The following is a 104,990-nucleotide window of genomic DNA, read 5'->3' as shown; positions in this document are numbered from 1 at the left end:
CCCTACTATAAGCAGGTATATACAAAAGTATGAAGGCTATTGCTTAATGCATTGTAAGCCGCCCTGAGTCTCCAGAGAAGGGCGGCATATAAATCGAACTAATAAATAAATAATAAATAAATAAAAGGAGCAGCAAACGACCAGTTGCTTTTTCCCTCCACAGAGGAACTTCGCGCGATTATTCTATTTCAGAGGTCTTCAAAACTTGGCAGCTTTAAGACTTGTGGACTTCAACTCCCAGAATTCTCCAGCCAGCATAGCTTGATTCTCCCAGAATTCTCCCAGAATACTCCAGCATAGCTGGCTGGAGAATTCTGGGAGTTGAAGTCCACAAGTCTTAAAGCTGCCAAGTTTTGAAGACCTCTGTTCTATTTGATAGGTTGAAACAACGGGGCACCGGGACGAGCAGAGAGCGAGCCAGCGACCGAGCTCGCCCAGGGGGCGAGGAGGAGGAGAAGGAGTCGACAATCTCGGCGGCTTCGAGAACAACAAGCTACGCAGGGAGAGGCAAGCGGGAGCGAGCCTTGTCACGGGACCTGACCAGGCCCCAGGCTGTGGGCGGGGCCAACGCCCGCCCCCGCCCCCGCCTCCGCCTTCTTCGCCGTTTTGTTCTGCAGCGGTCGAAGTGAAGGTGGACTGTCGCTCTGCGCCTCGTCCCTCTCTCTCTCTCTCTCTCTCTCTCTCTCTTCCTCTCCTCGGCGCTCGCTCGCTGGTCGACCGAGAGTTTTGGCTTCTCGTTCCCATGGCTACCGAGCGGCCTTTCCAGCTGGTGGTGTTCGGGGCCTCGGGCTTCACGGGGCAGTACGTGGTCCAGGAGTTGGCGCGAGTAGCTGCCGAGGATGAGCTGCGAGGCTCCTTGCGCTGGGCCGTGGCCGGCAGGTCTCGGGAGAAGCTGCAGGAGGTGGTCGAGAAGGCGGCCGCCAAGTTGGGTAAGAGAAAGGAGGGCAGGCAGGTCGCGTGGCGGAGTTCGAGCCTTCCTGTCGGCTCCGTCCCACAAACTCTGCAGTAAAACAACTTAAAAGATCCGCTCAGTTTCCTTGGCTGCAGTCGGAAAATCAATAACGTTGACCTTTATATTGTCGTCCTGGGGGTGTGGGGGGGGGGGAGAAGGGAAGGGAAGGAAAAATAGGGTTTTCTCTAGCCTGGCCCTCTTCAGATGCCTTGGGCTGCCCTTCCCAGCGTTTCAGTTAGCACAGGTGTGCCATTTGGTTGGGGCACATCTGGAAGGAGAACAAACGGACCTTGCCTCATGTAATTGATTCCCTTTCTCACATGAGATAAAGCCTGGAGGCTTTGCTTAAGAAAGTTAAAAACAGTGATGGGTTTCAAAAAATTTTTTACTACTGGTTCTGTGGGTGTGGCTTGGTGGGCGCTTGGTGGGCGTGGCAGGGGAAGGATACTGTAAAATCTCCATTCCCACCTCACTCCAGGGGAAAGTTACTGCAAAATCCCCATTTCCTCCCAATCAGCTGGGACTTGGGAGGCAGAGAATAGATGGGGGCAGGGCCGATCAGAATTTTTACTACCGGTTCTCCGAACTACTCAAAAGTTCTGTTACCGGTTCTCCAGAACTGGTCAGAACCTGCTGAAACCCACCTCTGGTTAAAAGAGTTGCTGATCCGGATCAAAGTTTCATCTGATCAAATTGCTTGTCTCTCACAGTGCCAAGGAGCAAGAGCAGAGATGGTATTCAGCAGGTTCTGACCAGTTCTGGAGAACCGGTAGCGGAAATTTTGAGTAGTTCGGAGAACCGGTCAATACCACCTCTGGCTGGTCCCGCCCCCTCTATTCTCTGCCTCCCGAGTCCCAGCTGATCCGGAGGAAATGGGGATTTTGCAGTAACCTTCCCCTGGATGGGAATGGAGATTTTACAGTATCCTTCCCTTGCCACATCCACCAAGCCACACCCAGAGAACTGGTAGTAAAAAAAAATTGAAACCCACCACTGAACAATAGCAATAGCGCTTGGACTTCTATACCGCTTCACAGTGTTTTACAGCCCCTCTCTAAGCTATTTGCAATACACTCCCTTTCTATGATTTTAAATGACAGGGCAATTAAGGCCTAATAGGAGAATAAACAAATACCACTGGTTCTGATAGAGAAGGGACTTAATGCATCTCCTTGGACTCAGCTTTCCAGGGTCGGTAAAATGAGGACCCAAATTGTTGGGAGCAATATGCTAACAGAGAGGAGGGTTAGCACATTGTCCCCAACAATCTGGGTCCTCATTTTACCGATCTTGAAAGGATGGAAGGCTGAGTCCAAGTAGATGCATTAAATCCCTTCTCTATCACAGCCAGTATTTGTTTATTCTCCTATTAGGCCTTAATTGCCCTGTCATTTAAAATCATAGAAAGGGAGTGTCATTGTATTGCAGCTCATTGACCAAGAGCGTATCTCTGTGCCCCCCTTCCTGTTTGGGGCCAAGGAAAGTGAGATAAAATTATGCATCAATCTGCATTGACTTAGGTGTAGCCAGAGAAGTTATTATTTTGCAGTTTTATACTGCAATTTTATAATAATAACACTTTTAGGATGGCTTGCTTTACAGCCTTTTTCCCAACGCTACAAGATCTTTGGAAGTCACCAAGTTTGTTTCCAGAACTAGATTTGTTCAGTGAAAAGAAACATTTTTGCATTTTTGTCCTTGTGCATTATATCTCTTTTATATACTATTTACTTTTTTTTTCTAGTGAGCTTTTGTAACAAGTGACTTATTTTCCCACATTTTTACTTGCTTGTGTAGAGAAACCATATTTGGGAGGTGGTGATGCAATTTATATAGAAGAAATATAATTTGTTTACTGAAAGCAATTTGAAAGCTAAATGTAAAAAATAGCATCAATAAATGGTGATTGAATAAATGGTGGATTGAATAAAAATAATCAAAGGTTTTCAGAATAACATGTCAATGTTAAATTTTCAGGGAAAGCAGAACTGAAGTCAGAAATTGCCATAATGCTATGTGATGTCAGCGATCCATCTTCTCTTGCTTCTATGGCTAAACAAACGAATATTGTTCTAAACTGTGTAGGCCCAGTAAGTGCTTTCTTCTATTTTTTTTTCATGAATAAATAAAAAGTGTGCTTGTCCTGAAGCAATTATTAAAACATACCATTGTTGTAAGATATTGCCAGAAATCTATTTGATTTTTATATTTTATAATTACAACATTTTTTGTTATTTCTTTAGGAAGATTTTTATCTGTTAAAACAAAATGTTTCCTAGTTAAATGCAAATTAAAGAGAAAATCCTATTTTCTAACACTGAAACTGAAATTCATAATATTAATTTGTTAATCACTCTTCTATAGTATTAAACAAATTAAAAAAAAAAACTTGTGCTATAGCTGGTACCAGAAACAAATGGAAGTGAATAAACTATTAACATCAAAGTAATTTTATATACCTTATTTTATGCTAGAAAATGTAATTATCAAGCAAATTTAAATTATTGTATTATTGTATTAAATGTGTTTAAGTATTGAATCTAGAGAAAGTATCTTCATATTTGCAAACTAGGAAATTATCAAGAGAAATGAAACATTCTGAGGCTGTTTTACAATAAACTACAAAAATACTAGCCTGGATAGTATTTTATCATTGGTACATTACTTCATCCTTGATTGCCAAAATGAAACTGTAATTCAATAATAAGGCAACAATTTTGAAACAAAGGATCTCAAATGGGCTAATTTAAGGAATGTATCCAAATCCGGAACCCATGACTTCTGTGGAACTGAAATTTGGCAAATTTTATAAAACTTTTTATGACATAAAAAATACTGTGAAGCATTTTATGTCAGGCTAAGCCCAAGAATGACATAAAATAATAATTCAGTTAGAATTCAGTTCTTTATTTGTTTATACATAGTAGGCAGAATCTTACCAGGCTAAATCCTTCCTACTACCAGCCTACAGATATACCCTGGGAGATTCTGGGGAGTGGCCATCTTGTTTTTTCTCTGTCTTCTATCTAGCTCTGAGCTGGGCTGCCTCTTGTCTCCCTCCCTCCCTCTCACATCCCTCCTTCTGGAATGTGTGTCCTCCTTCCTGGGAAACTGCCATTTCACTGTAGTCCATAACCCCAACTTTCCCCTCTGTGTGGGCACCGTCTCAGATTTTATGATATAAAATGTCACAAAACATGGCTTGTGGTCGGTTAAAGATAAAGTTGATCAAAGATAAAGAGATGTGTTGTTATCTTCAATAATAATTGACTTTTTCTAATTAAGGTTGAATGATGAGGTTTTAAGTATCTTTTCAGATATGATGTGAGATAAGAGAATAAATTTGTAAATCTGTTGATTAATTTTAATATAGTTATCTGTTTTTTCTGATAACATTTAATGGATTTTGATTGACTATAATTGCATGATAAGGTTTTGGTGATTTCTTATAGGTATCCAAACTTATTCAAAAGTTTGGGATATAGAAAGAAAAGAAAGGATTATAAAGTAGGTTTTTCGATTACGTTTATAATAGATACATTGATATTTCTGATAACCCTTAGTGGATCTTTGCTGATTAGAATTGAATTATAAGGTTTTAAGACTTGCTTACAAATAAGGAATTAGATAGGATGAAGATTCTTTGTTGCTTTTTAAAATAAGGTGATCAGTTATTAAAAAAAATTATACTTGTGACAAAGGAGAGTTTTTTTTTCTTTGCTACACTTAAATATTTTTATGCAAGTTACATTTTTCTTTTTGTTTTAATTTTTTTATAATTTTTATTCAGGTTTATATGTATAACTTTAATTCCTAAATTATTATAAAATAAACCCAAATATTTTTATTCACATTGAATTTAATGTATTAGCTAAAACATAACTAAATCATAACTTCGTTAAGATTCCTTTATTCCTTTATTCTTATTTTTTAAATGGAAAGAAAACTTCAAACAAGGTTTATTAAATTATCCCAGATTAATATAATTTATTAGTCTTTTTTCATTCTTAACAGTACCGCTTTTTTGGAGAGCCTGTGGTAAAAGCTTGTGTTGAGAATGGGACAAACTGTATTGATATTAGTGGAGAACCGCAGGTATGTACAATTAAGAAAATAAACCAGATTTTGAGGAATAATATTTGGATTATGTCACAATCCCAACTCTTTTTACTTGTATTCCTTATCTTAGTGTAGGATAATTATTTACTTCACATATCAAACTTTGTATTGGTGCTCTGCATACTATGTGATGCAGCATCCATGGGTGCTGGGAACTGCAGGGTTTTTTTTGGGGTGTCTGTGGTTTTCTCTCTATTCCCACAAAAATCTCCTTACTCATATCTCATTTCCATAAATTAGCAGTGTGTAGTGTACTGCAGTGTAGACAGTTTAGGTTACTAAAAGTATTTTTATTTATAATTGTATTTTTATTTATAATTACATTTTTATACTACCTTTCCTCTGGAAGTCAAAGAAAATACACAATTGGGGTTTTCCTTCCTATCGTCGTCACCGTTTTATGAGATAGGTTGGGCTGAGAGATGGTGAATGGGTTTACACCTGGGCTTTCTTAGTCCATTCCCAACAATTTAACACACCATACTCGCTTTTTTAGGTGAAATTGTAAAATTCTATAAATCTGTGCTGAATATTAAACATAATCATTTTTAAATTTAACTGTAAAATACTGAATTGTTTTGATGGTTAATGACATTTAATAAACAAACATTTATAACACTGCAAGATGGCACGATAGCCCAGAAAACAGTTTTAAAAATGTTAAGGGGGGAAAAATGTTTTTTGTTTGAATGTTAGAAATGCATTGCTTGTTTCTTTATATAATATTGTGTTTCTATTTTAGTTTCTGGAAGGAATGTATCTACATTATAATAGCAAAGCTGAAGAAAAAGGAGTATATATTATTGGAAGCTGTGGTTTTGATTCTATTCCAGCAGATATGGGAATATTATTCACCAAAAACAGCTGAATTGTTTTGATGGTTAATGACATTTAATAAACAAACATTTATAACACTGCAAGATGGCACGATAGCCCAGAAAACAGTTTTAAAAATGTTAAGGGGGGAAAAATGTTTTTTGTTTGAATGTTAGAAATGCATTGCTTGTTTCTTTATATAATATTGTGTTTCTATTTTAGTTTCTGGAAGGAATGTATCTACATTATAATAGCAAAGCTGAAGAAAAAGGAGTATATATTATTGGAAGCTGTGGTTTTGATTCTATTCCAGCAGATATGGGAATATTATTCACCAAAAACAGCTTAAAAGGTGATTTTTATGTTTGATTGTTCCTTTGATAAATGCTAGGGGAAATATGTTAGCTACTTTATTTTTATGTTTAAAGATATTAGATTAGTTCATGGTAAAATGATAGCCTGTATTCTACAAATAATCTGTTCATTAATTATTTAAACATGTCCCACCCTACTTCCACCTCTTTAGCTCACATTCTTTTAGATAAGCTTTCATTGATCAAATAAAAACAAAACAGTTCCTACCCTGCTTGTGAACAAAAACATATAACAAAATAAAAGGGGGAAGAGAGGAGGAAAAAAAGGCATCAGTTCTGAAATTTAAATAATGATAAAAATAAATAATAACAGTTTAGAGAGTGGAAATGTCTGGTGGACCGAATATCTGGCAGTCTTACTTCCCACATATCTCTTGTTGAAATCTAGCTGTGAAACCTTTGAAACCTAGCTATTCAGGGAGAGACCTCCCCCAATTTTAATCTTTCAACAAAGTCAATGGAATGCCTCTATTTCTGATTTCTTCGGCAGTAATTACACTGTTTACAATGTACACCATTATATCTCATTCATTCTAAACACTGCGCTTAAAGTGATTTATTTACTTCATTTGTACTCTTTTTATTCTGACAAGTACTTGATATAGATAACAAAATATGAAAGTAGAATATAAAAAGCTAATTAAACTGATAAACAAGATATTTCTTTACAGATTTTGTAAATATCGAGGGGGGGGCCAAATATAACTCTTGAAGGAGTCTTTACTACAGCCCTGGAAGCTACATGGCAGTGGAGACAGTGTCAAAATATTAATAGGAAAAGCCTTTTAACAGTTTCATAAAAAGAGAGGCAGTTGCATACATAGCTCTAAGACTTACCAGCACTTTCAATTGTACTGCATTTGTAATTAGTAGATAACAGGTATTTCCTAAATATATCCATCCTTTGGTTCCTCTGCCTTACACAAACTTACCATATTTTGAATCAGTTGCATTTTTAATATAATTTTCAGGCAGAGATTCAGTTGTGATTCCACACAGTTGAATTGTATTGTTCTCCTCAAGATAGGATGTAATCAAGATGTGGATAAACATCAAATCTATCCAGCTCAGGAAAGATATCAACTGGCAGACTAGGCATAATAAAGAAAATTAACTCCTTTCTACAGCTGTTTGCACATCCAGTGATGTTTGAAAATCAAAGAACACTTCTAGACTATGAACCTGCTTTTGGGGAGAATGGAATCCCATCCACAATTGGCTAAACCTCAGTTCCCAATTCAGGTTTCTGTTCCCAATAGCAGTTCTGTTATTTTTTCCTTCATTTTCAATTTGTTTTTCCTCATTTATTCCATTATCAAATTTAGACTTTGTTTAAGGGTACCAATTCTTCCTTAAAATTGATGGTTAAAAGCAACCTTCTGCCGCATAGCTCCCAGCGACCGGTAAGATCCCATAGAGTTGGTCTCCTCCGGGTCCCGTCAGCTAAACAATGCCGGCTGGCGGGCCCGCGAGGGAGGCCTTCTCTGTAGCTGCCCCAGCTCTCTGGAACCAGTTACCTCCTGAGGTCCGGACCATCCCCACCCTATTGGCCTTCCGAAAAGCGGTGAAGACCTGGCTTTTCCGGCAGGCCTGGGGCCGTTGATCTCGCTCTTATGATCTGGCGAGATCCGGCCAATGGCGTAAATGAGTTTTTAATGTTTTTAATTTTTCAATGTTTTTTTATAATTATTTTTTAAAATGTATTGTGAGCTGCCCTGAGTCTTCGGAGAGGGGCGGCATATAAATTTAATTAATTAAATTAAATTAAATTAAATAGGGTTTCAAAAGTTGGATTATCTTCCTCAGGTTCACATAGTGTTGAACAATATAACAGACAATATGAAAGTACCATGAGGGATAACACAGGTCAGTGGCCTAGGTATTGAAGAATAGTCTCCATCAGCTCCCTTGTGGCAAAACAGAGAGGTGCACATCTTCTTCTAAAGAACATATCTCATAGACTTGATTCCACTAGAAAGTTTAGAAAGATACTATGGACTCTATACAATTTTCAATACATAGACAAACACCAGAAAGGCAGACCTTGTATTCCTTGATTAACTAGAACAGCTTGTGGGAAGATCACACAGATCGTCTATTCTCTTGAATTTTTCAGTGAGCTGCTCAGATGAAACCAGGGTCTATTACACCCTTCTTCACTCATGGTCAAGAACCTGAAGTAAATCTGATTTGCAACCTGTTCAATCTTGGAGCACTTCACAGTTGAAGTTGCATATTTTAATGTGTTGAGTAGAAAGTGAAATCCTGGTTTCTGTACTAAAAGAACCAAGTGAAATGAACATGTTTCCTTTCTTCCTCTTTACAGAATAGCTTATGTGCCTCAACTAAATTGGAAGTTGTGTTGAATGTGTAAAAAAACTTACAAATACTATATGTCAATTATCCAACAGTAATAAATATTAATAAATTGATAGTTTTTTAGAATATTAACTGTTCCTTACTATCACAGATAATTATTAACTTTTTTCTTTAAAGGTACCTTAACTGCAATTGAAAGTTTTTTGACACTAAACTCGGGACCAGAGGTTAGTTAATTTCTTAATTAACATGGACAACTGCTAAATTATAAAAACTGTATCATGAAGCTGAATATGACCATTAATATATTTTAACTATTGGCAGATTCTCACTTATTTGTTTCATTTACTTTCTGCCTCAATCTAATAAAACTGAGCAGTTCACACCAAGATATAATACTGATACACTTACAATACATTAGATATAAAAACAAAAGCAGTACCAGCAATCAGCAAAATAGCAAAAAATACCTTTTAATGCTTATTCTGGTCTAATCGTTTGTTTTCATGCATTTTCTGCTATGGCTACATTGTTAATAAATAATATATGATATTGAGTACATTTTATATTTATTTGTTTATTTCTTTGCTGCTCTACTGCTCTATTCCAAATACCTGTAGCAATATAAACAGCTCCTTAAAATTTGTTATGATATATTAGTTAAAATATTACCATTGGCAGAAAAACCTGTTAACATTTATCTACATAAAACAGTTAACAATGGAAACAAATGCAATATAGTACTTTTCTATCCAGGAAAACATATCCCTCAATAGAATTTTTTTCCCAACTATCCGTAAAGGAAGAATTTTGAAAAAGGAAGGAAAACTAGGCACTTAATTCAGAGGAATCTCTTAATATTTTTTTCACCAGTTCTCTCAATTTCTGACCTTGCCCGTGTATCCAAATTATGGATTATGTTGCCCTTTCTCATGCCTGTTTCTGTAACAAAATTGTTGAGCAGAAAGAAAGTAAAAATGGCCAAATGTAAGCACATAGCTTTTTGATATACATTAATATAATATCTCAGTCAATTTTGGTATATAATTTCTATATACTGCATATGCTTTCATGGTTGGGTTAATAATGTAGATGTGCCAAAAGTAGAATGTCATTCCAATATAGTATATTGAATTATAATGCCATTTTAACAGGGTGCCTGTATTCATGATGGAACCTGGAAATCGGCTGTATATGGCTTGGCAGATCAAGACAACTTGAAGAAAATTAGAAAACAAATTGGACATAAACCACTTCCAGTATTTGGAGCAAAACTCAAAAGAAGGTATAGAAAATATATGTCTCTTAGTGTTTTTAAGTTTAAGCCTTTCCTTAAATGAAATGTGGTATTGGAATTTATCACTAAAAAGTAGGTGAACAATTCTCTAGAATGGAGGCACCTATATTTTACAGCCCCAGATAGTGATTTTCCACTATTCCCCAAAATTGCAAATCTATTTTGCAATTATACTTACCCAAAATAGAAAAACAAGCTGAAGATGTTAATCTCAAACCCAGTAATATCATTGCACTCATCCCCTATCACCCTTGGAAAAAAAAACACTGCCTATCACTACTGTAAATATACTTATGTTTTAAAAGTGCAAATCCAAGTTATATTTGTTATGCTTCATCTTCTCTTCATCTTTTTTAGAGGTATAGTATTTTACAGTAATGAATTCAAACAGTATTCCATTCCATTCATGGGATCCGATGTCTCTGCAGTAAAGCGAACTCAGCGGTATTTGCATTCACATTTGCAGGAAACACCTGTAAGTTTATTTAACATGTTATAACATTCGTTTTGTTTCTTTTTAACAAAGGTATACAAGCTTCTATCTTTCATGTAAGCGATTCATCAGTGATGTTTTTACTTTTTAATAATAAACCCTTGTCGGTATCTTGTTAAGTTTTCAAAATCTGTATATAGGGATTCACCATCTAAGTTATTCTTCAGAAGACACAAAATTTCCACCTGCTCCTCTTTAGCCCATTACTTTCAGGCACAAGTCCTTGTTTGTAAGACCATGTTCAAGCAAATAATAATTGCTCAACTCCAGACTTATACTTCAAATTATTTCTTAATGGCAAATAGGAGGAAGAATATAATTGTTTCTTTTGTAAAAATGTTATGTTATATTATGTTATATTATTATGTTATGTTATTCCGTTAGAATCCTTAATTTCCTTCTAATATTTTGTCTATAGATTGACCATCCTTTAATCTCAAGGATTTCAGAATACATTTCCTTTATAGTGCCTTTAGAAAAGTACATTACTGTGCCTTCTTACTATTTTGACCACAGATATGTTGCTAATATTGTGTATGTGACAATGTAGACTCAGTATTGGAAGTGTTTTCTTTAATGCCTGCTACCTGCAGTTGTTCTTACAATGTCCTGATTAAGGATAAGAAGTGTATTTCCTAGATTAACTTTTTAATAATTTTGCTTGGCTTGTTTCTGAATAAATTCTTGCTCTTGATTTATTTTTTTTACTCAGAATTAACTTAAATGTTTCATGGAAATGGATACTAAACTTGATATGATTTGTCTCTCCTATACAGGTGCAGTATGCTGCTTACACCACCGTGGGCGGTCTCACTTCTGTCATAAAGCTAATGTTTGCTGGTCTTTTATTTTTAATGCTTGTGAAATTCAACTTTGGAAGAAAGCTCCTGCTAAAAGTAGGATTTCTTTTAAATAGCTTTGAAATTTGACAAATTTTGTCAATTGTTCAATTATTCTGAAACTTACTATGAAACTGCTTTCTTCAGTATCCTGAATTCTTTTCTGGAGGATATTTTACAAAAGAAGGGCCAACAGAAAAACAGGTAATTTTTTACTTTTGTTCTTACACACTAATATATTTTGTAATTATTGTTTTCTGCATATCACTCACTGAATCACCATCTATACTTAATGCAGTAAAAGAGGTCGCATCTTTATTATTCTATTTTTACTCTGATATCTTAACATGAGACCGTTATACCTACTGGATCAAACATATGTTGTGCTCTATAGCCTATATTAGAAAAATGTTTTAATCCAATACATGGGTTATACATTTTACTTCTAAAAATGCAGACTAAATATCTCAAGGTTCCGTAAACAAATTGAGTGAACAATGGCAAATATTCCATTTGGGAATGCTAGGATACATTAATAGTGTTGAAGTACAATAGGCAAACTTCACTTGTTTCACCATTTTACTCAGATTTTCATTGGATATGTTCAGATTTGCTGTATGGCATCAGAAAGCACATCTGAATGTTGAATAAAAAAGGCAAGATGTAATCTTGTAAATATAAACCTTTTTTATATGTTATATTATTTGCATATATAGCATCTCAGGATTTCAGTCTGTCAAAAATTCTTTGGCTGATCAGTAAGAATTAAATCATAGTACTATTTTCTCTTAGCATAGCATGAATATCTTTGAATCTAGTTTGCTATGTCAGAAATACTAACCCATAACTAAGTTTTTCTCTTATCTTAAGGTTACATAAACATTGTTCTTTCAAATCAGGTTGGAGATAAAAATCATGGTTAAATAATTTGATTTCATTTCCAAAATGGGTATAAATTAGGATGCAGGGTAATTGTATATAGTATATGTATGCTTGATGTACACTGAGGTACTGTCTGGTGATAAATAATGTTTCTTATCTTTTGAATGACAGATGGCAGGATCATCTTTTGAAATGACCTTTCTTGGAGAGGGATATAGCACAGGACAAAATCCACAGGAGGGCAAACCTGATGTTAAAATCTGCACCCAAGTGAAGGGACCAGGTAGAACAGTAATATTGGAGCAAAATTAATTGTATTATTAATTATGTACAACAATACTTTATTTAATATAAAACATGATTCATATAGCATTAAATATACAAGTAGCAGTTCCACATGGTTGTGTGCATAGCGATGTCTGCAAGGTAGGTCAGACTGACAAAAGCAGTGTCATGGCATTGCAGTGTACAGTGTGCCCTTTTTTTATATGCATTGTGATTATAGATATGACCCAAAGGGGGTGGAGTTTGTGATACAATAGCCTAATACTTTCATTATGGATGAATGTAGCAGGATTCTGTGGTTGCTGTGTGTGAAGGAGTTCTATCAGATAAAACATGTTACAAGTAAATAAGAATAAGAAAGCTCTGCACCACATCACATAAAAAGGTCATTGCATTTTTTCCAGCAGTAGATAATGAAAATAATCTTTTGTATTCCTCTTCGCTATTCCAAAATAACTGCAGTGAAGTGATATTAAAACAATCTTTTTATATGAACAAGATTTCAGAGAAATAACAAACAAGTGAGGTATGAAGTTCAATTCAGACAGTTCACCAAAACTTGTTTAAAAATTTGTGAGCAAAGCCATTCGCATCCTTGTTTTGTGTAATTGCTTTGTTTGTAAAAAAGGTAGAAAGTAAAAAAGTTTTTTTAAAAAACTGTTCTATCAAGTTGATGAGAACCAATTGCAATTTGATTTTTCCTTACTGCCAGATATTTTTTCAGTGACTTCTAATCAATAGTATGATCATGATGTAATAAGAGGCAAGGAATGATGGAATTCAGAAATCAGAGAACTGATTTTTATATGCTTATGGTGAACCTAGGTTTATTGTTTCAATAGTGGCAAAAATTTCTCCTTAAATTTAGCCTGGAGATAAAATATTCATTAAAATCTTGATGCCACTACCCCAAAATGATGAATATACAGTTCTTATATTGTTTTTCCCCTAATATGTATAGATGTAAGAAGTGTGTTGAGGGTTAAATTTCCCTCTGCATAGTAGGCAACGGACCGGACAGCAAAGAGATACGTTGCTGGTTAAACACACAGATACTCACAGACTCTGAACGGTGAAAAAAAAAAAACATTCTTCACTCTTAGTGAAAAAACAAACTTGGTTTCTCAAAACAATGATAACACGTCTTCGAATAATCACTCTCCAACACAAAACATAGTTTGCTTACAATTCTATTCAGTCACACACAGTCTCTCTTCAGGAGATCAATCATCAAATAGCAGGAGCACGAGCTCCCGGGCTTCCTGTCTATTTTTATGGCTGCCTGATAATAGCACAGCCAATCATTCTTATATCATTTAAAGTCACAAACATAGTTTTTCTATATATTACCTACCCAACCGTAGGATAAATATCCAACAAAGTGGCATTTTTTAAAAATTCTGTCTTCCATTTACTTAAAGGATCATTTGGTTATAAACAATTACATGTTATTTAACAGGTAATTTAGGATATTGATTGTATTTAGAGGTACATCAACAAAATTCCTCCTGAATGCTTAGAGAATGATTGTCACCAGGACTACCAGTATTTCTATTTTCATACACAGTATACACAAACGTGCTATTGCTTTTTTCTTTTGTTATTGAGTCCAACGGTTAATTGTGAGTGTGGTGGCGCAGTGGTTAGAATGCAGTATTGCAGGTTATTTCTGCTAACTGCCAACTGCCAGGAGTTTGGCAGTTTGAGTCTCATCAACTCAAGGTTGACTCAGCCTTCCATCCTTCCAAGATGGGTAAAATGAGGACCCAAATTGTTGAGGGTAATATGCTGATTTTGTTAACCACTTAGAAAGGGCTGTAAAGCACCGTGAAGCGATATATAAGTCTAAGTGCTATTGCTGTTGCTTCTCTTGACTTCCCTTCTCTGTTCAAGTTCTTGTAAATTCTTCCTGTCCTTATTGGCATTCAGATAAATCAACTTCTGTATCTACTATATTTCTACTTGATCACAAGTTTCATTTTCCATCTTCTTCATCTCAAAATGTTCTGAAGTGATGAGTGTAATGATATCTCTTTCTCTTTACAGAGATTGGTTATGTTGCTACACCTATAGCAATGGTACAGGCTGCTGTGGCACTTCTTAAGGATAAGAATTCTCTTCCCAAAAAGTGAGTCTATCTTATTTTGCATCCTATAGTTACTAGATGAAAATAAGCACCAGAGAAATTCCACAATTGCTAGTGTAAGTTTTTTCAAAGAGGTTGAGTAAAATATACAGATAATCCTCTACTTACGACCACAATTGAGCCAATTTATCAGTTGTTAAGTGAGACATTTGTTAAATGAGTTTTGCTCCATTTTACGACCTTTATTTGCCACAATTGTTAAATGAATCACTGCAGTTAATATGTTAGTGACATGGTTGTTAAATGAATCTGGCTTCCCCATTGATTTTGCTTGTCAAAAGATTGCAAAAGGTGATCACATGTGACCTTGGGACACAGCAACAGTCGTAAGTATGAACCAGTTGCCAAGCATCTCAATTTTGATCACATGATCATGGGGATGCTACAAAGGTCATTACTGAAAAACGGTCATAAGTCACTTTTTTCAGTGCTGTTGTATCTTTGAACAGTCACTAAATGAATTATTGTAAGTAGAGGACTACCTGTATTTAAGGATAAGAAACTAAATGGCAAAATGCTATTGGCTGAACATACAGTTCCATGCTATAGTAACTCCCATTTTATAAACCCTCATTATCCACATATTTTGAGCTATTTATAGAAAGCTGGCAGTGAGGAATAAACATTGGAAACACTACAGGCAGTCCTCGACCTACGACTACATTGAGTCCAATTTTTTGTTGTTCCTATGCAAGGCAATTGTTAAGAGAGTCACACCCCATTTTCTGACTTTTTTGCCATGATTGTTAAGCAAATCACTGCTGTTAAATGAATCATATATTCGTTAAGCAAATCTGGTTTCCCCATTGATTTAGTTTGTCAGAAACTCCCTAGGAAGGTTGTAACTGACAATCTCAGGCCCTGGGATATTTTAACTATCGTAAATACATGGCATTTGCCAAGTGCCTGAATTTTGATCATATGATTTGAGGGGGCACTGCAGTGGTCACAAGTGTGAGAACTGGTCATAACTCACTTTTTTCACTGTATGGTAACTTCAGTCACTAAGCGAATGGTTATAAGTTAAGGACTACCTTTATAAGGAGTTTGATTAATCTTATCCTAATGTTTAGCTATATGATATTTGGACAAGGAAAACTAGGTTTTTACAGGATCGCTAAGTACAGTTCTAGTTACAAGTGGTAAAATAATCTGAATAAAAACTCTTTAAACTATGTTTTGTATGCCATCTAAACTTGGTTTGTGAATAAGAGAATTTACTAATTTCTTCAAACCTGCTTATCATGTTTATGATTTGAGCTGCAGTGGTATGTACCTGGATAGGTTTTATTGAATTCAGTAAATTTACAATTATGTAATCATGTTTAAGGTTGCGCTGTCTATTGCATTAGTTACTCCATAGTTATTTCATGCTTCCAATTTATAAAATCACTGTTACGTTTTTTCCCTTTTTTTAAAATTACAAACTGTGTGCATTAAGCTAAATGATTTTTGGATTATGTCAGAAGAAAACCCCATCTTTAACCCCCAAATTACATTAATATTTGCATTAATGTGGTTTGTTGTTAAAAAAAAAAAAAAAGGCTTGCTTGTATCTGTATGTTGTTAACCACAAATGTGACTTGTTTTACAGAGGTGGTGTCTATTCTCCTGGGGCTGTGTTCTATAATACAAAACTTATTGAGAGACTGAACAAGCATGGAATTGAATTCTCTGTCATAAGCAAGCCTGAAGTCTGAAATCTGACCAGCAACCATTTGTGTGTGTGCACGCGAGCATGCACATTCAAAATAAAATAATAATAAAGTTGATAATATGTATAGTGTAAAGATACTGTTGCTTAAATGGTTCATATGCGAGTTAGGAAGATGAATTTATTAATATTGGAAACAGGTAACTGCCATTAATTAATTAGCAGTGGTTAATCTAATGGAATGACTCATAGAGCCCTCTTGCTTTTTAGAAACAAACCCAATTTCTATGAGACATTAAATCTAACTCTGATCATTTCATTTTTAATCAGTAACGATGTATACTTTTTTCCTATTTGATTTTTGAAAGATTGCAGATTAAATTGTGGAAACTGTGTCATCTGATCAAATATTGAAGGTGGGAATAAATTCCATTGACATCTTGTTGACTAATGGAATAAAGTAATTGTCCTTAGTTTAGGTCTTATTGAGTCCAATCATTTGGTATTTTTCTATATTTTATTGTTTGCTATAGCATTATGAAAGCATTTAACCTTTTAAATTAAACTTCATATCTTAAGTATCCATTCCAGCTGAAACATACCTGAGTATCTGACGTTTTTAAGAACTTAATCTCATACTTAGTTGCTGTTATTTTCTTTGTTATTTTTCAATGCAATAAAAGGTTTGAAAATCTGTTTTTGGTTTTATAAATGTTTAAAGCATAATTCAGCTATAGTGTAAGAATTAGCACGATCCAATAGGTTAAGAATATGGTATATTTCATTCTGCTATTTTAGATAGTATTATGGAAAATGGAATACCATCTCTAATTTCTTTATTAGCTCAAATTAAAAGCAAGATTATGAATCCTTATGTTTAATGCTGAAGGCCTTTTTTTTTGCATCCCGAACAGAAATGAGATGTTCTGGAGCTGCTTATGTTTATTCATAATTTATGAGGCAATGAGCTCATCAACAACACAAACTACATGGATATATAAAAATCTAAACTTTTATTATGACTTGTACTGATAAAGAGAATGAAGACTATTAGAAGTCTCATTCCATCCAATAAAAAGAGAAAGCTGAAACGAGCAAAAAACCTTACTCAGTTTAGGAACTATTTGAGGAGAAAACCACATCCCCACCAATACTGGCAGGGCAAGCTATGGAATATAAACTGAACAAACCCCACACTCAGTAGACACTGATGATGTCATCTAGTTGGGTAATGAAATGTCTGCAGGCAGACAACCAAGCTCAGAGAGCATCAAGAACTCTGTAAGTCTCATTGTTTGGAAAAGAAAGTTCATAATTAGCAACAACAAATTTTCTCATTATTCTGTTATTGGGAAGAGTTGAAGATGACACACAGTACTATCCCTATTGCGATGAATATTAAATTCTGGTATACTACTTTCTATGTTGTAAACAAAGTCTAAAGGAAGAAAATTTTCAAAAAACTAATCTTGAAATTGTGAAGAAATTAGAAGGCAGTTGACATATAATGATATATGTAAGTACTGACTTAATTTCCAACTTACTAATATTTTATTTGGTAAACCACATTCACTTAATGCCTTGCTGTAACCTAGCCTCTCGTTTCTTCTTAACTATTAAGGCAACATCATATTTCAGTTTACTTATACTTGACTCAAGTTGTTCTCCAAAATCCTTCAACAAGTGTGATTGTCTCTCAGTAAAAAGTCGAAGTAGTTGAATGTTATCTTCATCCTAAAAATAAAATAAATAGCATTCTTTCCTGCAATATTGTATAGTAAAAAACGTTTAAATAATAGTGCGGTTCATTATGCCTATCAAGGAAATAGGAACTTTGATACGAAAACAGCAAATGGGCAGCCTATAGAACAAAGCTATTTCAACAAGGTACTTTAAATAATTACTGTATACGTTAATTCGTATTTATCACATTATTCCCCAACAATTTTGATTTAGAGCTAAACTACTCAGACGTTGTGGAAATGATACCCAGAAAACAACACAAACAAGGAAGACATCCATGTCTTCCCAAGAGAATTATAATGTGTACCGGGGCTCTGTAGTGCTGTAGTTTTAAGAACTGTCCTCTGATCACATTCATTTTCTGGTAGAAGGATTTGAGAGCTTTAGCAAATTCAGCATCACAGCTGACCCGAGAACTGCACACTGTGCGACTATCTCTCGATGCTGCTGAAATTATCTTATTAACTTGCAGCTTTGAAGGAGATTTTAAGATCTTACCTATAAGAAGAAGATTTAAAATCAGTATCAATGGGTTCAGAATAGGAATGCATTGTACAGAAAGGGACCCAACATAAAATGTTAAAGAGTGTTGCTTGTTTGGAGCTCTACTTGCAATCATTCCTAGTATCAGGAAATTTGGGATACATTTGTTAACAAAATACAGGTAGTCCTCCACTTAAAACTGTTCATTTAGTAACTTCAAAATTATAGCACCACTGAAAAAAGTGACTTGTGACCGTTTTTCACACTTACAACTATTGCAACATTCCCATGGCCATGTGATCAAAATTCAGACACATGTCAATTGACTCACATTTATGACGGTTGCAGTGTTCCAGAGTCATGTGATCACCTGCAATTTTCTGACAAGCAAAGTCAGTGGGAAAGCCAGATTCATTTTGGGCTCGATTGTGGTCATAAGTCAAGACTACCTTTAAAGCTCTTGTCTGTATCCTAATTTTGTTGTGATATTTACAATCATGCATCATAGCTTAGAAAATTGTGATGATGTACTTAAGTTGTTTGACTGGCACTGGTAAAACCTAGATTCAAATCCATTCTCGGCCACAGAATCCCATTGGGTGACTTGAGGCCAATAAATCCAACCTTCATCACAGGGTTGTGGTGGGGGAAAATACAAGGAAGATTTATGTAGTGTATTTATGTACACTGCTTTGCTCTTGAATGACGGTTGGAAAACATGTCATAAATAAATGATCTTCAGAATACCATCCCGCTACAAAGTCAAAAATGAATATTTCACTTGAAACTAGTTGGAGCGTTCCATCCGGGTCTCACATTAATAATTATTTTAAAAGTTACCATTCTCAGCAATTCCAGATGGGTTTAAGGAATGTATAACATTGTACTTCATCAACAACTGGAGCATTATCAGCCTGTGGTAACAGCTGGTTTATCAATTTCAAAATCAAAGTAAAGAAAAGTAAAGAATTACATTTTTATTTTTTTATACTTACTGAAATGGGTTTCTGCCTCATATTCTTTCAGTTTAGCCTTCAGATGTACGTTTTCCTCTGTCAGAGTTCTATTAATATCTCTAAATAAGTCAGTCTCTTCTTCTAGTTTTAACATCTTGTGGTAAAGTTCAGCGATATGGCTCTCTGTATCCTAAATAAAATATATTGTTTATGATTTAGGATGTGTACATACAATTATTAAGATGGAAATTGCTATTAATAATGCAAGCTTTTTCACTGAATTAAAATGGTTATTGGCAATTTAAAAGCAAAGTCCAGAGCTCAGTGCAGAATATTTGAACTGAAGTCACAGAATAAATATTTTAAGCAATATGCTGAACTAAGAGGACAGGGGCACTGGGGAGAAATAAAATGTGCTGATAATTTATAAATCATAAAGTACATAAGATCTCCCTTTGATGGGAGATTAATATGATTAATGGTTACTGATTAATATATTGCTGGAAAAGCCTTCATTCATTTAGGAATCGCTTCCTCAAGAACAAAACAAAACAGCTCTCCCATCAGCAAGAAACAATTACACTAATGACTGCAAATATACACATCACAGAGACAAAGACTTAATTGCCATTAAATCAATGCCAATTCACCACATAGGTTGACCTTCTCCAGAAGGCTCTTCAGAACTTCCGGCCTATTGCTGCTATATGATAATATCTTAAAAGGATGGTCTAATGAGATACGGTATCACTAAATAAATCATTTTTCCTTATTATAATAATGGGACTCGCTCTCAAAACAGCAGTTCAGAGGGGAAGCTGATCCAGATACGAATACTGCATGGACTAAAGACTAAAATCCCATTATACAGTCCTAGGTTGGATAGCTGCTCACTTCTGAAAAACAATTCGACAGTTGAGAACTGTGTGTATAATCTGTTTAAAGTATGCCAAGTTAGGAGCTTGACTGTAAGCCACCCAGAGTTATCCTGTGCAAAGATAAGCAGCAATGAATTTAATTAATTAATAGCAAGAGTAAGTACATGAAAATTTCCAGAAACCATCTGGAAAGTTAAGGCCACAAGCTAGAGCTGGGAAGTATTCTTAACCTGTTTCTCCTTTATCAATCATTCTCATATTTCTGTTTTCCTAACAGAAGAGGTAGCCTTTTTCTGGTTCCCTACTTGTTCCTTTCTGCTGGTTTCTTTGGGATTTAGGTCAGAACTCGTGATGTATTTAATTCATCCCTTTCTTCTAGCATATCAATGGGATTTTTTTCCTTCCTTTTAGTCCTGATCCCTTTATCATCTATAGCAGGGGTGTCAAACTTAAGGCCCAGAAGCCAGATCCAGCCTGCGGGGTATTTAGATCTGGCCCGCAGGGCCGCTCTGGAAACAGCGAAGGACCAGCCTGCGTTGCTTCTGCCAGCAAAAACGGGCTCCCCAGCTCCCATGTGCAGCCCTCCTGAGCTCTGTTTTCACTGGCAGAGGGTTGCAGGAGGCTGTGGCAGCCGAAAACAGAGCTCAAGAGCCTATTTTCACTGGCAGAGCACTCGGGCCACCACAGGTGCCCCCCCCAGGAGTGACATTGAGCTGGTCACGTGCACCCGGGCCCCCAAGGTCAAACACAACCCTGATGCAGCTCTCAATGAAATCGAGTTTTGACACCCCTGATCTATAATAATCGTGGCAACAGTTTGATATTAGTTGCTCTTCCAAAGCTCTGGGACAGATCAGTTGCCAATTTATGGCACATTGGGAAATCTGTTTCTATTATGTTGCAAGGAAGCTGTGATTCTATTCCTACAATAGTGCTTTTCCCTCATAAACATTTGTGCAAGATTGAATGTCTATCTTGAGGATATCCCAAATGAAGTGAGAGTGCAATGGCATCAAACTATACTCTTCAGTAAATCTCCCATTAACTCTTGCCACAACTATCTCCTCCAACCTTTGAAGATTCTGAGCAGTGGGTCAAGAGAGTAGGATCTTTCTGTCTGGATGATCCAATTCCAGCCTTATCACACTTTTAACATATTATCTCGCCAGTACCACTGTCCCACTCCAGTATAACTTTCTACTTCTTTCTCTACTCGCTTAACCTTTTCCAATTAGGCCTTTTCCCAACAACCCTCTAGGATCCTTTCCCCAGACTCCCTCCTGCCTCTGTTTCATAATCCTTCTCTATTCAAAAGCAGGCCAAGTACATAAAAGCATTCATTATTTGAGCCGAATGGAAATGAAGAATAAACTACTTTTAACTGCTGGTCACGCACTCACCAGATCACCTCGTGTTAAAATCCCCGCTTTTGGATTATCGATAATATATGAGCCTTCACTAATGACAGCCATCCCTTTCTCGGTCGGACACAGTTCTGCACATCCTTCTGCAGGACCAAGAAAATACTGTTACTTAAGAAGCATGCATTATTTTCTAGCTGACAACAGGATCAATTTATGTCAATATCGTTTATTTTTCTATCAGTAATCCTGAGTAACCTTGAAGTGTTGGACTGATATGCCCTTAGGCTTCAGACTTCTATTTTAAAGATTCTTTACAACATGCTTCTAAATAGATTAGCCTCAGATACCTCGAGTGGTCCTTCTTCCCCTCTCACCTGATGGCATATTCTGCTACTTCAGGTGCCTGCAGGCATCCCACTCCTAGACAACAACCACCATTATGATATTGCTCATGCTCAGTATCCTAGGGAAACAAGGAAGCATGATAGAGGACCCAGTGTCACCTAGGAAGGCTAAGAATGCTGGACGAATGACATCCAAGTGATGTCATCCAGAGTCACTGAATCAGGGAGATGGACGGCATTAAAATTGAATAGATAAACAAACTATCTAAATAATCAAAATAGCTGTGGTAGTCTAATAATGACCAAGCAAGATAAACCAACCAACAGTAAAAAGAATTGTGCATTTGGTCCAAAAGTCAACAGTACAGCTTTCTACACTGAAAATTGAACTTGAACTGGTATCGCATATACTGTATTATTCCAGCTCCTTATAATGCAAAGTGGTCTGCAATGCTTAGAAGTCACAGCCATGGGAATAAAATATTATATTATTATTTTCTTCCTTTCAATTATTGTATTGTTTCTGCTTAGTTTGATATTTCTCATGTCTATTCGGCCAATAAATTCACATATACAGGCATAATACATATATCTGTACATATAAACATACATACGTACATTTTTATTACTTTTTTGCAGGTTTGCAAAGACTGGCACTTTATATCAACAAGCCAAAGTAGGGTGGGGAATCTTTGATAGACTCTTGATATTCCTAAACTACGGATACTATAAGCCTGGCTAAAGGTGACGCAAGATGGAAGTTTAATGCACCAACAGAAATAAATTCTATATCAGTACACTACAAGTACCTCCTAGTTGAGGGGAATAAGGTAATAATCTGTTGGATTGCATGGTGAACTCTTGATCAGAGATCTCTTGCCTAGCAAAGAATAGTTTTTGAGTAAAATTGGACATGGTACAGTGGTGAAATGTAAAATTTGTTACTACCAGTTCTGTAGGCGTGGCTTGGTGGGGGGTGGTAGTGTGACTTGTAGTGTGGGCGTGGCCAACTTTTTTTTTTTTTTTTACTTTTAAAAGCATTTTTTCTACAACCTCTTTGGCCGAACAGGTTGTAGAAAAAATGCTTTTAAAAGGCTCTGACGATCCCAACTGAGCCCTGCGATCATCAGGTGTTTTGTTTTTTTTACTTTTAAAAGCATTTTTTCGGCCGAAGAAAAAATGCTTTTAAAAGTTAAAAAAAAAGCCTATGATGATCGCGCGGCTCAGCTGGGCATTGGGGGTGGGCAGGGATTTTTGCTACTGGTTCTCTGAACCACCCACTATCATCGCTACCGGATCAGGCGATCCGGCCTGAACTGGGAGCATTTCACCCCTGACTTGGTAGCATTTGTGTCATAGCAGCCAAAGGTACTTTGACCAATACTCTTCATAGTGTTAGCAGAGAATTCTGCATAGGGAACACACAGAGCTAAAATATGTAGACTGTCTTACTAAATAGTATTATGTGAAAGCCTTGGTGGGCCAGAGTTATGATAAGTGATGGAAACCAGCATCTACTGCATGAGCCCACCTGGTGACAATCATGGCATTGGGAAGAATGCAGTTTAGAATATAAGATGAGATAATTCTGAACAGCTTGAATGAATGAGAACAATGGACAATGCTGTGTGTTTCCGAAACTGAGAATGATGTAATAGATCAGAATACCACAGTGTCTTACAGAGGAGGGAGGCAAGGAGGATTAAGAAACTTCCCAACAGTGTGGACAATTAACCAGTGGAACAGCTTGCCTTCAGAGGTTGTAGGTGCTTCATCATTGGAAGTTTTAAAGAAGAGACTAGAGAACCACCTGTCTGAAAAGCTATAGGGTCTCCTGATTTAGATAGAATTAGATAGAAATCTTTGTTAACATTTCATTCTGATTCATGAGTCACATGCTGTCCAATTTAGTTAATTATTGAATATTAAATTTATCAGTAACAGGTTTTGAAACCTGTAAATCTTAACACAGGTAGTCCTTAACTTACGACTGCAACTGGGACTGGAAATCTGGTCGTAAGTCATGATTGTTGTAAGTGATTCCTAACAGAATAAGTGGAATATGAACATAAAGAGAGAATATGGGGAAAGTCCTGGATTAGACAGAATAAAATTGCTGCAAGAAAATAAAGAGAAAAAAGAAGGTTGCAAATAATGTAGTCCACAGAAGCAAGAGTCATTAAGAAAAAAAAAAGAAGCAAAGAAAACTCAGAGTGGAATGAAAATTGAAAAATAGTGTTGGAACTGGGTGAACAATGCTTAAGAAATCAGCAAAGTGAATGGAATTTAAAATAAATGTCATGAAATTTCTGGAACAAACATAAATTCTCAGTATACATACAAACAACAAAGTGATAAGTCATAGATCATAAATCATCAGATACAATAATAAATCATAAGGTACAAACAATTGAAAAATCATAACATACCAATAGGAGAACATAGTATGAAAGATGAGAAGTTGAGAAAAACGAGAAGATGACAAGGACAATAACAATACAGGTAGTCCTCGAGTTACGACCACAGTTGAGCCCAAAATTTATGTTGCTAAGTGAAACATTTGTTAAGTGAGTTTGCCCCATTTTACGACTTTTCTTGCCACGGTTGTTAAATGAATCTTTGCATTTGTTAAGTTAGTAACATGGTTGTTAAGTGAATCTGGATTCCCCATTGACTTTGCTTGTCAGAAGGTCACAAAAGGTGATCACATGACCCTGGGACACTGCAACTGTCATAAATATGAACCACTTTCAAGCATCTGAATTTTGATGATGTGACCATGGGAATGCTGCAATGGTCGTAAGTGTGACAAGCAGTCATAAATCACTTCTTTCAGTGACCTTGTAACTTTGACTGGTCACTAAATGAACTGTTGTACGTTGAGGACTGCCTATACAGTGTACTACGTGCATAAATATCTTGAGGTATAAGACAGTGTTAAGGGAGTTATGCTACTATGCTAGGTAGCGTATCAGACAGCAGGGGCTGAGGTAGTAAATGGGAAATTTAAGGAAAGGGTTGATATTGAGCAGGAAGTAAGTCTAGCATGTATGATATTCCTTGGTGTTATGTTTTGAAGCCTTTCTGAAAGCTGAGGTATCCAGGGTAGGTTAGGAAGACTAAGAGTAAAGGATTTTTTAATGTTGTTTTAAAAAAAACAATAAAGGACTGGTTTATACAGTGTGTTTGTGTATATAGGCATGAAGCTTATCAAGAGGCAAACGTAATTTAATAATGCTGATATTAAAAGAATACCTTGAAGTCCCCACAAGTCAACAATTAAAGCATTTCTCTGTAGATAATTCAAAAAATCTTGGGAAACCTTCATGGATGAAAATTGAACCAATTCATCTATTTTAGGATTTGCGTTTTTCCAAGCAGGTTTTGTGTATAATACATGTGGGAGATCATAAACTTTATATCTAAATATGCAAAAGAAGCAATAGTTCAATGAAAAGTCAGTTATTTTATTACTATTTATTTTCGCACTCCTTTCCCTCTGAAAGAGGCCCAGAAACAAAGCTAAAAAGAATCAAAGCAACATTCTTTTTTTTTTTAAATGAAATTGAGCATTAAACAGGCACATACCTTCATCAACAAGACAATAAAAATGCAAGACATTTAAATGTAAATGACAAATATATAAAAAAATGAATACCCAATTTGAATTCCCCTTTGGGCAACTTCTTTAATCCATTTAACTCCAAGGCACTGAAATATTTGGATCTGGAAATCAATTCTTTTGCCGAGCAATTCCAAAGGGTCGATAATCATATCATCATCTGTCAAAGGTCTGTGGAGTGGAAGGAGAGAAGAAACGGATAAGAGTAGTGCAAAGCATTTAAGAGAGTAGTGACATTCATCCTGTCAGGATGTGAAGACGGCTATGAACTTGTTCCAAATACACACATCCCATTGCCTTAAGATGGCTGCATGGAAGACTATCAAAAGGAATGTTTCACTTTTCAAATAACCATTTGTCATTCTATCCAAATTAGGCCTTGTAAACTCTGAATTCTGAGTTATTCTCACTATTCATGTTCTGTGGGCCAGAGAAGGGCCTTCCCTGGGTCAGTTTTTATCCTGCAGTTATGATACATAAATGCTTACCTCCCGTTTTGCACACATGGGATAATGTTGATCAATAGGATTGCTTCCTCCATTCCTTCAGAATTCAGAAGTTCTATTTGTTCCTCAAGCTTCATGCAATAAGCAAGAGATTGGAGCCAGATATGAGCAGATCCGAGATGAATTGCCTCCACAGGATCCCAAAATGGATCACTCTCTTTGTCAACTTGTACATCTTCTCCATTTAAAAACTGCTGGTAAAGCTCTTCCATTAAAAATTTTCTGTTGATGAACTTGGGTTTTGACCAAATCCATACCTACAAAAACCAATCCTATTCTGTCTTAACTTTTTATACTCTGGAAACCACATGTATTGTTCAAAAAAATAGAGGCAGCATAGACAGAAATCTCTACTTGGATCAAAAGTCCTGGAAATTGTTATAAATATATGTCTTCACTTCCAGCTTAATTGAGAGAAGAGAGGCTGAACACATAGCATATGATAGTTACTTTTTGCTTTTTTTAATAAAAATAAGCAAGGATTAACAAGTAAATAATCTGCCTTCCAAGTAAACAGTCCCTATAGATATTTGGCATTTTATTTTCTGAAGAAGAAGGATGACCATCACAGTTCAGTTCTATTTGAACTAGGAGAGGTAGGAGTTGAAATTTGTCCAATGAATTTTAATTTCTATTTTTTCCTTTAATGGCTAAGTGGATAATTATGCATGTATATTAGAAATTGATATTTTTTCATGCAATGTTTTTTTCATGCATATATATCGAGAAACATATCCTATGGATATATCTCCCGACACATGTGCTTTAATAAATAAATAAAAAACAGGTGAAGAAAGAAGATAGAAGCAGCATATATCTTTGTCCATGAACACCAAGAAAATCCAATATCATAAAATATGTCTTTACATTTGAACAGCTAATTTGGAGCTTCAGCATCAGGGTCAACCTCACTCAAAATGAGACCAATCACAGCACCATAAATGCCTTTAGATGGGATGCACTCTTGCAATAATGCAATCTTCTATTAATGCAGAAATAGGTTCATACCTGGTTAGTAACTTTGTGTACTACTTTAATTATGATCTCTTTTTGCAGGTCATAACCTCTGGAGTCCGAGGATGCTAGATTTTTCACTTTCAGTTCTAACTTTAGGTCCTGTTAAAGAAAAGCTCAATACAATATTTTTGTTGTGTAACACTTTGGCATAAATGTGGAAAGGTACCAAAGCAAACTCATGGAGATTCTTGTATATTTGATTGTCTACGTATTTCTAAATGCTTTTCCTTCCTTTTCAAGAGGTTTCCAATGTTAGGTTCCTTTAATTATTCTGCAACATTATTTACTTGAGAGCATAAGTATTTCCCTATTCTGCGAAAGAAACGTAATTGTTCTTATTTATTGAATGACAATTTAAAAAAATAGATTACATAACTGAATCAGGAGATGTCCTCAATCTACTCATGTTCTTCCTAAACACATACAACTCTGCCAAGAATAGATTGTGCCACAGTTCCACATGAGACATGAGACTAATACACACACAAGATTTTTTTTTTAATTTGATTTATATGCCACCCTTCTCCGGAGACTCAGGGTGGCTTACAATGCGTTAAGCAATAGCCTTCGTACTTTTTGTATATTTATACAAGGTCAGCTTATTGCCCCCACAATCCAGTTCCTCATTTTACCTACTTTAGAAAGGATGGAAGGCTGAGTCAACCTTGAGCCTGGTGAGATTTGAACTTGCAGTAATTGCAGGCAGCTGATGTTAATAGTGCTTTAGTCTGCTGCGCCACCAGGGCTCTTGTGGTGACTTAGTTCCTCAGAAATGCTCCCACAGTAATACATCTTATTTATAGTCAGTCAATTTTAAGTTAACTAACATGTCTACTTCATTTATAGACTAGCTCTAACCCATTTTCCCCTTACATCAGGGGTGTCAATCTCGCGGCATCATGTCGTAGTCACAAGACGTATCATAATTTTTCCTCCCTTCGCTAAATCAGGGATGGGTGTGGCCAGCACATGATGCATCTGGCTCGTGTGGCTGCGAGTTTAACCCTCCTGCCTTACATCATGAAATATCTTCAATAAATGCCGGGCTGCAACTCCCAAAAATCTAGTATATAATAAAGAGAGAAGGATCCATTCAAGCCATACCTTCTTCAACTCTATATTCATCTGATTTGCTTCAGCAACCAATGGCATCAATTTAATATAATCATGGAACACAGCAAGGACACTGGGGTCTGGCTTGCCATCCTTCCTGTTTGCAGCACCTTTCGGAAAAGCAGCCCAGGGTCAAGACTAAACAAATAAAGTTGCCTGCATTTATTTATTTTTGGGAGAAATTAATAGCTTATTGGAACATATGTAGGATTACATCTTTTGCTAGCTTATATTGACTATCATATGGTAGAAACATCCCTTTATTGATGAGACAATGACCTAAGCATTGCAAACAAGTTTACAATGAAAGATAGCATCTTGTTACAAGTTTAAAATTGCAAACCTCAACAGGTTTATGATTACAGTAAGAAGATGCTTACCAAGTTTGTCTACACTGAAGCCTTTGGCAGCTGCCAGCTCTGATTGAATGAAATCGTAATCATATCTGCTCAGATCCTCGCAGGTGCGCTGGATTGGAGAGCCGATGTAGAGGTATGCACTGTTTGATCCCAAAATTAGCCGGTCCTGAAGGATTGTATACACTATACATCAGAGGTGGGTTTCAGCAGGTTCTGACCAGTTCTGGAGTACCGGTAGCGGAAATTTTGAGTAGTTTGGAGAATCGGTAGTAAAAATTCTGACTGGCCCCACCCCCATCTATTCTCTGCCTCCCAAGTCCCAGCTGATCAGGAGGAAATGAGGATTTTGCAGTAACCTTCCCCTGGATTGGGGACGGAATGGAGATTTTACAGTATCCTTCCCCTGGAGTGAGATGGGAATGGAGATTTTACAGTATCCTTTCCCTGGAATGGGGTGGGAATGGAGATTTTACAGTATCCTTCCCCTGCCACGCCCACCAAGCCATGCCACACCCACCAAGCCACACCTACAGAACCGGTAGTAAAAAATTTTGAAACCCACCACTGCTATACATGCTGAAAGGATTTCTATTTCATTGTAGTTTATAAGCTTAACAAAGACCAAAACTGTTAACTGAATATTCTTGTTTTAGAGTCAGGAAAAGGGTGAGAGACTTGTTATTTAAAAGGGACTGAACTGTTGTTTTTAAATTTATTTATTCTTTTTTTTTTGCTTTTAAAATAATAACAGAACAACAGAAAATATAAAACCCCCAAATAAAAATGCATACCTTGTCAAAGAAGAAATACAAAACGCATAAAATCACTGAGCTCTTAAGTGAAAAGATCTCTTCAAATGACTTAACTACAAACTCAGCATGTTTCCTTACACCATTAGCCCTTTTTTCTAAAATACACAGATAATATCAATGCAATATTAGCCTACTTAAAACTAATTTAAGGAGCTTCTAATAAAATTAGGTAATGAAGCACTTTGTGCTCTGCACAATGTACAATACAAGTATCCAGTGCATCCAAAATGAAAGATTCAAATCTCCAATTTACCCTGAAATGATTTTGCTATTTCTCAGTCTAGTTTCAGAATTATTATGAAAATAAAATAGCGGAGAAGAGGTAAAAGAACCAGAAGGCATGCACTGTCTCCTCGCAGAAGATCTCAGCGCCATGAGGTGTATGTGCCTGTTTGCTTGAGGCTGAGAAGGAGGAGAAGACTTGGCTGAACTTTTTTGCCTCCCTCTCTTCTGACACTGGCCAGGCAGGTGAGCAGCTTCCTGACCAGTAGGGCAAGTGTCCTCCCAGCGGGGCTGTGCTAGCTGGGAAAATGCTCTCTCCCCCCTGGCTGGGAACGACATGGCCGCTATAATGGCCATGTGATTCCCAGTCAGTGGGGAGAGACCGGAGCAGCTAGTGCGGCCATGCGGTTCCTGGCCAGGGGGAAGAGAGTGCGCTCCCAGCCAGCACGGCCATGTGGCTTCTCAGCTGGCATTCAGAGATAAGCGGAAAGCTCTGGAAAGCGCTGGAATAGAGCCGTGGTGCTGGCGGCAAAGCATGACAGACAAGCCTGGGGATTGGGGGCAGCTAGCTAGCTAGGCCGTGAACACCACGTGCAATGGAGATACTGTGGCGGTGGCAGAGCTAGCCAGGCAAGGCCGGGGATGGAGAGGGGGCAGTGTAGTGGCAGCAGCCTAGGACGACCGTGGAGTCGGCACTCGACCGGGGCTTTCCGCTGCGGCAGGTAGGCCGGGTGGGCCAGCCTGGGAGTCGATTCAACCAGGTTGCTAACACTTATTAGGCCATAATGTTCAACAAAATGTTCAGCTTGGTGGCCACAATACTTGCATCTACTCTCTCTTAATGGAGACTGAGTTCTTCCCAAATGATCCTAAGCCTCAGTTTGAAAATCCAGTTTGCTCAGTAGCTGTAGCAGAGATGAGTTTCAAGAGCCATCTGGTTTGTATTTTGGAACAATAGCATTTTAAGGTAGGAGACACACCAGGACATGGGAGAAATGACAAATCCACACAAAACTCACCAGATGCTGAAGTTTAGTTTTCACCACAATGGGTACTCCATTCACAATGACCTTACATTTATCCCAAGGAGATATAGTAACTTTGCCATTGGTGTACATGAATGTTGCGTGCTTATCCAAAATGCTGGAAAAGAGCAAGGCAAGCACTTCATACCACAAGTCAAAAGTTTCCTGCTATAAATCCAGGAAATATAAGAGGATGGCTAGTAACACAACCATATATGGAACAAAGAAGACATCATTGAGAATGAGGAGGAGAAAATGAAGGCAGGATGTTAAAGTTCAGTGACAATGTCCTTACTTTGTATATCACACATTTCTATTTCAGTGTCTACCAACACTTTCACATCTCACAAGCCACAAGAGATTACCTACTCCTACAATAGCTTCTTATTTAGCCAAGTTTAAGATTTTTGAAAGGGTAAGGGCTGGAAAAGATAAAGCAATGTTTCAAAATGTTCAGCACTGTATGTGGGAGGAAATGTTTTAAAGTTTTAAATTTTCTTGTAATTATCTAAAGCTCATGTTACAATGGTTGTATGATTCCTGGCTCAAAATGGTGGCAAGAATTGTACCACAAATTGTAGTTAAAAGACACTGAGAAAGAAAGGGTGCTGATCAGGGGTGAAATCCAGCAGGTTCTGACAAGTTCTGGAGAACCGGTAGCGGAAATTTTGAATAGTTTGGAGAATCGACAAATACCACTTCTGGCTGGCCCCAGAGTGGAGTGGGAATGGAGATTTTTCAATTTCCTTCCTCCAGGAGTGGGGAGGGAATGGAGATTTTGCAATATCTTCTCCTGGAGTGGGGTGGGAATGTTGTGGTCTGCCAGCAGCCTGTGAAGCTGGCAGTAGAGTTGGACAGTGAGGAGGCTGGGGAGGAACATGGGCCAGTCCTGGAGTTAGGGGAAGGCCCGGACGAGGGGTCTGCATCAGAGACAGAGATGGGGCCAGGGCCATCTGGGAGTGATGCGCGGACACTGAAGCCTCCAGAGTCGGACAGCAGTGAGGCAGAGGAACAGGAGGAGCCAGAAGGCACGAACAGTTAAAACAAAAGGGACGACTCGGGAGTAAGGCCTGGAGATGATTGGCCCCTCCCATAAGGCTTAAAAGAGGAACAAAGGCACATGGGCACTTTGCAGGAAACCAACGTGATAATTCTGTTCCCAGTCAGCATCTCTGTTTGATTCTGGACTCCGTGTGGCTTTGCCAAGTAGGTCTTTGGCAGAGTGTCAAGGGAGATAAAGGTTGGTGATTATCCCGAAGTACTTCTCCTGAAGGACTTTTTGCAACTAATTGGGACTCAGCTGTGAATGAACGTTTTTGGGACTACTCGTGTGTTTTAATGACTTAGGAAGCCTAGGTCACAACAGGGAATGGGGATTTTGAAGTATCCTTCCCCTGCCACGCCCACCAAGCCACGCCCATAGTAGTAAAAAAGTTTGGATTTCACCACTGGCACCACTGGCGCTGATGATCCATATGGGTCTGGAGACTCAGGTTGTTACGATCCAAAAGAAAGGAATGGACACTAAGACAAATAAATATGTAACACCAACTATTCCTTTCTTACACTAAGAAAAAAACTTCTTACACACTAAGCTATTCAGAGAGATGCCTGGAATATCACAGCTGTGAGACAGGGAGACAAAGGTATTAATAAGCCTCTTATTTAATAAACCTCTTAGAGCGCTTTTATACCTGCCTGAATAATCATTGCACAAAAATAGAGAAAACCAAATTATAGCCTCACCAAGTTCATGAATTCTCTCAGATGGTGAGCACTGAATTGTTCTGATACATACCCCAAACCTCTGAGGATGATTGCGTTTGATGGAGATTGGCCAACCTCAGAAGACCCTGAAAGGAAAACATCGGTCTTGCATATTTTTGCCACACTGAATATTGATCTAGATCAGTCTATCTCAAATGGGCTCTTTCCAGATGCACTGGAACTGCATTTCCTAAACTGCCAAGGCAGAATGGCCAATATTCTGCTGTTTTTAATTCTGAGAGTTTATGTATATATAAAGAGCACCAGATCAAGGAAGGTTATCCAAGGGTGTCCATAATAGAAACATAAAAAACTAACAGCCAACAGAAAACGAACAGAACTAACTAACAGATAAAGACCTAGTGGTCCACTGAGTCTGCCCTTTCCTTAAGATACTGGTACAATTTTCATTAAAAAAAGCAGGCTGTAAGTTCTTACATTTCTTTGAATGACATTGTTTATGCATCGGGTGCTTAATACTAGGTAGTCCTCAATTTACGATCGCAATGGAGCCCAAATTTTCTGTTGCTAAATGAGACATTTTTAAAGTGAGTTTTGCCCTATTTTACAAGCTTTCTTGCCACAGTTGTTAAGTGAACCACTGCAGCTGTTAAGTTAGTAAGAAGGTTGCTAAGTGAATCTAACTTTACCATTGACTTTGCTTGTCAGAAGGTTACAAAAGGTGACTCTGGGACACTGGGACATATGACTCAGGGACACTGCAATGGTCATAAATATGAGTCAGTTGCCAAGTATCTGAATTTTGATCAGATGACCATGGGGATGCTATGCGGCAATGGTCGTAAGTGTGAAAAACAGTCATAAGTCACTGATATCAGTGCCGTTGTAACTTCAAACAGTCACTAAATGAACTGTTGTAAGTCAGGGACCAGGGGTGAAATGCTCCCAGTTCGGACCGGATCGCCCGATCCGGTAATGATGGCGGCAGGTGGTTCGGCTGAAGAGGTTATAGAAAAAATGGTTTTAAAAGTAAAAAAAAAAAAGTTGGCCATGCCCACCCAGTCACATTACTCCCACCACCAAGCCACGCCCACAGAACCGGTAGTAACAAATTTTACATTTCACCACTGTCAAGGACTACCTGTTTTGCAAAAGGAAATGTTACGGTTAAACAAAATAATACCCTCTTGAATGAAATACTTCAGAACTCCTGACAGCTGAGGGTCTTCATTAATATTCACAAGATATGGAAAGGTTTCCATCATCTGTCTCTCCTGCTGAAGAATCAAATAAATCTTATTTCCGCAGATATTCTTCCTCCACATGCTGAGAATCACACGACATATTCCTTTTAAGTAATAAATTACATTTGGTTTTTTCCCAAGGAATTCTGAAAAAGAGGGCTATTATAAATAATGATTGCCATTGTGTACTGTATTCCTCTCAAAATCATTCTTCTGATTTAAAAATCTAGTATGACATCAAAATCATACCTATTTGGCATTTATACTTCTAAGGACATCTGAAACTTTATGAAGCAAGAATCTTTGTAGCTACAGGGATACTTCTCCAGATATGAGTATTAACAGTATAAATGTTGGCTTTTATATCCTAGAAATCCCTCACAGATACTATGAGCATTCAAAGCTATTAAAGGTATATTACCATCTATGAGGATTTAACTTTTGGCACCATTATTTCTTCTGTTCTCAGGACAGTGTTTTCATTTGCTGTACTTTCTTCTTACACCCTTTTTTTTCAACACACTAGTACAGTTCTACAGCTCATTCCAGAGATGGACTTCTGGACTGAGTGAGTAATATACTTGGTCTTAAAGTCCAAATCCTGGGAGCTGTCTAACAAAACACAAGGGAGGCCCACAGCAAACCTTAACTTACATTTTTATCACTTCCTGCCATTTAAAATTAAAATTAAATTAATTAAATACAAACTTTCATCAAATTTAAAAATACCACTCAGGGGTAATGCAGAGAAAGGTTTTGGGAGAGGCAAATTCAATGCTTCCAGAGGCCACCTGCATCCTGAAGACTTGAGGTTAGGCACTTTTGGCATGAAGAGTCTGAGTGGCTAAACATAAAATAATTTAGCCTGCTCTCTAGCTGCGGTGGAAATTTCTGGAGGAAAGTAATTGAATCTTATTGGAATCAGTCTTTGTTCAGCCCACTTGAAAAAGCTGTTGCAGCTGTAAAGATCTGGCATTTTCAGAAAACACTTCTACCTTCCCTTCCCCAAGAGTGCTCTCCTTCATTGAAATAAGAAGGAAATTATTTCCTTATTTCTTCTTATTTGGAACTACTGAACCAACAGAGGGGAAAGAATAATACATCACCTATCTCCAGTCTACAACGCAGCCTTTGCAGCCCTTCCAAGTAGATTCCACAACCAATTGTACCCTGATTCAAAAGATCTTGAGGGCATAGATAAACCCCCTCAAGTGGCCTTAACACCTTCCAGAGAGTGCCAACGACCAGATGACTGCAAAGAATTACAATCCTTCCATTCCCCCCCTCCATCCTATCAGAACCTATCCTTCCACCTACCCCCACCTGCCATGAGACCTGATGAAGCTTCTTGGATGAGAAGTGAAATGTTTTCTTCTTCTTCCTCAATGAAAAAACAGTTCAGTTGCCTTTTGAAGAAAAAAAATATGACAATTGCTTTATAAACATAAACGTCGCCTTGTTGATCCAACTACTAAAGTGACCAGTTGTATTTTGTTCTAATAGTGGTAACCATAGTGAGAAGCCACTGGAGGGAGCATAGGCTCCAGACAAATGTGAGAAGCTTTCTGCATCACAAGCCATGACCTGAGTGATTGCTGCATATTGCTGTTCCCATTCTTTCCGGGCTTCTTCTAGATGATATTCCCAAGTTGCTTGAATAGCTTGAATCCGTAATTCATTTTCCGCCAGCAGGGAACGAAGCTCTTCTGCAAAAGACAAGGAAACCAAATTAGGATAGAAAAAGAAAACAAAATAATTTAATTAACATCCTCTCTCAGCTAACTAATTCCATTAGGTGTCGCTGAAGCTATTGTAACACTTCAGATCTGAAATGCACAGAAATTTCTGATTCAACAATTAACATATTTGAATACTGAAACAATCTTTCCAGGCAGGAATTATAACCATGTGTCCCTGAAAAAATTGTTGGGACCTATAAAGGTGCCTCCAAAAATTAATTTAAGACTGCAAGAGAAAGAAGCATTTTCCTACTCTGAAAGGATATCACCCAAGTTCCCAGGCCTACCCTGTTTTGCCCCAAAATAAGACATCCCCTGATAATAAGGCTTTTGAGCACATGGCAATAAGGCCAAGCGCTTATTTTAAGGTTCAAAAAAATATAAAACAGGGTCTTATTTTTGGGGAAACACAGTATATATGATCTCCAAAGTAGGGGGTGTCAATCCTAGAGATCTCTAAAGATTGTTCCCAAGTTTAATTTTTAAGGCAGAGCTATCAAACACACAAATATATAATATACAATATTATAGTATATCATATTCATTCTATTTTCATTAAATGCACATGTAAACAAAATCTAGTCTAATTGAGCTATGGTATTAACCCTACTCACCCCCAATTTTTTAGTGAAGTAAGGCACTTGGCCTGAAATAAGTTGTGTGTCCTAGTGCTAAACCATTTAGAGCTTTGAACTGAAGGACATTAGACATGGATTATACTTAGGAAACCAACTGAAGCCACAACAGCTATTTCTACGGTATTATAGTTCTGAATGCTCTTCAAAAAGGAGCTACACAGAGCAATTTTTGTGTGTCCTACACACATGCTATTAAGTCACAAAGAGTCCTCTGAAGTAGTTTATTAAAGAAGGGTTTAGGATGGGAAACATAATCCAAGCCCCGATCACATGCAAGAATTTACCCTGAATTGGTCAGAGGCAGGGGTGGGATTCAGCCAGTTCTGACGAACTGGTAGTTGTGACCTGCGGATGGGCCCCGGTGCTATGCCGTCCTATTTAGCTGCGGTTTTTAAGCCGTGTGCATGCTTGCAAGCGCGCGTGTGAGCAAAGCACATGCTCAGAAGGCCGCGCGCATGCTCACATTTTCGGTGCTGGGGCAAACCGGTTGTTAATTCATGTGCCACCCACCTTTGCTCAGAAGTCAGTAATGACCAGGAATGTCTCTGCTGAGGAAAAGGCTGGGAGTTCATCTCCAGAAGATGTGGATCTGATCAGTATTTGGATTATTATAGAATGTGTAGATATAAAATGTGTACATTTGGAATGTGCTGTATGTGTTCAACCAATCAAATTTACTTCTTCTGGAAATGGATGCTTTTGGCCTAATTCCCATTCAGGAAAGATATTCCTGGTCATCACTGACATCTGAGCAATTCAGGGGTCTAGTACTTGTATGTGACTAAGGCTTAGACTATCTTTCCCATGCTAATTGTCTCTCTAATAAGCTGCTTCAGAGAACTCTTAGTGATTAATAGCATGTGTGTAGGGCTAAGTTAAAAAAACAAAGAAAGGTTACTCATGATCAAGCAAAAATACTGTTATGTCTGCACCAGGCAGTATTGAATCTAGGCAGGGGTGAAATGCTCCCATTCCAGACCTGCTCAGGAGAGTAGGTAGCGATGGCGGCAGGCAGTTCGGAGAACCGGTAGCAAAAATCCCTCCACCCCCCCTCCAGCTTGTTTACCTTAGCTGCTGGTCGCAACGCCTGCCTTGCTTCGCTTGCTCCCTGCAATCCATTGCAATTGATTGCATCAGCAAGCAACTGAATCTCCCTGCCTGCAATCAAGCTCATTGGCAAACAGCTCTTTCTGCCTACTTTGCTGGCTGAGGAATTCTGGGAGTTGAAGTCCACAAGTCTTAAAGTTGCAAGGTTGGAGACCCCTGTTCTATTGGGTAAGTTTTTTTCCCCTTTGGGAGCTTTAAAAAAATAGTGAATTGGGGTTTTTTTTAGTTGTTCTTTTTTTAGACCTAGCCGTTTAAAGTTTAGGAAGTTTTAAATTTAGCTGCTTTTATATAAAAATAAAAATAAATTAAAATCAAATAATATTTGTGCAGCTTTCTGAGATTTTATGTGTTTCTGTAGTGATTCACTCTAGCTACACAAACACACAAAATCTCACAAAGCTGTATGTGAAATTTTGTGTGTGTAAAGTGTGAAAGTTGTTTTTTTGGGCTTTTTGTGGCTGTGTGAGGTTCCTGCTTGTTGCAGGGGCCATTTTGGGTCTAGCACAGCTGCTTTTACATTGTGGGTGAGCCAGTTGTGTTGTGTTGTGTGTGTGTAAAGTGTGAAAGTTGGTTTTTTGGGCTTTTTGTGGCTGTGTGAAGTTCCTGCTTGTTGCAGGGGCCATTTTGGGTCTAGCACAGCTGCTTTTACATTGTGGGTGAGCCAGTTGTGTTGTGTTGTGTTGTGTTGTGTGTGTGTAAAGTGTGAAAGTTGTTTTTTTGGGCTTTTTGTGGCTGTGTGAAGTTCCTGCTTGTTGCAGGGGCCATTTTGGGTCTAGCACAGTTGCTTTTATATTGTGGGTGAGCCAGTTGTGTTGTGTTTTGTAGGTTAAAAAAGGGCAAAGAAATGACATTGACTTGGCCACGCCCACCTTACTACCAAGCCACGCCCTCTCAGTCACCTTACCACCAAGCCATGCCCACTAATTAAGCCACGCCCACAGAACCGGTAGCAAAATTTTTTAGATTTCACCCCTGAATCTAGGCCATCTCCATTGTGTGAAGCCTTCCAGCCAACAGAAAACACAGGAAAGAGTCTAGAATCCAGTAATTATGGTATTTTTGCTGCAAAATACATACTTGTTTCATCTACTACTGTTTTGCCGGAATTCCAAAGGCTGGACAATCTGTACAACAAATTACAATTTTCCATCTTGAGATCATGTATCAGTTTTGCTGTTGTTCCTGAATTTATCACGGCTTGGTTTTTTATTTTTTTCGTTCTTTTAGGTGAAATGAAATAGAAAAAAAAATACAAATTACTGTACTGAATTGAAGAAGTAAAGAATCCAAGTAAATATTAATACTGGGCTTTCAGATCTGATCTACAAAAATTTGGATAACTGCTACATGCCAACAAAGAGGAACCAAAATTACTAGATTTTTTGCAGACCAGGCATCACCACCAATTCTAGTCCAAAAGATCTTTCAAAAATTTTGAAAGGTTGGGGAAGGTTGAAGTTGCACGTATGAAGGGGGAAGACATCAGAAAAGTCTACAAAGTTTTCAAAATTAAAATATTGGGGGCATTTTTCACAGTTACGATGAACAGGTATGTCCAAATCTTCAGATTCCTGAGAAAATATATCAGTCTGTTTTGTCCATCATGCTTATTTTTTTCTTTTTTACATCTTTAATTTGGCAATCATATATTTTGTGTTATTATTTATTTTCAAAAATTTCCAAAAATTTTTATTAGACTTAGCCTGGTCTGGTGTAATAAAGTATCATATTTTTCAGACTATAAAACACTCCGGACTATAAGACGCACATTAGCTTTAGAGGAAAAAACAAGAAAAAAAAAACCTGCCTCTGCCTCCCAGCATATATCCAGTATACATCTGGCTAGTGTCCTTGCAGGAAACAGCAAACAGCCTGGTCAGTTTCAGCATGTTATCACAGCTCCAGCATGTGTCTCATCAGGGCTCCGCTCCATTGCACCCACCACCAGTCAACTGAGCTGAGCTGCTGTTGCCGCTGGGGAATGCTGGAGTCTTTGCTGCCGAGCAGCTGATTGGCAGTTGGATCAGCCTCCCGGAATACCGTCAATCAGCTGTTCTAGGCGGTGGGAATCAACGCCATTTGCAGATGCCGATTGCCGCTGCTGCCATTCAGTGGCAGTAATTGACGACGAAGCGCGGCGGCAATTGGCAGCAATTAGTGGAATCAGTGAACGGTTGTAATGGTGATCCCTACTGCCTAGAACAGCTATTGGTGGTATTCTGGGAGGCTGATCCGATCACCAATCAGCTGCTCAACAGTGAAGGCTCCAGCGTTCCCTGGTGGCGGCGAATGGCGGCAGAGGTGTCAGGTGGCAGAGGTGACAGGCGGCGGTGACACTGTACCAACACCCGCCCCCAAATATAAAGCAATATTTGCTTTATAGGATGCACAGACATTTCAACCCACTTTTTTGGGGGGGAAAGTGTGTCTTATTGTGTGAAAAATACAGTCAATTAAAAATGAATATTTCCTAACTCAGAAGTAAATCTTATGAGTGATAACAATATACCAGATACTCTGCATAATGGCATGTGGCATAAATAACAGGTTTTTTTTCTTCTATTCAATCATGTCCAATTCTCAGAGACTACCCTGACAAGTCCCTGCAGTTTTCTTGGCAAATTTTTTCAGAAATGATTTGCCATTGTCTCCTTTCTAGGGCTGGGAGAGTGTGACTTTGTGCCTAAGGTGAGACTAGAACTCATGGTCTTCCAGTTTCTACCTTACCAGCTGTCAAATAACAGTTTATCAATAGTTAATTCCTTGTCTTAAATTGGATTCTAATCTACCCATTCATTTTACAGGATGTGAAATCAATCTACCTTTCAGCGTACCGCAAAGTTGACAATGTCTCATCATAGCATATGTCTGCTGGACTAATTGCTGCAATCTAGAAATATATAAACAAATTAAATGTGAATACGTTTTCATGGAACATATTTTATTTGTTATTGCTATGAATGTTACGCACAGAATAGAAATTGCTAATTGGCAGTGTCATGGCTACCCTTGGAGAAATGCTACCCAAACATTATTTGTGGAAAAGACACAGATTGAAATATTGGTCCACTGTGGAAACAGAAGTCAAAATCTTTGATAGTGCAACATCTTAATGTAAAAAAAAAAAGGGAAGCAAACTTTCTAAGCCGGGGTCCCCAACCCCCCTGACCACGGCCTATTTGGAATTGGGCCAGGTGAGTGGACAGTTGGAGCGGGCACACATGCAGTTCAATTTGCGTGAGCGGTGGCCCTGGGGGAACTCACACACGTCACTCGTGCAAGTCGAATCCTAACCCCTAATTCAACCTTGGAACTGCAAAAACCCAGGTGATGGGGTTTTTTATTTTTTTTAATCCTTTACAGCTTCCTAGTGAGTATTCAGATTTTTCCAGCTCCAAATCTAATTTAATCTACATATCATTTATCATCCATCATCCGTCTCAGTCTCTCTCTCTCTCTCTCTCTCTCTCTCTCTCTCTCTCTCTATCTCTATCTCTATCTCTATCTCTATCTCTATCTCTATCTCTATCTCTATCTCTATCTCTGTCTCTATCTCATTTCATTCATATCCTGCCACAACTGTATGCATACTCTAGTTCAGGCATGTCCAACTGTGGCAACTTTAAGACTTGTGGATTTTAACACTCAGAATTCCCCAGCCACAAGAGTAGATAAAAATCTATGAAGAATTAAACAATTAGTCTTAGATGAAATAAATTACGATTGCTCCCTTGATCAGAAACTTGCATACAGATAGTCCTTGACTCACAACCATTTGTTTAGTGACTATTCAAAGTTACAATGCCCTGAAAAAGTGACTTATGGCTATTTTTTGCACTTTCAAGCTTTGCAGCATCACCATGTGCTCAAAATTCAGATGCTCAGCAACTGACTCACATTTATGACAGTTGCAGTGTCCTGGGGTCATGTGATCACCTTTTGCGACCTTCCGATAAGCAAAATCAATGGGGAAGCCAGATTCACTTAAAAACCATGTTGCTAACTCAACAACTGCAGTAACAACTGTGGCAAGAAAGGTCATAAAGGTCATAAAATATGGCAAAACCAACTGTCTCAGCAACAGAAATGTTGGGCTCAGTTGAGGTCACAAGTCAAGGACTAACTGTATTTCAGACTATCTGTATTTGAGTGGATGACTGAATAGGAACAAAATGCTTGGCAAGTTTGAAGAACATAGGAGGGAACGTCAAGGATTAGGAGGATAGATGGGATCAAAGAGATGACTTGAGTCAGGGGTACTATTCAGCAGGTACTGACAGGTTCTGGAGAACCGATAGCAGAAATTGTGAGTAATTCGGAGAACTGGCAAATACCACCTCTGGCTAGCCCCAGAGTGGGGAGGGACTGGAGATTTTGCAGTATCCTTCCCCTGCCATGCCCACCAGGCCATGTCCACAGAACCGGTAGTAAAAAAATTTGAATTCCACCACTGACTTGAGTGACCTCCAATTGCTGTGGATCCTAGATGAAATGGTTTGTTTTTTTTTCGTATTTTCACCAAAGATTGAGTCTTGGACAATGCTAACACACTTTTATTCTTTGCTTTTTCCAACTTTCTTGAGGACTCCTTTTGTTTGTTTGTTTGTTTGTTTTATTAAATTTATATACCGCCCTACTCCCAAATGACTCAGGGTGGTGAACAGGCACAAAATAAAATACATAAATACAAAAGTTAGAAACATAATTAAAACCAAATTAAATAATTTAGCCCAAGACAATTTAAAAAACCCAATAATTTAAAACAAATTAAAATTTCAATTTAAAAATTTAAAAGAAAGGGGAGAAAATTAAGCCAGGCTGGCTTGCTGGAATAGGAGAGTCTTAAGAGCACGGCGGAAAGTGCGCAGATCCAGGCGGAAAGTGCGCAGATCTTTTAAACTATTGGGGGTGGGGTTTGCCTTTAAAGCCCATATACTCTTCGAGAGCTTACGATGGCTTAACTTTATCTCAATGACAACAATCCTGACAACAAACCTTAACTTTATCTCAATGACAACAATCCTGTAAAGAAACTTTGGACCACTGATGGGCCCAAATCATCCAGTGAATTCCGTGACTGAGTGCTAACTTGAACCTGAGCCCAGCATCTCAAAGAGCACACTATTTTAGCATTAGAAATATTAAACCATAAAGTTGTTATAAAGAACAAAACAGTGTATGTTTTACTTAGGTGCTGATGGGAAGCACACCAATTCACCTAAAAGAAAATTCCCTTCCCTTTGAAATTACTGCACACCTGTGATATGGGATAGAAATTAATTTAAGTAGCTCATATGATTTGAAAGCAAACAAATGTGCATTTACTTTGTGCAATGTTAATGCAAAGTTGCTAAAACTGAGGTGGCGGGGAGGAACTCCAAAAAGAGCTCTGCACTGTAAGCTAATAGACAGCCTCTTCTAACCACAGAGTACATCAGAGTACACCTCTTCCACCTAAATGAGTATACACACACACAATTAGGAGCTGCAGGTGGTGGAAAATCTCCCTGGCTAGAGAGATTCATTCTCAACACCTGAAGAGGAAGGAGAAGAGACAGAGGCCAGCATGCTGACTGATTTTCTCATAACTATCTGGGAGTAAGAATCACTGAACTAATGGGAGTTCTCTAAAGTAAACAGCCATACATTTCATTGGAACAGTACTTCACTGTATTTGTAGCCCAAAGCAAAGTTCTCTCCTGACCTGTTTACCAGTTCTATATTTCAAGAATTGTGTCCACGCGACAGCTTAGAAAGAGTAAACTGGTTTAAACAGAGCCACCCCAGCTTAGCAATAGCCCAGTGGTAGGCAAACTTGGCTCTTTCACACCCTGTGGACTTCAACTCCCAGAATTCCTAAGACCGCTGTCTTAGGAATTCTGGGAGTTGAAGTCCACAGGGTGTGAAAGAGCCAGGTTTGCCTACCACTGCAATAGCCGATGCCTACTTACAGTATGCGAGCATCAGAGGCCTGGATTCAGTGGGAGTTACTACAGAGTAAGTGGGCATTTGTTTATACGTTTTGATGATTGGCAATCAGTCGCCCAAGAAAGCCCCAAGAAGCTGCTGAAAAGTTAAATAAGGTAGGATTGACTGGAGTTTCTTGATGACTCCTCCGGGAGTTTTGGCATTTTGTTCTGTTAAAAGTTTTAGCTTTGGTTTTGTTTCCAGGTGCATATGCTTATATTGCTACCAGTACTTCTGAGAAAAGCATAAAAGAATGGTAGAAGAGGAAGTCCAAATAGAATGCCTTGCAGCTGTATATTTCTTCTTGTGTGAGACTATTGTGTATATTCATTCTTGTGTGATAACCACTATCTTCTACCATGATGCTTTCGGAGCACAAGCAGCTTCCTTTTTTCTTGCATTTGTAAACTTGGTTATTAGAAAATGTTTCGGGTTTTCATTTACCGGTGGGGGAATTAATTTTACAAGTGTGCCTTACTTTACAGGCAATTACTTTTAATCAATAATCCCTAAATATTAATGTAAGTTTTTACTTGGTTCTGCCTTGTATGATCTTTGGGCTGTGGATATCTGATCTAATCAATTATAAACACATGGAAGCGTACAAGGAGCTTGTTATAATATATCATGTATGTTGTGGAGGAAAATAGGAGGAAGGTGTAGTGGATATATTCATTGCCCTGAGTAATTTGTAAAAATAATAAAGGTGGTATACAAATAAACAATACTTTACTGAGAGGGAAAAGTTCAGGATTATTTCAGTAGGACTTTACAACCTTAGTTGATAGAAGGAAGCAATTTCTCCTCCCCTTTATGTCTGATATTATGTTTTAATGAGCTACTTTAGTAAGCAGATAATGTATATAAGCAGATGAGTTTGAAAAACTCATGATAGCCAATCCTGCCTAGTACCAGTAGGAAATAGCATGGCTGGATAGTAAAACAAAGGCAGCAATGCTAGGCATTTCTGCACTGTCGCTAAAGAAAACCATGTGGATGCCTTCATGGAATCAGCAGGAAACAAACATGGTTTGAGATAGGAAGAATGTAGATGTCCCCCACTCCATACACACAATTTTCCACTTCTACAGGACAGAGTATGTGGAATAACATATTACCATTATAGTTCTACTGTTTCCTCCCAATGCAGATTGCAAAAGTTTGGTAAGAACTGAATCTCTGTATGGGACATGCAACACTTTCTTTCCCATGGCAGCTTCAGCCAGAGCACTAAAAGGAGGATGGAAGATGGGAAAAGGCAATCAGATTTTTTTGTAAAAAAAATGCAATTGAAGATTAAGGGGACATAAAGCCAGACCAAGTGTTTTTGTACAGTACCCAATGACATTCACTGGTCATATGAGTAGACAGGCATTATCTGATTGAAAAATATTGTACTCTGATTTTAGTAGTAGTAGATTTACTAGATTTTAATAGTAGATTTAGTAGATTTTATTGTACTCTTTAGAGCAAGGGTGTCCAATCTTGGCAATTTAAAGTCTTGTGGACTTCAACTCCCAGAATTCCCCAGGCAGCATGGAATTCTGGGAGTTGAACTCTCCAAGTTGCCAAGGTTGGACACCCCTACTTTAGATATTTTTTTTCAATAAATAGAAAAAGAAGCATCAGTAGAAGGATTACAGATGGGAGAGGACAATGTCTTGACTCCCTCCACCCCTGGCCCTCCAAAGAGGCTAGGCAACAAAAAATAATAGTATATTAATATTATTATATTATCAATTGAGAGATGAAATTATACTTCTGTATTGTAATGTTCAAGACATGGGGTTTATCCTCACGTCTGTTAATCACAGGAAATATTAACCATTTTTAAAGGAGATAAACTGATGTCACTTTTAAGACCTCTCTGGCCCACCGTGGATGTAACTTAAATGCATATTTATTCAATTTTAAAGTGACATGTTTCCTCTTCTCCCAACACAACTTTGTTTGAATGATGTGCAATGCCTTGTGGACAAAATTGGGGAGACATGATCAGGGACTGGGATATGCCCAACCCCCGTTGGCTGCTGCAGCCTGTCCCTCTATGCCATGTATTAAAAAAGAATACAAGACAAAACACATGTTTAAGGAAGTTTTTTCAGAAGAACACTAGACCCATAGCCTGATCGGTGATAGGTAAGTTGCACAGAGGAATGATGCCGCTAGTGACTTATCATTTAGGTAATTTAAAAAGTGGCTAAGGCTGTGCCAGCTGTAAACTGAGCCTAGGCTACCACAGGCTGACAGTGAGTGTTGGTTGCTTTTCCCACCAGAAGGTGATTCTGGATGGACAACAAAAATGCAGCAGGGGAATCCAATAATTGCAACCCTTAAGTTCTGTACCTGATCACATTTCCCAAAGTGGTTAAGCTCAGATTTACACGTGTTCCTTCTTTTAGTCTGTCGCCTTCTGATCCGGAGGACCTTTGCCTTTCACTCCCTGCCAAGTCCACTAGATTTATAATGGACTGTTTTGTGATTTCATCTTTCAGAAAAATCTGCAGGAAATAATATTGAGACAGGAAGTGGGCAGAGTTGAACAGGTATTTCAGAAATGCCTTTAAGTTCTCATTCTCTTATTGATATTGATGTAAGAGATGTTGCTGTACTCAGTATATCTATCAAAATATACAACAGGCTGATATTATCAAAGATTAAACATAAAACAAAAATAAGTTCATACATTCCGGGTATTTCGCTGTGCACTGAAGACCCTGTTGTTCCGCCAGGCCGGGCTATCAATATAACAATTTTAAATTGGGGTATTTTAAATTTTTGGGGTTTTAAATTCAGCTGAATTTATTTAATAATTTTAAATTTTTAATTGATGTTTGTCTTGGGTTTTTAAATAGGCTGTACAACGCCCTGAGTCCTTCGGGAGAAGGGCGGTATAGAAATAAAATTATACTATACTATACTATACTATACTATACTATACTATACTATACTATACTATACCATACCATACCATACCATACCATACCATACCATACCATACCATACCATACCATACATACAACAAACAATGATGGTCAACATGTTGTGGGAACCCAGCCACTATTATGTGAACATAGTAATAGTATGTCATTAATTTGAATTCAGGGTTTAGAAGTCAGCTTATGTGGCTCAACTCACCACTCAGACACCACTTTCAAATTTAACATAAGACATACACAAATCCATACTACAGATCAAATTTCCATGGGTTAAGAAAACGGTCTTTGAAAATGCATACATTTTCTACTGACTTGAAGAACAGACAAATGTTTTCTCAAAATAGCTGTAATTATCTGGAATCAGAAACTCCATGTTAAGAGCCTAGTAAGAGCCTAATTTGTTGCGTATGCATGCCATATTTGGCTATTGTCTGCAACTGTGGCTTTCCTGTACCTGTTTAAAATGAATGGTGATGACCATATGAGACCTGCTGCTGGTGGTATTCATGCTGGTTGAGGCTGTGGTCCTTATTTTGGTGCCTTGCTCCATGAGCCTCTCAATTTGAGCATAACTGTCACAAGGCACCAGTTTCAAACCATCCACATAGAAGCCTTGCTGCTGGTCTTCTCTAACTTTGAGTCCACCATACTTTTTTGTTTTAGACAGCAAATCTATTACCTGGAAGGGCAGATAAAGTTTATTTTAAAACGGGGAAAAAATAGGCTGCCATTTGAGTGGAGAAGGAAATTCTTAAAATGTAAAGATGTATTTGTAAGAGAACGGGGTTGATTAAATAGAATTACAGAGAAATGTAAAAGATGTCTTAACATTTTCAATGGTTATAAGGCCCATATATTTCTTTCTGTTGGGTGCACATGATTGTGCAGCTATATTCAAGTCAGCATTTCCAACCTGGTATCTTTCAGATATACTGGAATTCCCAACCCTTTTTGATTGATTGATTCAGATATACTGGAGTTTTCCAACCCCTTCGGAATTCTAAGACTGCCTAAAGATATACGGATCACTTTGTGAGGGTCCTTGAACATTTATGTTGTTTTAAACATGCAAAATAAATAACTGGTAGCAATGGTTCAGATCATTTGGTTCATATATCAAAGAAAATTATTTTAATTACATATAAGGGACTCTAAAATAGTAACTTTTGAAGAAAGTAAGTTGGAGAGTCAATTCTCCCCTCTCTAACTGCCCCTATTTGGCATGTTCAGTTTTGTATTTTAACCCTCCATCTGCAACATGTTGATTCTTGAATTCTTTAAGGCTGTCTTGACTGGAGTGTAATATGTTTACAGTTTTCTCTTATACTCAATATTTTTTATTTGATTTGATTTGTGTACAGTAGCTGCCCAGAGAACCTTTCACAGTGTACACTTATAAATCAGACTGCTCCTTGATAATTCCACCAAGAATCAGTAGGATGGTGTATTAATCCCTAGACCAGGGCTGTCAAACTTGCGACCCGCAGGCTGGATGCGTCACACGCTCGCCATGCCCATGCCCGGTTTAGCGAAGGGGAAAAGTCGCGATTTGTCATGTGACGCCCCCGTGACAACATGAGTTTGACACCCATGCCCTAGACCATTTCTGATTTGTTGGCTAAAACCAGTACATTATAGATCAAGCATTGTTCTTGATTGGGCAAAGGAAAGTATAAATTTCCCGAATAAAATTGGCTTTCACTTAGAGAATCCCCCACATTCTATCAACCTACAAATGCATGCACAGAGCAGAAGAAGAGTTTGCTTAAGACCATCCAAAAGGGATCTCCAAATAATATTTTTTCCAAGTGAACATATGTTGAAATGTTGAAATTAGCATATTCATATTCAGTAACCTGGTAAGTGACCTGTTTTAATTAGGCTTGCTGCATAGAGTGGAATTTTATGGCAACTTCTTTCCTTTGTGTTTCCTTTTTCCTCTTTCCCAATAAACTCCTTTTCACAATCTGTAGGTTGGACTTCATTGGTTTTGTAAGGAAATTTCTCATAAAACCTTTTTGTATTAAAGATTGCCCAGATACTTAGCTATGCTAGTGTCTCAGGATTGGCACAAGACTTACTCAGCTCTATGTTGTTAATAGTACCTTCCTTTTATTTTTGTACAATCTGAAGGGAATTAACCTGTGTAGGCTAAGACCAATGCTAAGACAGTCTAGCTAGGTAGAAGAGGGGGTATTAGGAGGTTCACATTTGCCTAGATTTTCAGAATATTTTTTTGCACTGACAGGTTAGCCATTGAGGATTGAGGTGAGTTGTGAGGTCAGTTACTTTGGTATAAGCATCAATTCTGTTTCTGAATTGTTATAAAGATCCTCTGAGGAAAATTCAGATTCTTAGCGTCTAGCAATGCTACTTCCCATAGGAAGCTATTAAAATATATCACAAAAAGAAAAAGAAAAAAGGCTAAATGTCATCTGAGTACAATTACCTGTTCATTGTAAATTTCCAGCATACTAAATGTAATCTATAAAAGGGAAAATGGAAAAGATACCACAAGATTAATTATTAGTTATATTATTAAGTATTTAACTAGAGTTAGAAAAATGCTACTGTATATATTCTACAGAGTTCTGTATTATTGTATACACCTAGCTTCTATTCTGTAGTTGTATTTTATCCAAGTTCCCTCTTGCTTGGAAAGTAGCTGTTTAAATTTAAGATTTAAAATATTCACACACACACACACACACACTATAATCATCCAAAGGCTGTCATCACAGATTTTTATTTTTTTATTATGAATGTGTCTATCTCAAAAAAAAAGTACTTGTACAGCATTACCCATAATTTCCTCTTCAAATGGAAAACACTTTTTCTTAAAAACAGTCAGAGATGAACCCTTATTGATACAATAGAAATTAATGGGGATGATCCGAAATATTTTTATATATACAATTTTCACAATAAATAACCTTGTTTTTTGTCCCTCAAAAATCTTATTTCTATGTGTTTATCTTAGTCTGATTATGCACCAAGACAAATTCCTTGTGTGTCCAATCACACTTGGTGAATAAAGAATTCTATTCTATTCTATTCTATTCTATTCTATTCTATTCTATTCTATTCTATTCTATTCTATTCTATTCTATTCTATTCTATTCTATTCTATTCTATTCTATTCATCAATATTAGCAATTATAGATTTTTCCTGTGGTAATATGTCCCCAACCAATTCCTTCAGGTCTTCCAGTGGTGGGATATCATGTCCATTTATGATAAAAAAAATAAACCAGTATCTCAATATACGTAAATATTTTTGTCAACGGGTCATAGGTTAGCTATGTTGCAATACATAGTTCAGGTTTTGAACATACCTGATATTGTTTGTTTGTGTCTTGATTTTGAATCGTTTTAAACAGTTCTTCACATATGACTGGAATTATGCCTCTGTTTGCACCATGGCCTATCATTGAGTAGCTCTTCCCTGAGCCGGTCTGACCATAAGCCAGAAGAGTGGCATTATAACCTTGCCAAGCATTGTCCAGAATTCCCTCACCAAGGTCATGAAAAATGTCCCTCTATAATGATAGAACATTGAGTTTTATCAGATTTAATTAAACTGCACAAATGATAGCGATGTTGGTTGGGTAACCACCATGAATCATATATCTTGATCTGGGTGATACCTCAAAATGTCTGATCAGACATTCAAGAAAAATACATCCAGTTAAGGAAATTCTAGCATACCCAAACAAAGGTAACTTCTTGAGAGTGGAGATGTGGGCACCTCCCCCCCCCCCGCCCGATATTAGCTTTCAGGTCCCAAAGAGTTCTGGATGGTTTTCCAAAAATGCCTTAGGCCATCATTAAGACGCTGTCTCACCCTTTTAACTCTGATAGCATTTATAGCACTGGCTAAGGAAAAGATAAATGAAAAATGTATAATGAAATACAAAATTTACATCACTGATCACAATTTTTTTTCCAGGAGGAAATTTTTTTTTTCCAGGAGACAATGGCAGCTGGTCTTCTTGTACCAAGGATCTCAATTATCCTCAAATTTCCATAGGTAAAGGTAAAGGTTCCCCCGCACATGCATGCTAGTCATTTCTGGCTCTAGCGCTGTCTGAAGATGTCTCCATGGTCATGTGGCTGGCATGACTAAACACCGAAGGCGCACAGAGCGCTGTTACCTTACCACCAAAGGTGGTCCCTATTTTTCTACTTGCATTTTTTATGTGCTTTCGAACTGCTAGGTTGGCAGAAGCTGGGACAAGTAACAGGAGCTCACTCTGTTACACGGTGCTAGGGATTAGAACCGCGGAACTCTGACTTTTTGATTGACAAGCTCAGCGTCTTAGCCACTGAGCCACTGCATACCAAGGATCTCAACTATCCTCAAATTTCCATATTAATGTCCAAATTTCACGGCTATGTTCTAGGCAATGAGGACTTTGAACATGTTAAACATGGCAGTCCAAGAAAAGAATGTTAACAAGACTTGAATTGGGAAACTCATATTTTTATTCAATTTAGATTGCAATCTAATATCCACCTACTCTGTTCCTCCTAGAATTGGCTGGTTTACCTCTTCTGTCAACTAAGGAGGAACTCAATTATGAAACGAGAAATTTGAAGTTGGATCCTACACTTCCGTGTTTCTCAGTTTCTACAGCTGCTGGGAAAACACAGCCTTAGGAAGCTCTGATAATAAAATGGTAGGAAGCGTTGGAAGAACCAAAATCCACCTTCTTCAGCATTCCCAACCTGAAAAATTTACTGAAACCAGTTTGAGGGTTGAATTAAATTTCCTTCTAATTGTTAGAGAGGGAAAGGGTTTTTGATTAAATCACAAAGTATAAAAATAACTGCAATCACTTACTTTTGCACTAAAACTTTGCTATGACTGGGCATGTGGATTATCAGGCTTACCTACTGGCTAGTCTATGCAATCTATTTTTGTCATCACAACCGATGATGGAATATTTATATTTTTTTCTCAATAGAAAATATTAAAGTACTTTTTACCTGCCCAGCATATCTGCTGTTTGGTCCAGATGAAACAAGCTTGCTATCTTTGTCCTTTAAAAATCCACTGTGTGACCAATATGCCAGGTCAAATGTAAAGGACTTTACATGACTTGGATTTTTAGGATCATGTATGCTTGTCGTGCTGGAATTCATAGAAATCACACATCTGCTGCCTGCATCTTTCTCTCTCTGTTGAAGTTATAGTCAGTTTAAATCCATTAAAATTCAAATTGCTAACTTGATCTTTTTTCAGTTTAGACTATAGCATATATATTTGCGTTTTGGAAGAAGCTGATTAATTTTTTTGAAACATAGTTTTTATTAAAAACTTTAAATACAATAGTAAAAAGCAGTACAAACTCTTAGTTTCCCTGGTTATATGGGATATTGTCTTAAACGGAAGATTTCTATTGCTTTTAGAATAAGAAAAATTACAGCAGGTAAAGAAAACATGCTTTTAATGCTCTCCTCACATGTGTGGGAATTGTCTCTAAACTTGAACTCCTTGCTAGCATCTGTGGAACCTCTGGGCTTGCCAGCTGAATGTCTGATTAAATAACACCTGTTATTTTACTTTATTTTAAAAGTTTTGTTAGGAATAAATGGGCAATCAAAATCAGATTTACAGCTGCTTATTGTATTCCACCTCAAGGGCCTAACGTTTCCAAGGCAGAACACATTTGCAAATGTAACGAAACCACCTATCAAGCATTTATCGACTCAGGCAAAAATGCCTGAAAAGTGAAGCTAGGCCTGGTACCACCAGCAAGGGTTAGTCTATTTAACTTGGGTAGTATAAACATCATGACCAAGTTTCACTTTGTCTCCCCATTTAACACATTATTTTCTGAGTGCTGCTGCCATTACCAGACCCAAATTTCTACTCAAGTTCCTCATTTTTTGCCTTTTGTCCATCTCTCTTCTCTACAACACAAATAACCCAATGACATAAAAACAATAGACTGCACAAAACGAACAACTAACCTGGTTAAAAGGTCTGACACGTACTGCTACTTTCACACGGTCAGAGTTTGGCATCTTAAACTCTTCAAGGAATTAAAATACAGTATCCAGGCACCAGTTATATCCAGAACACTGCTTGGATAAATTTTTTAAAAAGATGGTCTGGAGCACAACTACCTGGTGCTTTATATCTAATACATTATTGATCTCTTCACTTGTTACCTGTATAAGGTAACTGATAAATTATTTCTAAGCGGAGCTCCATTAGATTAGGTTGACTGTTACTGTGTATTGGTTTCCAAATATACACCTGAATGTTGGTAAACTTACATAAAATTCTATTTGAATTATTTATGCTTTATTTTTCTCTTAAACTATAATTTCAATTCAGCCTTTTTACATCTTTTTTGTGCTGCAATGATAGATTGAATACTACGGAAGAGTATTTCCAGACAAATTTTATTTTAGCAAAATTGTGGTAACATTTCTCTAGTAACCACAAAATCTATAAAACATGCATCATCTCAAAATATCAAATTTGAACTAAATTTAAGTAGGTGAAATCCCTGAAATGCTGTCCCTTGTTGAATACTTGTGACAATATAAATACCATGAATGTTAAGAACCTTCTGCTGATCAAGTTAAAAAAAAAAGCATTTGAGGTGAGATTTTGTTTTCTAAATCAAAGAGCAGCTTTCCCAAGTTAAAACAAATACAAAAAAATATTGCACAGCTTCAGTACAATGGTTTACATTCTGACTTCTTCAATTAAATACATGTTGAATAAAGAGAACAAGGTTTTATTTATGATGGATAACTCCTAGTATTAATTCCCATGAGGTCAACGTATTTTCTAAAAATTCTAAAAGTGTGAAATTTTAATTTTTAAAAAATGTATAAGATCAAACTTTTTTTTAAAAAAAGAATGCTGGTCTCCCATCAGAGAGGCATCAACAGTGGAAAGTCGTAATTAAAATCCCCTTTGGGTCATTTCCATTCTGCAACCATATTATTCTCTTCCAAAATGTAGTGGACAATAATCATTAAGTATACATTTTTATTTAACATTCCTAAAATATTTATTTACATATTATATAAATGTACGAAGTATATTATAAAATAGAAAACTGCATTGACTGAAGAAATCACACTCCATACGGAGTTACTTATTGAAGATCTTTAGTTCTCTGAAAATTTACAATAATTTATATAAATTATCTTCCAAATTAGATGATTTTTTTTCTTAATATTCCACACAAATGTGATGACTTTAAAAATATTGGTGTACATCACACATTTTTAAAAGCAGTTATAGCATCTTCTTCCGTACAACTGGCTTTGGGTAGCTAGACAGTCTCTTCTCCTTCCTACGCACAGTTTTTTGAACAGCTTTTTCTGTTTTGTCCACAGAATCTCCTTGCTTTTGTTTGGTTTCATCTGCAGGGGTGGCAAAGGGTGAAATGAACTTGATTTCCATTGCTGGGGGTGACCAACTACTGTCTTTCCCTAAGATTCTGTAAGAAAAGAGAGCATTTTACAATTTAAGTATATCTGAAAACACAGTAACAAATCAAGTTCAGAATTCACACTGCAATAAGTAAATATTAAATGTATCAATGGGCCATCTTTCATACACACTAATTTTGAAATATATTTTTTTCATATATACTATTTTTGAAGCAGGATAGGAAGAATATTGATCTATGGTGTTAATGAAGACTCCTGAGAATACAGTGAAAAGCCAAGAAAACAAACAAAAAAGCCAAGATTATTTATCAAATCATCCAGAATTCATTCTTGTCATAAATGATCAAGTTCAAATTATCCTCTTTGGATACATTATATAGAGTCATCAGCTATCTTGAAAAGATTCTAATTATGAAAAAGATGGCAAGAAAGAGAAAAGAGGACAATAAACAGCAAGGAGGATGGACTCGATTATAATGGTGAGGACTGTTCCACTGAAATAACAGGTTAGGAATAGATTGTCATAGAAAAAATGTATGTGGTCTCTAGCAGCTTAAAAGGTTTTAATGTGACATAATCATTTTTTAAACAACACTTTAGGAAAGAAATCATTACATACTTTCTTGTTTTTGTTGTTTTTGACCTTGTAGTTCTGCTTTTAATATTTTGCTTTTCTAAAGTCTCTACTGAAACAGCATGCTTTTCTTCTTTAACTGGTAATTCCTAAGGACAAATAATATTAAAAAGGCAAAACAGGAAGGCATTGTCTCTATCCCCCAACTTTTAAAAGTTTACTTTAAATCCAAAATAGATAAATCCCACAAGACCCTTAGTGATACAAGATAAACAAAATGAAAGATATCTTCCAACTATTTGTTGAAGATGACCAACTGTTAGCAAATTGAAAAATCATAAATAGTGCTTTGGAATTATTGTCATACTGAAAGTGAATATTAGAGGGCTAGGAACTAGACATCCAATGAATGGTCTGCTATAGTAAAATGATACAATGAGCAGTAAGTTAACAGAATTTAGTTATCAAGTTTGTCTACTGAACAAGAAATATAAGAACATTTGAATATATACAGAAGAAATGACCAAATTACTTACCAGATCTTCCACAATCCTTGAAATACTGGACACCTGTTTTTTCCTGGACCTCAGAACAGGGGGTGAGAACACAAACTGAGAAGCCAAATCTGTATCTACACCTTTGAATTGAACAGGTGTCACTGTTTTTTCACCTAAAAGCAGAAACCATAAACTGACTTTGGAAATAAACATTTGAGGCACACAACTTCAACTACAATCCTGCATCCAGCAGTTTATCATGTGAGCCAACTACAAGGGTCCATATTTAGCTGTCCCAGGATTTGTTCAATGGAACAGAAAAAAATTAAACCCTGGACACTGTAATACTTTCTTTATAACTCATTCTTGCATAGGTCCCATTTGAACTGAAAACCAAAGGATGGCATCTTATTGCTATCAAGAGTAGTCTGTCAGCAAATTAAGCCAAACCATATTTCCTAAGTAGAAAATTAATACTGGGAGGAGTGATTAATTTCCCCCCCCCCCAACTACCACTGATGCTTTGTAGGCTCTTAGAACTATTTTATATTTCAGAAAAACGTTAGCCTTCATGTTTTCTCAGCTTAGCTTAGAAGCACTCTTCCTTCAGTTTATCCCTCTCCCATCAGTTTATAAATAGAGGTTACCTCTCTCTTCATTCACAAAAAAAAAAGAGGGTTGGTCAATGGAAAAGACATCAAAACCTGACACAAAGAATCAAGAGGCATAAAGTCTCTTAAATTCAATCCTTCCTTTTTTCTTAACACTGAATTTGGGGTGTGTGGAGGTTTTGGTTAGGACTCTTCCCCCCTCCCGTTCCGGAAACATCACATCTGGAATTTGTTAACTGGGTGGCTCTTTTTGATCAATTTAATTTTTTCACCATCCCAAATTTATTTGAATCAGCACCCTACTTTCTATACCAGATATTATGATGTTGACAAGAAAAAAATCAAGACAGCATGCCTGTCTTTGGTGCGACGGTTCTTCATAGGTTTGTGTAATTTTTCTATCCGAATTCTGGATCTCTACCATTAGTAAATGTATCAACAATCACAATCACATTTTTATTCACTGCATATGCTTAAGAAGCAAATACAGGTAGCCCTCAACGTACGACCACAATTGAGCCAAAAATTTATGTTGCAAAGTGAAAAAATCGTTAAGTGAATTTTGCCCCCGTTTACGACTTTTCTTGCTACATTTGTTAAGTGAACCATTGCAGTTATTAAATTAGTTGCAGTTATTAACAATTGTTAAGGGATTCTGATTTCCCCATTGACTTTGCTTGTCAGAAAGTCGCAAAAGGTGACCCTGGGATACTGCAACTGTCATAAATGTAAGTTAGTTGTCAAACATCCGAATGTAAATCATGTCACCATAAGAGATGCTGCAACGGTCATAACTGTGAAAAATGGTCATAGGTCATTAAGTGAACTGTGTAAGTCAAGGACTACCTGCACAATTTCTGTGAATTTCCTCTCCCCAAGTCCTTTTAGCCACACCATAAATTACTTTCCTGCAGGACTGTATTTGGAAAAGGCATGATCTGTTTTCAGCAGAAAACATTTTTATATGTATGTAACTGATATCATGCAGCACTCTTTCTAGACTTGCATCAACCCTCATGCAGAGCAGACAATTTGATTATCCTATACAGAATTTCTGAAGCAAAATTTCAAGTACCTTTAGTTTTTTCTGTGAGTTTAGTAAGAGGAGGAGAAAAATAGAAGGTTTCATTTATATCCAGGGAAAGTGACTGTTTTACTTTCTTTGGGGTAAACCTTGTCCTCTTAATGCTACTAGCATGGTGTGTCAAAGTTTCTTCTATTTTGTCAAGCCTCAGCCTGGCCACATCTGTAGTCTCTGATTCCACTTCATTATCGGTTGCTAGCAGCAAATGTTCTTCCTCTCTACTTGTCTCTGAGACAGAAGGCAACCTAGTCTTCTTTCTAATACTAGTTACCCTAGCCCGCCTGTTTTCAGACTTCTTTTCTGAACCTACTGCCTCACTTGGCTGGATAACACATTCTTTTAGGTTAGACTTTTCTATATCTGTTTTCTCTACACTTCGAGATGTCACTCTTGAGGATCTTCTCTTTGGGGTTTCCATTATAGATGTTTCTAGAGAAGGTAAACATCCCGAGGTTGTAGACAGATGTATAGCCCCACTCCTAGTATTGTGCTTATGGACTGAGGATGCAGCATCTGGAGAAGACAACAGAGACAAGTCCAGTTGTGATTCTGCCGAAACATTCAAAGAACTTTTTCTTGGTCTACCTCTTTTACGGCGTGGTGGTTCAATAAGTGATGATTCAATAAGACCACCTTCTTGATCAGAAACTGATTCTGATGTACCTATTCTTTGTATTCTCTTCTGTTCCGATAGCTGTGATTCATTTGGTTGCATGTCATGTTTAAAAGATGTTTCTGGCAGACTGGCCTTTCTACTTCTACTCTTTTGAACTGGACTAGGTGATGGTAGCTTCTCAGATGTGGTTTCTCCCCGAGTTACTACTTTCAATACGCCATGCTTTCTTCTCCTTCCTCTTTTTGGTGATACGGACAACTGCTTTCCTTGAGGTTCTACCTCCTGATCTGAAATTACATTTTCTGCAAGTTGCAAGGCAATAGCTTTTAGTTTTGTTGCACTTTTAGGAGTGACTGTCATTTGTATTGTATGATCAATAATAAACTGATTACTATTTTGATTTCCTACTACACTTCTTGTAATTCTAGGAGTCCCCTGGCGAGCAGAAGGTAGATCACTATGTGGATGCTCATAACGTTTTGACACACTTTTGTTTGGTTTTCTAATTCCACTCCTTGTGGTAACAGTTGCCAGAAATGTCGGTGAAACAGGATGAACATTTTCTGAGATTTCTAACTCACTCTTCATTTCCTTCACATCTCCGATTGGAAAATCAGGAATTTGAAGAATCTGTTGTTCTTGAGGTTCTTCAGAATTATATGGTAGATTTTCAGAAATGTCCGTTGTCTTCTTTGCTCGCCTAGCACTTCTCCTTAGAGTGGGAGTTGCCAATATAGTTGGTTTATTTTTCTTTGTCAGTGATTGTTCATTATGTGAGATATTTAGACTTTGGTTTGCCTGATCTGTTGAACTTATACCAGGCATCAAATTTTCAATTCTATTTAAATCTACATCATTATTTGTGTCATGAACATTTTGAATAGGACCCTGGGATAAATTTAATACTTTCTTGCTTATGCTTTCATGAAAAGATTGTTCTATTATCTCAGCTGAAAATTCTTTACTTCTTGTGTCTTTGATTACATCTAACAGATTTTCAGCAATAGCCATTTGAATTGGTTCAGGTACATAAGGTAGTACTTCAGCAGTATTCTGTGGTATCTCATTACTAGTTACTGTGGACACAGAATTTGTAGTTAGTTCTTGGTTGTTGCTTCTATCCCCTGATTCTGGGCTAGCTGGTTTCAGAGAAGTATGCACACTTGTAGAATCTTCCACCTCAGCTTCGTCATCACCTTCTAATATTAAAGAAAAATTATTGTGACACAGCAGAAGTTCTCCATCTCTTTCAGTAAATGAAGATTCATCAGCATCTTTTTCAAGCAATTCACATGTAACTTGTTGTTCTACACTGTCACAGTGATACTGAAATTTGAGATTGCTTGAGGAACACCGTTCATTGTATGGGATTTCTTCTACTGTAGCTTCTGAAACTTGTATATCATGTTTTCCGTCTTCTATCAGCTAAAATAGAAAACACATAAGTTGAATTCCATTACACAGTATTTTTCAAGAAATATAATAGCCATGAATAAATGTTCTTCAAAATTTCAGATTTTCTGAAGTTATACTTCACTGGCTAATTCAGCAACCCATGCATTGGTTTGCAAAGTAACCCCAGCAAAAATGTTCAAAAGGAAATTGCAGACTCTGGCTTCCCAAATCTATTGGAAGTTATTGCTTCCTATTTATGATCAGGAAAGTATTTTTTAATCATTGTATGCATATACACCATGGTTGCCTCCTTTTTTTTTTCCTAGTATTTTTCCCTAGAGGTGCGGGATCTAATTTTTTATCTACATTTTATTGCAACAGGAACTGACTGCTTGGCTTGTCGCCAGAGTCTGATGTCATGGACCGATAGAGTGACTGGTCCAAAGTCACCCAGCTGGCTTTCATGCCTAAGGCAGGACTAGAACTCACAATCTCCTGGTTTCTAGCCTAATGCCTTAACTACAAGACCTACTGGCTTGTCATCCATGGTTATACTGGATGTTATTGCATTCCTTTTTTATTGGTACTTTAAGAGACATAGATTATTCAATTGGATCTCAATTGTTTATATATAAAAATCTTTAGGAACAAATTTTGGGACCCATACTGGTAACATAGGATTAAGTGTGATGCCAGTTTTCTAACCATGTAGTAGTTCTATAAAAAAGAAGTTAACTTACATCCACTTTTTGATTTTCAGAGTCAATATTAGGCAATGTTTTTTCTTGCAGGACTATAAGATGTTCCTCTTGGATTGTTTTTTCCAATTCACCTTCATCTATTGCTTCTCTTTCTTCCAGCTCATTTTTTGAATGGATACTGGCAATGTCTTCACTATCAGGAATACTGATGACAGCTGAAAAAGTGATTTTCTGACATTATTTGATTTTATTGTTTTTGAATTAAATCTTTACTGATAAATACTATGATTAGATCCTTTAACCATATTTTTCATCTTTCCTTTATAGAAATGTAATAATCAAGTTTGTTCTTGCCCTTTATACATCATTAATGCTAATATTAAACTATTTCTCTTCAAGGGATAAGCAGAATGAATATTTATTGTGTGAATATTCATCCAATAGCAAGTGGTATTGAAGAATTTGTTCCACCCTGTAATCACATCTTTTTCAAAAATGAACGTTAGCCCTCTTTTAACTCTTTGCATCAAGATTACAATGACCTACCAGCACTGTTGTCTAATTTTTGTCTGTTCATACAAGTTTCACAAGTCTGCACACATATAGCAAAGCTTTGGGTATTTTTAATCAGTTTCCTTCAAGATATAGGTACAGACTCTAGGTGGAGCATAGATGCAATAACTTTCTATAACGCATCTGGGTAATTTAAAATGCAGATTAATACGGTTAGCTTTTGAGTGGTTTTCCATGAAAAAAAATGGAAGAAAATATTTTCACTCAGTAGTTTATACTTGCAAAGTCTCACCTTTTCAGGAGATTGTACAAGTATTAAATTTTCATGCTAAAAAAAAATCTAAGACCTACTAATATAATTCCAAGTTTATAAAGTTATAGTTTCAATTTTAATTTTAATAATAAACACTCAATTCTAAGTAACTGATGTTGAAAAGAACTACAGACTGAAGAAGTAGTTCAGTGAAAAATGAAATTAAACAAAATCCTTACTAAATTGCAGCGATTATCATGACTATAAGTGGGACTGGAATCTCAGTAGTTCAGCGAACTGGGTATTCATGGAAACTCACGTGACTGTTTTGCTCAACAATCACAATCCCAACACTTTCAGTTGCAATCAGTAAGAGATCTCCTGGGTGATCTCCTGGGTCACAAGGCAGATGGAAGAGCTGCCTGCCAAAGGATTTCAGCATAGTGCAGCTCTTTCAGCCAGCCCAGGCAGACGAAAGGGAGTCCTCTTAGCAAATGGCAGCAGAGAAGATTGTAAATGGTAGTTACATCATCGCCGGGTGCTTGGCAAACAGATGAAAGTGTGAACAGGCTGCCAAGCACCCAGAATGCAATCATGAGATCACAGGAAGGTGGTGCAATGTTTTGCAATGGCCAGAAGTGCTTCACAGGCTATAAAGCCACTTTTCCAAGCCCATCATAATTTCAGACTGATTAAATGACTGGTTGTAATTTTTGGACAATCTGTATAACTAATTTCTTCACTCAAATATAATCTATATCTGGATTCTCATGTACAAATAATTGAAAGAGCTAACTGGCCAATACTTCATTAGCTCACGTACTGCAAAACTGAAAGCTTTTAATAGTGTGAAAAATCACTAGATTTCATTTTTGACTCAGTAGATTCAAAATCTCTTGTGAGTAAAATAAAATAAAATAAAATAAAATAAAATAAAATAAAATAAAATAAAATAAAATAGTAAGAGTATCATCGTATGCAATTCAGTATAAACATATTTTTCATCCTTTCATTTTTAAAATTTAGGTCGTGGTGAGAACTACAAAGTTAATGGCGGGAGTGCTACTGATACTGGCACCGAGTATACTGTGGATTGCTCTTGCACAGAGTGGTCAGGAACAACAAAGCAGAAGAAATTCCAGGACCCCCATTGTAAGAAGGAAATATAAACTTCTGAAGTCACCTAGTTGTTGAAGACCTCATGTGGGGTCTCCCTACAGCCTGGGGTGCCCTAGGAAGGCAAAGGAGCAAGATCATAATAGCCAGGCCCGTTAGGAGCTGACAAGAAGTGGGGAATGCAGCCCTGTGTCAGTGCCTTAGAACTGCTACCCAGTCCCAAGCATGCAACATTTTCTTTCTAAGGGAGGGTTCATAGTATCTGATATCAGCAAGCGCACAATTATTCCTACACACACCTGTGTTTGAGGTGCCATCTTTTGGTCTGCGATACTGGCAAATTCTCCTTTCAGCTTTATTTTTACATGCAGTAAAATGGACAAGCAAAACTGCTAATTTCTTCAGCAATACTTTTTGTTAGCTTACTCTTTCTTAAAATCTTGCTGTGCTACCAAAAATGTTTTGAAAGGCTGCATTTGGCCAATGGAGTTTAAGATCCCTCATCTAAATTATGCAACAGCAGTGCAGGATCTGAACAGCATGAACAGAGAAATTAATGATAGAAACAATTAAAATACTTCTCTGAGTTATCTGTTTGCATTAATAATTGAAATAATAAATACTAAAAAAGCTAATTTAAAAAAAGTTATTATCAAGATATAAATGTTCAGGTTAACAGATTTTAGACATGTACATGGAAAGCCAATCTTGAAAATACAGTAATATGGTTCCAGCATTTTATATCTCCTGAAAGAAGATATGAAAAGAACCACTTCATACTGCTTGTTCCATTTATTTGTTTTACAAAATACCTACATTCTCCATCTGCTCCTTCCAACTTTTGAACTTGGCTGTTTGTTTCAGCAAGGAATCTGTTGTCTTCCAACAATGGTAGCATGCTGGATTCTAGGGGATTAGTTGCACTATACAAAAACAGAAACAGGTACATGCATATAAAGGGCCATTCTTTTTAAGATTCTAAAAAAGATAAAACTTTAAAAAATGGTGTTTTTTTTTTGTATACTATTAATAGTCAAGCACAACTATTTAATTATATTTCAAGTAGTACACAAAAAAACCAGCCTGGCCCTATTGCATAGAAATTGTAAACCCATTGCTATTGTGCCGATGAGCTAGCAAGAAATGTAATGATATCAGGGAACTCAAGCAACAGTCCCAGAAGTGGATCTGCTCCTTCAAGGAAAAAGCAAGCTCATTCAGAGCAAGCTGATCCCAGTCCTGGAGTTTGGCTACTATTCTGACCCAGCTCTCCAAACATGACAAATCCTCTGAAGTTAACTCAAAGATTTCTTTATTAGGAGCGCCATCAGCCCTGGCAAAAAGTTTCTCTCTCACCGCAGGCTAACAAGTCTGTCCGGCCAGATGATGAATAGTTGTCTGCCACATCTATTTATCTCCGACCCCTCTTTTATCCTCAGAGCTAGGGTGAGGCTTTGCTAGCAGTGGTGGCTCTTCCTTCCCAAGGATCGGCCCACAGATTTCCACTGCTCTCCTCTCCTCTGCCTTCTGCGCATCTGTGCATCAGGTACTGGACCCAGCTGTTCCTCCTCTTCCTCATCAGCCACCTCCAGACCTGGGGGCTGTTGACTCTTTATCTGAGGGCTGACGGCCAGCCCAGGCTCTGTCTCTCTCGCTGCCAGCTCCATTCCCTCTTCCCCCTCAGAGCTCTCAGGTTGCCTTGATGCTGACCCTGACTCCCACACCTCCTCCTCCCGATTTGGCTGCTGAAGAGGCCGGCGGCTGACAGGCCACAACAACAATCTATTAGAAAATAGTATTCAATTCTATCTGGATAAATCATAATCATGAAAGATAAGAAAGTGGAATTTAAATTTAAATTTTAAAGCAAACTACCTCATCTAAAATTTTGAAATTATATGGGACATATTTACCATTCATTAGAAGGCAAAAAGCAGACTATAGTATCTTGGTCAATCTTCAAATGATCCTTTGGAAATGCTTCATTCTCAGGAAATGAGCCACATTTATTGTCATCCTTTTCATCGGATTCTATGGACAGTAAAAGTTAAAAATACTGTATCCTCAATAATGATATTTTTCCACAAATACTAATTCATTTTTTTTAAGGCATAAATCTACCTCCCATTTTCCAAGCCACAGAAGCTCACATAATACTGGTGGAACTTAATGTTCTTACTCAAGTTACAACATAAAATGAATGGAAGTCAAAATGTTTACCTTGGCTTAGCTGACAAACCCCATCCTTAATTGCTACTGACCCTTCCAAAACCTCAGGAACATCCAATATATCAAGACTGAATTGGCTCTAAAAGACTGAGGCCCAAATATATGACCAACCGTGCTGAATTTATAGTTCAGCTGGGTTATGCTTACTGGTTTCTAGTCCAATACTCCACATTCAATTTAGTAAGCATAAAATTTGTATGGAGGTTAGAGCTGCATTTGATTTTTCAAAGCTGCACTGAGGATTGCATCCCAAGTAATAGGTGGGGCCAAATTATTTTAAATGTAAAGATGATTAGAATTCATATATTCATTTTCATTAAATTAATATATCAAAATAATATTTTTAAAAATTTGGTTTTAACCTCACCTTGAAATAAACTTTGAAGAAAGCAGGAACAATATACAGCTGTGTCACTGCTTTTGTCTTCTTCAGCATTTCAATGGTTTATTGTGGGTCTAAACCCAGAAATTGTAAACCATGGGATTATAATTTAGCATCATGTATGACCTACTTTTTAATAAACTATGGTTGTGTTTTAGCACAATACATAGTTCAATCAGCCTAGAGAAAGTTCTGTGCGTGCCAAATATTTTACCGAGAGTTTGATCTATTATACACAGAAGTGACCTCTTTTTGCTATGATGTGTGGATAATAATGCTGTATCAAATTAAAATATTGCTTGTTCTCCAAAGAGGACAACATATTCATACCTATCAACATAGGTGATCTACTATCATGGGACACTGAAATGGCTACTATTATTTGATTTTATTAATAACTTTTTATCTTAATAAACACAACAAAAGGCTCTTAGTTTCTCTGCACAATTCCAGGAGAAATATTTTTATTTATAGTTCACGATAACAGAAGAGTTGTATAGTGCATTTCAGATGTTTTGAGAAAAGGGGAGGAAAACCATACCAGAGGTCTTTTGTTATTACTGAAAATTCTTTTTCTTAATCCTCATCTACTATTGTGGCCCAGTATTTTAAACAACTTGCTTTAAATCAAAGTACTACATGATGCAATGGTGGGATACAACACATTCCCTGATTTTCATATACCTTCTACTGGTATAAATTATTAGGAGCCTGAGTGTTCCTTCCTAGGCCCCCTTCCCTCTTTTCAGACACAACAGTGTCTTTTTTTAAAGTTTAGATCCATCTGAATTCCCCAGGCAATACTGCTATCAACATTTATAAAATTATAGTTTTCTATTTGATATGATATTGATTCAGACTTTTCTGCCTTCCCAAATACCAAGAGTGTAAGGATCATCAGCTTACTACCGAGTATTTTGTTCCACCTTCAAATGTTCAAATCATAGATAACAGAAACAAATGTAAGACATATATCTTCTGTTCGGAACACCAGTTTTACCCGTGTTCAAAAACCAGAGAAAAATCATATGGGATCTGTTCTGATTCAATATGACCATCCGTCTTAGCTCCTTTCCATCATACCTGTGGATAATCAATATCATTATACATACCAGCTGATTGGTCTATATTTGCAGATGTTTGCTGTTCCATTACAGGTTCATTTCTTATTTCAATTACTTCTCTCTCACTTGATTCTGTTAAGTCTTCAATTTCTTCCGAGGAAATAGCAGTTTGTTGAGAGTCCATGAAATTACTGTTTCCAAAGTCAACTGATTTTGCATCATGACATTCTAAAGTAATGTATGCTGGTTTCACACCAGTGTCATTAATTCCTTTGGAGTCTTTAGTTTCATTCAATTGATCACTTGTTATGCGCTCTGATGATTGGTCTCTTTCTTCAAGCTCTTCTTGAAAGCTGTGACCTGAAATGGAGGAAGTCTCTCTATTCTTAACCCAATTTTCTTCCATTTGAGCTTCAAGAATATATTCAGATGTATTTGCATTGTTTATTTCATGATCGGTTTCCTAATAAGAAAAGGAAAAGAAAAAAATTCAGTAAAAGAAAATCTGACTATACAACATGAGATCCAGAGTACTTCACTATCCACAATGTAGATTATAATAATAAAAAAAAGACTGACTGACTAGATATGTGTGGCTTATTTGCATAGGTTGAATGAAAGTTAATAAGTAAATTACAATTTATTTAAAGGTGATTTTAACTGCTGATTTTAACATGGAACTCTGTGTCATGTGAACATATTGCTTAGTGACGGCAAACCTGGCAGCTGCTCCTCATATGTGCAGGTGGTTAAATATATGAGTAGCACTGGGGCTCTACAGGTGGTTAGGGGAAGCTCTGGGAGGACTAGCACAGACTACACACAAGTATTGCTGAAGTGAGATGGGGGGGGGGAGAGAACAGAGGGAAAGAATATGCTATGCTCAAGGTTTTCTCAGTGCCCTGCAGCTCTGGGGTTGCAAAGGACCCAAGCTGCAGCATGAAGCCCTTTACAGTTCATAGCCCAGTCCAGTAGAACAGTATGATGGGGCCTCTTGGGTACACTGGGAAGCCATAGTCACCCCAGCCCAGTCCCAGCTGCCCTTACCACGCTGCCCGCCAAAGTCTTTTGTCACCCTGCTTTTATGCTCCTGTTGCTGACGAGCCGTAACCAGCCTGGCCCATTGTGAGGCTGCTGCTGGCCATCTTAGTCCTTCTTTCCAGAGTCTTGTGAGGAAGCTGCTGAGCAGCTAGAAACTCTGGAAAGAAACCCTGGCCTGCAACTGCCTTGCAAAGGGCCAGATTAGGCATGCTTGCTCAGCAGTGGGGGGAAAAAGATGACAAAGGTCAGCTAGAGTGACAGCGGCTGCAAAATTCAGGGAGACAAAAGAGCATGGATGGAGATGAGATACATGGGGGGAATTGAAGCGCCCCTATAATATAATCGCAGGCAGGCTGTCAAGCGCCTGAATTTTGATCAAGTGATTGTGGGTGCATTGCAACAGCTGTAATTTTTGGGACTGGCCTTATGTGCCCTTGTACAGCACACTATAACTTCTAACAGTTACTGAAGAATGGTCATGACTCAAGAACTATCTGGATGTCAAGGGGGAATGGGGATGTTTGTTATTTCCTGTTGTATTTTTATCTCCTTTATCTCAGCCAACTCCTATATAGTTTTTCCCAAAGCAACAAAGATTCTGTACAGGGTAATTATTCCCGAAGCACATACAGCTCCAATTCCTGGGCAAATTACATGTATTAAGATGTTTATACAATGGGCTCTATGCTCATATCCCTATCAGAAATTGCAGATCTGAAGTGAATTCACTTTCTCTACTCTATATTCCACAGGATAAAACACCTCTCCGTTTATTTATTCTTTTCTCTGTATTGTTGTCTTGCTGTCTTTTGTACCGGCTAGATTTTGATTTATATTTTTTCTATGTGAGCTGCCAAGACTCAGATTGATTGCAGTGATATAGAAATGTTTAATAAATAAAGATGACAACAGTAGAGTCCTACCTAGAACTCTTTTGTGTTTAATTTTTGAGCATTACTGCCAACTTACCATAGTCCATTGTGAAGTTTTGCTTTCTTCCATAAATGATATCTTTGTTTCTTTTGCACGCAGAGGGGGTGTAATAGATCTTCCTGGAGATGCAGTTGGAGTTGCTAAAGGAGTAGTACGAACACTGGATCTCAATATTGACTGAGGAGTAAAACCAGGGAAGACTGAGGATGATGTGGATGCCAAAGCTTTAGCTCTCTAGGAGAGGACAAAACATCTTAAAAATGTGTAATCTAAAGGTCCGACTTTATAGAAAGTCATCATTACTTCACTTTTCAGCCTCAGAAATACAGGTTTCTGCAACCTACAAAAATCTATATACCTTGACAACAGGAGGTGTTTCCAATAATTTTAATTCTGGTGCTCTTGCAATGTTCTTGGGCAGTAAAGTTCTTATGGAGTATTGAGTACTGGAATGCAGTGGGCTAGAAAGTCTGCCAGAAGCAGAAACTTCTGGTGACTTCAGCTGGCTTCTTCTCAAAGGTGGTGAATCAAGAGAAATAGGTTGGATCATCAAGTCGAGCAATCTGTAAATATTTCAAGGTTTTTAAAACATTAAGCTGCTTTGTATTACACCTACTCTGATGAAGGCACTTTTCAAGCAGTCATTTGAAAGAACGTAAGTTACCCAAGCATGGAGAATATACATTACTTTAATTTTTAAATACCATCAAACATTTAATTCTTAATTGCATTATGTAACATCCCTGGTCTGACAATTGGATGTGTATTTGCTAAGAAATTCCCGATATTTACAGCCCGCATTTGTCTTTGACTGCCTTAGTGATTGACGGGCTAAATCTTTTTATTTAGGTAATAAAGCATCAGAATATGGGTAGTCCTCGAATTATGCTGGCAAATGGAATCAGGACTGCAACTCTTAAGTGATGCAGTTATAAAGCTTGACATCACATTGTTTAGCAATAGCAATCCCAGGAGTCCCTGTTGCCAGCATAGTTCCAGGATTGTGTGCATTGTTAAGTGGCGAGAGGGGGAAGTCCCAAATAAGGAGTTGAGGAGGGATGGAGGGTGCCATAGGTAAATGCTAAGGAGTGTGGGTGGATTAGCTAGGACAGGTGGGCAGGTTTTGGGAAGCACGGATGGGCTAGCACCTCAGTGGACAAGGGCAGAGAAGTGTGAGCAGATCAGAAAAGGCAGCAAGTCCTGGGAAACATCAGCAGACCAGCAAGGACATTATAAAGGTACTTGAAAGCCTGGCTGATCAAGGTGTGGGTGTTACAGAGTATGAGGAGATCTCTGGGGTCTCACACCCTGTGGTGGGATTCTTCAGGAGAAAAAGTGGCAGGATTGACTTATAAGAACGACCTGTGACCTTCCCTGATGGCTTTTTCCCATTGACTTTGCTTGAGAGAAGTCAGCATGGAAGGTGGCAGATGAGATTGTGACAGCGACTCACTGCAAGGTCATAATCATACACTGGGCAATCAAGCCCTTGGATTGCAATCACACTACCACGAGGATGCTGGGATTGCTGCAACTTCATGAACCGGTACTTTTTCAGCATCATTGTAATTTTGAACAATCACTGAGCAAGTCAAGAACTACCTGTGCTATGTCAGAAATCACAATTTTTGGAATAGACACTATATACAATTTCTTGAGGAAGAGCCTTACATCCCACGAGCCCCTGTATTAGAACAATACAGGCCAAAATTCGTGAGAATGCAAGCCTCTCCTGATTGACCAAGCAAGTTTGGCTTGGCTGCTGTAGCCAATCAGTGTTTTAGAGTTCTGTTCTACTACTCTACCAGGCAGTGAGTTCTAAAATGAACAACTTTGTTTTGTTTAGCAGCTGTCTTCTTAGATACACAAAACAGATTAACAGACTAGGTTTATATGCTCCCACAATATGATGACTGGGTCAACAGAGAGGTTATTGTGTTGTGAGAATAGGGTCACATGATAAGTAATCCAATTTAATGACTCTTAGTAGTAAGAAAGTAAAAGCCAAACATTGGTAGTGGATTTCCTAGTGGATTTCTCTCTGATAATTTTTTTTTCTTTTTACCTGGAACGTTTTCTTAAAGATTTAGTAATCGGTGTCCCAATAAATGGATCTGGTAACTGCCTATCAGGGCAGGGCTCCAACACAGATGATTGTTCTTCAGGTCCACTTTTGAGAAAAAAACCAGAAGTCAAAGTAAGAGAGATAAATAATTTTGTGCATCAAAATATTACTTTCTTCAAAAGGAGAAAGTGGATAAATTGCATAATTCTTGCTGCCTCCATCACACCTTTAGAAAATTATTGGTATCTTCAGCCCTTGAGTATTAGTCCTTATTTTCTAAGTCAATGTTGCTACCAATTTAAAATCCACCACTAAACTACTGAAGTAATATCAGAGTAACAGAATGAAGACTGAAAACAATTTCTCTGTAGTGTTAGGAATAGGCAACAGATATCACAACAATATCCTAGTACAGGATGCTGCTGTCTTCGATATCATGGGAAGATGTCTTGTCAATTCCTCAAAAGTTACTCTTTCATTTCTCTATGTAGGAGAAGTCTGAAAGGAGAAGTCTGAAAGAAAATGGTATTGTCCATACAGGGGAAAAAGAAGGGCTCTGGTTCTTTATTTTGCTCTATAGAGAAAATAGGCAAAAGTGCCAAAAAAAGAGAGCACCAATGTTCTTTGTTTTACTTTGAACAGAGTTATTTCAAATGCCCTTGCAGGACTGTAAATGGAATCTATGGGCTATCCAAATTAGTTGTTGGTGCTTTCACTAGAGAAGGCACACGGTATTGCAATAGTTCTCTGACTGCAGAGGCTCAGCAGGATAATACAAGCAGAGTTCATGCCAACTTGGAGAGTGTTAGAACTGGGAATGCCCTATAAAATTGATATACCAATCTTTTGGCTGGATTATGCCCATGGGCTGAAGTTTCTCCATCCCTATGCCTGGATAGCGGAATTAATACTTACGTATCATTCTGATGTGACTTGCTTTTCTGTTCACTTCCTGCCCACACTTCTCCAATTTTGGACAATACATTACTGATGAAAGTTGCTTTTGTAATTACATTTCCAGTAGCAATTCGTTTTGCAACTGTTGATAATGGTTTTGGTCTTAAAACTAAAAAGAAAAACAAATCAAGTAAAGACAGAAATTAAAAAATCAATATTCTTAAAATTGGTTTGAAAAAGTGGTAAAAGAATCCATCTATGTTAAAATTGAACACCCCTCCCTCAATAGAGGGGAAGGAATATGACACCACCTATCTCCAGTCTACAAGGCAGCCCTTTCAACAGTTCCAAGAAGATTCCACAAACAATTGCACCCTGATTCACATGACACTGAAAGGCACAGATAAACCCCCAGGTGCTTCATCAGCTCAGAGAGCTAACAACTAGGTGAGTGCAAAGAAGTATAATCCTTCCTCCCCCACACTGCATCCTATCAGAACCTATCCTTCCTTCCCCCCATCAGAACTGATGAAGCTTCTTGAATGAGAAGCGAAATGTTTTCTTCTTCTTCCTCAAGGATAAAACAGTCCAGTTGCCTTTTGAAGGAAAAAAATATCTTTGAGACAACTATGACCTGGATGAGTGAGAATTTCCACAGACATTCTTAAAATAGATTTCTGCAATTTTCATTGAATGAGTAACTTACTTTCCCGCCGTAGTGAAGATGGCAAATGGTAAGGCCTGGCTCGCTCTATAGCTAGCTTCTTTTGAACTCGAGGCAGAACTTTGCCATAATGGTCTAATATGGAATTTCTGGCAACTGATCTCTCTCTCCATTGAGGATCATTCTATTTAAGAATAAAAAGAATTCTGAATGAAAAATGCACTAAAACAGCTGAAAGACAACTGAAGTTTACCTCCCCCCCCCTTATGTCACCCCTTTAAGGCAATTACAAACCACGTACATACATTTGAACAAGATCAGTTACAGACCAAGTGGATCTGACTATTAGTAAATTCTGATGCCAAGTCAATAGTATAAATAAGAATGTGTAAAATGTTCTATGCATAAACCTTCCCATGCACGAAACAGATAAGTTTCAGGCAGACAGTCTGGACTGAAGCATACAATTGATCTGGATATGGACTCAAAATAACATGCTGCCTTGGAGAGTGATTTCTGCATGGATGTATTTTGGAAGTAGAGATAATAAACAGCCAAGGAATCACTAAGAGCGACCAAAGAGGGAGGGGAAAAGAAGCTGCAAGGAAAAGGGATAGAGATGTGTTGAAGAGGCTCTATTTGGCCAAGAACAGCAGACAAGGGGAAACAGGGAAAGGAAAAGCTGCTGGGAAAATCAGTGTACAGACCAGGATAGATACAAAGAGGAAGATGAAAGAAGAAACAACATGCACCAGCCTTGACCTATTCTTTTTGCAAGATCCTATCAGGTAGTCTAGACCAGGAACCCAAAATCAAATTAATACTATATTTATTGCAAAATTACAGTAACAAAATCTTGCCTTTCTGAAAATGCTTCCCCCCTCTTTCCTTTCTTTATGTTCCAGAGAATCAGGGAGGGCCATTTCTGAGATGCTCCCCCCCCCCACTCCCACTTCCTGCTTTGGACTCATTCAGTTAACTTTAGCTTGGAGCAACAAATTTTCACAACAGTAACTTTAGAAAATAATCCTAATTTCTCCCGTGTACTCCCAAATGTTATGATTTACCATGAGATTAATCTTCAAAGACTGATTCAGCTGCAGGGCAGGAATGTAGTTGGCCCTCTGGAGGTGATGAACTAAAAGAAACTCATGATTGTTGATACCAGTACTTGTCTGTAAAAACTTCTCTAGACACTCCTATAGGAGATAAACAGGCACATATAATGCCATTGTATTAATGAGTCATCCACTGCTTTTTTTTTTTTTAAATGTTACTCTTTAGATTTTATTTTTGTTCTGGCTTACTTGTTCAGTTTCTGTGAATGGTAATTTTAGTAAATCTTCCATCAGTCCAAATTCCTGACAGATTTCATAAACATGTTTGAGCATCTCTTCGACCTTTAATTGGCTAGAATTTTGCCGCAACACGTTCCAAGCTTCCACCATGCAACTGAAATTAAATTCAGAATTAGAATTCTGGCAGATCTTTCTGCTTCAGGAAAAAAACCCCGATATTAAAAACTGTTAATATCATATGCTTTTGATTAAAAAAAATAGTAATTTTGATAGACTTTTTCTTTGACAATCTTTACTTTTTACTTTTACTTTCATTTGATGTATATACCACCCTACTCCTGAAGGACTCAGGACGGTGAATAGCCAACAATAAAATACATACATACAAAATTTAAAAAGCAGAAATAAAATCGAATTAAATAGTTTGGCCCAGACAGATTTAAAACCCCAATCAATTTAAAACAAATTTAAACTTTGAATATTAAAAATACTAAAAAAATATTAAAAAATATTAAAAATGTTTCAAAAGAGGGAGAAAGTTAGGCCAGACCCGCCTGGTGAAATAAAAAGGTCTTCAGAGCGTTGCGGAAAGTGCACAGATCCGGGATCCTCCGTATCTCCGGGAGGAGCTCGTTCCAGATAGTAGGTGCCCCCACAGAAAAGGCTCTCCCCCTGGGGGCCGCCAGTCGACATTGTTTGGCCGACGGCACCCAGAGGACCCCCTCTCTATGACAGCGTACTGGCCAGTGGGAGGCTATTGGTGGTAGTAGGCGGTCCCGCAAGTACCCAGGTCCTGAGCCATGGAGCGCTTTAAAGGTGGTAACCAAAACCTTGAAGCACACCCGGAAGACCACCGGCAGCCAGTGCAGCTCGCGCAGGAGGGGTGTTACATGGGAACGTCATGTCACTCCCATTACCACCCGCGCAGCCGCACTCTGCGCCAGTTGGAGCTTCCGGGTGCTCAAGGGGAGCCCCATGTAGAGAGCGTTACAACAGTCCAGGCGGGAGGTGACGAGGGCGTGAGTGACCGTGTGTAAGGAGTCCCGATCCAGAAAGGGATCGTAACTGGCGAATCAGGCGAACCTGATGAAAAATCCTCCCGGTCACGGCCGTCAAGTGCTCTTCTAAAGACAGCCGTGGATCCAGGAGGACGCCCAAGTTGCGCGCCCTCTCTGTGGGGGCCAATGATTCGCCCCCAATAGTCAGTGATGGCACCAACTGACTATATCGGGACGTCGGAAACCACAGCCACTCGGTCTTGGATGGGTTGAGCCTGAGCCTATTTCTCCCCATCCAGATCCGCATGGCCTCCAGGCACTGGGACATCACTTCAAGGGCATCATTGGGGTGGTCTGGGGTGGAGATGTACAGCTCATTTTTCTTTATGAATTAAGCACAGTATTACAAAAGATAAAGATGTGCTTTACCTGTTATATAGCAAGACAGTAATGTGGAGTGCAACTTCAGTGCTACTTATCATTGAAGGTTTCATCATCTGTATATATCGAAGGGCTCGCTTGTGCTCTCCTTGACACATCAAAGCTTGAATGATCCGCATGTGTTGCCAAGGCAATTTGATTGTAGCTGGATGAAACAGATAAGACAGAGAATTCTGCAAAAGTGCAAGGTTATAATTAGAATAGAAATATATATAAAAGCCAAATACCACTCATTAATCACGAAATCTCCAGAACGGTAAAGCCTACAAATCTGAAATTTGGCACATATATTCCTCCTGGCTTCTAGGTGCTTGCTAAGAAAGGATTTTTCGAAATGACCATCAGATCATCAGTATTTCATATACAGTATTATATTCATACGCTCTGATGCTAAGGAGTTAGATGTTCTACTCCCCCTCCCTACCTGAAAGGAACTCTGTCCCAACTGCCAGTTGCCTTGTATTAACACGCTCTGATGCTACCCCTTCGCTAAATCAGGCGTGGGATGGTCAGCGTGTGACTCATCTGGCCTGCGGGCTGGGATATTCTACTCCCCCTCTATTCCAACTGCCAGTTGCCTTATATTAACACGCTCTGATGCTAAGGAGGTAGACATTCTACTCCCCCTCCCCACCTGAAAAGAACTCTGTTTCAACTGCCAGTTGCCTTATATTAACACCCTCTGATGCTACCCCTTCGCTAAACCGGGCATGGCCAGTGCATGACTCATCCGGCCTGTGGGCTGGGACATTCTACTCCCCCTCCCTCCGTTCCAGCTGCCAGTTGCCTTATATTAACACGCTCTGATGCTACGGAGTTACACATTCTACATTAGGTTTCAGGCTTTAAGTGTCAATTTATCACGCCCGATCACATAGTTTCGTAGCGAAGTTAGTAAAACAAATTAATAATCTAAACTAGTATTTTCTCTAATTAAGTGTGTGTGTGTGTGTTTGTGTAGTAATTTGTACTTCTATTCCAAGTTTGTATTATCCAGATTGCCAATTTTAATTTCTTCTTGTTGTGTATGTTGCCTTCAGCAAGACTTTTAGCATATTTTAATTTAATATTGCCTCCAATAGTGCCACCAAATTAGATATTTCTAAAAGCAAACTTATTATTTACAGTTTGAAGGCAACCTACTCTAGAGTACTTTACTGCACTTTCTCAAGAAGCACTGAAAACATATAGAATAGAATAACAGAGTTGTAAGGGACCTTGGAGGTCTTCTAGTCCAACCCCCTGCTTAGGCAGGAAACCCTACACCACTTCAGACAAATGGTTATCCAACATCTTTTTAAAAACTTCCAGTGCTGGAGCATTCACAAGGTCTGGAGACAAATTGTTCCACTGATTAATTGTTCTGTCAGGAAATTTTTCCTTAGTTGTAAGTTGCTTCTCTCCTTGATTAGTTTCCACCCATTGCTTCTTGTCCTACCCTCAGGTGCTTTGGAGAATAGCTTGAGTCCCTCTTCTTTGTGGCAGCCCCTGAGATATTTGGGGTATATAAACCAAGAGGTAAAATATAAATCTGATAATAAATAACGGAATTGCTACTTTATACTGACCTCATAGTCATTATGATCCAAACACCAAAAACCTTGAATTAGGTTAACCAGACCTATTGGGACTGCAAAGGCTGTTGGGAAAGAATCCACTGAAGTATCAGTTCTGTTTGGGCAAGAATGCATGATATCCAGTAATAAATAAATTGTCTGATTAGCTTATTAAGGTTAACCAAGAGTTATGCTTCCTATGAAATAATAGAACATTCCTATTTTATAAATATATTTTGCTACAATTTTGTAAAATTGTACTAACAATATTAAAACTTATATAACCTCAATCTTTAATGCAAACGAATTCTGAAGCCACTTAACACTTGAAATTTTGAATTACTGAAATAAAGAAAGAACTTTGGTCTCTTCAAGCCTCTCTATAGCTTCACATTAGGGGCCTGCAAAATATTTCATCTGAACTGTTCTGAGTCAAAACCAGGGTGGATAAAAATCAATGATTTTTTTTAAAAAAATAAAAAAAAACAGATTTTTTTTTATTTTTATCGGATTTTTTTGATTTTTATCGAATTTATTTTAATAAAAAACTTTTGGGGTAAAAACCTATCGTAAGATAGTTTTCTATTTAAGATACATAAATAATTTAGTTTATTCAGCATGAAATGGAGCTTAGTTATGTAGCATGAGGCTGTATATTCTGCAACACTGGGACTATCGGTGAGTCAACAGTGGGTCAAAGGAGTAGCAGAGATGACAGTTGCTCTTTAAAAATTATGATTTAAATCGAGTTGATTTAAATCAAGCCTTTTTACTAGTGATTTAAATCATAATTTAAATTGTGATTTAAATCAACTCGATTTAAATCAAATCCACCCTGGTCAAAACTATGACTATGACACACAAAAGACTCTTTAAAACATGCTAAAAGTGTTTTTAATTCAAAACAGGTTTGTCCTGAGTTTAAAACAATTCCTGCTCTACATACAACTGTGATGCTTCATGATATTTTGTGATACTTTATCCTTGCGAAAGTACAAGGATAAACTGTATTAATTGTGCTCTATTTTGGGCCTAAAGAATAACAGATGTCTCAACCGGATATGCAAATGTGGAGAGACCTACAAAGTAGGAAGCAGACTTATAAATTGCAAACTCCTCCCGGGCTCAATATTCTATTATCAACTCCAATAATATCTATGTTTTCATTTATTCTGTCAGTGTTGGGCAGAAATGATAATGGAAAATGCTAAGCTTTAAAAGAAAAATTTTAAAACCTTGAAAATGAAATGTGCTGTAGCCATTGTCATATTTTATGTTTCTGAAAGGATACAATTGCATGCTTGTAGAGTTCTTCAGTGTTTTCTAACAAGTAGAGATCAAGCAGTGCCTATAATAAGAACACACATACACTAAGTCAACTATTCTAATTATTCAAATACAACAAATATTTTAAAAAATTCTTCATTACTGGCAATTTCCTGGACAAATCCATGCACTTTTCAGACTTTCAGAAATCACCCAGGTGGCTTTTTGCCTAAGGCAGCACTAGAATCCAGTCTTCCAGTTATTTCCTACTGTCTTAAACCACTACATAAAACTGGCTGTTTTATTCATGTTACTTACATGTAATGTTGGAGGAGGATACTTTCCAGTCCCCCCATCATCTCTCTGCCACAACTTCACAACTGAATCACCTAACTGGGAAATCATGCCATCAATCATCAAACAATCAGGATTCCATTTCCCCCTATAACAGGAAGGCAGGCATTTAATTTCCTATTGTTAAAAGCAAGTTTAAAAAGGCTATTTAGTAACAAATCATGCAATTCAAATTTCTCTTCCTTCAAAATTTATTAACAAAAACCCAAAGACTTCAACCAAACATTAAAAGCTAAACAATTTATGTAGAAGCATATAAAAAAGCTAGTCTTTAAAATCACTTTTTTAAAGAGTGTGGCCACTTATTTGTCACATGCTTTAATAAATCTTATCTAGAAACACGTAACAACTTATAAGGATCCTGAGGAGAACAAGATATTGCTCAGTTATATAAAAACAAGAGAAAAAAAGGAAGGCAGACATTGAAACACCCTCCGCGCCACAAAAAAAGGGAATAAACAGGCTATTCAAATGCCACCAAGAAAACAACTAGTGACATTTTCTCCCTACCCATTTTTTGTTTTATAAACATGCCCTCAATAACTTTTTACATAAACCTTGGTGTCCTTCCCTTGCTACTTGCAAGCTGCTCACAGCTGATAAAATCTTTTTACTGAGACTTAATACATCTTAAGAAAATGTTTTACCTTGACAAACGTTCCAATTTTTGACGACAACTGATATAAAACCGTTGAATATGTTGGTAATTATAGAAAGATTTTGACAAATGCATATCTTCCTCTGCATAAAAAAAAGATGAAAACTCATTATTAAATGTATCAAATGCAAAAAAATTCTAGCTGTAGCCAGAATAGAAAAACAGGATTTTCAAATCTGAACTGCTACTGCATGTTTATATTGTTATTTGTGGCAATTCAAAATATTAATTAGACTATAACTGGTCAAATATTAAACATAAGCTTTTCCAATTACATACAAAATGCCCTCAAAAGCGAATGAAAACTCTTAAATTTTTGTTTTGGAAAAAGCAGGACTCTTATATTCAAAATTGGTATTACCATAATCTATTAAAAGCTCCAATACTATCAAGCTTTCACATTTTGATAAAATATCCAAAAGAAGAAAAAGACCAAGAAAATTATAGATGAGATGTTGGTTTAAAGTATGTTTGTAAGAAACACATCCTTCTTCCATAACTGGACTAAAAATTCTGAATTCAATTATTAAAAAAATCAATTACTGTAACTATTAATGCCATTCACTATATTATTGTTCAACATGCTCTTCATTAGAGAATAGGATAAAATTCAATGATAATTGTTTGGTCAATCACTATCACTGACTCTAGTTACAGAGTTAATACAGTTATTATGCAACATAGCTCAACATTCTTGAAAGCAATTGGAAACAAATTTTGTCAGGGAATTGCACAGTCCAAATGGAGTCAGACATTGACTTGAACTTGTAGTTTTATATAAATAAATCTATACACATACAAACACACACACACACACACACCAAACAAGATAATCAGGCAAAGAGGAGCATCATCAGGTAAATCACAGAGAACACAGGGCACACAGAAGAAAAAGGTGGGAGGGAAAGGGGGAAACTCTCCCTCCACACCCACAACAACCAATCATAGAGCAGATAGCCTCATGCAAGATCCAGCACTCTTCAATCAATCAGCTATAACTGTGTGTTCTGTATCGCTGCACAACCCTAGTGTTCCAGTTACTAAATTTAAATATCTTAACAAACTTTCTCACCCTACAGATAGCCAATATATTAGTATGAAAATGCAAATCCAGCCAGGCTTCAAAACATTGTAATTGAGAATGCAAGTAAAATGAAAGTTTTACGGAAATACTAATGGCAAGATATTCTCATGCACTAATATATGTTTTGTCTTGATCATGAGTTTAACATTTTAGAAAAATACAGCAAGTGGGAATACTATGACAACTATACTGGCTAACCTCAATGTAGCTGAGAAGTTAAAACACAACTCCCTTGCCCGTAATAATTATATTTTGAAGAAATTAAGAAAAATATTAGGAAAGTAGATTTATAATTATTGGTATTGCTATGAGGTGTTCATATCTTCACAGTGCACAAACCTATTAGCAGTAAAAAGCAATAATGACCCAGTACTCCTGATTAACCCTGTTAATATTTGAAAGCAGATTTTTTTTTTACAAGGACAGGTTCAAATTCAAGGATCATTCAATTTGCTGCTATTAGTTTTGGTCACTATCAAGAAAATAAAGATCCACCAAGGTATTTTTAATATTCCATAACTAAATGAAAGACTAATAGAAAGATAGATAGATAGAAAGAAAGAAGGAAGGAAGGAAAATAAAAGTAACATAAAGTAAATTAAAACAAAATAAATACAAATTTCTGTTTCTCATTCTTGCTTCTGGAAAATTAGTTACAAACTTAAACAGTTGCCTTTAGAAAAAAAGAATAGTTTCAGCAGTTTTGAATCAAAATGAAACATATGTAATAAACAGTGACAGCAAAGATGAAAAGGTTCTAAACAAACTGCAATGAAAAAGCAGATTCTTCTATGAGTTCTAAATATGCATATATGAAATCTAGATTTTCAGATATCAACTTTTTCAAAATTATGTTAACTTTTCCATAAGAAATAGACATTACACTAGTAATAAAATAGGAAATAGCCTGTTACTGAGATACAACAGCTGAAGGAGACCTACCTAAATTTTCTGGAAGGAGATTGGATCGACAGAACCAGATGACCACTTGTAAATACTGCGAAAGGAGACTGGTTACAACCTGTTTGTTTGTTAGATCTGTAATGCCTAAAAAAAAAAAATGAACATAGACTTGCTTTTTTTAAAAAAATCTTCATGTAACCTTGACAAGATATGAGTAATAATTTGTCATCTTAAAGACATAGGGATCATTTAGCTCATTCATGATTGTAAAGGCATTCTAGCTTTAATCCAAATACAGCCACAAATTATCTCCACAGGATATAAAATTTCCACTATATTAAGAATCAGATAATAAATCAAGCTTTCTTTTAAACTTTTCTGTATTGTATCTGGAGATCAACTTTTTTTATTTTCTAATTTGAAGGGGAAAATGACCACACAATAGTTGAACATACAAATACATGAAGAATGTAAGATTCCTATTTGTTAAAAGGTAATATAAAATGTGCGTCTTAAATTTTATGACATTTACATACCTTTTTCAGTCAGTTCTTGAGCTTCCATGATAAAATAGTTTAACACTGTGTTAAGGTTGCTAAGAAGCAACTCACAGCGCTGGAGAGACTGTAGAGTCTGTGGATCAATGAAGTTAGATGACCCATCAAATAAGGGAGCACCTTAAAAAAAAGAGTTTTGACGACTTTAGTTAAAGCTCAGAATTCAACATGTTTTTATCCAATATAATTAAACAATTAAGGCCAATTACCGAGTAATTTCTGTATACAATATGTTGATTTCCACTGTTTCAAAGCACATTATATTACTTACAGAGACGAATGAAGTCTTCTTTTGTTTTAACAACTTTACTCCATGCCCATTCGAGAACAAAACGCAAGTTGGGTGCAGAATCTGGTTGTTCTTTAAAAAACAAAAAGCAGAAATTATAGACGTTACTTTAACAAAATAATTTTATTGAACAACAAGGTTACGTTTACCTTCAGCAGTCCACTGTTTGATGCAGCTAGTGAGGAGTCCCAAAGAACTTGTCTGGATAGCTGTCGATAACAGAGCTTCAAACTGCTCCTCCTAAAAAAAATTCAAAAAGAAAACAAAACACAGTTATCTCAGCATTTCATGGCATCAGTAATTCACAATTTCAGCATTAAAAATACAATCCATCCGTAGCTGCATAGCAACTGACATGTTAGATCCAGCTACGAATATGGACACACTGGGGCTGCTCACAAACCTCATTTTCCTTGTGGAATTTTTGTTAGATCAAATGCTATAACCCAATTCAATTAGGCAGCACATAAAATTTAAGAATCAAATAACAGAATGACTACATTTTCAATCATATCTTCATCATAAACTTACCTGGCTCAGACTTGTTGGTTGTATATCAATAAATCTTGGAGATAGTAAACCAGCTATAAGGCATCTATTATAACCCTCAGGAATAGTTTCATTTAATGAACAAGCAGAATTTTTTAGGAAATGCAATGTCTGCAATTAATCAAACAATTTTGCATTAGGACAAACTGTCTGTAGAACACTGGAAAATGCCTAGTAAAATTAACAATTCTTGTCAAAATAAAGGCACATAAATTATATTTATTAGTTTTCTTCCATATTCTCTATACCAAGCAAGGAAGCTATAAAGAAATAAATGTGACTGTGTTGGGTACAGGCAGGATAGTAGAAATCAAGACCCTGTAACTTGCAAGGCTTTGTGCTGTTCAAGTGCCTCTGAAAAACTATGTACTCTGGTACAAAAAGTCGTAAATGTTTAAGAACTACTTTTTAAGTGATTCCAAATGCAGGTAGTCCATGACTTATGGCTTGTCACTTAGCGACTGTTCAAAGTTCTGACAAACCTACTGGGATAGGGTATTTATGATCTGATTTGAAGTTCTGACAGTTGCTCCCCCCCCCCCGGGGCCACAGTCAAATTGCCACACTTTGGGTGCTTAGCAACCAGGCCGCATTTATGGTCACTTGCAGCATCCCGCAGTCCCATGATGTTTTACAATAGTTTTGTTAAAAACCGGCATTTACTTTCAGGTTTTGGTAAAACAGTGCCCATAACGAACCACTGGTTAACAACTGTGATGATTCGCTTAATGACTATTGCAAGAAAGACTATAAGATCAGATCGGTCTAATGACTAACCCATTTTACAACTGTCATGATTTACAATCATGATGGGTAGGCTCCACTATGGTCATAAATCAAGGACTACCTGTACCAGTTAAGAAAATATGTAAAATGTTTAAAAATGGGAAAGTAAATATTTTTAAAGGAAGGAGTGGGTTCTGGTCTCAGCAAATATAATGAGAAGTATAAGCAGGCATATAAAAAATCGTAACTTCTGCATTGACAGCTCCAGGGTCTGTTTTCCCATATCAACCAAACGTTGGTCCATTGGTTGCGACAGGAATTGACATACCCATTTTCCCCTGAGGGCTGAGAGAATGACTGGCTCGAGTCACTTAAGCCTTAATGTAGAACTATAACTCAGCCGCCTGGTTTCTGGCCTGGTGCCTTAACCACTAGACCAGTGATAGCTAACCTTTTTGCCATCGTGTGCCAGGAGGGGGGGGAAGGGGGGTCGTGAACACATGTGCGCACACCCATAATTCTATGCGCCCCGCCTCTGTGCATGCGATCCTCTCACTCCTGGCACGCGATGGGCCCGTTTTTTTCTCTCCTCAGGCTCCAGAGCCTTTCTAGGAGCTTGGTCCCACTGGAAATTGGTAAACAGGCACTTTCCAGCCTCCAGAGGGGTGGGAAAGGCCGTTTTCGTCCTCCCCAAGCTCCTAGAAAGGCTCTGAAGAGAGAGAAAAACAGGTCTTCCCCACCAACACCAGAGGCCCTTCGGAGGCAGGAAACAGCCTGTTTCCCTACTTCCGGTGGGCCCAGAAGGCCTGAAAATCAGCTGGCCTGCGCAAGCATGTGCGCCGGAGCTGAGCTCACATGCCACCTGTGGCACACGTGCCATAGGTTCGCCATCACGGCACTAGACCAAATTGGCTCTGCAGGGTTAGAATGAAAATCAATGAATAACTATTAAACCACTACATTTTTTTTAAGGCAGGAATTAGAAATGAAGTTTCCAACGTCAAGCTAATTCACACATTTATGTATTGAAAAAGAAAATAAATAAACAGAATACCATAATATAGCAGTAAACAAATAGTACTTACATCTTTTTGAAATCCTGTACAAGACATATGAATTATTCCACAATTCAGCAAACAAGTGACATCTATGGAACAGAGTTCACCATTAGAATAATGAGGGGCAAATGACTGGTATTATAAGGTGGGGGGGAGCTTTCCAGCAATTTTATTTCAACATTGCTGGCATACATTGGGGCAGTGATGCAGAGAGGATAATTGTATAAGATAAAAAGTTAAATTCCCTCAGCCTACATCCAGGTCTCCATCCAAATCAATGGACTATAATTTAATTCTATGAATCAGTCTGGCTCTTGAAATATATATTCGATCATTTTAAAACCAAGCTAGGGATAATGACAGCTCCCCAGTATGCTACTACTTTTACAGTATTGATCTAGTACATCAACTTCTTGCCCCTGTACAATAGAAGCAGAAGGAAGGTTTGCAAAAAAAAGTTACGTACACAACACAAACAAAATACAAGGAGAAAGGGCACTGGCTTAAAGAGAAAGGGAGACAGTAGCTTTTTCAGTACTAATGTCCATACCCAAATCCCAACATTTAATTCTAAAATTAAATGCTATTCCCTGGGGCAGAGCATAACAAATAATATAGCTGACATTAAACATTGTTTAATGAATCATACTTTTTATAACTAGTATTACCCAAAGGAAACCCTAAGATGTTAATATTTTATATCAAAATGCAACAATGTGCATTTCATATACAAGTAGTCTTTGACCTACAACCACAGTTGAGCCCAAAATTTCAGTCATTAAGCAAGACAGTTAAGCGAGTTTTGCCCCATTTTATGATCTTTCTTGCCAAAGTTGCTAAATGAATCGTTGCAGTTGTTAAGTTAGGAACATGGTTGTTAAGTGAATCTGGCTTCCCCACTGACTTTGTTAGTCAGAAGGTCACAAAAGATGAACACTGTCAAGACTCCAAATTTTGATCATGTGACCATGGAATTGCTGCAACAATTGTGTGACAAATGATCATATGTCACTTTTTGGGGGGCTGTTGTAACTTCAAATTGTCCCTAAACAAGTGGTAGAACTATTTGCATTAAGAATAAATCTGAGCTTTACACGGCACTTTTCCTGCAGCTGACATATAAATTAATGGCACTATTTGATCTACTGCAGCAGAATCTGCATTATTCTTATTAGATTTTTATCCCACTTTTTGTGCCTGGAAAGGCTATCACAGCAATATTTCAAAACTATATTGTGGATGCAATAACTTCAGAATGTTCCCATAAAAGCAGTTGATAATACACTTACCAAAATTGTACGTGCTTGGGTTAAAAAACTGTTCAGGTGGAGGATAAGAAGGAGGCACTCCCCGAGTAAAGCTTCGTTCATGTACCAAGACATCCAAAATATGATTAGGAGAGGTGATGCTCACCACCGCATCCAAAGACCATAATGCAAAATATGGACAATTGTGTAACAATTCTCCTGGCCTTAAGAAAACAGACAAAGAAGAAGTAATCTGACAGCATTAAAATCTATTTTTTCTGAAATTTTGTGATAAGAAGAAACTACCACTTACCTTAATGAATCTGGCATCTGAGCATGATACCAGCGATTTATATCAAAAATACCTAAGTAGGTAGATGGCTTGCCTTGACCATAGGTATTCACTTGCCAGCTAAAGATAGATACGCTTGTATCAGGTGATGTGACTGGATCAAAAAGAAAAGGGGATGGAATTACTATAAAAGGCAGATACAAATTAATACAATTCAATGCAATACAATTCTACGGAAATGTAAAAAATGTAACAGAACTCTATTAAGTATTCTTGGAAAATATAGTTATGTGACTTATTGATCTGTTCAGAAAGTGCAGCTATGTCTGTCATTCTATTCTCTAACTGCCAAAGACAGAAATAGCTCCTTTAGTTGTTCTCGACCAGATCTAAATATGTCATTCTGCTTGATAATGCAATAAAAACCCTAATTCTGTTCCTCTCCACACCAGATCTGGGGGTTTAACATTGGAACACAATGCCCAAACAGGAAGAACAATAGGAAGCTCAACTGCACAAGAAGGGCACTCTTTTATATTAGATATAAATTTGTCTGTCTTTGTGGATGCATACATACTTTTCAATGATTTTTTGTCAAAGTACTGATTCTAATATAGATTTATAGGACTTCACAAAATGTATCTAGGTTGTTCATAGCTGAAATATATATCACAAATTATTACTAAGAATTAAACAGGACATAAAAAATTAATCAACATTTATGCAGTAACAAATTGTTCTGGCTTGAGTCTGACATAACAAGTTCTCATTATTAGCTGTAATGTTTACAATACTAACCTTCATTAATACTATCTTCTCTGTCAACATGGCTTCGAAATTTTTCTATAGTTTGACAACCGATTAGTTTGGTATTGCTAGGCTGTCCTCTCAAAGAGGAAACCCCCCCTGTAAGGTCCAGACTGTACCTTTCTTCACAGTACTCCAAACCCTGAAAAAAATATATGAAATCAGTTCATCTGATCAAGAACATGAGAACTTCAATTCTTAATAACAAATGCTTAACAACTTGGGTGCTTGAAAAACACTTGTAATTATGTAAAAAATGTAATTATGATAAAATTATTTTGGTCTTAAAAGTATTACCTGAATGACAACTTTCCATCAATGGTGCTGACAGTTTCAAGACACCATTAATCAATGATATTGACAATTTTTAAGAATGAAGTGAAAGATAAAGAACAACTGTTTCCACTAAGAGCAGGAAGCATATTTGACCAGTGGTGAAATGTAAAATTTGTTACTACTGATTCTGAGGGGTGTGGCTTGGTGGGGGTAATGAGACTGAGTGGGCATGGCCAACTTTTTTTTAACATTTAAAAGCATTTTTTCAGCCAAAGAGGTTGTAGAAAAAATGCTTTTAAAATTTTTTAAAAAGCCTCTGATGATCGTGCGGCTCAGCTGGGCATGGGGGGGGGGGGCCCAGGGATTTTTGCTACCGGTTCTCCGAACCACCCGCTGCCCTCGCTACCAGATCAGGTAATGGGGTCCGAACCGGGAGCATTTCACCCCTGTATTGAACCCTGCTTAATTGTCATGAATATTCAGTAGTAGAGAAGTGGCAATGCTTCTTTGAATAAAAATGTAAAAACCTGTTAGAACTCCTTTGAAGATATATGTGTGTTTTCTCCCAGGATGCAAAACATTGATTCTAAATTACTTTCCACAAAATTAGAACGATCAAATGGCAGGTTATATATTCCCAGTAGTTCACAGATCAATATACCTCTTGATATTAACTAACCAAAGTTATTTTAAATGAGAAAATACTGTTGGATATTTTATTTTATTGTTTAGTAGCACAGAAAGTATTTTAAAATAAGAGCAATTTATTTTAGTTTTCTAATATTTTAAAGTGATTTAAAACATAATTACTGCACAAATACAATTACACTTAGCTTAAACTATACTTAAAGAAACTTTTATGACCTCTCAGTGTTTATTGTAAAAGTAAATAACCAAGCTGAAAAACGTGCAAACCAGTAGGCAGTCCACATATCAGAGTTAGTAAGCAAAAAGGTGGCTATGACATTTCAGCACCTATGATGAATCTAGTTCAATGTTAGGCAACTTATACATGACCTATTGATTCAGTATATGAATTTAATTCAAAATCAGGTATGTTTTTCTGTTTAAACTAAACAACTTTTGAAGGGTAAAGGCAGGAAACTGAATTTATGAAAAAATGTAATAGTTAAGTATGCAGTTAAACCTATAGAAAATTAACCCTGGAAGGAAGTGTAAATGTGAAATTTTTTCTAAGCTTCTCAGAATATTTGAGGCTTGTTCTTTCTAAAACAGCTGAAAGATATATAAATTATTACTCATAAGTCATTAAAAATATCTGCTTAAAAATATAACTCAAAACGAAGTTCAAGTGGTTTTGTGGTGTTGCATTAAGCACCAGAGACTAAAATAAATGCTTTGAAACTTATATATATATATATAAGGACAATGTCATTATTATAGTTCTTATGAATAACCACTGTCTATTTCCTTTTAACATGACTCAGGTTTGAGAGCCCCTCAATGACAGTCCCACTTTCAAGTTTCCATGCTAAAGATTCCCAGAAAAATGCAGTGAAAGATTAACAGAATGTATCAGAGATTGGGCAATTACAACTGCTACTCCAAGTTGCTTTCCCTGCATCTCATTAAGATTATGGAACATCTTGATGAAATCTGGATGTCTGCAAATATGAAGATGATGGCTGAACTGCACAACTGAAATCACACACACACACACACACACACACACACACACACACACACACCCTTTATTTATTGCATGTATAGGGCCATGGCTTCTATCACACAACTATGGCAATCACTCTTTTTTTGGACACTCTCCCAATTGATGCCCCGGTCTCTGAATCCAATTTACATTCAAATACTACATTATTATTTACCTTCTTATAAAATCAGTGATTTTAAATCTGTGGCAGGAAATGCCCCATAATTAAATTATATCCTATTATTAATCTTTTTCTCATTTTTAACAATGAATAATGTAAATGGCTGAATAAGTACAAAACTCAACATGTATAACATGTTAACAACTGAGAAGAAACTGAATGCAAACATACGTGCACGTGAAATTAAAAATGTTCTTAATACTGCCTAAAATATGTAGAATTATCTCAATAGCCATAGTATTAAAAACAAGTTGAACATATATTTCTCCCACAGCAAGAAACTAAATTATCTTAAAATCTAAATTAACATAATTGCAAGCAAACAGCCAGCTTGCAGTGGTGAGATTAATGCCTTGTCAAACAATGCTGTAATAGGTTCTAATACACTTCACTTTAGTACTTAAAATTTAAACATAATACTTTACCTCATACATGATTAGTCCTGATGCCAACCGCCTTCTGTCACTGAAAGCCAACTGCAGCAGATGTAAACTAAGAATATCTCCTTCACTAAAATGAAATATCAAGACTATAATAAATACAAGCATCTCAATTATTTGCTATGTAATATAAAGTAGATAGTAAATTAAGCACAGCTGTATAGTAAATCATAGAAAGGATATCTTGTGACTCTAGGGAACTTTTATTATGGCTTTATGTTCACATGGGAGGCCTTATTTTACAACTGTTTGAGGTGTGAAGCCAATGAAAACATTACTATAATCTCTAAAGGAGTTTTAAACAGTTGAAAGATAAAGAAAGCTCTAACTCAACTGGGAAAAAAAAAACACCCTGGCAAAATAAATAAAAATTTCAGCCCTGTGCATGACACAAGTATACTACTGTGCAAGACTCCTCTTTCAACAGTTCAAAATACTTCCCCCATCCCTCATCTAACAGATATCACTGATGGTATAGTGGTTAGAATGCAGTACTGCAGGCTAATTCTACTGACCGCAGTTTGATCCTCACTAGCTCAAGGTTGACTCAGCCTTCCATCCTTCCAAGGTTGGTAAAATGAGGACTCAGATTGTTGGGGGCAATATGCTGACTCTGTAAACCACTTAGAAGGGGATCTAAATCACTATGAAGTGGTATATAAGTAAGTGCTACTGCTATTGCTATCACTACAGTAAAGGTTGTTATTCCATTTCAGATGTAGAAGCTCCCTCAATTGCACAAAAATCAAATTGCCCCTATTAATTTCATGCCATTCAGGATTCATGCCATTGAAATGATCATGAAATTATATTCATATATGAAAAAGAACTGCAGGCATCTTCATGTTTCTACAGAATAGAAGTCTAGTCTTTAATATGCAAGAATACTACATATTAAACTACTAGGCACCTCAAACCTAAGAAAGTTTTAAGGGACACATGTTTAATATAGAACAAATCCATGTTTCCTAGGTGAAATGAAATTCTCAATAAGAATGAAGTTTCTCCAGTCTAAAAGTATAGGATCAGAGTATAGAACTGGCCTTCTTCATTCTTTCAACTCTTCATACTGCTTCCCAACACAGGAAGGGAGAAGCAAAAGGGAAGAGAATTCCTGAAATTATCCCCCTTTTTATTCTTCTACTTATTTTCTATTAGTACATATATACTATTTCAACACATCAGTAGGAAAAATAAAGACTTTATGGGGTATATAATTGCCCCTAAAGATCCTAATTTTGGATTTCCATTTCAGATTATTGGTTTTGAAACAGATACAGCTGCATACCTAGAGTCTGGTAAAACAACTCTCTCAGATAAACCAATTTCTTATTAGAGAGTAGCAACACAAGTAAACACAAGTTAAATCATGATTTGAATACATTTTTAGAATCTAGTATCATCAGAATGGCCAAACTGCTTCACCCACCTTTCTTGTGTTGATTGGACAGCCCACAAGTAGCAACAATTGCGAGGATCATTTTCAGGTTCTTGAAAAGTAACAGCATATACAGGAACTCTACCTCCCTCCAACTGGAAATGATATCTGAATATTAGGGGTAGGATGGAAGACATGGGAAATGGATACATTTAAAAATAATTCTCTAGTTTACAGGACACTGCATTATTTTGGAGTATTTACTAAATATTTATTGTTTATAATGGATGGAAATTCAGTAGTCATATTTTAATTCAATATTCAATTATACAATCAACACAGAAATGAGAGGAAATATTGTGTTTTGGGTAATATATAATCTATATTGCAGCATTCTACAATAGACTACTAAGATAATGCTGTCTGAATTAAAAGACGGCTCACATGGAACTGTTACAAAACTTACAGAAAAAAAAGTATTAAGTAGGTAACCATATAATTAATCCTAATTATAATATATGCATAATAAAATGGCATATGTTGGATGCATTTTTCATATGAGGAACTTTATTTATTTTCTTCTAAACTATAAGCTAGTAATCGGAGTTATTTGATTCACTGAACATACTGGAATTAATCCAAGGAACCATTCTATTGTGAAAAGCTGGAACTTCACAATGAAATTTGGTTTTTGTAAATCTCTCCTTTAATCTGCAGTATCGGGCAGAATTTTGTTTCTGTATACAGAATTTCTGTATACAGAATTTTAATTCTCCAGGACAGAACTTCAAGGCTCTAGAAGATGTCAGTTGCCTGTAATTACTGCAAGTTCAAATCTCATCAGGCTCAAGGTTGACTCAGCCTTCCATCCTTTCGAGGTAGATAAAATGAGGACCCGGATTGTGGGGGCAATAAGCTGACTTTGTATAAAAAAGAACACCGCTTAGGGGGCCCCGAAAGCCCTACTAAGCAGGTATATACAAAAGTATGAAGGCTATTACTTAATGCATTGTAAGCTGCCCTGAGTCTCCGGAGAAGGGCAGCATATAAATCTAACTAATAAAATAAAAAATAAAATAAATCAATAGTAATTGCTTCATTCCACTCTTTCTCTAGAAAGCAAATTTTATAAATGGATCTACACTTGTGAGAACTTTCATGCTAAAATAACATCACTTTTCACTTATTTCTTCCAAATTGCTGCACAAGTGTTACGTAATACATTAAGGTAAGTAATACAGTAACTCACACTAGTTCTAGCTGACAGGACCAAAACTGAGAACCTGTGGAAATGCAATCCAACATCTGGAGACCTGTATGTTGGTCCTTTTAGTAAGGGGACAAAATATCTGGAATATGCATCTCAAAAATATATACGGATTTCAATGATCAGCATTTTAGCATGTTTCCTTTTCAATTTATTTCATTAAATGACATACCACTTTTCATACACTTACTCTTTCTTCAAGCTTTTCATATTCCACAGTGAAAGATAGCCATCAGAAAATCCCACAACTAACTGGTTGCTTCTCTGTATATATGAGAGAGTTGTCACAGCAGTTCCTGATGGGTTCAGTAACTGGAAACAAAGATGTCGGCCTTTCCTTGTTACAGCTTCCCTTACTTGTGGGATTTCAGAAGGGATTCCAGTGATAACTTCTAGATCTGTATATATGGCAGTATATAACAAATTCTTATTGTCTTATTTAAAAACTTACTTAAAAGAAATTGCTTACAGAATAAAGTAGCTTATGCACACTGACTAATGATACAGATTGGTTTTGTTCATCTCTTTCCATTTTAACTATTTTGTATCAATAAAATAATAATAATAATAATAATAATAATAATAATAATAATAATAATAATAATAATAATAATAATAATAATTTTATTTCTATACCGCCCTTCTCCCGAAGGACTCAGGGCGGTGTACAGCCAATTTAAAAACACAAGACACAACAATAATTAAAAATTAAAATAATTAAATAGATTTGGCCGATTTAAAACCCCAAAAATTAAAATACCCCAATTTAAAATTATTATATTGACAGCCCTACAGAATTGTAGCTCATGGTTGAACTGTGAAGTCCTTGATGCTCTCTGAGCTTGACTGTTTGCTTCAGATGTTTCATTATCTGTCCAGGTAACATCATCATGATGTTATCTAGTCCAGTAATAAAATGTCTGGAATCAACCAAACAAGCTCAGAGAGTACCATGACTCCACAACTATTCTTGAACTGTATCCATTTATTAGTTCATTCTTTTCTCTAAAAAATGAAGAGGAAATGCGAACATGTGATTTTGTTAACATTATAGATAATCCGATTAAATGCCTGCACAATCCAATATTTAACCTAAATAAAGCTTTGAAATGATAATTTCACTGTTATGTTTCTTTTCCGTATGTAATTTTTCAGTAATCTGTTGAGACTAACTAGGGCTTTCCAATAGGTTGTTTCACTGTTCTTTTTCCCCATCAATGCCATGTACACATTAGATTATTTCTTGAGTACAATCTAATGCCTCCAGTGCCAAACAGCTAAAAATGAACAGATCAATTAATGCTTGTTTCATTCAAAAATATCTCAATTTTATTACAAAGGCAAATTAACAGTTGCTTTCATTTTTAGTTCATTTTAAAATTTCCTGAACATGGACGGTCCTGAAAAAATGACTACGGGAATCAACATAGTTTCATAATCTAATTTTTATACAAATACATATCACAATCTGGAGGTTCATAATAAAGCAAATAAGGGTGTATTGCCTTTTGGACATTATTTTGGACATGTGAGAAAGAACAAGAGTACTCCATATTTTGGTCCATAATATTAAAAGTTTTCTATTTAATAAATCCATATATGGATTCAGTCACTTCACCCAAGTGTAGGCTGGTGAGGCAAGATATTTAGAAGCAGTAAGAAATAACAGCTAGTTAGTCAGATGAAAGTTTCTAGATTTCTAAGTATTTGTTCCTAGCCCATTTTCATGATTTAATACCATATGCAGGTTAGAGGTACATCACATCTATAATCTACATCACTACTCTAATGCAGATAAATCTGAAAGCCCAGTATTTCTAGCTCAGTGAATTACTGCAGAAAAAAATATTTCTCTGTTTTATCTTCTCCTGCTGCTGTCAACTTGCATTTCTCTATTTTAATCAAATATACATATTTAGGTTAACAGACCAATGGCAGTCATCTTCCCCAAAGATCAGTGATGAGAATTTCAATTAATATTCTGAGTTTAATTTTGTAAATTATACTTCCATATAATCTAGAAAACCTAACTCCTCTAGAAATCAGTATTACAGATGAAAATGAATGTCATTTACCAGAAGCTTCTATTTCATTCTGGTTACATGATAAGTCATCCAAGCAAAGATCTATCAAGAGGACATGACCAACGTCAGTAACCACCACAGCCACACCAAACAGCCATCTGAGACACTGATGCAAGTGCTGAGTTGTCAAGCTGGCTCCTCCATGGTTTATAATTGGTTCAATGGCAGTGACCTAAAAAAGTGTAACATTAGTTAAGCAGTTGGACAACCTATAGGATAAACATATAAACAGTCAATGTCACTTTGGGATTTATATCTGTAATTTTTGAATTATTGAAATCCAGTCAAAATATCCAGAAAACTTCTACCACACTCAGTTTAATACAGTAATTCAGAAAAGCTATTTTTGCTGGTTAAGTACTAATACTGATACGATCAATTCCTCTTTAAATGCGAAGAGTACAATTTTGTCACATGGCCACTAAGTTATTAGAAAACTTTCATTAATTTTTCATATATTTGGCACACATGGATTAATTATTGTTCCAAAATAGTTACATAGAAGCCTTTCATCTATTATTTATTTCTTTAATTGCTCATAAGAAAACCATTAATTTATCCTCAGAATGTTATGAATCATGCAATATACTGTATTTTTCAGAGTATAAGATGCACTCCCCCCCCAAAAGTGGGTGAAAATGTCTGTGCATCTTATATAGCGAATATTGCGGCAGGGGGGGTGGGAAGGGGTGTTGGTGCGGTGCCGATCAGCTGTTCTAGGTGGCAGGGATCGCTACCACCTATCGCCGGTGAATGGGCCGTGGCTAAAGGGCCTCAGTGGCAGCAAACAAGCCACAACAGCAAATGGGCAGCGGCAGCAAACAGGCTGTGGCGGCAGACAGGCCACAGGCAGAGACAGATTTTTTTTTTCTTGTTTTTCTCCTCTAAAGGTAATGTGCATCTTATAGTTCGGAGCATCTTATGGTCCAAAAAATACCATAATTTTTTCCAGGATGATAAGCAGCAAAGACATTTGCTTAGAATACCTTAACTTAATTTTGAAATGAATGAGATTCGATGCATTGCCAAAAGAAACCACTAAGCTTCCTAAACAGAACACATTCATTGTTCATTGAAAAAAAAAACCACTCTTCATATAATGCCATCCAAACCCTATTTGAATTTGAACAACTGGATTCATCTCTTTTGGCAATTATTTTTTCAAGTACCAGAATATTGAATCCCCTTTAAGGATTGTGTTTGCTTTCTCACAAAATATTTTTAGTCAGGATATCTCTCTACACACTGCTTTCTAATATTACATAATTTTAGAATTTATTTTCTTATCTAAATCAGAAATGAGTGATTTCTTATTCTTTTGCTAACCTCATCCACATCTTTAGCATTTTAAGAGTAAAAACTGAAGTGTAGAGGACCTACTACATCATCACACATTCCAATCTTGGCCAATTCTATACATCAGCAGATCAGCTGTGCTACTACAATCAGAAGCTGCCCAAGGTAGAAAAGAACAACAACAACAATACAAGCATGATTACTTATTATAATCTGTGCAAATCCAGATGCATTTGGCAATACATTTGAAACAAATAAGGTAGAAAGACCAACTAAAGGGTAACTTTAACCACATATGTATTATTTTACCATGACTAAAGTATAAATTTAGTTGTGACAAAATGATAAAAAGTTCTTTCACAGTTAAGAAGACAAATATGTGCATTTTTGTTTCTCTTTATCTCTTCTTTTATATTACATAAAAATCCTTTACTGTTCATCAAGAGTTTATTTCTGGATTCACTAGTAGCTCAGTCTGCTTAGTATTGTCTTCCAGAATTTATGGCAAAATTCACCAACTAATAATTGAGAACATCTTATACTACAGAACACAACATCAATTTACATGACTGTAAATCTGGAATATAAAAAGATGCGGTTGTAATTTTTAAAGGTCACAATTAATACTAAGGAGAATTCGAACTGCTATAAGACAAAGCATTAAAGCAGAAACAACAGCTGGAGCATACATCAGGACAAATAACTTATTTTTAAAATTAAGAAATAATGCATATACCCTTCCAGGAAGAACAACTGCTTTAACCACTCTGGATATTCCAAGATCATACAAACACAGAACACTTCCTTCTGTTTCTTCCAAACCAATTAACAGTCCATTTCTTTTCTGCCAGGAAAATTCTTTCACTGCAAGAATAGTGGGTAGCTGTTCATTCACCCCATTAAAACGATATGCTGACAGTCGTTCTCCTGTGATCGGGCTTACAATCTCAAGTTGTGGTCCACATGCAAGGCAAGCCAACCCACTTCGACCTAGAAGAGAAGAAATATATATAAGAGGAAATCTTATCTGTGAAGAAATAATACTCATAGAGAGAATTGGAGAAACACTGGGGGGAAAGTTTTGCATCAGGCACTAGGATTTATTAATTCCATATTTTAGTTACATATAATTTGAAACACACCCTAGACTAAGTAGTCCAGTAAATTTAATTGATGAGCTCAAAATAATTTATATACTGCCTTAGCAGCATGCTTGTGCCTCACGTTTTTAAATTATGTACCAATGAGAACACTTCCTAAAAACCATGGTGTTCTACACAAAAATGCTATTTCCTAAATACTCTTATTATCCCTGTTTAAGCAAATGCAAAGATGAACTACAAAGTGGCAAAATATTGTCCAGTGGAACAATGATTCAGCCCTCTGTTAGTAACAGGATTAAATCCAAGAGAAGAATGACCTCAGATAAAGACAACTGTAGCAAAGGCTTAGCAAACAAAGCACTTATTGCTTGGAGAATGGAGACATTGCTCCAGGATTATATTGCATCTAGTGCAATGAAAAGCACTCTTAATTTGTCTGCTCTAACGTAAATATGGCTTATGGCCCTATGCTATATAATGCAAGATAATTTTCGAATTTCATAAATTCCTGAGAATCAAACCATCAGAAATGTATATGAATAATGCTGCTACCACTGAAAGCAAAACATTATTCAAGAAATATGATGGAGTAAATATAATGAATAAGGTTCACTTTTAAAACTTTCCTTGATGTTAATATGCATATACCGTATTTTTCGGTGTATAAGACGCACCGGAGTATAAGACGCACCTTAATTTTGGGGGAGGAAAACAAGGAAAAAAGTATTCTACCTTTGCCTACCAGCATTTAAGGTGGCGCCGTCCTCCTCCTGCAAGCGAGAGGTGCAGGGAATACTCCCTCTCCCCCAAAGAGACCCCTCGCATGCTCTGGGGGGAGGAACAGAGCACAGCCTGAGGAACAACCCTCTTGGGGACGGTCTGGGGGGAGGGGATTGAGAGAACATTTCACAGGCCAGATCAGTCCGGCCGCCAAGCCCGAAAGTCTCAGGGAGGCAGGGCAGAGTTGCCCCCCCTCGGCCTTTTGTAGAAAGTTTAGCGGGCGCTTTACGGAGAAATTCCTGGGCCCTGCTGCCCCCCCATTCCCGGTACCGACGGGGGGCATCTCTGGTCCTCGGGGGAGGGGACGCGTGGCTCTTGGGTCAATCAATCCCCCCGCCCAGCTCTGTGCCTGCACGGCCGCCCCCAGGAAGCCGGGACCCCTGCCCGGTGGGTTCTTCGCAGCGACAGAGGCACCAAGCGGATCCGGCCCGACCTCGGGCAGCTCTCCCCGCCGGCTGGCTGGCCCTCCTGCCGCCCACCCAGAAGGCGAGCGCCCCGCCGCGCGGGCTCCCCTGGGCCGGGCCGCAGCACCGAACCGAGCTGTGGGACTCTTTGGGAATGGCAGCGCTGGGCGACGCGTGCCCGGACTGAAGGCCGCCCTCTGCCCTGCCCTACCTGGGGCTCTCGGTCCGGGCCACCTTCCGCATGCTGGGTGTTCCGCTCTGACTGCAGTGGGCAGGCGGCACTCCTTCAAGGTGAGGCACGGGTAGGGAGGTTCCGCCTGGGGCCTCACAGGGCGCCGCTGCCGGGAAAGGAGTGTCCCAGCAGGGCCCAGGAGCTGTCCTCTCCCGGATCCTCGACCCGGCTGGCTCCTCGGCTCGCTCGAGCTGCTGAGGCCGCGGCTCCAAGGCCGAAGGTGAGCTCTGTGTTGCCCGAAGGCACCCAGGGAGCCTGGCCTGTGCCAAAGCAAAGCCCGGCTGAGCACTGGAGGGGTTGGGGCCAGGGGCCGGTCTGCATTGGGGCTCAACCTGAAGGCCTTTGCCAGACCACAACAGACAGGCGCCTGTTCCTTTCGGTTCCCTGCCACCTGAAAGTGCTTTAAAGCCCGAAAATGGCCGGCGGGTGGGGGCCGGCGGGTGGGCAGGGCTACATTCGGTGTATAAGACGCCCCCAGATTTTCACCCCCTTTTTGGGGGTAAAAAGGTGCGTCATATACACCGAAAAATACGGTACTTGTTACTGGATATTTTAAGTCACAAAGGTATCTACAGGGTGAAAAATACAGCAATGTTATATTAGCACACTTTCAACAGTTTGTTGATGTTCTGAATTAATAAATGACAGCCAATTATCAACAAATACTTTGAAAACTGAAACTGCAACACAGTTAAAAATAATAAGAATCCAAGCTATTTTTAAAGCTATTAACATTTGACTAATTAAACTTCAGAACTGAGCTACAGTTAAGCCAATGTAGATTGTTTAACTTATAATAAATTTTATCTTCTATACAGATATACTTGCTGTAGTTCTACAATCATATTTTGCATTTAAAGAAATATAAAAGGCAGTATGTCCAACAACAGAAGTGCTAATTAAAGAAAAGTCCTTCCTATACTAAATTGTAGAATCATGCAATTCATCTTCTCTACCCCATCTTCTTTTGCCCTCACAGAAATATTTAATCATGCATATCACAATACATCTTTTGTAGTCTTAATTAAGAAGTGTAGGTTCAAATGTTTACCTCCTGTGAATTTCCCATAAAGTACACAATCTAGTGCTATCTCATCTTCTCCAAGTGCTTGTATAGTCACATCTGGAAACTGCAGTAGACAGCTGGTTACATGAGCAGTTAGGTCTCGCATGTTTCACTGTAAAAATGCAGTGGGAAGTTTATTCAAATAAGCAGTTAGTGCCAGCAAGTAATTACAAATACTGTACTATAAAATAAATGACCAAGGCTGTGGCATAACACATTAAAAGAAATTCAGATTTTAATTATTTTCTTTAAAGTCTCTTTAATTTTAAAGAGTATATGTCTAGTAGGGCTAAAGGGGGAAAAGAGAACTAATTTTTTTTCCTGTTTGTTTCCTCTCCCCCTTACTCTATCTCCTGCATTAAAAAAAAACACTTTCATCAATTCTGACTGGTATAAACAAATGACAGCTAAATAAATGGTGCAAGGGTTAGGGTCTGGGTAATTGCAGAGGCATTTCCCCCCCTAAATTCCCTGCCAAAGTGGTGGTATTGATTGCTCTCTCACCTCATCCCCTCTCTAAACAATTCAGAGGATGATGATTAGGAAGTAGAACAGCTGCTCCTTTTCTGAATTTCAGTTTAAAGCTGCTGAGGTTGAAGAGCTGGAGGAACCAGGAATACTACAGTTCTAGGATGCAAAATTAGACTATTTCAGGCAATTTTTAACAGCCATATTATGCTGTCTCTCCCTAAGGCCTGACTTAGTAGGGGAAAAGATATGAAATAATTCTTTCCTACCTTCAGTAGGCAGTATTACGTATGGCTGAAGCAGAGGGGGCCTCTTACACAAATGTCCACTTTATCTAAGATCTTAAGCTTTTCCTACTTTCTTACTAATAGATTAGACTGAGGAGAGGTTTCCTGCTGCAGCAGCCAATACCTTCAGTCTGCACCTAAGCACTGTTGGGTGCTGCTCTATGCCCAGGAGCTAGATCTGATTCACTCAGCAGACAAGGTAAGTACAGCCATTGTGTTTAGGGCTCAGATGTTACAGATAGGGCAGGGGTACATCAACATACTTAGGCAATGGAAGCTATTAGACAAAATTTACCAGAATCAGTCACAACCTTACAAATATCTGATATGAGGTGCTCTCTGAGCTTGCTTGTTTTCTTGCAGACGTTTCATTACCTAAACTAGGTGACGTAAGTGCAGCACTGATGATGTTAGCTAGTTAGGGAACGAACTGTCTGCAAGAAAACAAGCAAGCCAAGAGCACCAAGGACCCCTCATGTCAACCCTAAGATACAAATATTCTTTTATTAATATCTGACATTGCCTAATGGGCTCAGGATAGACAAGGCCAGCACCAAAATCATCTCACCTGGCTTCACAATTTATCAGCAGCACTCTTATAGGCAAGTAGCATAAGAGTGCTACATATTGCAAGTCAAAGTAACGCAAATGCTTGACCTTAACAAGACACATATGTGTGCCACTTGTCCATTCTTTCTATGAATTATCACATTGATGGCAATGAAGGGTTATGATTTAGTTGGCTATGGGAGGTGAAGATTATGAACAACTAAATCTGTTTCAGATTAACATAATGTCAATGTTCTTTTCAAACGTGAAAAAGCATATATATTTAAATTTCAGAGTTTAGGATACTATCTTGACTAGTGAAATGAAATAATAGTACAAGTGACTATATAATTGTACTACAAATACCTGCTTTTATACTTGTAAATATAAATATATAGTCCTTTATTATATTATTTTAATTTTAAATTTTAAAATGCAACCTTAACAATATGAGAACAGTTTTGTTTTTTTATTTTAAATCAGTTTTAAGAAATTACAAAGTACAAAAAAACAAATTAATTAAGAGTTGGGAATATGGCTCAGGCCTGCAAAATTTTCAATATAATTCCATGAACAATAATTTTAAATAAGTCTAAATAAATTTTAAATAAATAAGTTGGTTTTGAACTTAATAACGGCTGCCAGGTTACTGGTGGCACAGTACTGGAAGAAGGAAGATCTACCCACCATTGAGGAATGGACATTAAAAGTTGTGCATTTGGCAGAAATGGCGAAAATTTCATCATATCTTAAAGACCATTCAAATGAAAGATATATATTGGAATGGAGAAGATGGATCGATTACATACAGAAGAAGTATCTGAATAAGAAGATTCATATAGCATATGAATGAAGTAACTTTAAGTAGTTTATGTTTGTTTTTTTGAATTATAAGGAGTTAAAGATCTAGGGAGAATATGAAATGTAACAATTTGTTAGCATATTCTAGGTTTTGATTTGTGAATGCTATACCCTGTGCTTGTTCTGGGAAGTCTAGGGAGGGGGGTGGGGGGGAAGGAGGGAAAGGGGGGGTGGGAAAGGGGAGGGAGGGGTTGAGGGGGGAAGGGTGGGGGGGGAAATGTTTGTATTTTCTACAAAACTTTTTAATAAAAAAAATAAAAAATAAAAAGCAGAGACATCACCCTGCCAACAAAAATAAATAAATAAAAAAAATAAAATAAAATAATTTTAAATAAGTCAAATTATAAATGTTAATAGTTCCAGTATACTTTAACCCCAATTTCTCCCAGAAAAGTATGTAAAGGTTTATCCACAAGTGCACAGCATAACTGTGAATAGTCAGTTTGAGCTTGCTTAAACTGTTTACTTGGTAGAATGCCTCAACTGACTATGCTTTTACTGGATTAAGCTTGGAATCTATGTCCTTAATTCACCACCACTGAAGTTAAGGAGCTCTTTGTTACCAGCTTCACTGAATGCCAAAAACTGCCCAGACCATTTGGGATAGCCCAATTGTCATTTCTAGATTTATTTTCCTTAAAGGTTTTTTTGGTTGACATCTAGATTATTTGTAGAAGAAAAAAAAGCATGTGCTTAATTTTTAAAAATGCACTAATGTCTTCAGAAATCAGGAAAGGCGGCTTTATTTTGGGGAAATGCTGTTAATAACAAGGTCGGTACTGAAGACAATACTAATATGATGTTCTACACACTGTTTAGCCCTCTTGTTCAACATTATAATATCTTAAAAATATTCTAAGCTACAATATATTGTGCTTACAAGAAGCTAGTATATGTGACAGAAAGGAAATTGTGAATTACATATCTTATACATAATAAAAGATAATAAAATTGTACATTGATTCCTTCAGTGAACTTTTATAACTACAATACTTTCCTTAAGCCATAAATACATTTTCTTCAAAGGCCACAAAACATTTTTGTAATGATACTTTGTGATAATTATTTTGTCTTGATTTATCGGTAGCTAGCTATCTGAATGTAAAAATACTGAGTTGTTGGGTTCTACATTTAACAATAAAAAATCCAGTTGTTTTAAAACATTTACCAGAGAAATGTTTATTCATGACAATGAAGATACTTCAGCTTACAACTTATTTATTATTCATTCATGTCCCATGCCACTGTGTGGCTAACAATCAACTAAAACATCAACAAATAAAGCAATTAAAATATATTGCGCCAGAAACAGCTTATGTATCCACAACTAATAAATCCTGTATTTAACTAGCCACATAAAACACTTAAAATAGATTCAACTAATCATCTGGCTTCATGCTGGGAGAATCAGGTATTCGGCACCTTGTAAAGGCAAGCAAGCATAGTACCATTTGCATCTTAGGATAGAAACAGCTGAATAGAAAGTATGCCCCCCTGGGTCGTATCAGAAGGTACATCAAATATAAGTGACCTGTAGCAAGCCAACCTTATCCGTTCCTGTGGGAGAGCCAAAAGAACCGGAGACAAAAGAGTCTTTGTTATAGGGAAAGAATTGGAGCTTGTTGGTCCCAAGGATATAGATTGGGCCTTTGAAGCCATGAGCATGGTTGCCTGAATTAGTTCCAGGTCTTTTCTAGTTGGCTTAGTTCTGCCAGGAACTACTTTATGGTTTCATCCAAAATTCATTCTTCAGTGATGGGGTGGCCTGTACTCAAGAAGCTATTATGGACCCAATAGTACTGAATAATTTCCATCTGTTTCCAACCTTTATTTTGAGGGGAAAGTTGTAGAGAAGATGATCAAGCTGCAGCTTAAGAGGGCTCTGGAGGAAACAATTACCTTAATCAACTATGTATAGCATTGAGATGGCATTAAAGTCACTTTTGAGTGATCTCTGATGGGATCACATTGGAGGTAGTACATCCATTGGTCCTCCTTTTTTCTCTGTGTTGTTCAATACAACTGATCATAGTATTCTTCTGGACTGGCTCAAATGGTTAAGAGCAGGGGCACATTGTTTATTTATTTATTATGTATGTATGTATGTATGTAATTTATATGCCGCCCTTCTCCTGTAGGACTCAGGGTGGCTTACAAAACAAACAGAGAATTACATAAACAATTTAAAATTGGTTTAAAATTAAATTAAAATCAATTAAAAATTATTAAAATTGTTTGAAATCACCCCTACGGATTCAGCCCATTTGGTGAAAAAGCCACGTCTTCAATTCACGGAGGAAGGTAAGGAGGTCTGGGGCTGTCCTGAGGCCAGTGGGCAACCCATTCCAGAGGGTTGCGACTCCCACAGAGACTGCTCTCCCCTTGGGGGCCGCCAGCCGGCATTGTCTGGCTGATGGCACCCTGAGGAGGCCTGCTCTGTGTGAGCGCACCAGACGGTGGGAGGAAGGCAGGAGATGATCCTGCAGATTGTCCACAACATTGTTGTGATGGGTCTCCTTCCTCTGGTTTTAATTGGCATTGGTAAGAGGGAGAGGTCTAGTCCTTATGACCTATTTTGAAGGGTTCTGCAAGACTCTGATTTTTCCCATTTTATTTAATGCTAGAGGAAGCTGCTGGTCTTGCTGGCATAAGTTTAGGTATCATAAATATGCTGCTGACATGCAATTTTACTGAAAGCCAATCAGGTAACACTATCAAATTTGGGAAGGATCAAATTTAGGGTTAGGCTCAATCCTAATTAGACCAAATAGCTATGGGTTATGGGATTGCTTAGATCCTGGAATTTTCCATTGGTGCTTCTGGATAGGGTAGTCTTCTCCCAGACAGAACCCCAGATCTGAGTGATTTTATCTGCCAGATACTTCAGATAATCCTTAACACTATCCTGCAGATGATTATTTTGTCCTTCCCTCCCACCTCACTTTAAATAGGGTCATCAAATACCAATCCTTAGTGACAATAAGAATGAGAAAAATACATTTTGCAGTTCTTATTACCACAAAGTATATGCAGCTACATGTGTTGAGATAATGTGATCGTTTAACCAAATTAGCAGAAAAGAATGTTTAGCTTTGGAGATCACTTGAAAAATCTTTCTTCATAGGAGACCCCAATAGATAGTTTTGTTCATGTGTTCAACTTTCCTAATCTAGAAGAGCCAACTATGCAGCAGTCTCTGGATACAGATTAACTTCAAGACAAAGGCTGCTGATATGGTAACAATTTGATTATTTGTACATTTTACCAACATTTATGAATTAGTTGGAAATCAGGATACTCCAATACATTCTGTGACTGTATTTCCTCTTACTGAAGCATACTTCTCCTTTCCTGTCATTCCTAAAGCATAAACCGACAATAGTCTTCATGTTCATTAATTACTTTGACTCTGGAAAAGCAGATCAAATTCAAATGCAATCCTGAGAATTGTCTACATGTTTAAAACACAGATGCCTTAAGAGCTCAGCTTGTTTATATCTGTCCTCAGCTTAAAGCTGAGGAACCCGGAACTTCCTACCTAGCTGTCAGATCTGCTGGTCTAAGCAGGTTCCACACTTCAGGGATAGGGACATTTTCAAATGCACAAAACAGCTCAGTCTTATTACTTTTAGGATAACTTCGATCTTAACAAAATTTGCAATAGAGTGATGTGTGTGTGTGTGGGGGGGGGGGGAAGCATCAATCCAGTCTGTCAGTTCAAATTCTACAAAGTCGTTGGGCAGCATTTCATGATCGCTGCCTTATTCTGTCAGGAGAAGTAACAATTAAGCACAAAGTATGACACTGGGCCCTGTAAACGGAAAAGTCTTCCTGGTCCCGTGAAATAAGTTGCACGCTTGTTGAAAATAAACAACCGATTAACCAATCCCAGCCTCCTCCGCAATCACAAAACCAACCAGACTATCCAAGCAGCAGGAAAGTCCAGGCCAGGCCTATGATCCGATGGACTCTTTTTTTAAATATATATATATAAAAAATATGGCTGTTTCATCTCGTTTTAGCGATTACGCCTCCAAGAAGGGAGACGCATGGCCCAGCAACGAGGGCCTGCAGACAAAAAGGCTGCCTTCGCTAGAGTAGATGAGAGGCACCGGGGCAGGGCCTCAGGAGAGAGCGCGCCGCAAGGCAAGGCAAAGCAAGGCGAGCGCTCTCCTCGCCTTCCCTCAGGTCCGGTAGCTCGAAGCACGTTTTCCCTCTCCCGCCCGCCCACCCCGGTCTGAAACTGCCGCCAGGCATGAACCCGCTCGACCCGGCCAGAGCGGCTCTCCCGGCGTCTGGCGGCAGCGAGGAGAGGCCGGGGCGGCGGGACTGGAAGGAGGGGGGGGGAAGGCCGCCCTCTGCCCCTCCCCGCTCAGCCTGGCGGGGTTCCGAAGCCGCAACGCAACGAGGGCAACCCCGGATCTCCTCGGGTGCCTCCAACAGGCGGTTACATAACAAGCCCGACGAAGGCCCTCCTCTTGCCCGCCGAACGGAGCCTTACGGGGAAATCCCGCCACAGCCGAACCGAGCCGGCCGCTCAGCCCTTCGCTCCTTCGGCCAAGCGCCTCTTGTCCCCCGCTCTCCCGCCCCCCACTGTACCTGTTCGGAGGCGGGTGTTGCCGCCTGGGCCGCGCCGCTCGCGTTATTATTACCCTCAGAAGAGCAGCATCTCTCCCGCTTCCGCAGCAGCAGTTTAAAGAAAGCTGGCGGGCTCCCTAGGCCAGGCCTACTCAGCCGCCCGTCACCGCGCTCGCCCGCTCTCTGCCTGCGCAGCAACCTCCTCTTCCTTCCCCCCCACCCCCACCCCCCGCGATCACTCACCGGCGGCAGGAGGAGGAGGAGGATCAGATGGTGGAGGGACGAGGTCTCGCGAGAGCAAATCACAGCCGTCGCGGGAATTTTCAAATCCTTAACCCTGTTTTCTTGCGGTTGGTTTAAGAAGTGGATGTTCTAGAGAGGGCACCGTAGGAAGTCCTCCGACGCAGTTTCCGCAAAACTACAATTCCCGGCATGCGTTGCTTCGAAGTTCAACGCGCTTTGGCCACGGCAAAAAAAAAAAAAAAAAAAGTCACACTTGGTTTTCGGAGCGAGGGTGGTAAAAGGCAGTGGTGCTCGATCTGCTGCTGGTGTGTCGTACCCAGCGGTGGGATTCAGCCAGTTCGCACCACTTCGGGAGAACCGCTTGTTAACTTTCTGAGCAGTTTACTGAACTGGTTGTTGGAAGAAATCATTAGTGCAGAGAACCGGTTATTAAATTATTTGAATCCCACCACTGGTCTTACCCATAAATGATAACAACAATGATAAATGCCAAACCCAGTCTGAACATCTGGCTGACTGTGTGATGATCAATAACAACAATAATAGACAATAAATCCAAGAGCCAATAAATTCAATTGTGCCCAAAAGAGGCACAAAAGAAGGTTTTTTTAAAAAAAACGCTTGCGCCTAAATTCTTATAAACTCTGGCGGCGGATCCCCAGTCAGTCACCAGCATATGACTGACTGGGAAAAGCAAATCTCTCCTATCTTGGGACTGAATCCTCTCCATGGGAAAATATGCTTTTTCTGTCTCACACCCAGGATAGTAAAATAATACATGTTTCCAGTGTTGTCAGTATGTGATTCTTGGAGTAAGCACCGTTCTTATGAAGAGTCTTTGACCCACTGGTCTGGCCAGAGACACATTATACTTGTCAGAAACATCAGTATTACACTTTTAGGCTGTCTTTGCACTGTTTTGCAGTTTCAAACAGTCTCCCTAAAATCAGATGCATTGGCAAAACAGTGAAAAAAGATTATAAATGACAACTTGACAACCACAAATGCGTTATCCAGGAAGGTAGGGCAAGTAAATTCAATTATACTGAACCAGGAGAGCCAATTAATATTATCTTAAATTATATATACACATATTACTTGTCTTAAAAATTAGCCCACCCCTGCCAGATGTTATTGGGAGAATGAAATTCTATACATATTGGAGCCTTGAACCATGAAAGTTTTATTCTCTTGTTTAATTGTTCTGTGGCTTTTATATTTTTATTTTGTGTAAACCACGGTGTGATGCAAGATTTGATGTATAACTGTAATAAATAAAATTGTATAATAATCTCTACAGAGACTGCACCTTTCTGCCCAAACCAGTTCATACAATACTTGATACTTGATTTTTCTGAATACAATGTAGATTTTTAGTTCAAACATCTGCCCTCTGTGCTAGTCCTCCTCTGCTTAGCAGAAAATAGTTCTGGTGAATTCAAAAGCTTATAGTCTTAAACATGATATCATCTAATAATATATTGCCCTGATATTGTTGTAATGCTTGTAAATTTCATCTCTTGTGTAATGCAATATTCTATTGTGACCTAAAGAAAAAAAGCCTTTATCTTAATATGAAAGCATCTCTGGATACTTCATTGTCATTTTAATGAGTATACAATAAAAGCAACACAGAGGAGAGTAAGAAACAACTGAGGAAATAACATTTAAGCAGCACTGAGGAAATAACAGTAAATAGCCCCTGG

General features: G+C 37.6%; 3 protein-coding genes across 4 annotated transcripts; 1 reads left to right on the top strand and 2 right to left on the bottom strand.

The window, feature by feature from the left end:
• Positions 1-622: 622 nt before the first annotated feature.
• SCCPDH (saccharopine dehydrogenase (putative)) lies at positions 623-16,872 on the top strand. Its single transcript, XM_070950437.1, has 12 exons — positions 623-929; positions 2,930-3,042; positions 4,967-5,047; positions 6,110-6,239; positions 8,758-8,807; positions 9,735-9,865; positions 10,235-10,352; positions 11,147-11,266; positions 11,357-11,413; positions 12,263-12,374; positions 14,423-14,504; positions 16,117-16,872. Exons 1-12 carry the CDS (start codon positions 743-745, stop codon positions 16,220-16,222), a joined length of 1,287 nt encoding a protein of 428 aa, XP_070806538.1. The 5' UTR covers positions 623-742; the 3' UTR covers positions 16,223-16,872.
• Positions 16,873-17,745: 873 nt separating this feature from the next.
• Positions 17,746-52,190, bottom strand: LOC139308732 (kinesin-like protein KIF28). Its single transcript, XM_070932529.1, has 23 exons — positions 51,959-52,190; positions 50,972-51,163; positions 49,318-49,521; positions 48,432-48,467; positions 46,437-46,661; positions 45,390-45,544; positions 44,162-44,273; positions 39,899-39,966; positions 38,154-38,296; positions 35,177-35,298; positions 33,532-33,622; positions 32,419-32,473; positions 30,615-30,738; positions 28,583-28,727; positions 28,194-28,312; positions 27,081-27,188; positions 26,055-26,329; positions 25,603-25,737; positions 25,200-25,366; positions 21,637-21,743; positions 19,398-19,548; positions 18,227-18,417; positions 17,746-17,910 (listed from the first exon to the last, which is right to left on the bottom strand). The coding sequence occupies exons 1-23, from the start codon at positions 52,010-52,012 to the stop codon at positions 17,746-17,748; spliced, it is 3,144 nt and encodes a 1,047-aa protein (XP_070788630.1). The 5' UTR covers positions 52,013-52,190.
• A 790-nt stretch (positions 52,191-52,980) lies between these two features.
• On the bottom strand, positions 52,981-103,330 carry AHCTF1 (AT-hook containing transcription factor 1). 2 transcript variants are annotated; one of them, XM_070932527.1, is made up of 36 exons: positions 103,285-103,330; positions 96,284-96,410; positions 93,450-93,703; positions 91,409-91,589; positions 89,524-89,731; positions 88,118-88,234; positions 86,674-86,758; positions 84,114-84,264; positions 83,337-83,469; positions 83,066-83,247; positions 81,804-81,865; positions 79,975-80,103; positions 79,593-79,683; positions 79,426-79,515; positions 79,134-79,274; positions 78,637-78,741; positions 76,600-76,693; positions 75,917-76,040; positions 75,624-75,680; positions 74,345-74,491; positions 72,765-72,949; positions 71,347-71,491; positions 71,107-71,238; positions 70,082-70,223; positions 69,394-69,544; positions 68,479-68,583; positions 66,772-66,976; positions 66,450-66,647; positions 64,488-64,902; positions 62,678-62,795; positions 61,581-61,687; positions 58,922-59,097; positions 56,162-58,211; positions 54,515-54,648; positions 54,024-54,127; positions 52,981-53,451 (listed from the first exon to the last, which is right to left on the bottom strand). In XM_070932527.1, exons 2-36 carry the CDS (start codon positions 96,402-96,404, stop codon positions 53,247-53,249), a joined length of 7,044 nt encoding a protein of 2,347 aa, XP_070788628.1. In that variant the 5' UTR covers positions 96,405-96,410; positions 103,285-103,330; the 3' UTR covers positions 52,981-53,246. The 2 variants fall into 2 exon arrangements, with proteins under 2 accessions (XP_070788628.1, XP_070788627.1); XM_070932526.1 differs by lacking the exon at positions 103,285-103,330 and adding an exon at positions 103,063-103,173.
• Between the last annotated feature and the right edge of the window lie 1,660 nt (positions 103,331-104,990).

This window comes from Pituophis catenifer, unplaced genomic scaffold, assembly GCF_029215685.1.
Source record: "Pituophis catenifer annectens isolate HBS135680 unplaced genomic scaffold, rPitCat1.0.hap2 SCAF_1, whole genome shotgun sequence".
Taxonomy (NCBI): Eukaryota; Metazoa; Chordata; class Lepidosauria; order Squamata; family Colubridae; genus Pituophis; species Pituophis catenifer.
Note: the sequence above shows the minus strand (reverse complement) of the source record. Positions and strands in the feature narration are given on the sequence as shown.

What these genes read in the sequence shown, in the direction of transcription:
- SCCPDH (XM_070950437.1), top strand. Translation starts at nt 743, where the DNA reads ATGGCTACCGAGCGGCCTTTCCAGCTGGTGGTGTTCGGGGCCTCGGGC. An exon ending in ATATTAGTGGAGAACCGCAG is followed by an intron (nt 5,048 to 6,109) that starts GTATGTACAATT and finishes TTTCTATTTTAG; the next exon opens with TTTCTGGAAGGAATGTATCT. An exon ending in GGAGCAAAACTCAAAAGAAG is followed by an intron (nt 9,866 to 10,234) that starts GTATAGAAAATA and finishes CATCTTTTTTAG; the next exon opens with AGGTATAGTATTTTACAGTA.
- LOC139308732 (XM_070932529.1), bottom strand. Translation starts at nt 52,012, where the DNA reads ATGCCAAACTCTGACCGTGTGAAAGTAGCAGTACGTGTCAGACCTTTT. An exon ending in AACAGTAGTAGATGAAACAA is followed by an intron (nt 35,299 to 38,153) that starts GTATGTATTTTG and finishes TGTCTTTTGCAG; the next exon opens with AAGAGCTTCGTTCCCTGCTG. An exon ending in TGACTTGTGGGGACTTCAAG is followed by an intron (nt 21,744 to 25,199) that starts GTATTCTTTTAA and finishes TTGGTCCTGCAG; the next exon opens with AAGGATGTGCAGAACTGTGT.
- AHCTF1 (XM_070932527.1), bottom strand. Translation starts at nt 96,404, where the DNA reads ATGCGAGACCTAACTGCTCATGTAACCAGCTGTCTACTGCAGTTTCCA. An exon ending in ACTGTCTTGCTATATAACAG is followed by an intron (nt 71,492 to 72,764) that starts GTAAAGCACATC and finishes ATTTAATTTCAG; the next exon opens with TTGCATGGTGGAAGCTTGGA. An exon ending in ACTCACAGAAAAAACTAAAG is followed by an intron (nt 54,649 to 56,161) that starts GTACTTGAAATT and finishes TTCTGCTTTTAG; the next exon opens with GTGAAAAAACAGTGACACCT.